General features: G+C 29.0%; 1 protein-coding gene across 4 annotated transcripts; it reads right to left on the bottom strand.

Annotated features, from left to right (window-relative positions):
* Positions 1-6,545: 6,545 nt before the first annotated feature.
* Positions 6,546-118,489, bottom strand: LOC142319663 (protein O-linked-mannose beta-1,2-N-acetylglucosaminyltransferase 1-like). 4 transcript variants are annotated; one of them, XM_075357214.1, is made up of 10 exons: positions 80,121-80,196; positions 63,559-63,668; positions 57,479-57,759; positions 54,074-54,256; positions 48,203-48,284; positions 43,034-43,276; positions 19,288-19,469; positions 18,555-18,705; positions 8,584-8,696; positions 6,546-6,855 (listed from the first exon to the last, which is right to left on the bottom strand). In XM_075357214.1, exons 1-10 carry the CDS (start codon positions 80,162-80,164, stop codon positions 6,727-6,729), a joined length of 1,518 nt encoding a protein of 505 aa, XP_075213329.1. In that variant the 5' UTR covers positions 80,165-80,196; the 3' UTR covers positions 6,546-6,726. The 4 variants fall into 4 exon arrangements, with proteins under 4 accessions (XP_075213329.1, XP_075213330.1, XP_075213328.1 ...); XM_075357215.1 differs by lacking the exon at positions 80,121-80,196 and adding an exon at positions 117,618-117,756 and having other exon boundaries at positions 6,547-6,855; XM_075357213.1 differs by lacking the exon at positions 80,121-80,196 and adding an exon at positions 118,336-118,489 and having other exon boundaries at positions 6,548-6,855.
* Positions 118,490-121,896: the final 3,407 nt, after the last annotated feature.

Below are 121,896 nucleotides of genomic sequence, written 5' to 3'. Positions count from 1 at the left end.
AAGATGAAAAGACAATCTTAAAATAATAGGTTATACAAACTATATTGTTCCAATATACGAATCAGACACCAGGATGATGACAAAGCCATTAGAAAGAAAAATAGAAGCAATGGAAATGAGAGTTCTACTAGCAACAACTGGATGAACAACAGTGATAGAATGAGACTGTGATAATAGGTGGGATGAAACAAGTATTAATGTGAGTTTAAAAGAGGAGCGACCCAGATGGATGTAGCTCACGGATAGAAGGAATGGAGAAACAAGGATTTATTGAATGAGAATACAAACAAGACATGCTAGAGAATCCTAGTAAAAAATGGAAAACTAGTTACAAAATCAGGCTATTCACATGGCAATTTTTGACAAACAAAATGAGAGAAGACACTGAAGAAGCAAGTTAGACTGAACCAATGATAAGTCAATTGGTATAAAGGTAAGGTAATTTGGGGATTAACATAAAAAATAAATACATTATTCATTTAACTGAAGTTTAAAACACAATTCCAAGAAATCGTTTAATGCCCTTCTGATCGTCTGATCAAACCAGACATGCCTTCCTTACAAGCCAAATGTAAATTAAATCTAAAACTTAAATCTTTCAAAATTAATATTTAAAGCCGCACTTGAAATCAGAGTAAATTAAAACTTTCAGACTTTTTCTGTACTTTGATGCGATCTATGCTTTTTGCTGATTTTGTATTGTAAGCTATAAAGGTGAGACGCCAAATACAAAACCTATCTTAACAATTTAAAAATAATTAAAAGGAATTCACAGAGTTAATTACAATTTTGATATAACTTATGTAATTCAATTACAGGACATAGATAGAAACTTGTCAAGTGTTTGTCACACATGATTGCACAATTCACAGAGTTAATTACAATTTTGATATAACTTATGTAATTCAATTACAGGACATAGATAGAAACTTGTCAAGTGTTTGTCACACATGATTGCACAAAGAAAAAAACCATTTTTATTTACCATTAGTTGTTACTTCCAACTGTTTGAATAAATAAATTATTTTCTGAATTTGTCAATTTTTTATGATGCATATATTACTATTACGAATTAACAGGTAACTTCATGTTTTCATGTACATTCTGGATAGGGTCAGTTTAAAAAATGTTATTCCGCATTTCTTATTGATCCCAACAAAACAATTTAAAGAATCTCTAAAACACAGCCAGCACTTAATCTTAAGACTAATGTTACTTTTTATTGTATCAAAACATCATATGAAATTTTTACATACATCTGAATAAAAAAAAAAACACATTTTCACATTATTTCCTTTTATTCCAGGAATGAAAATTGGGTACGAATACATTAACAGAGATTCATTGGCTTTTATGAATTGTATTTAGATGACTTCCCATAAGTTAAATGTGATATTTATTTACTTATGTTACCTGATGGTGGCCAGAAATCATTAATCCCTCTCTGGTCTTTCCTTAACCAAAAATTTTGTTACTGTACTAATTTCTTTTTTATATAATTATGTTCTAAGCAATTAAGTACATACGCATAATTTTAATTAATAAATGTAAATATTTTTTATCTGAGAACAAAAAAAATCCAAATTCTTTATGAATCAGAAGTAAAGGTTTTTTTTTCTTCATTTTTTTTGGACTTAATGTCAAATGAATAGCAAAAACAACTTTAAAAAAACAGTTGCACAAAAATAATATTGAAATGCTTAAAAAAAAAATCACGTTCACTATAAATTTCATAAATAAAAACTAAAATTACATGTGTATGTAACCTTTTAAATACACAAACAGCACTGACAAATGAAGTATTAAATTTATTTAGAAATTGATGTATTTGTATAATATATTACTTCAACATATATATACAGACTAAGGAAATATATATATATATATATATAACCTAGTTGCAAAACCAGTTAAGTTCACTTTTTCCAAAAATGAGGTAATGTGTTTTTCTTAAAGCATTTATAATCCTTTACAAGTATGTACTCGTTTAGAAAAAAAACCAGATATGTCTATAACATGACCATATTGTGAAAGCAGTGGCTACCACAAGATTTTGTCGCTGTAAGTTATGTTTTTGCTAAGACTACAGTCTATTAATATTTTTAACTAAATCATTTACTTAACAAAAAAGAAAACAAGTTAAGATCGAGAAGGAAGCCGAAATAGTTCCCAATAAAATTGCAAAATAACGGCTGGAAATAATGAACATTTATGGAAATGCACTAAACAAAAAAGATCTAGGCGTTATTTTTTTTTTAAAGTTTGTCAAAGTGTAGCAACATATAATGTCTACTGCAAACAATCCCAATTTTATTTTGTTTGAATAACCTTGTGAAAAACTAATTTGTTACATAACCAATTTAATAAGCACTTCATAACCTCCAAAACTAAAACTACTGTTTCCTTTAAATACAGTAATTATGACTATTAATCATAGTGGATGTATGCATTTTGTGCTGTGTTTTTTGGTTAATTGCAGCAGTTAAAAGTGTGTTTTTATAAAGTTTTTTGTGACTCAGTGCTAGTGTTCAGTGTCTGGAATGTGTTAAGGTATTATTCGTTAAAATTTGTGCATTATTTTTTTTTTAAATTTAAAATTTGAGGCGAGTGGCCATGAGGTCAAAGGCACTAACACTCGTGGCCACTCTACTCGGAATTTAATCATTAATTTTGTTTAGTTTTACTCATTTAGGCGCCCTTTTTTATAAATTTATAAATTTAATCTGTTAGTGTTTATTAAGCTATTAGAAGCTAGTTTTTTAAAATTTACTCTGTGTAGGACCCTTTTTTGGGGATTTTTCAAATCACAACCACATAGTAACATACTTTTTTGTTTTTGGACTAATCTCTGTGAAACTCTGTGTAACAAAGTAGAGTAGGTTAAGATGATTAATTCGATATAGTTTTTGTGTTTAAAAACTTTTTCTAAGACTTTTCTTAGATAACTTAAATTTTGTCAACATAGTGGCCAATTTTTTTGTTTACAGACCAATCTTCAAGAAACTGGTATAGCTGATTAAAGTAGATTTATGATTATGTTGATATAATTTTTTTGTTCAAAATTTTTTACTACGGCTTTTTTTTGATAACTTGAAATTTGGTAAATTTACAACAAAAAAATTAACAAGTAGTTCAAGTGCTTCAAGACAAGTTGTCTTAAAATTATTTTTAAATTTATTAAGGTATTTTTTTTAGCTTTAGACATTTTTGGTTGATTTTCTATATTTTAGACAGTAGTTATAAAATAGATGTTAACAGACTAAATTTAAAGTTTTTGGACTCTCTTTGGATGTTTTCGAGCATTCTGGACTAGTTTTATATTATTTGTTTGTTCTTTCTATTTTTTTTTAAATTTTTATTAATTAAATCTATTTTTATATGGATTCAGATGTAAGATGTGGAACAAAGGTGGGTCTGCAGGTGAAAGCAGCCAGGAAAGGTGGAAAGGCTAAGAATGATGGAAGCCTGGTGAAGATCAGAAAGAGTGTGAACTCTCTGGAAAAAACCTGCAAATCCAAAAAAATAAGGTGTCAGGGCTATGAAGGCATTAGATCTTAAGCTGTAGAGACAGGGCTGTGCAGCTGTAGATGCTGAATACGCACTTTGGGGAAAGTGTTGTGCGCAAGGGCTTGATTCTGAGGCTTCTAGGCTCAATCTAAACTATAAGCTGAGCTGAAGATAAAAAAGGAGGAACGGCTTTTGGGGGATTATTCTTGGATGAGGCCGCTGAATCAGTTTCAATGACTGATTCAGTGGGAGACTCTTGCTCTGGAGTTGAGGAGGATGGTTTCAAGCTGGTCCAAAGTAAGAGATTGGCTAGGCTACTGAAGAAACAGTCTTACAGGGATATTGTAGGAATTAATATGCCCATAAGACTGGTGGAGAAATGGCAAACTCCTCTGGTAGCGATGGTGCTAAAGAAACCAAGGAGGGCAGGAAGATAATCTTTGAAAAAAAATGAGTAGGCAGAACCGAAGAATAGATGCGACTTTCTTTGAGGGATCAAAGAAAAAAGAATTAAAGCTAATGATGTTGCTGGCCCTAGCTCAAAGGGGGCTTTTCTAAAAGACAGCGAGCCTCCCCTCCAAAAAACAAAGAAAAGAAATCCAAGGCCTGCAGCTCTGATGCGTCTGTCCTCAGATGGTAATGCCGAAGGGCCAGCCATCGGCTGGCAGATATTGAGTTGAAGACTGATTATGAATATTCTGATGGGTTCGCAAGGCTGGAAATACTACAAAGGCATAATGGAGTGGATGAAAAAGAAGAATAAAAAGGAGAGAAGAGGAGCATTAACAACCTGAAAGGTTTATTCAGACTGCTGCGAGTAAGCATCACTTGATGTAAAACAGGCAGGTCTATCTACTGGGTACAGTCTATGGCTGGGAGGAGCTCCAGTCGATCATAAGAGGAGCTCAACAAGATCTCACCTTTGGTTGGAGACACTGCTGATGTTAAGCAGAGCTACGCTGGCATAGTTGGTAAGACCTCCTCCTTGAGACGGCTGTCAGTCAAGGGGGTAAGAAAGATATTGAAGAGTAAGGCTCTAAGGAATTAGGGACTAACACCTAGTGACCCAAGACTAGTCAAACCGAAGGTGATTGATCTACGATGTCCTGGAAGATCTATCCAAAGAAGAGGTCCTAGAAATGCATCTTCAGTCAGAATAAGGAGGCTAGGCCTTTTAAAGTCATTCCATGATGGGATTAAAGCTATTAAAGAGAAGAAAACAGATAAGAAGGAAAAGCACTGTCGCGGAATGATCTGTAGAAGTTAGGAATTGGCTGTGGATGCAGGATAGAATTTACATTGACGTAAAGGACTATGGTGATGCGTTGTGGTTCTACAGATGCCAGAGCTATGATCATGTAAGTTCTGCAGGGAGAATGAAGTGTGTGGTCACTGCAGTTTACAACACAACCTAAGGGCTTGCCCTAACAAAGTGAAAAATTTCCGTGCCCAGCTTGTGCCAAGTTTGGGTGCAAGTTAGAGAATTCTGTGACCAGTAGGGATTAGCCTCCATACTTGTGAGCATTGGAAATAACATTTCAAAATTTTTAACATGTGGAAAAATTAGTTATGCTATGACCAGTAGGAATTACCCTGCATACTTGTGAGCATTGGAAATAACATTTCCAAATTTTTCAACATATATTCAATAAATATTTTATGTAAAATAAAAAGTTTCAAATTGAGACAGTAATGTCTTATGCGCACTAGCGTAATGCAATAAATATTTTGCTAATAAATACAAAGTTGACAAAACATTGGCCTGTAAAGAGAAAAGGAACAATTCAATATTATATTGTATGTATTCCTCCTACACCGTGACGGTGTAGGAGGAATAAGGAGAAACCTTAGGCAATGGAAGGGAAAAGAGTGTGTAACCTTTACCTGCAAGATGATTTCAAATCAATAATAGTACAGAATATTGAGATAAGACATATCTTACCTTAATTTTTCATGAAATACTTTTGCGGGATCCGCAAAAGCATTTAATGAAAAAATTAAGGTAAGTTATGTCTTATCTCAAGATTCTGTACTAGATCATATTTAATAGAATTTACACACACACATACACACATGGCCCTTGTAATAATTCATTAGACAAAAATATAATAAAACTAAAATAAAAGTACATCTAACATTAGATAAGGAGTATTTAGTATTAAATAGTGCTGAAGATCTCTAAATAAAAATTATCCTTGTCATGATGCCTCATGAATCTAAATGTCTTATTGTATCTTGGTGCTGTCTCTTCTCTAATTTTGTACTTCCCTATAATCTTTTGATGTTTTGAATATCTGTACATCTCTGTGGGTCCACAAAGTTAAACTGCAGTTAATTATGAAATGTTAGAACCAAGTTGTTTCAATATGCTGGTAAAATATGCTTGCCTTCTGGCAGAATAATGACAGATTCTTTTTTAGTCAATTTTATTGCCAATCAGTATAATGTGTAAGGGATCTATCATAAATTATTTATAAGAAAGACTCTTTTGTCAAAGCAAATTCTAATAAATATCTGTTATGGAAGTACATGTTTGTCATTAGAGATCTATGTTTCAAGAATTCACTTTCATTTACTTATAAGAAATTATGTCAGCCAATGTTTTGAGAGTATCATATTGTTAGAATACTGTTATGCTCTCTTTTATACAGTTACTCCACTGGCCACTGTCAATATTGTAAATAAATATCAGAAAAACAGTTCAACAACAATGTATTTTATAAAATCGATCATAAAATATACTTTATGGGAAAATCAAGTTGCTCCCTGTTAATGCATAAGTACCAAAAAATATTACAAGAGAAATTATAGTAATTTTAATATTAATACAGAGATATAGTAAGTAGTTAATAAAATAACTGCTATAAAAATATTAAGGGAAGAACTTACTCCTAAAAAATAAAATAATATAGAAATGAACATAGCAAACGTATTTATCATAAAAAAATTATTTCTCAGTAATAATTACATTAATAATAAATTCTACCAAATCATATTTACAAGTAGACATATACAGAATTTTTTAAAAGTGTGCTGAATAAAATTAATGAATTATCATAATGATTTTAAACAGTAGAGAAAACTACATATTATTTAATAATAAATTAGAAAAATAATAAAAATATAAAACAAAATTCAATTATAAGTAGATATCGGACAAATATATACTGAAACAGCATTGTGCAGAACAGTATTTTAAAGCTTTCAATGTAGATCAAATTACTTTGTATGAAATTCTTTAAGACATAGACGACAACTCCAAGAACCTTCTGGTGGTGAAGAAAGAGGAGGTGCCAAACAGTACATATGATATCCTCTGTCACAATCATCACAAAAAAGCAACTGATCCTGAAAAATAAAACGTTATAATGCTCTTAAAAATAGAACTATTTCCTTTTTTTCAATTTTAATCAACATAATTTTATTAAATGAAGCAAAATTTGAATGTAGAATGTTATATTTAAACACAAAAAAATTTTTGATGTAAATGTATTTTTCATTAAAAAAATAATAAAGATGACAAAAAAGTAAATAAATAATCAATTTTACTGGTATCAAACTTCAATAGAATTGATACTGTCAATCAAGATATTCCAACCATTCATTTTAAAAGTAGTAAAAATGTAATTGTACAGGAATTATTTATTATTCAGTGTCATAATAGATTCAATAATTTAATTAATAATCATAGTATTTTAATGATAAACCTTTAATTTTCGCTTCCTGTAAATTTTAAAAAAAACTGAGGTTTTTTTGAAGTCAAACAACTTGAAATCAGATACTATCAAAATCTTAAATGTTAATTAGAAAAAAAAATCTAGTACAGGAATTATTTTGGGAGTTTAATTAATGAATACCAGTGGCAGAACAACAAATAGAGAGAGCAGCAATTAGAAAATAAAATGATATAGTGCATGAAATCTATGAACATTAAAATAAAATATATATATCAGAATTCTAACATTATGTCAATAAATCATTTTTTGTAAATTTAAAAGTGAAGCACATAACTCGCACAAAAAAGAACTATAATACAAATCTTTCATACACAATATTACTGCTTAATATGATTAAAATAATAGTAATAATAATAATAATATTATGAGGGCTCTTCCAAAATTGACACTTCTGACTGCTTGTTAAAAAGTAAGCAGTGGTATAGCAATACAAAACATATATTGCAAAAAATGTATAATCTCATTACATGACCATCTGCCATTTATTCTGTTCAGTGTCTATAATTCTGTTCATCATGGTTCTTGGTCATTGTTGATGTGAAAGGTAAATGGCAATTTTTTTTTTTTGCAAATGAACATGTCACTGAGAGCTATCAATAATTGTTATGTTATTGATAACATAAGACTACGAGGCTATGCACTATATAAGTGACAGTGCTGTGAGAGACAGGTTGAGAAAATTCAATAACAGACACAGTTATGTAGGTAAGAGGGGAAAGGACATATTTATTCATGAGTGCTTAATTAGTTTAAAGAGAATTAACAAAACTGTGCATGACTTTTTATTTTCAAATGAATTTTACTCAAATATGAAAAATGAATCTTTATAGGAGTTATGGTAACCCTATAGGGTTAACATAAGTTCTGTGCAACATAGGTACCAAAATGACTGAATAATATAGGCAAATTTTCAATAAAATTCATCACTTTCATATTCCATGAGAACTAAAATAAAAGTGGGTATGACTGCCTAGACAGAATGGTCACTGGGGAAGAGAATTCGGTCAATTCATGAATGTGGAGTCAAAGGAACAGACTAAACAGCAGATAGGCACTCACTCTCAAAATAAGCTAATAACATTCAAGTGGGCTCTATGATTATGATTTTATATAAAATCGCTACAATGTTTTTGGCTACAAAGAAATCTTTCTGAAAGAATTTATGAAACTTGAGATCAGAATCACATCATAACTAGTTTAAGAAATGCTGAAGAACCCTAGGACATCAATGTAAAATAAACAGCATTGTATGTTCATGATTTCTTCTTTTTTTTACTAGCCAATCTGAAGTCAATTTTGGAATAGCACTAACAGATTTAGAAAAGGTTCTGATACAAACATCATTGTCAGAATTTCCACAAATTGAACAGCATTTGCATTCTATACATTGCCACCTATACTTCCGTACTGATATTATCATATTTGCTGTAAACTGTAAGCAAGTAGGATGGCCTGTAACATAAAAATAAATATTAAATAATAACTGTATAGAATAAACGATAAGATTTTTTTTACTAATTAAATTACATTACTATGACAGTCAAATAAAGGTGAATGAAAGTGACAAAAATGTATACACTAAAAGTCAAATATATATATTGATATAGGAATTCTAATTAAATTTTATTTTGTCAACTAAGTTTCATCCAGTTATTTCATAATTAATTTTTAGAAATAACAAATTAAAAAAATTACTTTCATTTTTTATGATTTTATTCAAACCATGAGAAGACTCATTTCTTTATATTTTATTCTTCCCCTTAGTGACACAAGATGGTATTTCACAATAATTAAATTTTATTATGATAATGAGGTCTAACACTATTTTCATACACTGCTTCATTTTTTCAATAACTATTAAAATACATAAAAGCTTAGCAGAGTATTTACAGGTATGTATAGGATGAAATAAAAAAGAATATCGGGTATTAATTTGTCATATCTCTTGGATGAGGTGTACAATGTTTATTGAAGGCTAGAATCAAAGAGAAAAAAGAACAATTTTAGTTCCCCACATGGTTGTAGATTGATTCCCTACTTTTCCACTTTAAGGCATCACTAGCAAAGATGGCAAATCCTGAATAGAAAGCCTTTTTTGGAGTTTGCTAATCTGAATCTGGAGTTTAGTTTAACGTGTATTCCATAGAAACAATCCAAGTAACATTTGTCTGTGTAAAGAGAAGACTAGTGGACAATCAAGGGTTCTGAAGAAAATGTTGAATGTATGCAATTAGTCTTTTTTGTGAAGTCCTATAAATCTGTTACAAAGGCGTGAACTTGCAGAGCTAGTGTAGAATATTTTCAGCAAACACTTGCATATGTGTCCATACAGTTTATAGCTGTTAAAAGGGGTATTTCATTTTGATTCAACAAATTTTCAAAAATTTTATTGTATCACTATTTTTGATTTGGATATTTGGTATATCATAACTACCCACCTTGTAGCGGCCAAAAAATACTCTTTTTATATTTTTAAAAAATCTTTCTTGAGCAATTCTAACCTGTTAACAGGTAAAACAGCCATTTTTTCCTTGAGCTGTAGCATTCTTATTTTACATCATACAGAGGCTAAAAAGAGCTTTTTGGAAACAGTAAAGATGGAACTTCATTTTAGTGTACTCAAAATTCATTTTGTTACATAACAAAATCTTGTAATGTTCACTGAAGTTATGTTTATGTTTAGTTAAGTTTGCTATAACAAAGTGCAAGATTTATTGAAAACTTCCATTAGCAGGAGTAAAATAAGGTAAAAGTGAATTGAACAACTCATTAATGTATTTGAATTGTTTATCATTTTGTAATTGACTATTTATTCATTATCAATTTATTTATTCGAATGAGTTTAGTTGCAATTTTTATTTTCTGAAAAAGTACATTACATCAGTATTTTTTAATATGTTTTTACAGTCAGAAGGAACGGTGTTTTTAGTGTTTTGTTGCCTTCATTCCCCTTTGAGAAACAAAATAAATTTTTTATGATTTTAAATTATATAAAAACTACTTATTACTGCTGTAAACATTTCAGATTTTTGCCACCTGTCCCACATGTGGTTTTTGGGTTCCAAAAAAAAGACATTTTTAAAATCTTATGATTTGGCGGCCATTTTTTTTTAGCAAAGAACAGTCAGTAACAGTCCATTTTTTTTGTAAGTACTACTAGTACCTAAAAGTTAAAAGCTAAAAGACAGGCCTGTTGCCCTAAGTCCTTCATTATCTATTTTGGCCCAAAATTTGAAAAAACAACAATTTGTAAACATAACTTCAGTAAAGATTACAAGATTTGGTTATGTAACAAAATGAATTTTGAGTACACTAAGATGAAGTTCAATCTTTACTGTTTCCAAAAAGCCCTTTTTAACCTCTGTATAATATAAAATAAGAATGCTACAGCTCAAGGAAAAATTGATGAAAATGGCTTTTTTTTACGTGTTAGCAAGCTAGAAAACAGTCTATTGCTCAAGAAAATTTTTTTAAAAAATATAAAAAAATATTTTTTGGTCCAAGTTATATACCAAATATCAACAAAATCAAAAATAGTGATGCATTGATAATTTGTTGAATTAAAATGGAATACCCAAGCTTTGAACCCTACAGACTAAACTGTAGGTGCCAACTTAATGACCAAACTGTTGTAGCATTTCTTGATTGCATCGTGTTTAGCGATAAGTCAATAATTCATTTTAGTGGATAATTCTGTATCTGGTGGTCAGAAAATCCCCACAAACTGTAACAATGTGAAGGGGACTCTCCAAAATTAAATGTTTTCTGAACAATATCTTGATGGCAAGTTTATGGGCTGTTCTTTTTCAATGAAGCAAGCATAACAAGAATTGCTTATTACTGCATTCATGGTTCTTTCCTAGAGCTCAATATGGTTTAGAGATTTGACAAGACGGTACTCCTGCTCGTTAGAATAACTCTGTATGGGATTTTTTGAATGTTTTCTACAAATACTGGAACGGTTGGCATGTACCTGATCAGGTACCTTGTTTGTGGTGGCCTCCAAGAGCATCCAACTCCATGTGATTTTTACCTTTGTATTTTTAATTTTTTTTTTATATATACCTCCACTACCAACTCATCTACCTTTCAGCGACAGGATTGAAGTAGTTGTCGTTTCCATTACTCCAGACATGTTGGTTGAAGTATGGGATAAACTCTCCTATTGAATGTGTATTGCGTGACAAAAGGTGCTCATATTTTACACTTGTAGGGAAAAACTGTAATTACTCTTTCACTTTATTTGTGATTCATTATTCCGAGTCAAAGTTAAGAGTCTCTTAACTTTGACTTAGAATAAATCACTTACTTTTTTTTGGGGTAATTAAATAGCTTTAAAACCCCAATATTCTTTTTTTGAATACCCTGTTTAAGGCACATCAGGTTAATCTCATATAAGAGGGAAGTGCAAAAATTTCAAAGTTGTAAGGAAAAAAAAAACATAAAAAAAATATAACTGAAGATGGGAAATGAGTGAAATCTGTGTTGTTAGTGAAAAATGTATTAATTGAATTTTTCTTGACTACTATCACTTTTCTATTTTTTCAGCTTAAGTACTTACTAAATTAGTAAGTCTGTATTTAATACAGAGTTTTAAGTACTTATTATATTCAGAAAAGTCTGAAAATTATGGTAAAATTTTAAAAGCTAATTTTTACATTAAACAATTTACAGTAAAAATTTCAAAATTTAAAACGCATTTTTCTGAAAAATGGTTTTTGCCAGTTAACATGTTTTTCATTAGCAACACAGAAATATGTTATAACTAATAAACTAGCAAAGAATAAAAATAAGGAGGAAAAAACCATTTTTCCAGTCACACAACAGAACAAAATAAAACCTCTTTTATCTGCTTATTGTGCAATATAAAATTATTTATACTATGAACTGAACCAGTGTATATAATTCACTGTTTCACTAAAAGGAAGTGTACATTAATCTGCTGCTTTATATTACCAGTCCCAATCATTTTTACAAGTGTGACATATGAAAAGCAGCCAAGATATAAGGAGCCACCAATCAGAATTCAGAGAGTAGTGATTTTCATTACATGGCGAGTCCCTTTCGTAAACAGATAAGTGTCAATTGTAGGGCTGATTACCTGCATTTCAGTGGGCTTTAAATGCTGATATATAATTTTTTATTTGGCTCAGTAAAGAGCAACAGGAAACCACTTCACTTTACTCAATATGACTGATACAGGGTATTATCTTTAGAGAAAACTTGTGACTCATATCAGGTTGCTTACAACTCTTATTAAGTGTTATGACTCTTAAAATATACATACAGGGTGGGTGGGAAGTCCCTTCACATTAGTTATTAAATTATTAGGATAGCTGCAGCTTACCTATGGATCTATAACGTCTGTGTGGATTCTATGTTCAAAGCACAGCTGTATGTACCTCCATGTCAAATTATTCATTCGCAATAGCATATTAGGAGTGATCATTCCAAATAAATTTTTCTAAGAACAGTGTCTTGGAACTGCCCATTGTTGATGTATCTGCGTTTTCAGATCTCTTACAGTAAAACATTGGAGAATATTATGAATGACTTCTTAGTGTGTTCTGTGAAATTGTCACCATCATGGCAAACTTTACTGACATAACATTCTGCAGAGTTAGGCATTCCAAGTCTGACAATGTGGGACCATGTATGGAAGGACTTGAAAGTTAAATGTTTTTGTCTAGCCACAATTATTAAGTTTGATGACAATGACCTTGATCAACATACGTATGCATCTAAGTTATTACTTGAATGCTTTCTGAGAGCAAACAATGAAAAAGAAGTTATGCTCTCAGACGAATCTGTGATTTATTGAAACTCTCAAAACCGAATTTTTTTTCTGGGGTAAGACAATCCTCACTTTTTATAGGAAATTGATGGGGCTCAGATGAGGGCTGAACATCTCCTTGGTTCTTTTTTTTTGGCACAGTTAATAAACACAGTTATCAAATGTGCTTTGAACATGGTGGAACCCATACATACATTTTAGATCCACAGAAGATAAGCTGCACCTATCTTAATAATTTCATAACTAGTGTAAAGGTACTTCCCGCCCACCCCGCATATAGAATCCTACCCTACTAAAGAGCATTTGTATATGTATCTGTCTGTCTTCTGTGTGTGTGTCTGTCCCCCTTAGCTTAGCACAAAAAAATACCAGTAGTCCGAGTGATGTCATTTCGTACAACAGTAAGTAATAATGTGCTCAAATAACAGGCACTGGAATGAACCGATCGCTAGCAGAAAATCCCACTTCATTAGTACATGTCTCATGGTGGTCAGGTGTATATTTGTTATATTATTATATATTTATTACTTGTACTTGTTATTATTATTTACACTTGTAATATATATTAATTTCTTTAATCGATATATATATATATATATATATTCAAAATACATATTAATATATTTTTTATTTAGGTGATTGTTTTTCTTCATAAAATAATGAATTATAACCAAAACGTAATTACTCAAATTAACCATGATGTAACTGGATTGGTTGGTACTGATTTGAGAGGAGAAATTTTTGGGCATGGACAGTTGTATGTTGCGTTATCAAGAGTAAAAGCATGGAGTGGAGTGAAATTGTCTCCAAAAAATGTTGTTTTTAGAGAAATTTTAGATGGTCAACATTGATAAGTGGAACAGTGATTTTTGTTTACTGAAGAGAACAGTTTGAAAGTGCAAGGAGATATTTTGTTTTGAAGTTATTTTAGTTGTAGGATGGTAACCCACCCTAAAATCTATTTACTAATGAGGAAGGGTGCTTAACTGAACAATGACTAACCCAATGGTCCTCTTCAGGACCAGTATTTTAAATATAATAAAAGAGTTGCATTAAGGTTTTTTGTTTGTATGTTTATTAATAAATTTCTTTGTGTTTTTGTTTGTCTGTTTGAGTTATTATATTTATAAATAAATTGAAATTATACTATATATCATTATGTAAATTATCCTTTATCATTATTTTTCTCTGAGCCTCTCCAAAAAAATTTTAACTCTAGCGCCTATGCCTAAACCGATCTGAACCAAATTTAATTGGGAAGATTTGCTGATATTTTTTCACTTTTTCTTGATCAATTTTCATCATTCAAAAAAAAAAAGAAGGGCATTTTTATATAAGAGGTAATCAATTTTAGACACGTAATAATCCCATTTCAAGATGCCGCCCAGAGGGCCTAGCTGTGGAGGGCTGTAAGCACACCGGGAGAAGCTAGTTAGTAAATAAAACGATAACAATGGAAATGAGTTCTTTAGAAATTGCTTGATTACATAATACAACAGAATCATTTACTGATTGGATAAAACATTATATTGCTTTGTCATTATATTTACTAAATATGGAAATAACAATAATTTCACATTAAAGATTATAATTACATTTTATATTTTTGTCTGGCTTTCTGTTTAATAAGGAAACTGATAACCAATATGGAATTTAATCCTGTTAAAATCAGTTTTAAGTGTTTACTGTCAACAAAATATTACTCATTTGAGTAAACTTATATAGTTAATCATTGGCTTATTGTGGGAGAAGAGAGAAAACAGTATACCATAAGTAATGCTAATTTCTTTAGTAGAAATTTAAGTTAGCATAAACATTATCTACTATAGAGACAGTAAGTTTAAAAATTTGAAATAAAATAGATATCAAAAATATCTATACAGAGTTAAAAAAAATGCTGAAAAATTATTGAATGTTCACTGTACACTGTATTGAAATGCCAATTTATAAGCTAGTAACATCTCAGCATAGCATGAAAGTTGTGCTGTTAGGCATTAGAAGATAGTGTTATTTTTTAAACCTTTCATTATACCAAACTTTTGCACCAACGTTACCAAACTGATTGCACCTTCTCAATGAACATTTTCATGCTTTTTAAAATTAATCTAAAATAATTCTAAAAGAAATCACCAAAAAATTACTGGAAAAAATGCCAGTTTTAATGACATTTTAATATTTTCAAATTTATGTCCCAATGTATGCAGAGAAGTAACTTTGATTATAGAACCTGAGTTTAAGTATAGATTGGATGTCTCTATTAAAATCCATTGTAAAATAAAATAGGTACATTTTTTATTACTAGGCTACTTAAGACTTGTTCAGTGGTTCATTTAGAATATTTTTGACACTATCCAGCAGATACTTTTGGAAATAATGAAAATTTTGTTGTACCATGTTTGAGGTTGTAGGTTGCAATTATAACATTATGCTTTTCAATTTGTATTTTCTTTGTCTTTAATTAAAGTTTTATATTGTGCACAGTGGGTAAATATATCTGACATAAATGATAAAAAAAATAATAAATAAATCTTGCTAAATATTTTTAAGTAGTATCCAAATCTGCTGTCCCAAAAATTTTATCAGGTTCACATGTGAAAATGTTAAGTACCAATACTCTTATAACAAACTGTTAAATCATACCAAAAAATGATTAGCTCTTTTGTATAACACAGTTTGTCCTTTAACTTGTATTTACTGTTTTTCCCCACAAAAAAAAAAGCTGAACAGATTTATTGACAGAGTACTGATTTAAAAATCATTACCTCATAATTTATTTTATAAAAGGATTATTTTTTTGTATGTAAAAAAATAACTAACACTGTTTTACAGGGAATGTTTTTAAGCTTGTTGTTAATGTAATATTGACCGTTACATAATCAGTCTGACAAAATGAACGGTGCTTCTGTGGAGAAAGCTTTTTATGTACTTGAATTAGCTAAAATAAACTCTGTCGCTAATGTTTCAAAATAAAGTTTGGCAAACATCCACGAACAAGGCATCCACCTATGATTGGAAAAAGCAATTAGAAAACACAGGATATCCATGTAAAAGAAAAAGTTCCAGAAGACCTTCTGCATCTGAAGAACAAGTTCATCATGTTTGCACCACGTACTGAGTTGTCCAGGTAAATCAACTATATCAGTAAGTTTAGAATTATTACAGATTCCACAACTGACTGGGAAAAAAGTTTTTGGAAGTGGTTGAAAATGATCCCTTATACAAGGAGTGTTTTTAAGACCTGTTTTGAAAAAAAAATCAAAACTGAAAAATATGAACAAACTTTATTACTTACAAATAAAAACACAATTTATTTACTGTTTTTCTTTACAGCTACCTTCAACTGCAACACACTTTTCATAGCATTTCACTATCTTCTTCATTCACCCTTCAAGGCCACTGCCAGACTTAAACCACACATTAATATCATTTCCAATTTGTCATCATCATCAAAGCTTATGATGCAAGCCAATGTTTATGATGAAGAAAAAAAATTGCTGGGAGCTAAGTCAGGGCTTTAGGATGGATGATTATAGATTTTCCAACAAAATTTGACTAATTGACTCACTAACTGACTGATTTGCCGTTTTTTGTAGCTGGGAAATGTAATGCAAAAAGAAACTCCTGCGGGATAGCATCCCATGTAATTTTTTTTTATAGGCCAAAATTTTTTAACTTACAATATATATATATATATATATATATATAGGCATTCACAGTAGTTCCATGATCACTAAATTCTACCGACAACACAACCTCTTTGTCTAAAAAAAGTCTAAAAAGGGTACCCGCAGGCTTGAATTTCTTCAGTCTAGATGATGAATGTCACCATGGCATCAACTGCTGCTTTGTCTCAATGTCTGAACAGCAAATCCAGGGTTAACCTACGGTAAAAACGTGACCAAATAATTCAACACCTTCATTTTCGTTTAACGCCACAAAAATTCATGCGATGCAGCAAGCCGTTTTTTCTTATGTATGTTGGTTAAAATCTTCAGCACCTATCTGGCACACAATTTTTTATAACCCAATCTTTCAGTCAAAACTTCATAAAGCAGGATTATGAAACATAAGGAAACATCAATGTCAATTGTGAAATGGGAAGTGCCAGTTTTCCTGAATTTTTTGGTGAAATTTTTCAATCAAATCATCAGTTATCACTGACAACTTGCTGCTATGTTCATCATGAATATTTGATCAGGAAGAAGTTTCATAATTTATATGATATTTTTAGAGAGAAAATTGAAAGAAATGATTATAAAGTACAGGGAATTTTTTAAAGAAGGCAAGTCAATGGACCACTCTAGATAAACCTGAGAAAATAGTACAGAAGTAAGAAGTCAAATTTTGCAAAACTTTTGCCTAAATGTTTTTGAGAAATCTAAAAAGTCTTCTGCTAACAGTGAGTAAACGGCTAATCTTAAACCTAAGATAGCTGCCAAAATAATTATATCAACATATTTCTATAGACATAATATTACAAAAGCAAAAATTATTTTTGAAGGAAGGATTTATAATCTTAAATTGCAGCAGGGGAATACATATTGATCAATATTTTCAGTTTTTCTGCAAATCCAGATATATCCAACATTTCACATAGAATTTTAAAATAGCATATCTAATTCTTGACTGTGAAGAAAACTATCTAAATTCTGTAAAATCAAATCTCCATTTTTATTTTATGCAGATTTAATTTAATTAATTCAATAAATGAACTTTAATATCTTTTAAGTTTTCAAGATAATTTTGATAAAATGGTAAGTAGGCTATATATATTTTTTTTCTTTTCTTAAAAGAATATTTTACATAAATTTCTAACATGACACCTGATATCGAATATCTTTGGAATCCTCTATCACAAACGTTTTTTATTTGATACCCCATTTGGTGCAATACACTCCCTGTTTTGGTAACCTGGGCACAGCCAGGTAGGACGGCTAGTAGTAATAGATAGAAATAATATGTACATAATAATTTCAATAGCTTAATAGGACCATTTACAGCAACAATAAAAGGAACAGATTAATATTTAATCATCCAGATAAATTTGATGCATCCATTTTGTACTGTAGAAAATTCAATGTGCCAAAAGATCACATATACATCAAAATTGATTGAAAGGGAGCTCAAAGGATATATATTTTTGTTTAAATTTTCAGTAAATAAAATTTCTAGATATTGTATCTGAAATGATTATATACAATCTTTAGACAGTATATAGTAGCTTTAGATAGTTTTTAAACAAAATGTAAAAATTGCCTCTCGGTAAATACAAGACTTAAAACTAAATCATTGTATGCTACTAAGTTTACAGATTCAAGAGTCCAGTTGTTTATGACTTTGCCACCACATACAGTAGTACTTTAGTGGAAAAGAGAACATAGACAGGTATTTTTGAAGATTAAAAGTTACTTTACAAATAAAAATCCTGATATTAATAGGAGAAAAAAATAATAAGTTGATAAATAATAATAATAATAATAAAAAAAAAAATTCACGACAAAAATATTTATAATTACCTGAGCGTCCACAATCTGAACATGAAACAAGCTCCTCAGGTTGTCCTGATTTCTTGTTAACTACAGCATCTCCTAGACAAAAATCACAATAAGGTGATGGTGCTGCTCTTTCCTTTTCATTTTGTTCCATTGCTAGAATAGGCATTGGATCCTAAACATAAAAAGAATTTAAGCTGTTATTCTAAGTGATATACCTTTATCAACACGGGTAATGATACATGTAACAATTGCTTGCTTAAAAAAATTGAAATAAGAAAGGGATATATAATGAATGAGATATACAACTTCATAACAATATTCTATTTACAAATAACAATTTCAACTTAAGAAAAATAAAAATCACATTATTTTATATGCTTAGGTCAAATTAACACTAAACTAAACAGTACAGCTAAAGTTTATGCATTCCCATTCATAAAATAAATATATTTTTAATTCTCAGAATAAGTATAATAAAGTATTGTGATAAATAAATCTGTACATTTTATGAATTTGTACAACACAAATTAAGTGCACTGATTAATTGGTACTCTTTAATAATAAAAGTGCACATTAATAGAGATAACAATCATGAAGTATAACCTGCTAGAGTATGATTTACAGATTAATTTTACACAACTAAGGAAATATATTGCCTCTGTCAAATGTAAATATTAACTGTCTTTCTCTCTAATTTATACAATTATACAGATATAAAATAATTACAAAACTAAATAACTTGAAAAACAAATACCTCAGGAGGAGAAATAATCTTTTTTTCAGAAGGTGGATTGGAATGAGGTGATGTCTCTTCTGATGTCACAGCTGGAATAACAGGTAGTGGTGGCGGTGGCGGTGGCGGTGGTGGATTACTCTGACTACTCGGGCCAGGTGTACTAGGTTTAGGTGCTGTTTGTTTTTTTACACTAGCACTTCCTGTAAAGCCAAAAATTCAAAAAGAAAAATTACACTTTGAGCCCTAAATAAGTCAAAATATTTTAACTTTATAATGAATAAAGCAAAATATTTTTTTATATATTGATAACAATAAGTATCACAAAAAGATAACACTACAACTTTATTTAACTATAACTAAAGTTTACCTCATCAGATTAATCGGAATGAATGCCTATTAAAGTCACAAGTATAGGATTGTTGAGGCAGTGATGCCAAAACTACATAATTACAAAAATTATATGTTAAGTTAAATTACAGCATTCATAATGAAATATAAAAGATTTTCTATGAAGCTTTATACCTTACAAATCACTTAATGGATTAAAAAGAATTGAGCTTTATTCTATATTAAAGATAAACCTGGTTTCTTTTACTTTGCTATTATAAGCTGCAATTTATTTGAAGAAAACATTTAGAAATTTCAGAATATAATGAATAAAAAATTACCAAGCGTTTTGTCTATTTTTTCTGAAATTCAATTTCAGCATTCCATAACTTCATCAAAAAATAATATTAAAAAAAATTATTTCAAACAATCAGTATTTCAATACAACAGCAATTTGTAAAAAGTTTGCTATTTTGGATCTCATTAAAGATATAAAAAAGCCAACAACACAATTGTAGGAATAAAAACGTTGACAACACAATTGTAGGACATTCCAGTCATGTGGTTTTTTCTGATGCATGGCTTACATACACAACTTAATTTAAAATATTTTTAATTTAACTTATTTAATTCAATAATTCTAACCAAAGCGCGCATGCATACAATATTTCATTCATGTGGATGTGGCGGTACTAGCAGCCACTTCAAATACTTTTTTTACACTTTAAATATTCATCTATTTCATCTATGATATTACAACATAGCAGACTACGTGCAGCAGCTGTACGTCAGTGCTGCAATAACACTCCTTGTGGTGAGAGGAGGTACCCACTTATTTACTAGTTTAGATAATCTTTTGGGATGAGGTGATTTTGTCAAAAATTTTTTTTTGAAATATTATTTTTTAATTGTTAACTAATGCGCCTAAAAAAATAAGACCTTAATTAGGTGAAATTTCAAGATACTGAGGGTGACCTTGTTCTACAGCCTCACTCCCTTGACCTTTTAAGTTGAAAATTTAATGGCATCAATGCCCCATTCATAAAAGTAATCTGACCAAGTTTGGTCAAAAATGGTTGAGTAGTTCTGTTGACAAAAAGGTGTTAAACGCCGAACACACACATATACATGTGAACATTTCATACAGTTTTTGTGTTTTTTGGGTTCCTTAGGTGTCAAAAAGAAAAGATCCAGTGAAAACCGCAAATGCCCAAATTGGACCAATAACAATATTTTCCCTTCTAAAGCTACAGATCTGCTATAGCACTAGGCAGAAAGAAAAAATGTTTCCTTCACTGAACTATGTGTTTTAACAATACTACTACTAAGTATGCACAGTTTTATAATTTAAACAACCAACAGGACGGAAAAAGGATTGTGAAGGAAAGAAGAATTTCAATTACGATATTGTGCTTGTCCATTTATTTTAAACGAGTACAGCTACCTCATTTAATATATATAAACATAGAAAAGGCCTTCTACTTGTCTGTACAGCTGTCTCATTGTGAAGCCACTTCTTCAGGAGGATGCTGTTAAAGATTAAAACAAATTTAAATAGAAATTTCTCTCCGTCATAAAACCTTTACTGTCACTAAGTGTGTGGAAGCATGAAATGATATATGTACAGTGTCATTAAACGGTTCAGTTTAAATAAACTTCCTACCTTCACTAAGAACCAATTGGAAAATATTTTTTAAAAAAGCTGAAATATTAAAACCAACAATTAAAAATTATTTAAACATCACATAAAAAATTCTGTTATTAAATACACTTAAAACACACAATTTATGAAATTTTAGGATACTGAAACTGTACTACTGAGAAAAAGACAAAAATGGGGTACTTTTTGATAATTATTTAGAATTTCTGTAAGTTTAAATTTTAGTGTTTAAAATCTAAGGTAACTAATTGCAATAATAGTTATTTTAAAACTACTTATCAGGTGGTACACATTACATAAATAAATAATTTCTGTTCATGAAATTGAATGAATAGGAATTTCATTTAAAACATTTAATTTTTTAAATTAGCAATAAATTTTAGTTTTGTAATAAAATTATTAATTCACTACGCCAAATAAAATAAATTTTATTTACAAGCAGTCATTAATAAAATTAACAGATGTACAGATGTGTTTATGGAAGTCTGCAGAAAAAAGTAAATAGAAAACCATGTATTACAATTTCGGGTTAACTAAAATATTCTTGTAAAAACATAAGTTTGTAGTACTACTGTAAAACAGGGTAATATTTTCTTTTTTATTACAATTTGAACCAGAATAATTTTTTCACAAAATTACATAACTTCTGGCCAATATCCAACGGGTATACACATATAAAATTTGTAGATACAGCTTTAATTAATTATTATTTATTTTTTTTACTTGACAGAAATTCTGTATATTCTAAATGTCAGAAGTCTGTCAAATGAAAGAATGCACCTGAACTTAAACTGCAGTAATTTCTCAATAAAACACCATTGTTCAAAATTCAATGTATACCAAACTAAAGCTTGGTCTTTTCTACATTTTTAAAAAGAATTTATACCAAATACAAAAAACAATAAATTTAAGTTCTCAAAGAAAACATGATAAACACAATATTTTGTATACTATTTCCAGCCATTGACAAAAAAATGTTATAAAAGGTGCAATTTATATATATGTTAAAAATATGGACCCCTATCTCAACCCTCATCAAGTTTCAGATCATTTCATCCAATATTTTGGCAATGGTTGTTTTTAAAAGTAAAGCTGCTATCTGCAATTCCTGACAAAGTCATTTTGTCAGGAATTAATGTTTTGCATTATTATAAAGCAGTTTACAACAGAAATTTTTTGTTAAAGGAAGAATAATATTTCTGTGGAAAATTGAAACAATATAATGAAAGTTTTTGTATAGGTTCTGAGACTTTATTTTACACCATTCAGAATCACCTACATTATGCATCTGTGTAAATCACAGTCTATTACTGAAAACAACATAAACATCATTTTCACACAACCTTATAATTACTAATAATAAAGATGTTACTTTTAAAAACAATTTTAAAACTGTTTTATAACATCTAGAAGCTGGAAATAGCATACACAAAAAAAGAAGAAAAATCTGTGTTTCCAGCATTTTTCTCAAAATGTAAGCGTCATGCTTATTGTTATTTGAATAAGTTCTTTATAAACTAACGTAAAAAGGAACACGACTTGATATGATTATATTGAATTTTTACATTCTAATAATAAAGATATTTTTCTTCTTTCAATACTAGCAATTATTTATAATATCATAAAAATCTAGTGAATTAATAATATAAATAACGTTTTTACAAGTAAATAAAATTATATCATAAATCCTTAATTAAAAAAATAAATAAATAAAAACGTTATACATATACAATACAAATTTTTATATACTGAACTTTTCTTCTAGGTTGTAAATTTTCTTCATCAGTTTCCTTAATAAATGTGTAGCTTGCTTTAAACTTGCAATAACTAATGACTTACTATCACTACCTCTGTCTTATGTGTGGGAGTGGTGCAGAAGGTTAACGCTTGCTTTCCTGATTCGGCAGAGGTAGACAATTAATTTTAGGCCCGGTTGGACCACTTGAACTTCAATACTAATAATAGCTTTTAAATATTGCCTAATAGTGATTATTCAGTTATTAGTTGTAATAAATAAGATATATGGCTTGAAAATCCAGATATATAACAAGATATGCTTATACATGACTAAGGGATGCAGCTGTCTAGAGGTGATGATTTAAAAAGAAAAAGAGACTTACAAATTATCATGTGACTCAATCAATCAATTTCAGTTTTCAGAGTTATTAAAATATTTTACTAACAATATGAAATGTTTTTATTTTTAATCTTAAGTGAAAAATGAAGATAAATATTGAACATTTTTCCTATTTTAACAATACATATTTTACTCCTTCTTTCAACAGCAACAATTATTTTAATATTGTAAATATTTAGTGAATTAATATTATAAATAACTTTTTCACCAGTAAATAAAATATATTTACCCTAAAAAAAAGAAAGGTTAAAAATTGCAGTTTCATAAAAAGCAAGAATTAATATAAAATGTGCAAGAGCATTATTACAATCTGTTTCACAACCCTACATTGAATCCTGTGTTAGAAAAATAGTAATGAATTATAAGTTATGACACTGAAAGTCTTAATATTATGTTAACAAACAATCTCTGCAACCTCATACCACTAAGAATTTTGTTCTTTAGATTTTTTATCATCTTACAATTTCCATCAACTGATTTGAAATTTTTTTATTACTCCTTTCTGAAGTTGTTATCAAGGGCAGAACAGTATTCAATCTTTAATAAAAATATATAGGTTATGTTTTTAAAATATAGTTAAAAAAAATTAATTATTTTGTATAAATATCCAAAGCTATGGCTATTTACTTTTTTATGATATTTTTAAGTAGACTATCTTGACACAGGATTGTTTATTTTAATTTTACTACTTTTTTTATTATTTTTCATTTGATAAAACAAATTAATACGATTCTAAGTGTAATAATAATTTTAATTTTGTCAGTAAAGAAAGTTATTTAGGTAATTAAATTTCAAGCAGTGCTAATGCCAGAATAGTACAGCAATATTATCTATCACAAGCTCTTTAAAACTGTTAAAAAAAATTGTTGATTTTAGAACATAATAATGTTTAATTTAATAAATTATGATAAAAACTTCTGAACGTAGAAGTAATTATTTATATGAAAAGAAGATTCTAATATGAACAAAATATCTGTGTAAACAATATCCACAATTTTGGCTTATAAAATTCAAACAAATGAGCAAGTTTTAAACTGACTGCTAATAATTACAAAGCTAGAAGTGTGGAGGAAATGTTAAGTTAAGTGACCGAACACTTGATGCCATCAATGTACAAGAAGTGTTCTACAGAACCTTGAAGCGGAAGATTATTAGCTTACTGTTCGACAAAATGATTTTAAGTTAAAAACTTCTCTTTAGAAAATTTTTGCTGTTAATACAGAAACATATTTAGAAGTTTTAGATTTTAATAAATTATTAATACATAATCATATTAGTAAAAAACAGATTTATTGTGAGTGGTGGTGAAGTTTACTGTGAGCTGTTTTCTGCAAACTTTAGAAAAAATTTACAGATGTAAAATAATTGTAAGACACAATATAAATTTGAGAATGTACTGAAGAAGTTAATATGCTTTTAGGTTTCATACTATATATATTTAACAGTAATAAAACTGCTTTAATAGAGTAACATAACTTTACAGAAATAACGTTTTAACTATACAACTTTAAAAACATTTTGGATAAACTGAAATTTTTATTTATCTGTGATACTTTAACTGCTAAGTAAAGTAAATATTCAGGGATGCAGAATACACAGTTATAATCATCAGCTATAGATATACTTTCATGAACTGAGTGTATCGAATAATAATAATAAGCATTTAATTAACAATAATAATCTTTTATACATTTATATATAAAAATTTATAAAGCTGTATTATTTCATTAAGACCACTATTAAGAACAGTTTATAAGAGAAAGTTATAAATAAATATAAAACAGAATCATCTGTCAGTCAATTTTATATTTTACTAACATTTGGTAGGAAATATATTGAAGCTAAAATTACAATAAGAATAATAAAAATATTTAATAGCAAACTGAATGTAGGCTTGATTTCTCATTTTGATATTCAGAAGCTTTTATCTACTTCTACCTTAGTAACAAGATTAATTATAAATAAATATTAACTCCATACCATGGAAGTAAAACCCAGCTTGTATTTTTATATATTAATAATAAAAAATTCCACAGATTGCCACAAAAAATAAACATCATGTATGCTTCTTCCTGATTTCAACATGTAAATTTTTTATCACTATTGTTTGATGGCATTACTGCCATGGCAGTGATGCCATCACTGTTTGGTGGCAACAGATTTACAAAATACGGCTTTAGGTATCGTCACACCCTATCAATTTTCCAGTTTGCTATTGGTGGAATATTCAAGATGTTATGAAACAATCAAGCTGAAGGAAATCCAGTTTACTTTTCCCCAGAACCAAAATAAAAATGAATTTATTATCATACCGTTTAAATGAATTTACCAGAAATTAACTTTTTAACAGAATGAAGTATTATATATGACAAAGCGCTCACTAGAGCACTACTCTGTAGTGCTAAACTGAGTATACTGTTTGAGTATATGACTTGTGAGTTGTGAATCAAATACTGGTCTACTAATCATGTAAAAATTCTATTATGTGATTGGTCGGTTGGATAGCAAAAAAAATTCCGAATTTTTATAGAGCATTAACAATAATTTTTATGAAGTGAAAAAAATATATACTTATGATGTTTCTAAATAGACTTTTTTTTAATTTGCTGACTGAAAAGACTGCCACCGGAAAGAGGATGTTGTTTTTGATAAAAGAACTGGGAATGTTTATTTATTGTTCAGGTTATATTAAAATATCATACAAAAAAAGAAAAGATATTCAGGAAATGAAAATTAAAAACAAAGAACCATCTAAATATGATCGCAAATGAAGGATTTTAAATCATCACAAAACTGCCCATTAATAATATAATTCTAGATAGTTTACTTTTAGATTCAGCTAAAAAAGAAAATATTAAAATAAAAAAATATATATATATATACATAAAACTTCAACAGACATTAAAGCTATATTTACTTTTTAGCTTATATTAAAAATATAGAGCAATAGTTGCTTTTATGGGATTATTATTGTACGGTGAATTTTACAGTTAGAATTTTCTACTTTCAACAGTGGTTTCTAGTTAATGCTGTAATTCTTCACTTCAAAACTTAAAAAACGTACAAAATATAACATAAGGATTATATATGTATCCAGGATTTCCTGCATAAGCTGAAATGGTTTTGTCTATCAAAATATACAATTTTTAAAACACAAGCCATTGGTAGTTGTAAACAATTACCGATGCTAGGTTTTCATTCACTTCCTAGACATATTTCCATACACTTCCTGGCTAGACATATTTCATACAAGTGTTATCATAAAGCTAAAAAAATACAGGTAGGATAACATTTAATTTATAATGAAACTGTTAACCTAAACTCAATTACAGGTTAGTTTTATTAACCTCATTGATTATTGAGTTATAAACTCATCCCCGAGTTATTCATTAGCTATTTTATAGACCGTAAATCCTGGTATATAATTCAAACTTCATTTTCAAGGGAGCTTTGAAGGAGTAAAGTATGCATTCCTAAAAGTGAATATAATAATTCTTAAGAATAATCTACACTAGATGAATGAACATGAATAAATGTTATTTGTACTAATTGATGTTGCGAATAGCAAACATAAAATAATATATAGAGATATTAATCTCAATAATATAGATATTCATTTATTTAAAATACAGCAGCTGTTACTAGTTGGCTTTGTAAACTGGTTTTATTTAACTATTTAATATATTTTGTTAAAGTCCAATTATTTTAACTTTAAGTGTTGTAAAATGTATGAAATACTTCGCTTACAATAATAAATGCACATTTTACAAAAACAACCTAACTGTAGTATTAAAACAAAAGTTATTTACGGTCGATAAAAAAATACAGGCATTAAAAAAAACTAAATAAATAAAAGCCTGATTCAAAATGCGCTATGCAATTTGGTAGACAGTGAGCTGGCTGGAATTAGAGAATTATACAGCAAAACATTAATGAACAAATATTATTTTAATAATAAATTATAATATTAAATAAGAATATTATATAAAAATTTACTGTTAAATATTATTCATTTTTAATAATAATTATTAAAATATAATTTTATTATATAATCCATGTTTTAATAAATTAAACAAAACACACTAAATTTTTATTTTTTATCTGAGTTATAAACACATAAGCACCTGTTTTTTAAAGATTTTTGCTTCTAAAATCTGGACAATTTACTGAGATAATCACTTCTTAAAAACAAACTCAATTCAGTGCAATCTACTAATAAAAAAAAAAAACTTGTAATTTATTCTAAAAAAAAATAATTAAAATAAAGATTTTCTAAAAAAAATAAAAGAAAGATTTCATAGAGAAAGAAGTTACGTGTGTTTTTCCAATGCTACAAACTGTTCAAGATACACAAAACAATAAATGAGTAGAACAAATACGGTCAATTAATTTATACAATAATTAAATGAATAAAATAACTGAATGTATAAGCATATTAACTTAAATCCAACTATCGATCAAAAGATTAAAAAAAAACATCTATATACAAATGTTATAATTGAAATCACATTATAATACATATTTAAGGGATGCATATTATGTTTCCTGACTAATTTATCAAATCGACAATTCAATTCAGAATTGTAAAGAAAAACACTATATTGTTACACAAAACAAAGCTCAAGAATGAAAAAAAAAGAGTGCAATGAAATGGCATGGCGCATTGCAATTTTCATTATTCTCACAGTAAGTTCCAAATGTAATGATACTTGCACTCTAATTGTCACAGCCTTGATCCTGTTCTGTGCATATGAAAGTTTTAGTTGTTTTAAATTACAACAAATAATTTACGAACTACCTAATTCTAATGTACACCTCATTTTTTCCTGAAAAAAAAAAAGAAGATATATATTATGAACTACAAAAGATGTTCTATGTTAATAGCTCACATGCTGACTTGTGAACTAACATTCAATAAATAAAATCAAGAATAATTTTCACTTATTCAGTCAGCAAGATATTTTCAAAGAAGTAAATATTTAACACAGTAGTAATTATAATTAACACAACTTCTACTAGTGTCAAAATATTCCTTAAAAGTACAAAAAATTCCATTGTACAGTAAAACCTAGATAATCCAAAATAATTTGGAAATGTTTATTCATATTAAGCTGGGGTTCACCGGGTTACTTATGACAGTATCAAAATTGACTGTCTTCTATCAAATGCGCCTCTAATATTACCGGTTGTGGGTAGAGAAATATTTGCATTATGTCATTGAACAGAAAAAAAATTAAAAATTAAATTTACAATCTCCAAAAACATTATAAAATCCAATAATTTAAATCAGGTGTCATTTACTGGGTTACCAACCTTGGTATAGTGAAATATGTGATGCAATAAAATAACTGTAGAGAATGCTATGGCTGAAAGTAATAAACAATAACCACACAAAAAATCTGATGAACATGAATGATATGAATATCACAAAAAAAAATTGCTTGCATGAAGTGAATTCACGGGAACTGACAATGACCATGAATTCACCAATGAGTAATCCAAAACTGTATAAATGATTAATGCCAGGAAGACTGGAAGTAAAACTGACAAAAATAATGTCGATGAACCAGTACCGGTGATCTTGTATTATTAGAGGTGCAGCAGTAGTTGAAGAAGCCACACATACAATTTTTTTCACATGTACTGTCATTATTTTTATGAAATATTAGAGACATTGCATCTACTTTTCATACACCTGGTATTGGCTGATTTCTCTCAAGAAGGGCTTCTTTGTTGATATGGGACAGGTATAAACTGTAAAAAATATTTTTTTGTATTTAATCTTTACCAATTATATGTCATGAAATCTTAATTTAACACGACTAAATATATACAAAAACTTTTAAACCAATGTTTTCAATTAAAACTAATTTAATATGACTGAAAATTGTCTCGATATCATTTTAGGTTGATTATGTTAATAATTTAGTATATGTAGTTCACGGATAAATTAGTTCATAGTCATAAGTAACTTAAATTTCAAATAATGAAAAGTAAAGCATAACTTTTAAAAAATAAATTTTTTTTTATTTCTTTTATGGGCTTTTGGACTATCCGGAATTTCAGGTTACAGGGATTTTTACATATAAGTAGGTTAATACATAAATTAATCTGCTGAAGTAAATACTTAAAATTAATAATCTTGAAATAAATTTTATGACTAAATAATAATATTATCGATAAAGGAAAGTCGGATAAAAATGGAAAACAGGGAAGGATCCCGATACAAAGTGTAAAGAGGAAAATTGATAAAGACAACTAGTTCAAAGAAAGTGATCAGTGATATATTGCATGCAATAATAACAGGTTACATAAGGAGAAGGCCTCTATTTTATCATAAAAACTAAATTAAAAATAAATAAAACTATAACTTTTAGAAACAGATTGTGAAATTTGGTCCCAGAATTTTTACCGATCATTTCATTATCAATTAAATAATGTAACATTTTTCAAAAACTTAAAAAAATTTTCCTGAACACTATTTGTACTATGATGTTAAAAAAGTTTTAACAAATGCTATGATGAATTGTATTTTCCTTCTCTAACAGGACGACCACAGTTTCACGAATCATTAATGATTTACAGTATAACACAAAATACCCACTTAAAAAAAAACCAAATCTATCAAAATAAAATAAATTACTTTAAACTCTTTGACTGTAAAATTATTTAAATAATAAAAAGTAGCCTTCTTCAAAGTCTTCATAAAACAATTTGTTTCACATAAAAACAATATTAATAATAGAATACAGAATTCAAAACAACAAAATACTGTAATTTTATAACCACAATAATAATAATAGTAATAATAACAGTACATGATCATTCAATATATATTTTAATACCATTAACACATTTATGAATGGATAAATAAATAAATAATATTATTTGCTGAAATAATTCACAATTAAAAAAAAAAAAAATGAACAAATATCTTTAACTAAAAGAGAAAAAAGGCTAGCTAAAGAAAAAAGTATATATATTTAAAAATAAATATTAAGCAACTGGAAAATAAATAAACAATTTACAGTTGTACAACTGTATTTAAAATGTTTCAACAATAAATAACAAACATGTGAATGCTTTTTTTGTTAACTTCAACAATATACTTAAAAATAGTAATGATAATAATGCTTCTACTAATAATAATAATTTTTTTTATTTATTTAATATATACATAAAATATTTAAAATTTAATTTAGCATTATACAATTATATATTTAATATTAATACATACAATATCAATATGACAAGTTTATTAAATTTTCATAATAATATTATTAATTAAAATAATTCTAAATGTACCAGAAAATTTCATTAAGTAATAATAAAATTATTTAAAATATGTACAATCTACAGTTAAAATGTAGGCGCAATCAATTTTCATTCTAATGATGCATGCCTGTACTAAAAAATAATCACTTTAAAAGTTTATTTATTAAAGTATACTGTGTTTGTATAATTACTGCAATGGGAAAACAGAATACCATAAAAAATAAATAAAAATACACTGTTGAGCTGGTACCTGACAATCTATGAATGATTTTTAAAAATGTCACTTTCGCTAGCTTGTTATCTTAACTTTCAATTTTCAGTAGAAAACATTACATTAAGACTTCTAAAAAGAATAAGCTATAATAATAAGTTGCAATAAGAATAACGGATGCATCAACAATATTTTGAATTAAGTAATGAGATTTTTTAGCAGTAAAACAATCACTTCTATTTCATATTTAAAGAATTATCTTGTGTTTTTCTTTGTCTTTTACTTTAGTTTAATAAAGCAAAAGAATAATCTTTTCTTTAATGAAAATAGCTTCATAAAACAATCAAACATAAGCTTTCTTCAGTTACGATATTTGGATAATGATACTACTTTTCTGATAGTACATGTATATAAAAAGCATTTTTTCTGAAATTAAGACCAAAATATAAAGAAATTAGTTGAACTTATTGTATCATTTATTTTCTATCTGTAAAACATCACAAAAATGAAAATCTTCAACAGAATCGTTTAAGAAAATGATAATCATTACTTAAATTTTTTTTTAATTTTCAAAATAATTAAAAAAAAATTCTTTTATACTATTTTTTTAACATGTAGGGACATTTTCTCCAATAAAATTAATGAGAAATCAATTTTCATCCAGCAAGTTTTTAAAACTATTTACACTAGTAAAAAATAAACAAATTTACATGAAACAATTCAACAAGCTCATTATTTTAGATTCTTTTTGTGGCTGTAAAGAAATGATTTTATGTACACACAGACTACTACAGAAATACCCATTTGGAAATCACACTAACTTTATACCAGCTCAAGGGATAAAAAAAATTATTAAATTTTATGAAAGGATTAAAAAATCAAAGTAAAACCATTAAAAATTTGTACTCATTATAATTAGTTAAAAAAATGTTTATCAGAAATAATTCATATCTACTTTCAATAATTAAAATATTCTTTAATAATTTAAAAACAGAAATCAGAATTATTAAATTTACATTTCCAACTTTAAGTGCTTGACTATGTTTATTTCTTTTCTTTTTTTATAATGAGATGATTATACAAACATTCTTATACATTAATTTGTACAAGGTATTTTCTTTTACCAAAAATTAATTATAAAATCCAGAAGCAATCACACATTTATAATACATACAACCTCACATGAAAAATAAAATGACTTTCGACAAACATAGTATTTCATCCAATAATTTATTTATATAATAATAGATAAATAAATAAATAAATATATATTTATTTATATATGATTAATATATTAATTTATAGGAACAAAATTGCTAATAATATATTCATATATAATAAATTTAACTAATGAAGGTGAATATAATAATAAATAATAATAATAATTTATCTAATGATGAGTTGCCCAGTGAAGTACACTCTGTTCCTAATGTTGCAATAGTAAGAGGTCACTGGTGAGGTACGGTCTGTAGTCGTCAGACTGACACCCCCCGACTTCTGGACCTACGGCCACGGGTCATCCTGACACAAAAACAACTCAATGTTAACAGTTTGTGCGGCCTATTACAATTATTTTTTTTTTGTTTATTTAAAAAATATGGGATTAAATAGGAGAGGGGCTAAAACTCATTTAGGTTCAGTGAGCTCTTACTATTGTTATCAACTTAAAAAGGATTACCAGAGTGTACCACAACAAAGCATGAACGTGATTTGTACGCTCTGTACTAATAAAAACTGTACGATTCAGTTTTGATTAAATAAAGTATTTCAGCAATAATATCATCAGCTTTACTGTACCTAATATGAATTTCAGCCCCCCGATGTTAAATTAACGAGGTATGGATTCTTTAGGCTGGGTACAGATACGCGCTGAGTGCTATAAGACCAGCTTACTGCAACATAATTACACTAATTTTCTGTATGCATGCTGGATCATACAGTTTTCCATCGTGCTCCTAGTTAACAATTAATATAAAATGAAAATATATGGTGGCCGTAAAATTTAATTTACTAATTAAAACAAAAAAATTAAGTCAGAAAAAATGAAAACAAAAAAAACATAAAAAGAAGAAATTAACAGAATTATAAAACACGTCAACAAAATAAAAATTTCATTTAATTTGTTAAGATAACGTTCCTCCTAGATAAGCTTGGGGTATGCGTATGCGTATATGTACATGTATATATGCATGTACTTAATAGGCAAAGAAAATGTGTATCTTATCTGATACTACCATCAGCTCCTGTCAAAAATCAAGGCAGCACTAGAGATGGGGGAAAAAACATTATTCAGCTCCATTTATGGATTGAGGAGACATTCATAACATATTTAAAACATGTCTATCAAATTACATAAAATATATCATGTCATATTAATGAGTTGAAAAATATGTAATCTATATGTGATAAGAAAATTCTGGAAATGCATATTAATTTAAAACTTTCTATCAATATAATTGCAAACAGTGAAACCTTAACGTAGTATACATTATTGTAGCAAGAGAAAAAGATTTTATTACAGATCTAGTAAATGACAAACTTTGTTCTACATCATTCTGTAAAAAAATATATATATATGATGTATAAACTAAAATGAAAGGTAGTAGATGAATAGTTTCTGTATATACAATACTGCAAAGCATAATTTTTCATTTATGATTGTTACATAAGAATATAAGCTGCTATTGCCATACGTATTAGTTCAAAATGTTAACAGAATACTTTTTATTTACATATGTGCATACTGTATTTATTATTCAATCGATTGCTTGGTTTAACATCAATACACAAATTAAAAATACCACAAAAATAGAAATATACATGTTTAATATATTCAACTGAGAAAATGGAAAATTGATTATTCCATATTTTTTGCCATTTTTTTCTAAATAAAAAATTAAACACAGAGCCACCTTGAAAATACGTTTGCCTTTATCAATTAAAGTAACTTCTTCACAGTTATGACAAAATGAATTGTTTCATGGATTTCTATTACCATAAACTCATCACCACTTGTTATCAGGTATTTTTATCAAATAGAAAACTACAATTTTTTTACACAGATTTCAATCAATGTTAAAACTTCTTGTTTCTACAAAATTTTAACTTAAGCCGTTAAGCAACTTAGTGCATTCACAAACATCAATTACTACATCTACCTTGCTTACACCATAATTCATGTTTTCTTTATGAAAACTTTTAGAATTTTAATGAAAGAAAAATATTTTGATTTGAACTGTACATAAATTCAATGCTAATGGGTGGATATATAGTTGATAAAGGGCAGTAAATTTAAAAAGCCACTAAAAGAATACTTGATACATAAAGCATTATATAGAATTAATCAGTTCTTTGGGGAAGGGCAGGTATCACATGATTAAAATATCCAGTTTTCTCTGATCCTGATTATGTTAACTAAAAATGATATGTGGCTTAATTCTGACTATGATGTAAGTATGTAAGTTACAGTAAAATAAAAAATAATTTAGACTGTTACAGTATTTACTGTATTGTGTTTTTTTAGTATTTTTGTATTGCGAACCTTGTAAAGATATTCTTTAAACATAATATGGTAATTTTTTTATTTGTTGTTAGGCCTAACAATGTCTGACAAAATTGTACAATTTTATTATTGTCAATAAACAGAAATACTATAATTATAAACAAACATCAACTGTGATAGATTTAAAATGACAGTAAGCTAAGTCATTCTGTCTTCTACTGGTAAAGAATGGAAAACTCCTCTACATAAATAAGAATATCAGAAGTAAAACACAATATATAAAAAAGAAATTTAATCGGTCTAATTACATTATAGAGTTTTGTTTTTTAACATGCATAAACATAAAAAAAATGATTTTTAGCATTTAATAAGGAAATTATATTTCAAGGGAAACAGGAATTGTACACCTATCCATTGACTAGAGTTGTCCATAGAAATTTCATGGCTTCATTTTTTGTTTAATTTAATAAATACATCTTGAAAATCTAATCAAAATAAATAAAAGAACTGAACAAGTTTATTCAGAATTGTATTTCATTCAATAAAAATTCCAATTTTTATCACTACCTTGCAGTGAATTAAGTTTGCACTAACAAAATTATAACTGTTATATAACTTTCAGTAAAAAAAAAAAATATTCCTACTGCACTTCTCTGTGTAACTTCAATTTTTAAGTGTACTTTCATATAAAATAAATATTCATTGATCCGTTTTTATTAAAATGCAATTGCTGGGTTATAATTTAACCACCAAACACTGTATTATAATTATTTTAATAATAAAATGATATTTCAACAGTAAAAAAAAAGAATCAGATTATTATTTTCCAAGAACTGTGTCAAGTTAAACAATTCTGGCAGTGAACTGAATCACTTTCCCAGCTATGCCGCTCAACTTACGCAATTCATTTTTTTCAATTCAACCATTTTAAGCTTCATAAAATAATTCATTTTTATTAAAAAACAATAACCAAAATTATAAATTATTTTTTTGTTTTACATTTTATGTAAAAATATTTAAAAAATTTGGGAGCTCCTCCGTCAAGAGAAGGGAATTAAGTTATTTTAATGATTTTATTGTTTAACAAAATACATTTTGAGAATTATAAATTTGAGTTGTAAAAACTATTTCCCATTAATCTATTTTCTGAAGTAAGATATAACTAAAAAGGAAAACTATATTATTAAGTTATATTCTTTGGGGAGAGGGTGAATATTAAATAAAAGTTTTTGGTAATTTGTAATCTTGATAAAATAACTTCAACTTTTGTAACAAATCTTTTTTTGCTCAAATAGTTCAGTAAAGATTTGAAATTCTACTTCGACCAAAGCACTCCCACTTCTTTAACCAATTTTGAAAAAATTTTAATACATATTTCCCCTTGAAGGTAGTAACTATCTACCAAGTTTGAAGATTTTTTTGGACTTGGAAGCATTGGAATAAGTTTTTTTTTTAGAAAATATCTCTTCAAGGCACAAAATATAAAAAAAAGATCAATTTCTTAATTTTCTTTTTGACTGATCTGTATATTTTTCTATTAATAACTATAGCTGCTGTAGCAGTGTATATCACTATAGTCAGGAAAATAAAAGTAGTTTATGACAATATACGATACATACTTATTACAATGTACATTGAGTATTTGTGTAAAATTGTTTAATAATCTGTCTTATTTGTTAATTTTAATTCACTGTCATTTCATCTTCCTTGTATATATGTATTAATGCAAATTCAAGGACATAATAATGAGTAGTAATAATAATAATATTAATGAATGAATTAAATTTCAGCACTCACAATTAGAATAAAATTGGAGGTTGTAAAAAAAAAGATTAAAACTTTTCTCTGTTCATAGACAACACTTCTAGATAAAAATGTGAATATCATTTTGACTAAACAATTTTGTACTTTTATTTATCTTACATTGATGTGTATAAGCAATGATGCAAACAAAAACAAATCACTGAAATCTTAAGGGATGAATTTATGTGAAATGAAAAAAAATGCTAATTTTTTTTTATAAATTAATACCCAGTATTGTAGAAAAGTCATACCCCCTCAGTAAACTTATTCATATAAAAATATGTAGAAAAATGTAAATTTAAATGATACCTTACCCTAAGTTTATTAATCATAAATAGTATAATAATAAGATTATATTATTTACAATAGTATAATGTAATTAGTACAACATTAAACATTTAAGATGTTAAAATAGATGTCAAACATTTATGACAGTAAGTAATAATGATATTATCAAACAAAAATAAAATGTTAAAAGCTAATGTTAGAAGAAAAAAAAATCACTAAATGATTAGCTTTGTATGATGGAGAGTTCTAGTAAAAAGGCAGCAGGATATTTTTTCACTGAAAGTGAAATATCCTGACCATTTACAGGGAAAACAAACATTAAAATACTATTTTCTGATTTCCTACATATTAAGTCTTCCAGTCATCAAAGACTTCAACAAGACTAATAAAATTTTCAGAATTTCTATGCATTTCGTTAAAAATAAAGAATACCACTACTGATAGAAAAGAACTGGATTAAAATGATTTGGTTACAATGTAGTCGACTCTTAAAAGTAGTGCTAACTCCTAACATACAACATTTTCTTATTAATGATTAATTTTAATGGTTTTCCATCATAAAAATGACAGAATTAAAAAACTAGTTATCTGAAGAAAAAGCTGAAAAAACTGATTAGCAGAATTTTTCAACCACCCCTTTCAATCGAGTAAAAGAAGGTAAGTCCTTTCAAATTGTAAGCAGTCAAATTAGCCAAATAACAGAATAAACCCAAATTAAAAATACAATATCAATAAATAACAACTTAAATGATTCCTTTTTTAATAGGAGTAGAGGAAAAACTACAGTAGTTACAACAGTAATACTTCTTAATAAAAGCTAACTGCAGTAAAATTTCTCGTTAGTAATAGTTTTAATTAAAACTAAAACAAAATATATAGATTTAATTTCAAAGGTAAATCTAATTATTGTGAAGCTTTTAGTTTTGCCAACTGTATTTTTTTTTTCTTCAGCTGATTGTGATTAAAATGAGTTCTCAAAGTTATTAAAGATAAAAATATGATATAATAATATTTGTTAGTTTTTTTTTTATTATAAGAGAAATCTGGGATATTTATCAAACAAAATCATAGTAGCTGACTGATTCCATTGTGTATTTAACTACAATTACCAGGCTGAAAATGATTGTCAATTAGGGATCGATAAACTTTAGGTAATATATTGCACACACATAAAAAGAAAAAAAAATTATTGCAGAAAATCTGTACCCAGTCAAAGAAAACTGTAACTAAATTAGCATTACTTTTCATGCTATCTCTAAAAAAAATCTGATCATTTACTGTTCTTAAGAAAGAAAAAAACATTAAATGTAAAAAAATAATAAATAGATATAAACTAATTAATGGTGGTAATTTATTTACTGGAAAAAAAGGAATAAACAGAAAAATATATAATGCTTAAATACAAATGCTGTGAAAACTAAGTACACAAAAAAAATCGTTTAAATCTCTTACGTTACCATAAAATTAAGCAGAAATATAACAGTGCAAACATATAAAATAAAAATTAAACTAACAATCATGCTTGATAATTAAATAACTTTAATTTGAAGTTCTCCTTCATATTCTTAAATATTAACTTCATATATACCTCTGATTGATGATCTTCTATAAGATCTTTAACAATCTTTTAACAGAAAAATTAGTGCCAAAATGAGGGCAGACGTTGGTAAATCCAGAACTGAAGAGAGGTTATTGTATTAGAGAGAATGTAACAAATATGAAGGCTACATCAAATTTGTCATCTAGTTGGCTGCTGGAAGTAAACAGATTGCAGTAGCAAAACCATATTCACACTGCAATCATCAGTAATTATCTATAATTTCATTACACATTACAATCACATCTTCCTTCCAAGCAGTCTACAAAACATTAAAAACATCAGTCATTCCTGCAAGCTGTGACAATCACTGAAATCTATCAATGATTGTCCTGATAACGGAAATATTGTTATGAATATCAGTGCTGCAAGTCTGAAGCTGGAAATTTTGACAAAGCATACGTTTATCATGCATGTTTAATGTCACATCACAATTTCTGAATTTTCATATAGCAGATTGTAACAAACAGGCTAAGTTTTCATAAATTTTAAGAAAAGTAGGTACAAAAACAATTTTATGACATGAACAGAACTAAAAGAATAGGCACAGAGCCTTAACATTCTTTTGGGAGCTGTAATGAAAAGGGAATGAATATCTTAACCTAACTGAGATTAAGAACATGTCACGGATCAAGTTTATGAAGCATGTAAAGATCAAGGAACAATCAAATTCATTTTGCTCGTGCAATTCTTATTCATGCTTTCCATTGTCAACTGATTTAATGTGCTTTGCATTTCATGTTATACAAGAATTAAAATTACACAATTATCTGACTTCTTCATAGAAAAAATTAGTATATTAAATAATTAATATATTAGTTTATTTTTAATTTTATAAATTCCACACAGACTTTATTTTATTATTATTATTTTTTTTTAAATATTTTATTATATGGTTATTAGGTTTGTATGTTGCTTTAAATATTTATTTATTGTAAGTTTTAGTAACGTTTTCAATGATAGTGTATATATATTTTTTCACTTTTGTCTTATTATTAATGATTGTGTAGTTTTTTATACAGGAAAAACAAATTAATCCTTTAAAATTGAATTTTTTGAACATTATAAAAATAACAAAAAGTAATAAATTAGATTTATCTAATATGGCAGGTCGTTTAATAAACAATAAACATTTTATTTCTGATATAACAAATTTGGAAATTTTAGAAATTAATAAAGTTGACATAAAATTAAATATGTTAAAAAATACTACACGTAAAAACACAAACAAAATTTCAATATTATAAACAATCTGACAGTATTTCAGAGAGATGTGTTCTTATAAAAACTGCAACAGATAGTATAGCACTCATGTAAATCAATATGCAATTATCATAATTTCAATATTTTTATTACACAATAATGCAATCATTTCAATCATGACTGAGGATGCAGGATTCCAGGAAAGTACTTTAATGAAAAATTAAGTAAGATATGTCTTATCTCAATATTTTGTACTACGTGGTTTAGTTAACAGAATTTAAATATATAGATTACTAATGTTCTAGATGTTTACAATTTTGTAATTATAAATAAATAAATGAAACAGCAAATGAACTTCTGACTTTTTCAGTTTTGGTGTACATCTAAAAAAACAAGCTAAAAAATTCCAGTAAGGTTTATTGAACTAAGAATTTTAGCTATATTTTTTTGGAATCTTAAAAGTAATTTTGTGATTTTTGGAGACAATTCTAAATAATTCAGAGAAATATTTTACTCCGATCAATACATAATACGTTATATAGCTACATTCTGGAATGGGAGGTGTGCTACATCGTGGATTAAAAAAAAGCACTGCCTTTTAAAAACTGTATTTGGCTGGATGAATCAAGGGAATCCATTATAAAACTTTAATCATAGTACCGCCAAGAAATCGACAATTATAAAATACAAAGCAAGAATGGTTAAAATCCATATTATTTAAAATATAAATACACAAAATAATAGTTAAAAATAAATACAAGAATATACTTAAAATAACTATAAAAGAAATAACAACTTGGAACGTGAAAATGAAAATTATTTGTACATTTGGGTACTACTTATCTGGTTTGATATAAGTGGATATTTTTATAATTTTTTAAAAAATAAATTATTTTTTTGTATCAAAAAAAAATCTGACAACCCATTTTTGTATCTTGAACACTTTGTTCTGACTTCCTGAGTGAGCAACAAGAGATATCAGGTTTCAAATGGGAATGCACATAGCCATAATATTTAATAATGTTGACCAGCTTAGTAACAAAAGTTTATGGAACCAAGGACCAGAAAGTGGAGGATGCTTGAAAGGTGTTTTCTTCTGCGTGAAACTACATAGTCCCAGTTCACAAGTAGTAGTGAAAGCCTTTCACTTATCTTTTACAGTCTGGACCAGGCTATGAGTGACTAGCTTGGTATCTTGGTAGTTAAGTTCTATGATGTGGACCTATAAAAGTTGGTTTAACACTATGATGCATGTTTGACTGTAAATAGTAACATCTTAAGCATTACAGGATACAGTAGTATAAAATAGTACAGATAAAACATATAAGAAACTTACATGTACAATTTTTTTTAACCAACCAATCAGAAGCCAATTTTGAAATATGCCTCATAAATATTTGAACACTACAATACCTAAAATGTGTATTAAAGATATGGTCAAACACTGGTAGACATCAATCAACTTTCACCATTCAAAAATGAAATTATCAGTTTCAAGTTTTCTTCTCTCTATTAGATGATTTGTAGTGTATTTCTACTTATTCTCAAATGTATTGTTACTAAAGTACAGGACAGCAAGATCTCTAAGCAAGTATTTTTTTGACAGTATTTGTAACTGTCAATAGAAATACTGCATGTGATAAAGTAAGGCTATGGTGCAATTTATGGTATATAGGCTTCCTTAACTTTGTTTGTCTCTCATTAGGTCTAGGATAGTTCCTTTTAAAGTTTCTTGGGATTTTGAGGATCCTTATGAAAATTACTAATGAAGTATTTACCATATATATTTATCACCTTGTTATTAAACTAAGGAACTGTTCCAAAATCATGTTATGTATTTTACCTAATTCTCATTTTAAATCCACTCCTCATCCCTCAGTTATTAATGATAAAATCACAAACATTCCAATACATTTATACAATTACTATAACAAGATAATGCATGTAATAATTATTACACTGATGAAAAAACTGAATAATACAGCTGTAAATATTCTGCAACAAGATAAAATACAAAATGGATCTCCCACATTTTTCTCAATCCCATTTCTTAAAAATGTTTTATTCCTTAAGACTGCTGTAGAACTAATATAATAAACCTCTATAGACTACTTTTGTCATTAGAAACTAATGAAAACCTAAATAAATACAATGAATGAGGGACAGAAAGCGTGAAGTAAGCTAGATATATCAAACCACAACATATAAACATTTATTCCCAATAAAATCATTATTCCACTGTTGATCCTTCATAGAAGCATTTCATTTCTGAATGGTCACTTACAGGATACTTACTTTAAACAATTCAACATTTTTATCAATTGCTAAAGACTCACTTAATGACATGCATGCATACATGTGTATGAGTGATAGAATTAAGACTAATGCACAGGGTAATGGTAAATATATAGCTCTTAACATAAGGTATCAATTACAGATCATAATAGAGAATCTGCACTTATTCAAATAATTTACATCTTTACACAAAATAATAAACAACTAAATAGCTGTTAAAATATCCCCAACAATAATATCAAAATTCCTATGGGCAAAATGATGAAAATATAAACAATATATTATGTAAAAAAAACTTATATAAACAGTGAAAGTGACAATAAGTACAGTTACACTTTACTTTCTGCTAATCAATGAGTTAATTTTAAATAGAAGTACTGGCTTGTAAAATTAAAAAAAAAACAATTTTACATGATTTGACACTGAATAAATTGTTTTTTTTAGTGATATTCAACAATTATACAATTACATCAATTATAAAAACATCTTACAAAACAATTAATAAACATAATTCCCTATATTTTCAATACATGTCTCCCCAGCAAAACAGTTGAAAAATAATGGAGCAATTCATTTCTTTAGAGCGCTTAAATATGTGATTCTATAAAATAATTTTTTTTAACTTTCATATGATATGAAAAAAATTTTAAATACCTGTAATTTTTTTAGGATATGATTGGTATCACTACTATGATCATTATCTATAAACTGATATTATTTATGGCTACAGATATAATGTTCTAATTTTTATAATAAACAATTTCTTTTGGTGTATAAATGTATTTTATTAAATAAATTTACTTTTTTTTTACAATATGACACTGTTTTAAATAAACCTTATTGTTCTTAGTATAATTTTGGAGATGTTTTTAAACAATATAAAACTGCAATCAGCAAGGTATTATTGTATATGACATCAACTGTAATATACTACATTTCGTTAACTGATCTTACCTTTCATGGGATGATCAGTCATCAGCAGATTAAATTATATATATATTTTTTTGTAATATTAATAGTAATTATATACAATCGAAAAAAAAAATAAATAAATAAATAAATAGAATATTATACAAAAATAATGAATGGTAATGATTCTTTTTATTCAATTATACACATGCTACATGTGCACACAAGCACATGATAACACCTATTTGGTATTTATTTATGACACTGTGAATGAAGTTAGAAATATTTCATGTAATAATCTAATCGAAGCAAAGTGAACTTGAATGCAAATTAATAGATTAAGTGAAACAATTTAAATATACAAAACACTTTGAATAACATAATGAATATATTGATCACCTCATGCAAAAGTTAAAAAAAAAATTAAGATAAAGCAAACCTTCTACTCCAAGCAAAGCAAAAAATAAGAAATAATCTTTTTAAATTCATAAATGAAGTATGTAAGAAAATGTAAAGATTACAGAAAGAGGTTTGAAAAGTGAAAAGAAAGTTCGTACCGGGGGTGTTAAGGAAGGTGAGATAACTGTCCTGAAACTTGGTCCAACCTTGGACGCTGGCCGGATCTGTGCCCTTATCTTGCACCGGAGGATGAAGCACAGATGCATTAGCAGATGGCGAAGAGGGTGGTGCCTCACTGCTACCTTCTTCATCTCCGGTCACGGCAGTACTGCCTCGCTCTTTGTGAGAATGAGTGTAATGATACGTCAGTCCTGGTCGAGTCTTATATCTTGCACCGCACACTATAACAAAACATCTCTGCTACTCTACCGCAAAAAAAATTACATTATTCCTACTTAAACAATGCCTTATTTTTTAAAAATCATAACTAATTTTAGACAATTTGCCTTTATACCTCCAGTTTTTCTGGACTTATGCAGTAAGACGACAGATTTTTATATCTGGATCCTGACCTCCTGTTAACCAATCAAAGGAGGTAAAGAGCATAATCATGTAAGTGAACCGTCACTATCAATTCATTTATAACGGGTGGAATAATAACCTGATGCTTATTGATTTCAGTGTCTATGGTAATTTATGTATTAAAACAGGTCGCTGATAGCATTGATGTTTCACATTTCTTCTTGTTATATTAACAAAACATTTGATTGTTCTGTTATCACTTATAATAGCTAAACTGTACCATTTAGCTATAACATTAACAATAATACACAGACTTACAGATTTCTCTATTCAATAAACATTTTATAAAACTATTCAACTGAAATGTATTCTGACATTATTTTCTTTAGAAATTAAAACGATAAACAGAATTCTTAAAATGGTTCACTAAATACTCTGAGAGATAATTAAATTTTATTCATCATATTTACAATAGCCTTCAGTAATTAATTTATAAAAGCAGTTGAAAAACTGAACTTCCACAGAGATGTTCAAATCTAAATATTGGGAAAAGTTTTAATATTAACGGATAAATTAGACAATAATTAGAGGTTCAGCTTGGCCTGTTACCAATCTGCTCTAACAGGTGTAAAAAAAAATTGACTTTTTCTTAAATAATACATTATTTTATTATAAATAAATTTATCCTTAATTAAAAGTAATAATAATATAAATAAATTAATTTCTATCCCACAACTTCTTCAGGAATGAAATCATAATGATATAGAATAGACATTTTACAGATTTCACATATTCACATGATCAATACAAAAATACAATCTTAGTTATTTTATAAATACCAATAATTTATACTTTATCAAATTATATGATTCATAAATATTAAGTAAATAAAACTATTCATTAATTAATTGGCTACTAGAGGAGCATTAATCAATTTTGCCAAGCACAATTAAGTGTAATAGTGCCATAGAGGTAAAAATATGCTTAAGAGTTTTAAAAATTAACCAGTTCAAAGCTTAAATTTTCACCACACTACTTAACTAAGCTTTTCTTTTTAGTGATCATTCTGCACCTAATTATTAATTTTAAAAAAAAACCACAACAAAAAAATACAGGAAACAACAGTTGCAAGAATAAAACCCTACATGCTTACTTTATCTTCTAAATAGTTAAGTTTTTTGTTGTTCAAGAAAGCAACTAATTAATTATGTATATGTGACAGTCTGAAGAAGTGTAAGAGGAGATTGATTTTTCAACAGACATTAGTATATATACATTAAGAATTAGCACAAAACAAAGGAATGCAGAACAAGCCCGTCAAACGGCTGCTTTAATATAGAAGACCTGTTCTTTATATACACACTTCTCTTTTTTTCTTATAACATCTCTTGGTGAATAAACACTGACTATACATCAATTTAAAAGTTGATTTGAAGTAATTTAAAGAAGTTACAAATACATTACTACTCTACTAATTAGTTAGTTAGTTAAACTGCTTATTATGGAGTGAAAAACATCTTCAAAGGAAGAAAAAACATTTTTCCAATTAAAAATTTGCTTTAACCTTTTTACAGAAATTTATCATCACAGGTTCAATATGTTCAGTAATTTCTCCATCAATTTTAGCCTTATGGGATGCAGCTAACACTAGAGTATACTTATTCCACAAACTTAAAAAACCTAGTCTTTCAATTTCTTGCCTTGTAAATATGAGAATCTAAATCTTTTTAAAATCTGTCTTCTTGCAATCGATCACTGCTTGATAAATAAATAGTGAGAGGGTCATCAATGATTGAAGATTTCATGAGTCTAGTGCGCGAACCAACTCTCAAAATGCCCAAACTTGATATGTGCATCTATGAAAACAAACCGCTTGTGCGCATCAATTATGAATGTAATTCTGCTCCAAATGTAATGTAGGTAAAGAAAATATGTATATGGTTAATAGGTAAATAAAATATAAATCTAGGGGAAATACGTAAGCGAGCAGATATGGAAATAAACAAGCATTACTATAACGTATTTTAATTATTTCTAATTCTGATATGCATATATTCGTCAATGCTCAAAATGTATTAAAATGGAAGCAAAATAATACAATTGAAATAAAAATTTACTCCTCAAACTTACACCAGTTAGTAGGTACGATTTGTAGTTATGTTCCAAGCACAAAATCATGTTTTATGTTTTGCTTATTATATTTATGTTTTATAAGAGATTTGCTGTGAATAAGAAAGTTATGGCAGCCATTAGTGCTGAAAGTTATGTGTCTTTTTAATTAATTAAATTTAACACATTACTTCTGAACAAGTTAAGTTGAATACAATACATATAGAATAAATCAATAATAATATATAATTACATAGCCGAAAAAGCAGCATTTAAAGAACATATAAACCTACTGAAAACATAATATTTCCATATGTATTTTTGTGCCCATTTTTTTTTTACATAACCAGATGCCAATAGATAAATGTGGAATCGATGTTTAAAAAAAATAGTACAGGAAATATGAATAACTTGCTTTTCAATTATTGAGAAAGTATACTCACCAATGAGGAAAAAATAATGATAGGCTAGTTCATTATCTGACCCACATAGAGGAGGAATAGGGACTTTAAGAGATTATAAATCCTTTTAATGTGTCCTAAAATCTAAGCCCGTTACTTAAATCTTTCCTTGTACATAGTAAAAAAGCATCACACAAAAACGTGAAATTGAGGTTAAAGAAGATATAAAATATATGGTCTTGAAAGGCATGTCTCTCATCAGCAGAACGCATCAGAAAATAGGACAACCTTTTCACCACAATGGGATGCTTTCTCCTGTTGTCAACAGGCAATGGAACAAGGTACCCGATTATATTCTAGGATGGTGAAGGGGTAAATGATTTTTTACTATAGGAAGATGAGTCATGAAGATACAGCAAGGTTAAGCTAGCAGACTACTTCAGTAACTGTACTACAACCGCTGCAATAAAATTGCAATGAACAGGAAAATCACTGTTCAACTGGTAGCGTTGAATCGATTCTAAATAATGCACTTGATACCAAGTCCAATGCTTGATGGATCAATGTATGTAAACAAGAGTCAAAAGACTCAATGAAGGCAATATGTTTATCTCCTTAGCAACCTTTGAGAAGACCCAGAAAATCTTTTAACAATGATAATTACTATGGATGAGAACTGTATCATCATTCTGATCCTGATGTTAAATATCCATTATTACTTGCTTTATTTTAACTTGCAATGTTTTTTTCAATTTTTTTTCATGTTTGTCCTCAAATCTTGCATCCTTAATTTAACATACTTCCTAACATTGCCGATTGATGAAATTTTGCACAGTTTCTAAGGTCGGTTGACAATACAGTATTCCACTATTACTTTTGTAAACATCCTCCTGTACAGGGTAAATTAAGGGTGCGGGTGTAAAAAATTGCAAAATGGCTATGAGGGGTCCAAATTAACCTATTAAATTAATCCAAATTAATCTACTAATTATTCAGGCAATGTATGATAATAATTTGATTAATGTATGACTAAAAAGTATAAAGCAAGTTTTTAAATATCTTTAAAATTTTTTTTAATATTATTTAATAACAATCTGAATCCGTATCATTAACAAATTTCCAAATTTCAATTTTTGTAGAAGAATGGTAGCAAAGTTTTGCTTCATGGTATTATATAACAGACAATAAACCCTGGTCTGTGCGTGATATAGAATATGACAGGAACTGGTTCTTCTAAGTTCTGCTATTAGCAGACACTTGTTACAAATGACTTATTCGTTTCTATCAGCAACAGTAGCTGTATATGAGGTGATAAAAATCCTCATATCACGCGTATAAAATAAATTATTTTCTACGTTCAGAAATGATTTTGTAAATTAATAGATTGAAATCCTGATCTTAACTCATTAGAGTCGGTTTAAGCTGAAATAAAAGGTGAAAAGGCGAAATAAAGAATCACTTCATCCTTACAATAAAAAAGAGATGTTTGCTGCATACCTTTTGAAGATTACATAATAGAAAACTGAAATAAATGTTGTTAACATGTTAAATCCCAACAGTTATAAACAATCTATAAATCAGCATAATCTTTGACAGTGACTATCTTAAACTTTGAACTGATAATGGTTTCAGGTCCTAAATTTATTCTTTTCATGAAGAACTTAAAGTAATTTTATTTTCATTTCATCCAAATCACTTGTTATAAATAAGCCGCTACTAATAATGGCAAATTTTTATTAAATTAAATAAAGGTAATAAATTTGAAATGCTTCATATTTTAAATTAAAATTAATTATGAAATAAAAAACCATAAATAAAGAAATTAGTTAAATTAATTTTAACAATTACTTAACTTTTTTGTTCAAAGTTACAAATAGAGAATGTTGTTAATAAACAAAACATGTTTATTTATTAATTTTGTAAAATTTAAAACTATTAAGTTTGCCCAACATAAAAAAAGAAACTAGAGGGTCCTCTAAAACAGGAAAAAAATGAATAAAGATCATTCAGATGTTGAATGACTGGAAAAAACAGAAGAATCAAACAATCTTTCAAAACACCTATTCTCTAACTAGTTATATAGGTCCACGTATATTACCGGCACAGCAGTATAAGCTAGCCTATATATAATATTCATGTTAACCCATCCTAATCAATGACCATGTCATATTTCAGTTACAACCTCTTATAAGAATAATTCACTCATTTTAGCAACAATGTTAACACACTTCTGATTTTAATTTTTTTTTTATTAGTAATTAATAATGAACAACAAAAAATACCACTGTTACTTACAGTCACAGCCAAAAGGTTTATCAGCATCAGTTAAATCAGCATATGTCATTCCCTTCTTTCTACCACGTCCTGGACCAGGAGTCTGAAAAACAAAACAAATATGTAGAATTTATGTTTCAATTTTATCAATAACTAAAAGGAAATACATATTAATAAAATAAATTAAACGCTCAATAAAAATAAGAAGTATTTTTAATATAAAAATTTGGTTTTCTGTGTTAATAGTGGGGAGGGGCAGTATATTTTTATTTTTGCTATTTTCTGTTGGCAATATACATTATTTACTAAGTAAATAATAAATTTTTGTTATTAATAAATCGTATATTTAATGTTAATCAGATGAAGTTAACAAGCATTAGGTTACGTCTGGTTATATTAGGTTATGAAATATAACTAATTATTCTGTGTGCTGAACTTCGTTTGATATCAACATAATCTAAAGTTTGCTTCACTTGCTAACTTTATCTAGACAAACTAAATGCAATAATTAACATACAAAATCTGTTAAATAATTAACAGAAAACAGTGAAGATCGAGTGCCCCCCCCCCCTGATAACACAGAAGTACCATAAATTATTAATTTTTATTATAAATCAATTCAAAAGTAAACAATTTTTACAACCAATTTATATGAGATGTAATCAAAATAAAAAAAGAATGTTTTAATCTGTGCACTTTCTTTTCAATCGAGTTCATTTTTTTCCACATTATGGTAGCTGTTTACGCCATTTAGCGTAAAGTCGTTTTATTCCAATGAATTCAAGGTTATGGTGTTAGCTCATTTCTATCATGCATTATTTCATTGCTGTTTAATCTTAATGTATATATTAGGCTTAGTGTTTTTTTTATTCTCAACCAATTTCAATATTGTAATAGTTCCTAGAAGTCTATTTCTCTTTGTCGGCTCTGATGTCATTTCTTCAACTTGCGTATTCGAATTATTTTTGTTATGTCTTCGGTCTCGAATTCCAACACGTTCTCTCTAATCGTTCTTATACTAGCACTAAGACACTACTCTTGTTGTCAACACACACTCTCTCCTGTTCACTGCCTAGCTGTGGCTTCCCCCTCCTTTCACTCACGCCATCTTATTGGCAGAGTTGAACAGACTTTCACAATGTAAAGACACCTTTTTACGTTTTCGCTCTCAAGATTTGTGCTAATCTCTTCATCACCTCCATACTCGCATGCCCAATGCGGTATTCCTGTGTCAAAAATTCTACTCGTCAGTTTTTCGTGATTTCACAGTTTTCTATGTTCGTCCAGCCTCGTTTCTTCGTTAAGTTGTTCTTCAAATTCACTATATTACGTTTCTCCTGAAAGTGCTTCAATTACTACAAACTGCCATTTCTATCGCCGTCAAATCTTCTCGAATCGCAGATTACATTTTCCTAGATCCAGAATCTCCAACCTCGTTGCTACATATCTACTACGTATTAGTCTAACGCTACACCATGTCTCACCCCTGCGTTCCTGATTCACCACTGCGGACTACGCCCAGGAATTACTGTATGTATCCTTTCACCTTCATTCACGAGTTCGTCGTTTTCTGATATTTGTGTGCTACAGGCAAGTTTAATTTTCATTATTTATTACGTTTAAACAGTTATTTTATCAGAAAAAGTTTGAGGAACATTCAGTTCATTATACCTATGCCTTTCAAGTTTCAATTTCACTTAAGTACCGTCACGACAGGTTACTTACATAAGGTTGTCATTATTCAGCTGCAACCTATTTTACGTGCTCAATTAATTTCAATGCGATTATATTGTAATTAACTCTATATTTTTATGTTTACTTATCACAATTTGATTATTGTTATTAACTCTTTTTGTACTAGAATATCATTGTGGCCTTTTTCTACACTAAACTAGAATTACATGTATAATTATTTAACGTTAAGTTTGTTGATGTTCTTAATTCAGAAAAGGCCAGTGCTAATTAAGATTTATTGTAATTTATTTTTTCTAAGCTAATCACATCTGTTCATTGCTAATTTTCATATTACAGTATATGTTAGTAGTGCTACTGTTTTCCAGTTCCACTTTCTATTGATGTTATGTTTTAAGTATCTAATTTGAAAATAAGGTGTTTTTATGTTCTCTTGTTTTCAGGCTTTGTTACATTGTGTATTTAAAAAATGTATATTCATATATTTTTGCATTTAACATCATTGTTCATATGTTGATTCAGCTGATATTTTAAGTATCATTAAATTATGTCAATTTCATAATTTCTTTTTAGTTTTTAAGGTTATGATTTAACATAAGTTCAGTTGCTTTTTTTCTCAATTAAAGTCCAATTTCTTTTGGCAAATATGAGCTGTGTTTTTCTTAGTTAACTTTACCCAACAGTAGCACTTTCAATAATGTATATAAATATTTTCTGCTGTACCAGACACACAGCTGAAATTCAGCAACTGAGTAAATAGGGCAAATTTTATTACCACTGCCAATTTATTTGGTTTGAAAATGATAGCACAAAAGATTAAAGTTAAGATTTAATAAAGTGCAGAACAAATGAAGATGTTAGAAAATGCTTTTGGAAGGATTTATGCTGACATCAAGGATTTATGAGTGGTATAAATGGTTTCAAGAAGACTGTGGAGGCAATAAAAGGGATGAACGTCTTAACACATTAACTACTGATGAAAGTATGGTTTGGATATCACACATCAACAACTGATGAAAATATCAATAAAATAAAGGACTTTATCATCAATAATAATTGTCAAATCACTATTAGAAAAGTTGCTGAAGAGACAGGAGTCTCTTATTTGCTTCTAAGTTGTGAAATAATTTTGATTAAATTTTGTATAAATAAATGAGTAGCTGCAAAATTTGTTTCAGAATTGTCAAATTTTCAATAAAAACAATTGTTAGCAGACATCATTGATGAGTCGGAATTACTCAAACAGGAGAAACATGTGTATGGGTAATGATGTTGAAATAAAATTTTTGGATTTACCAATGATAATGCTCCAGCAAACTTCACTATTATTTCATAATTATTTAACCAAAAATAACACCATACTGATACTGCAGCATCCATAATTTTCCCCAGACATAGCACACTACAATTTTTTCTTATTAGGAGAACATTTAAAAGTACAATGATTTGAGACAGCAGATGAAATAAAGAAAAAAAAATTGTTATATGAACTAAAAGCAATACCAAAAAATGTTTTCCACAAATGTTTTGGGGATTGGAAGAAAAACTGGCATAAGTGTGTCAGTTCTCTGGGGACTACTTTGAAAGAGACATCATCAATATAGAAGAATGTATAAAAAATTATTTTTAATGAAAATTAATATTCTTATTATTTTTTTATTATTACCCTTGTAGAGTACTTTTTTACCTCTTGATATGCCTAATTGCTGATGATATAGTAATTCTAGCCGAGAGTAAAAAGGATTTAGAAGAAACAATGAACGGCATAGATGAAGTCCTACCCAAGAACTATCGCATGAAAATAAACAAGAACAAAACAAAAGTAATGAAATGTAGTAGAAATAACAAAGATGGACCACTGAATGTGAAAATAGGAGAAAAGATTATGGAGGTAGAAGAATTTTGTTATTTGGGAAGTAGAATTACTAAAGATGGACGAAGCAGGAGCGATATAAAATGCCGAATAGCACAAGCTAAACGAGCCTTCAGTAAGAAATATAATTTGTTTACATCAAAAATTAATTTAAATGTCAGGAAAAGATTTTTGAAAGTGTATGTTTGGAGTGTCGCTTTATATGGAAGTGAAACTTGGACAATCGGAGTATCTGAGAAGAAAAGATTAGAAGCTTTTGAAATGTGGTGCTATAGGAGAATGTTAAAAATCAGATGGGTGGATAAAGTGACAAATGAAGAGGTATTGCGGCAAATAGATGAAGAAAGAAGCATTTGGATAAATATAGTTAAAAGAAGAGACAGACTTATAGGCCACATACTAAGGCATCCTGGAATAGTCGTTTTGATATTGGAAGGACAGGTAGAAGGAAAAAATTGTGTGGGCAGGTCACGTTTGGAATATGTAAAACAAATTGTTAGGGATGTAGGATGTAGAGGGTATACTGAAATGAAACGATTAGCACTAGATAGGGAATCTTGGAGATGCATCAAACCAGTCAAATGACTGAAGACAAAAAAAAAATGCCTAATTATATTTTCATTTTTTTGACTGTTGGGAATATACTTTTTAGTGAAGCATGCTTTATGTCAAAAATTACCCATTGATTTATATCTTTTCTAACTAACAGGAGTATTAAACATCAAAATTTAGTCAAAAAGCAGTTAATAAAAATGTGTATATAAATGAGAGAGAGTGTGTGTGTGTGTGTACATATATGCAAACATGTTAGTATGATTTAGTAACAAAACTTGTAGAGAATTTAATTCTGAGATTAATGTAAATACAGCCAATAAAAAAAGTAAGTAAAACCTTTTAAAAATTGGTTTTTTATTGAAGCAAAGCAAACAAAAAATAGACAGAATATTATATTACTCTGTACCTAATAAACATTCGTTTTAAAAACAAAAATGCTAATTACTGAAAATAATTTTAAAAGAAATACAAAATTTATAAAACAAATTTTGGCCGTGTAATTTCAATAACTTACTCAGGTAAAATGAAATAATTACGTAAAAGACCTTAATTGAAATGTATGTTTCTATAAGATGTATAAGATAAAATGTATGTTACTTTACAAATATTTAAAAATGTTTTATTGTACAGGTTGGCAATACTAACAGCTGGTCAACAATGAAAAAAAAATTTGTATTTTGTTTGAATCTGTTGTCATAAGTTACATACAGATAAAGGAAGTGTTGTATTATTACATTGTAGTATAAAAATGCTGTATGAGCACTTGCACATATTGTCGAGCAAACTTAGTGTAGATGACTGATTTTTAACTTTTCATTAGAATATTATGACAATGATTTTATCTATACTTTTTTAAACTCTTCTGGTACTTTCTAAACTATTAAATGAAAATTGGGAAGCACAATTTCTTAAACATACACAAAATGAGCATCATGACATGATGTTGAAGGCTGTCCTAAACGCAGAAGATGATCTTTTGACAGATGACCAACCTTAAATCAGTTAAACCATTGTTAAACATGTACATAGCAAAATTCTGTAACTTCATTAATAGATTATAAAAAAAGTTACTGCTTAGCATGTTGTTTAGATAATTTTTTTTCTTGATTTTCTGGTGGTCAGTTTCAGTAAAGCAATTATTTAGATTGCTATTTATATTCTCAGTAACAACAGGAAATTTTTTTTGTATTGAACTATAGTTTAACAACACTATTACAATATGTAATAATTTTAATTAATGACTAGACAGAAAAATGGTTTTGAAAGAAAGAACAATTTCCATAAAAGCTGGAAATCTTTAGCTTTAATGTTATAGAAGAATACAATCATATCTAACTGCTCCTCCCCCCCAAAAAAAAAACAATGTTCAGATAAATACAAAGCCAGCTTGTTTGTAGCAACATCTTGTCTAAAATCAGCAGAAATTCCTGCCCATTTTAATTTAATCCTTCTATTTTCATGGCTGACACAGATATTTTTGGTTTCCAATGGCATGATATACCCTACCCTGTACTTGATTCCACATGGGTTTAATAAATCCCACAAAAAAAATTCCAGAGTTCCACCAGCCCTGCAGGACATTAAGTATTTTTTTTTAAAGAGATTACTTCTTCAGAGATATACACTAAGTATGACTGAAGGAGATATCCGATTCATCATCCCTCTCAATTAATTACAAACAATAAATGTAACAAAAAAAAAATTGCATACATTATAAATACGTCATTAAGTATACATAAATATATCTAACTCTTATGTGGAGAAAAAATTACCTTAGGTTTCTTCGGATGAGGTGAATCAGACTGTCCTGCACCACGAGGACCAGGTTTGCCTGGTCCTGTTCGCTTCTTTTTACGTTTACTATAAGGTTCTTCATAGTCGTAATCTGAATCTGGATCTGGTTCATCAAATCCATCCATAGCTTGTAAATCAAGTTCATCATAGAACCATGCATCCTTTAAAAAAAAAAAAAATAATAAAATTAAGTACTATGGAACTACACTTAAGTTATGTCACTATATAAAAGTGCAATACATACATTACAGCAAAAGCAAATATTCCTTAACTACAGTCTATTTAAAATTTAAACAGTCATTCTCATAGTGATGCATTTTACCACCAAATACTTGTAAGCTCACAATCTATCTCCATCTTTGGCATTAAATATTTTCACTGTCTGACATTTCTAAATTTAAAACCATAGTAATCTCTACCAAGGCCATTTATAGAAAAATTTCCCTTTAGTACTACACTATACGTTGATATTTATGATTTTATCAAATGTAAAGCAGCACAACAAACATTAAACAAAGTGTAACACATCATATATCATACTCATTTGTTTAGACAACATATTCTGTATAATTTGTTAAACAATACTTTCACACCACCAACTAACTAATGGTCTACTGATGATCTACTCAAAAATAACACCGTTTACATTTGGGATTTTCAGAATTTAAATTCCAACCCTTCATGACCCAAGGTTATCTTTGATGTACATCTATGGGTAGAAAAATAATCTTGTATTAGTGATCCATACACAAGAATTATTTAAAAATAAAAAAAATATATATATACATCTATATAATATATATACATATGTATAGCTTGGATGAACAGTTACACTGTGGTGATTTAATTTTTTTCCAAATTTTTAAAGAAAAATCCTCACATTTACAAATTTTATTATAATAATAAGTTGAAAAATACAATATTTTAGACAAAATATATGCTATTTTTAATTATTATTGAATATTATGCTATATTATTATCAATAAAAAATAAATCTTTTGGTAATAATTTTCTTTTACAGTAATATACATTTATTAATTTGTGTTGTAAAACACATGTTATATAGAGTGACACAGATATATACTCATTTTGGAATAAACCGAACACTGTAACTATTACTCGAACCTGTAATTTGTTTGTTGTAACATGTGTGTGAACTAATGCCATTTATTTCAGTTACCATGCCTGAATGGTCAGTGGAACATTGCGTGTTCACGTAAGATGCATATGTGAGGCAGCAATTTGGTTGTGGCAGCTCAGAGGTAATTCTGCCATCATTTCAATGTCAACTGACAAAGATTAATTCCAACAAGGTAAACCGTACTGGAATGGGTTGAAAATTTCTGACACACTCCAGGGGTTGAACATACAGTGAGAAGACAAGAAAATGTGGAGAGAGTGAGAGCAGCAGTTCTCCACAGTCTGCAACGTTCAGCATGGAGCCATGCAATAGCATTATGATTGGGACAGGAATCGGTAGGAGAATTCTGAAAACCAATCTTAAATTTCATCCATACAAGGTGGTCTGTATGCAGCAATTACTCCCAAGAAATTATGAACAGCGGAATGATTTTGTTGCAATAAAGTGCAAGTCCTTCTCCATGGGCACATGTTGAGCGATAGAATCCATTTCCATCTAAACAGGTATGTCAACCAACAGAACTGCAGCTACTGGTCATCAGAAAACCCAAGATATGAACAACCTCTCCATTCACCCATGTGACAGTACGGTGCACAATATCTAGGCATTTTCTTATCGGCCCCTACTTTTTTGAAAAGGAGGGTGTACACAGTGACAGTGAATTTTCATCGTTACACGAACATGATTACCACTTTTTTCCAGCCAGCATTCCCGTACTTGGACATGGGTCCAAAAGTGTGGTTCCAACAAGATGGGGAGACAGCACACACTTGCCGCTCATTCAATACAAACCCTATAACACTGTTTCTTGGCCATGCAATTTCTAGGTTCTAAGATGTTCCTTGGCCCCCTCAATCTCCCGTCCTAAGTATGTATGACTTCTTCCTGTGGGAATACTTAAAGGAGTAGGTGTACATCCAGAAACCTGTACCTTACAGCAACTGAAAACATGTAATGTATTCATAGGGAGGTACAGATCATAGAGGAGACACTTGAACAGGTGTGGAGCAGCTTCATTTCTTGACTTGAAACATGTATCAGGGAAGATGGTCATCAGTTTCCAGATATAATTTTTGCCACCTAACATAAATGGCATCATTTCTTCACATATTCTATTCAATATAATAAAGTTTGGTGAAAAATTATCTGTGTCACATTCATTCCAAAATGAATATACATCTCTGTGTCACCTATATTAATGTACACAATACTAGCTTCATAAGAAAGAATTTCTTAAAGTAACAGATTAATTTACGCAGACTTCCTCAGGAGCTATATATGTATTAAGAGTCCAAAATGTCTAAACATCATTATTATATGCTTTTTATTTAATAAATTCCAAAATAAATTATTTGCAACACAAAAAAATAATACTTCACTTTAAAGCATACTTATAAATTAATTGTAGATCTGGAGAACAAATTTTGATAATTTAGAATTTAAATTGTTAACATTTTTAACAGTTTTTTTTTTTATAAATCAGACAATCTTTACTTTACTCAATAAAGATACAACTATAGAACAATAGCACAAAACACAACAGCAAGAAAATAATATTATCATGTGTAATGTAATGATGTATATTTTGCATTTATTTAAATTAAATACCTATATGCTGATACCCAATTATAAAAAATGCACTTTTTTGTGGTTATAAAAGATAATAATTACAAAGCATGTGAAAAATGCAGTCTAAAAGGAATTTGAACCCAGAACCATAATGAATAATGTTTATATTAAACGTTGAAGGTAATTGTAATATAATGTTTATATTACAATTACATGAATTTATGATTAATTTCTAAACTAATTACATGGAACCAGGATAAGATCATAAACTACCCTGTCCAACTCAATCAGAGAAAGAGTCCCTCAATGGATTGCTTGCCTTCTGTCCTTATACATTAATATTTCTTGAAAGAATTGGGTTAACCATCATTTGTTTTATCTGTGAATTAACAGCAATATTCTAGTAGCTAGCAGGGGGAGCCATTTCATTATTAGGGTTCAGCAGGTTAGAGAACCTGTGTAACTTTCCAGTGACTTCGTTTCCTATCTAGGAATTCCACAATAGCCTTATTAGCAGCAGAAGTGTCTACTGAGTAAGAACAGACCACATAAAATCTAGTTTAATATTATTTAAATTTAAAAATTCTCAACATATGTAATAAATAATTTAAATAAAAAATAAAAATTTGAATTTATTAATGTGGAACATACAATATGACAATCTTACACTTACAGGAACTTTAGGTGTGGCATCCTCTTTTAAACCAGAACTATCTTTACTATCTTCACTTTGAGCTGCTGAAGCTCCAGGATTTTCAATTGTTGATATACTATGAAGATCATTTGAATCGCTATCTACTTCTTTCCTCCGTGATGGCTGCATCATATTCATTAAATACTGTCTACGTTTTTTACGCCATCTTTTAGATGGGTAAGTATATACCTGGCCCTCTTGTAAACCAGGCATTCTTTGTCTTGAACTCATAAAAAGATTTGAATGGTTCTGAGCTAATCCTGTCACAAAAGACAAATATTAACAGAGTAATAAGTTATGTAAATTTAAATAATATACAAAACTTTTATATCATTTTACTAATTTTATTATAATCACAGTACACTAACAGTACCTGGGAAAAAGTGAATGAATGAGGGTTTACAATTTCAGACACTGTTTAGTGTTAAATTTGAAATGAAAGAAAAACTTTACCAGGCAATTTTGACTAGCTGTTAAAAGAATTACTGATGAACAAATACTTAAAACACCTTGAACATTTAAAAGTATTCAAGATTTGAGAAAACAATTCTTTAGAACTTGATTCCTGAATATAATACCAGTATATAAAATTTGAATATTCCACATATCATGTCAAATGTTTAGCGCAATAACTACTCCATAATATATCACATTATATATCTTAATTAATGTAAAAAAATAATTATCTGTTTTACAGCAACTGGCATGAATAGCTGAAACTCACTACAGTGCTTCAAGTACTTGAATGTAAATGCACAGTCCTAAGATAACGTTTCATTATCCACTAGAATAGTTTGCATGTTAGCCTCTAGGTTAAATGTGTTGTGACGCATTGCCGTCTAACGAAAACAATCCACAAGGATGTGGTGCACTGTTAGTTGGCAGTCGCAGCAAGGACATAGGGGTGCATCTGTTTGCATCATCAGATATTCATGAGTGAGCCTTGTATGCCCTATTCCTAAACAACAAATAATAACCTCCTCTGATAGTTATTTCTGCATGAGGTGCTCCAAGATGAAACAGTGTTAACTGGGTGAAGTTTACTGTTCATGGTAGCATTCCAATCATTTTGCCACTCATCATGAACCAGCCACTTCAGAAAACAAACAAAATCGTTCAAAGCAACGTGATTGGTGAAAGGAGACTGAAAACAAGCCTCTTTTTCAGACCATCTGTGCACTCATTGCCTGAAATTCCAATATGGCTGCAAATTCAGCAAAAGCTCACTCTTGTATTACAGTGATTCATTTGTGAAATGACACAATGAATCTCACAAACAGGGTGTCTGGAGTACGTGTCATTAATTGTTTGTAAGGCACTCATGGAATATTGAGTGAACAAGAACATGTCAAAATTTTGGGCTAATTATATGTAAGTCCTTATTAATGGCATACAGTTCTGCAACAAAAATACTAGTGATGCTGGGAAGGCAAAACATGTATGTTCTGTTGCCAACCACAAAACTACAACCAACAGAATCGTTTATAGAGCCGTCCGTATAAACTGTAACGTCAGGATTCATGTGATATAACATTGTTTATTATAAAAATATATCACGTCTGGGTGATACTAACGCAGAAGCATTTTTTATCAAAAAAAAAGTTAATAGAAAAGAAAGGCCTATACTCTCAAAACATTTCCACATATTGGAAAAATAACAAACTGTGTTTTTGCTAACAAAAGTTTAACAGGGCACCCTGTTTAGTACTTAGATTTAATTTGCAACAAAAAAAGAGACCCTGAATGTGTTCAAATATTTGTTTTCTTAAATAAAAATATATAACAGGTAAGATATATTTACAATACCAGTCAATTATTTTAGTTAAAAATAACTTAAAGTAATTCCAAAAATTAATATTAATAATGTCTCTAAATAAGTTTTTCTTTTATCAACACTTTTTAATTATATAATTAATAAAGATATATAGTAAAATTTAAATAGGTATAAATCTGAAATATAAATTAAAGATTTTAATTTAAAATACTTAAATGTAAATTATATAAATGATTTGTATATGGTATTATACACCTGATTTGAATGTTGAATAATATTTAAATATATAATAATATGGAATAATGATTGGGAATTAAAATATTCATAAACAGATTAATATTCAAATTAAAAAAAAAAGAAGAAAACAAAAAAATTCCTTTTGGCATGTCAGAAGGCAGAGGTAGATTTCACCAGTGCTAAGTAGGGGATAAAAAATATTTTCACCTTAAAGTTAAGAAAAACTTCAGATTTACTCAATACAACAATGGTTGCAAGTGAAAAAAAGTTGCACATGCTTAGCATACAATAAGCCCCATCTTCTTACAATTTCAGCAACATTTTGGTCATGCCTTGCCATAAGGGTTGTCATATCAAAAATTATTTCAGACAAAAATTCTAGGTAATGTTTAGAGGACTAATGAACACTTTAAACCGATTCGATACTGTACCTATTAAGGGAGGTATGATTTTTTTGTCTTTGAAACCCCATTTTTTCAACCCCCTGAGCCAATGGTTGGTGATATCAAAAAACTTTACTTAGATTAAGTTATCCAAAGAATAGTAGAAACTTTAGACGAATTTGATATTTTACTTAATTAGAAAGTTATACTGATATTTTGTTTTTTCAAAAAAGCCCCCTCATTTCCACCCCTCGTGGTCCGATTTTGCCCATTAACGAACTCAACTGAGATTTTATGTATCTATTTGAAAGTGATTGGCTCAAAATTACAGCAGTTATAATGATCACAAGAAAAGATATATATATATATATACTTTTGAACTGATGGTAGTTTTGGGGTCTGGGGATGTGAAATGCGAAAATATGTCAAACTTTTTCTTAAGTCTAATCATGGTGCCCATTACAATAGGTATTTTCTTATGAAATCTACCTAAAACTGGTATTTGTCTCATCATTAAAATGAAAATAATTAAGTTTTACCAGATTCATAAAGTGTCTCTGCTATAAGTAAATACAACAGTAAATTAATTGCAATTTCAATTGAAAGGGGAGAAAATACATTTAAGAATGATTTTATAGGACTCACAATTTATGTTGTTATCTTACAATTGGCTAATAAACTATGTTTAGAAAAAGAAAATACAGGTGAAAAGAATTTTATACTTAAAATCCACAGAGAAATTTTGGTAAAAACAGATGAATCTGCATGGATGAATGTTATAACATCATATTTCTATAATGTCACAGGAAGATGTAATTAGTATATCCATCTATTTCAAAAGGTACAAGGCAAAGGGAGCCAAAACATACGCAACCCAATAATTAATATGCTTAAAAAAAATTAAAACATATATTCTACTGTATTTTGTAGGTGAACAAGAAGTATTTATATTTACTTATTTTTTCACAATAGATGCAGGAAATGTCCTCCAACTATTGCTATACATGTCTTAAAACGTTTCTTCATGTAAGTTTTCTGATTGTTCACTGCACTTATGCGGAATATTTTGTCTCCAATGTTGTGCTTGAAAAAGGTTGATTCTGTGAGGGTTGTTCTTATAGAGATATCCTTCAGATTTTAAATTATTACCTTAACATTATCCTTCAGGGGAGTTAAATCTGGTGATCTAGGCGGTCATAATCCAATAAAAATGACATGTTTCCCAAAACACTCGCACAGCATTATCATTGTCCTATTTGCTGTGCCGTTGCACTGTCTTGCTGCAGCCAGCAGTCTCATTCATTAGTCTTTAATAGTATCACAAATTGCATGATGTCCTGGTAACGTTCAGCTGTTATTGTTTCCCTGAAAAAGATTGATTTCGCACGCCAGATGGTGTGCGAAATCACACACCAAACTGGCTGTTGGCTGTTTATGTAGCCACTTAGATGAAACCATGTTTCATCAGAGTAGAAAACATAATCTAACATCCAAACACTGCTAGGAATAAAATGCAAAAAAACATTGACAATAATGTAGTCTTTTTCCCCTATCAGGTTCTCAAAGCTCATACACAATGTGAGAGAGATATGGTTTCAGTTTCTTTGTGACTGCGAACACTTCCATAAGACATTCCAATTTGTTGATACAGTTTTATATCAACTTTCTTGGTGAATGTAGTAAGGATAGTAAGGAAAGTAACCAACTTTCCTAGGACACGTCATTTAAAACCATAAGTCGGTCAGACCTATTACACTAACAGTTTCTCTAAAATGAGTGACTACGCATAATTTCATTGATTTATTAGGCACCTGCAATTCAGAAAAAGCTACCCTAAAATCTTCCTGACATTTTAAGAATGACTGTGATTTAAAATGACTTTCAACAATGAATGCACATTGTGACTAGGAGAAATGCATGTTTGTCTGCTCACAGCTTACTCATTACTGTCATCAAAAAGGAGAGAAATTATTTGGCATTTTTCATGTGCTACCATGTGCTACTCTTCTACTACAAGATCACCCATTGCCAACACACAAATTTCCAATGGCAAAAACCTAAATTTCCTTTTGCAATATGTCTTCAAATAGGGTTGCATATCTTTTGGCTCACTCTGTACAAAAGATGTTTAGTGACTGGGGAGCCTAAGTTTATTCAAACAGCTTTTTTAATACGGAAAGCTATATAAAAGAAAGATGATAATCTACAAAAAGAGGAAAGAGGATTACGTGAACAAAACCAATTGCGAAAAGTTGTTCAAAAAAAGACTTTTACCAAAAAACTTATTTTCAGGTTTTTGATAATGTGGCTTATCAATGTAATAAGAAATAAAATATCTATAAAATGTGTAGCACTATATTTAAAAGGCAGAAGTGGTTGAAAAATGGAAATACTACATTTCATTTTATTTTTGAAATAATTTGCTGAAATAGTTGCTAACAAACTAAAAAAAATTATTCAATTAAAGGAATTTTAGAAGGATTTGGATACTTAGACGTTGGATTACCACTGTGATCAATCCCACATGAGCCTTATCAAATTTATTCAGTATACATTAAAGAACAAACAGTTAGGAAGTTTTAATTAAAAACCAATACAATAAAACTTATCAAAGAAAATTTGTCCCCTATACATGTTGATGAGGAAATATAATGCCACCATTATGTAAAAAATAGAAAAGAAATACTGAAATAAGAATTGCAAATAGGCAATTGAAGTGGACTGATTATTAATCTGGCATTTCTAAGCAGTGAACAGAAAGAAAAATTTGAAGTGAAAGCACTACTTTATCAGATAAACTATCAGGCATTGATGAAATGAATTTATAAACAAGACAGAATAGAAACAAAAAAAATATGCATCACTTCTATAAACTTTTAAGATATTAACAATTATTTGAAAATTTTAAAACTTCCATTTTCTTCTGTATGTACCACGTCTTTAGAATACTGGTTAAGATCATAACTATTTAGATTTCCAGAAGCTACGATTAACATTATACAAGCCACAAAAATGTTTTAATCATAATATTTTTCTTTGACCAGCTGCCATATTTACCTACTACTTTTACCTTTCATGTTATTCTAAGACCTATATTCAGTCCTTCATCAAACTTCTATATTCAATATAACATTAGGTTGATACAATCCATTCAAGACTGTAGAAGCTCCATGATGGGAAGGCAAAGTGTCAAAATGTAACAACACATTGTCTTGGGTGTCACAATGTATAAATTGTATGCAACTGACACAAGACATACATCACTCATGAAAATGACTCGACTATTCCCAATTAACAATTATACCACGCCAGGCTTATTAGGGAAAATGTTACAAAGCAGTATGCAAAGTCCTCTGAAATGCAGCTGATCCCTGATCCCTGTAACTGACACCATCACAAGCAAATACTCTTCAATGAACATCATTACTCTTAAAAACAGCAACTTTCACTAGAATCTCAATGCTTTACAAGGGTCACAGTGGGAAAAATACAATTTCCTCTAATCAGTTGGGAAATATAATAGCTGAGAAGTGAAAGTTTTGCAGATGTATGTATAGTCTAATTTCTAACATTGTAAATGAGTGGAATATGCATTTTCACTTTTTACAAATTAATAGAAATAAATAAATATATATATTAAAAATATGTTAACAAAAATTACTCACCAGTTTGAGGGTCCAAAAACGGCATTCTTAATCGCCTTTCTATACATAATCTTGTATTATAATTAGCAGAATTTTCTATTGCCTCACGGTATGCTGAATCGCTCATAAAACTGAAATAACATTTCAATGTAAATATAATAGAACAAATTATAATTTAAAATATTTAAAAATTACATTAATAAACACAGTTTTTGGCACATGAAAGTTTTATTGTAAATCTAATTAAATTTTTTATACTGAATTAAAAAATGAAATCAGAATTTTTTATCGCCCACAGATTTATATAACATTTTTGAAATAATACTTATGTATTATTCTACATACTTTCTTAACAGTAATATATGTACATAAAAGAATACTTTAAATGATTTCTAACAGAGGGTAGGGTAGAAATATAACCTTATGAAGGCAATAGCTAAATATGCATGATGATTCAGTTACTGTAGGATCTGACATGCCAGCAGTCACACGTCACATGATAAAGAGCAGTCTTCTGAGTCATACAATAAACATATCAGTATTGTTTGAACATTAACTGTGTAAGCACGTACTGTGGTTTCATTCAGTTTTGTCATTTACAGTAACCATGTTGAGTATGTTATTTAAGTGAATAAATATGCCATGGAAGTATGTAAATGATTCGGATAACTTCTGTTACGTATGTGGAGATTTTATATTTAAATGAAGTTCGACAACTCTAATTAAAAAAAATTATGAACTATATTTTGGCTGTAAAGTTGAGGATCTGATAAGAACTGGACCCTTCAGTTTGGACCCTTTGAGTTTTGGCATACCGATGGTGTGACATGAACCAAAGACCATTTGTTTGTCTATTATTTCTGTATTACAAAGATAAAATAAGTAGTAAATCCAAACACACAGTGCAATACCCGAATTTACCATCTGCTATAAGGCCAGTGCCTTATGGTAAGGACTTACTAGTACTCCAACACATCTAACTAGAAGATAAACTGGAATATGAGGTACCCACTGAAGTTTGACATGAGACCAAGATCTTTCATGGTTCTGATCATTTGAAGCAGAATTCTCTTCCCATGAACCTCATTTTAAAACTCAAGGTGAATTAAATGACTTTGGCTTAACAGTTGTTAAAAATCAGGTCATTTATTTGTTGGGCAAAATTCTTTTAGGAAATCATAAATCCCTTTACTACAGTAACACTGTGGGTGAATTATTGTAGTCAAACAAACACATGGGGTATAATATGTCCCTAAAGATTCATTTCTTGGATTTCTTTCTGGCTCAACGCGGTCGGTAACAAGCACAAGGAACACTTCCTCCGGCAAATCTGTCTTGGAAAACAGCAACAGTGGAATCCAAATCATACAAACATGACTAGTATGTATGTACCAGTGTCATTCAGGAAGTTCTTGGCCTGTCACAGAAATGGCACAAGTATGACCAAATGATTATGATATTTGTCAAATGTGATCCTTTAAGATGGCTTTAGATGAAGCAACATATCAGGTGATTCAGGAAATTAAATAAATATCATAACTAGGATACAAACAGCAAGGATTCAGTTGCTAGATTTGTATGTCTGTTGAGATTAAATCTTCTAAAAGAATACTTTATAGGAGTTTGTACTTCAATTTTACCTCTTTTTCAGAAAATGTCAAAACTTGTGTCAATCTAGTAAAGCAAACAAATTTTGACATTTTCTGAAAAAGGGATAAAATTGAAGTACAAACTCTTATAAAGTATTCTTTAAGAAGATTTAATCTCAACAGACATACAAAAAGTTAGTTCCACTTTAAACGATTCTTCACGTTTGTTTCCAAAAAAAATTGTAAAAACTAGGCATCTGAATTTAAATGTGATTGTATATCCCTTCAGGATGCTCTAAAGTGCTATGATTGAAAAATTGTCACGTAGATCAACAATGCTGTGTATTAAATAATCATAGAGCAATTCAGTAAGTGAACTTGCTGACAATTCAAATATCTCGATAGCCCACTATGTTTTACATGATATTTTGGTATGAAAAAGCTTTCCGCTTGATGAGTGCTGCATTTGTTAACAGTTGATCAATAATGAATTTGTCTGAACACTTCTCAAGGGTGTTTAGATTTAAACATGATTTTTGAGTTTTTTCCCTTTCCATCTTCAGTTTTATAACAACTTACCTTAGAAGATGAAATATGGGTTCATCATTACACGCCAGAGATGAAACAGTGGGTGGTAACTCGTGAAAATGTATGAAAGAAAGAAAGCAAAAACTGATTCCAAATGCAGGAAAAGTCATGGCTATGGTTTTTTGGATTCTTGTGATGTAGTGATCATAGACTATCTGCTAAAAGTCAGGACCATAACCCGGGAGTATTTTGCTTTATTACTAGACCAACTGAAGGGTACTCTTCAAGCTAAATGTAAAATTTCATATCTGGATGAAAAGAAAGTTCTTTTCACTACAATAATGCCCCTGCACACATGCCTTGGGTTGTTGCTGCAAAACTCCATGACCTACATTTCAAAGTGCTTCTACCCGCACTGTATTTGGTTCCCAGCGATTCTTCCTCTTCCCAAATCTGCAAAAAAAAAATGGCTCGCAGAACGAAATTGTTTCATTTCAAATGACAAGGTCAAAGCTAAGACAACCGCTTATTTTACAGAGCTGGACAAATCACATTATACAGAGGGTGTTAAGTGCAGTTGAAAAGTCATTAGTCTAAACGAATGAATAGCAAGGTAACTACATTGAAAAATAGAAAACAGATTTCTGAAAAATTTAGTGTTTTCTTTGTTGTGTCCAAAACTTTCCCAATGGCCCTCATAACCAAAACTAAAAAGTTCAAGAATTTTTAACTCTATTATTTTCTAAATAACCAAATAATATTAAAATATACAATTTGACACTCATTCATGGAGGAAACAATTTATTGAAAGCACTATAAAAGATTTCATATACTCATAGAAATACAAAATTTTAACTAACACAGAAAAATAAGTAACACGACTAAAAATCACTTATTTATTCGCATGCAGCATATCAACTTGTTTTAGATTCAAATTAGATACCTATACCTTTTATTTTTAGGTAACCTTAAAAAATTTATTTACATATAGTAGGAAGGGTTGTTTAAATACATGACGACCCCCACATTACTCATCAATATATAATTTTGATCAGGAAATTAAATAAATAACACAACTAGGATACAAACACAAATAATCAAGAACATAAAAACAATGAATATAAATATATATTTGTGCAATGCTGTAAAAGATAATATAAACAATGTTCATAGAATATCCACATAATAAGCAAACTAGAGAAATATTAAGTAAATATTCTAGTATTATTTTCATATTGAAAAATAGACAAACAAGACTATATGAATTACTAGGAATTTACCCCAGGTAAAATTACAACATTAAAAATAAAAACAATGATTTTCTACTAACTGCGCATGACAAAGTTGGAAGCAATGCTAATTTTGTTATTACTTAGTGATAAAAGGATAATTCATCTAAGAATAAAGAAGATTTATTTACTTTTCTATTTATTCAACTACAAGCTGAAACCCACATAAGAGTGCTATCACACTTTTTTGTATGACGAAGACAATGATGAAAACTCATTAATTTTTAATGCTGGTGAGGGGAATGCCAAACCTAATTACAAATTCAAGCCTCCAGATAGAGGCTTGACACTATACTTGCCTAGAGACAGGCAGAATATGATGGATTAAGTTGCTGACTGATGAAGGCAGCAAATCGCAGTTATTTCACTGTTAAAATGACAATTACCAAGTAGGAGGTAATTATACTAGGCAAAATTCATACTGCTTCATAATTTACGACTTATAGAATCCTTTTCTAAATTTCCAACATATCATACCTTATAGAAACTGAACCTTAATATGAATTTGCAGCAATAATTTTCAAAAACAAAACTAATTTTGAAAGAGACAAGTAGCTTGATCAGTTACAACCCATTAATCACCGCAAAGATGTGTACATTGGTACCAGAGTAGTAGCAGAGATCTAAATTAGAATAGGTAGGAAAAAATCTGATGTGGACACTACATGACTTCCTTGTATGCCTATTAAATTATATGTACACATTTTTTTTAAAATGAAAAGTGCATAAAATTTTATTTACATAAAAATATTAAGGGAGGATGATGAATATAGAGAAAGAAAATTTGAAAACTAGAAAACATGTACACAAATTAAGATGAGAAGAATTATATCAAACCAAACAGCGATTAAATGACTGGCAACAAAAAACAAATAAACGAAATGATGATCAACTCCAATTTACGAAGAATATTGTCCGACAATATCAGAGTAATGAACTAGAAGTAGAGAATTTTTTGCAATTTATTAAAGATCAGGCATGTAGGGTCTATTTTTCAGTCACTTTTTAGTTAACTTTTAATGTAGATGAAATTAAACAGAAATTCCAGAATAATTAAATTAAATAAAACAGAAATTAAACTAGAAAATCAAAAAATAGTATGATTCTAAATTATGATTTTCAATTAATATTAAACAATCAGATGTTTCACCAAATTTATTGCTTATATACATATGTAATGCCTATTAAATTATATTTACACATTTCTAAAAGGATATAAAACTTTATTTCAATAATTAAATAATGATAAATTCTATTTCACTAATTAAATTCAATAATAAAAAAAATGAAAAAAATGATTATTTATTGTAAAACTTTTTTACAATTACACGTTAATAATTATTAAATCAAAATATTTAAATTAAAAAAGGAAAAGTTAAAAAAATAAATAAAAAAAAACAAAAGGAGTTGAAAGTCTGATCTGAACCGATGTTGTGCCTTCCCTTAAGATCCAAATATTTCATTAATAAAAATTTTACTTTTTTTTCAATTGCAATAAAAAACGGAGGTGCACAACTAGATGTGACAACAGTGCTAAATCCAAAATTTAATCATTTTTGAGTTATGTGAGATACATATGTATGTAAGACGTCACGCCGAAACTAGTCAAAATGGATTCAGGAATGATCAAAATGGATATTTCCATTGAGATCTGAAAACAGAAATATTTCGCAATCACAATACTTCCTTTACTTTAAAGGAAGTAAAAAAATGTTAAAAATACAAAAAAGATAAAATCTGAAGACCAAAATTTTTTGCAATCACAATACTTCCTTTACTTTGTACAAGTAAAAAAGTAAGATGTTTTCTTTAGTATTTACAAATACATAGCACCAATGACCAAACATCCCTAATTCCTTATCTATAATTATAATTATCTATAATTTATAAATCAAAACATAAATTACCACTAACTTTTTCACTATTCATTAATCTAACAATTTACCTACCAAATCCCTACAATATTTAAATCGGAATAAAAAGAGTTACTAGGAAAACAATTACAAATTGCAGGCTAATAAATAGGAAAAAATTATTATAATAAACATATAAATCATTTTTCAAATACTACTGACATACACAATACTGTCCTGTTTAATCAAAATAGTAAAGAAAAATGTTCAAATAAATATTTATAAATAAACTAATTTTAATTTGTAACACCATATAAAAATAAGCTGCATGAGAAAACTATTTAGAAATTTTTTAATATTTGCAAAAAAGGAAAACATAATTGGGATTTCTCCTGGAACCTTCAGGATAAAAAAGACAGAACCGTAGGCTAAAAATAGAGGCTATTTCACAATAGACCTCTAAAGCCTATCTGACTTAAAACCCATTTGAGAGCTAATTATGCAAAGCCCTTTTGTTGTGTGTGTGTGTATATGTGTGCACGTGCGCACACATGATTCTCCACTAATATTATCAGACAAGAATACTTTTAATGTAGTTACTTTTTTCTCGGTTAGCTCACAATATTATTCCTAAATTGTTACATCAACCGAAATTATAACTTATGTAGCTATATTATTTACAAGTTATTTTAAATGATGATGACAGAATTATACACATCATAAAAATAAAATTCTAGTCAAAGGCCTAAAAAAGTTTTAGTTGTTTTAGATGTTGCAGATACAACACATATACACACACAAACTTCTCTGCACGAGTGAAAACAGACGTTTGTAATGTTATGCTACAACAAAACTGCCAACTATTTCTTTCTTTCGTTTTTGCAACTCATACGTAGCAGTTGCTATTCTGGTACCACATTAAAAAAAGGATACATTTATTGTTATGGTGCTTCCTGTTTGGCTCAATGACACCTTTACTTTATAGAAATGACTATCGCCACTTTAGTATTGTTTAAAAAAAAGAAATCAACAACTCTTTCACTCAATTTATAAGAAAAATTCCATCTTTTGGAATTTAAGTACTACTAAAAAGAATCAATTTTTAGCTGAAATGAGAATTGCGAAACAAAAAATAAACAAAATGAAAAACTAAAATTTTTTATCCTTTTTCCAGAATTAAAATAAAAGCACACATTACATAATTACAGATGAAATTACTGATGGGTAATTAGTAATTTATTATAGCTTCCACCTGATTAATTTAAGGTATTTGTTTATTTACATTTCTTTAGTGATATCAGTAATTAAGAATATAACTGACAGCTATAGAGTGAATGTAAACAAAATTGAACATAACTCTTTAACTTACAAAACTTCACCCAAATACAATTTATCAGCTACATTACAGAAAAAGTGTGCTGTTCAGAAACAGATACCAGATTGTGTAGCACAAGTAGAAGGCAGAAATCACTTCACAAAGCAACAAGTAACAATGTTATCTGCATTCACGGTAATAAAAGTTGAATCGTGTACATATTATTAAATCATAATCATATTTATCATTACTAATTACTATCTTACACCTATTTAATCACACAAGAGACTGTTAAACTACTTATTTACAAAATCATTAATTAATAAATTTTGACAACTTACAAATCTGTTGTAAATATTATAATGTGATTAAAAATATTATGTTTATTTGTGATAATGATACGGTGACATGAAACTAAAACATTCAATGATAACAAACTGTATGCTGACTTACAAAAAGTACACACATACTTGTGTTCTACGACAACACTGTGGCGTTGATATAATAATGTTTACAAACTTTTAATTATTAACCCGCAAGTTATAAACTATTGGAAAAGAGTAAGGACCAGGTAAGTAATGTCACTGGCTATTGTCTTTTGTGCCTACTGAGACCACTGGACAAGCTATTCAAGCACCTTCTCGTGGGTAGAATGACAACTGAGTTGCATGCTGGAGTAGATTTAAGCAATAACCAGTATGGTTTTCACAAAGGTAGGTCCACGGTGCATGCTATCGATTGAGTAATGAAGCTGATGAGGCTGCCGCTGATTCCTGGCTTACCAGGACGATTCCAGTTGTTATGCTCCTGGACATTGAAAACGCTTTCAATAGTCTGCTCTGGCAAGTGATTCATGACAAACTGGAAAGTCATGGTGTGAGTGCATACCTTTGGCAGATCTTAAATCAGTACCTCTCTTGTAGGTATGTAGTTGCCAACTTGGAAGGAGTGCAAATTACCTACGAGGTGGAGTGTGCCACAGGGCTCAGTTCTTCGTCCTCTGCTATGGAACATCGCGTACGATGGTGTGTTGAGGATCAGGTGTCCGCAAGGGGTCATGGCTGTAGGCTTTGCAGATGTCCTGGCCTTGGTAATAGTTGGCAGTACAGAACACAAAGTGGCTGATGCAGGGCAATGCAGAAATTCACATTGCAAAGGAGTGGCTCAAATAAAATGACCTTAAATTGGCAGAACGGAATACGGTGGCAGTGGTCATGGCTTGCAGAAGGCTTGACCCGATCATTTTCCGAGTTTGTGAAACTGATGTTGCTACCTCCATCAAGGCTAAGTACCTTGGTGTTTGGTTGGACAAGCAGAGAACTTTTCTTGAGCACATTTGAGAGGCGATTAGCAAGGCTAGCAGGATAGTTAGTGCCCTAGCCAAGCTAATGAGTTATCGTGGCGGCCCATCTACAGGAGACTCGTCGCCTTTGCGGCGTGATCAGTCTATTTGTGCAGGGTTCCGGTATGGATTAGAACCCTTAGCATCAGGCGGGCCAGGGAGCTCCTAGATGGGCTGCAGAGAATGCTTGCCCTGCGGATTGCTTGTGTGTACAGGACTGTATCAACTGAGGCGGTGTTTGTCATTGCCGGAGTGGGCTATGAGACAGCGGGGTACAGCGGCAGGTGACACGGTTTATCAACCAGTGACAGCAGAGATGAGGATGGATGAATGGACCAGATCCCTCATCCCAGAAATTAATGTATGGATGAGGAGGAAGTACGGAAACCTGTCATGAACAGACAGTTTTTGAGTGGCCATGCCTGTTTTGGGGCATATCTACATAGGATTGGGAAGAGGGCTTCTCCCCTATGCCAGTATTGTGGGGTCACTGACTCCCTAGAACATGTTGTGCTATGGTGTGTGCGGTGGCATGAAGTAAGGAGCCCAGTATTTGATGAGTTTGGGGAGTTAAGGGTCGGGAATGTAATCCCTAAGATGCTTACCTCGGAACCAGCATGGCAGGGTATAACTGCCATGGTTGAAGCTATTGTGCATGGAAGAGAGAAAGAGAACGGCGAGTAGGAGTACCTCACACAGGTCATAGTTGATATGCTCTTTTTCAGTCAGGGCTTGTGTTTTATTGTTGTGTATTTTGTTATTATTCATTGTATTGTATATATGTAGTTGGGCGAGATTAGTTTTTGTATGTATTAAGTGTACTGATTTTTATGTATACAGGTGGTTGCATTGTCGGTTTTTATGTATGTATTTTGTGTACTTTATTAATCATGTATTATGTAGGTGAGTATTTGGGTCGGGGCTTATGTTGTGAATTTAATTGTTTTATTGTTGCATATTATGTGTTTGTCATAGCAGTTTTCAGTGCTATTATGTACACAATTCCGTAAAAAGGTATTACTGGTCTTATGTAAGAAATTACTTTTGGGAGTAAGTTAAGTAGTTAACTAAGGGAAAAAAAAGTGGAGCACAATGTTGCTCAGTACGTGAAAACTGTACTGAATAATTATTTGCAATTGTGTGGCCGAAAATTATTCGGGGTGGCCGTTTTTACAGACGTAGTGACCTCTCGTGCAGGGTGGGGACTGAGTTAGTTAAGCTTAAAAAGCGGGTCCCGGTCTCCACCTAATACAATTGCAAAAAAAAAGTTATAAACTGTCAGAATTGTTTTAAAATATTATTTACCACAATGATATGATTGAATCACTATTAATAATCAACAACCTTGGAATCAAGGACCAACTTTCATTTATAAATCACATATTTTCAATGTAAATTAAGAATAAAATAATAAATGTCTCTGATAACTGACAAATTTTTTTCTATCATTACATAATTCTCTATTTATATTTAAATTCTGTTGAATACACCACCTAATGTAGAATATCAAGATAAGACACCTTAATTTTCCATGAAAGTATTTTCACGAGATCCAGCGTTCTGAATCATGATTGAAATAACTCTGAATACTTTCATTAAAACTTAAGGTACTGTCTTACCTCAATGTTCTGTAATAGATGGTTTATTTAATAGAATTTAAATATAATTTAACAGTACAGGGGAATAACATGAATCTTAAAATGATTAATTTCAGTAAAATAATTCTTTATTTATGTGTTAATACATAAATATATGCGAGTATCTATATAACCCGTATTTATACTGAAGTCTAATAATTTGTCTTCAAGCCACTACATAAAATATTTTTTTTAATTCTATAATTAATCCTTTAAAATATTTTTTCTTAGTGTACAAATAAAGACCACTGAAAAAATAAACAGTGTAATAACTGTAAAACTAGAAATGATTGTCAACTGAGAACAGTTTAATTTCAACACCAATTGGATCTGTTTATCCTATTTTTTTTTATTTGAAGAAAAATTGTAAAGAAGTATAAAAAAATTATAAATATTTCTATCCACATTAATATATATATATATATAAAACATAAATAAGTGTTTAACTGTCTGTATAGATAAACTGAAAAGAGATTTGTTGAATATGTTCATCGTTAAGAGAATTTAATGTAGTAAGAGAGTTTAAAAACATTCCAGAATAAGCAAGGCCAACAGGATGTTAGTTCCAACAGATGTTTCTCCTCATTTGTTTACTTGTTTGGAAAGTAGCAGAATTAAAATCGTCTTTACAAAACAACCAACACATGTAGTTTCTCAACAGCAAATTTTATTTTAAAAACAAGGCACACAGCATTAAATGAAAACATATGTACATGTGTGGGTTTACACACACACACACACACACACACACACACACACACACACACACACACACACACACACACACATACACACACACACACACACACACACCAATCTGCATATAAACCTACACATATATAATAAATACCAGTTCTCTTTATTACTGTTACAGTTTATTTATTTTTAAATTTTATAACTCTACTCTATTGATACACAATATATTTTAATCTACCAATTCCACAAATGAAAACTGACATTAAAAAAATGCCTAATGCAATAACATCATATATATTCCATATATAAAATACTTCATTTAATTTACTACACTATTTGTAACCAATGCAAGAGTACACTGAACAAATAGAAAATTTTAGTTAAGGAGAAATAATCAATAACAATAACATTTTGGGTAAGGGGGAAATAATCAATAAAAATAAAATTATCATTTTCATTTTTCCATTAATGGAAGGCCACTCACTCTTTGATTAAAAGAATAATACTTTTCTTTAATGTTAAATCACATTGAAATAAAATTTTCTTATATCTATGATGAATTATTCAAAAGCAATGAATATTCTCAGTTTATGCATACTAAGGAAAAAATAAACAAGATCAAATCAAAAACACTAAAAACAAATGATAATCTAGTGCAATCACAGCTTGAACTTTATTCATAGCTATATTAAATTGTGAATGCTATTTTACTATTTATTCTTCTAGTAACATGTTAATGTCTGATTACAATAACTTTTATCAGATGATGTGGATTTAGTAGCACACAATAAAGGGTAAGTCTGACCACGATTCAAATACAGGAACTTCATGATGGAAGAAGCGACACCTTAATATTCCATTATTAATATAAAATTGCTCTGTTAATCAGTAAGCACAAGAACTGATTACTGTAAAATTAGAATCCTAAAAAACATTTATACTTATAAAAATCCATAAAGATTAACCAAAATTAAAACTATATAGAAATACTTCATTAATATGTAGATTGTAAAATAATAAATAATCCTTGGTAAGAAAAACAAAACATAAAACTAGCTAAGTAATATCAGCTAAAGTTTCACAAAGTATATTTAAAAAAGGTATGTCTGTCTGTAAAATAACATCATTTATATAACCAGAAAGGAGAAGCAATGCAAATACTCTAAATTCATATTGATACAACAGAAATGGAAAAAAAAATAAATAAAACTACTCTGACTTCTGAAAGGCTGCTTAAGTACAATAAAAATGCTTCATAACATATACAACCTAAAGGAATATAATTTAATTAACAAGGCATGTTGAAAAATCATTTAATGAAACAAGAGAGCAGCTGCACCTTGATGAGTTGTGCCCAAATGCAAAAAGTTGGATGACTTCTTCTCCTTTCCCAGCTACTCATTTATACTGACACTTTCCTAGGCAAAGTGTTTATATCTACTTATACACATAATGTAGAACTTGGCAATAAATGTTACTATTGCAGTTATGTTAAATTTTCTCAACAGAACATAAACACACAATTAAAATTCCTCATTTAAAATATCAGTGTTAATTACTACATAGGAATTAATCTTATACAGAAGATCAACAAAGATCTGCTTCAAGTTGCTAAAGAGGCTGACTTCCTCGAATCATCAATGCAAGAAGAAAATCCAGAGGTGGAAGTTGCCAACCCCCCACCCTTAAACCGTCAAATCACCCCCCCCCCCATCAATAAACTGTCAAAAAATATGCTTACTCAATCAAAAGATTACATTAAAATTAATGAAATACTCATACACATTTTAAAGATATTAATTTTGATCATATGTATAAAACTGGCGTCATTCTGCCACTAGGAAAAATAATTGATAAAAGCAGTACAATATCTAATGTGTAGATAGTAATATAAAAGTAACATAACTGTTACTAAACAAAGAAATAGCTTAAGTACAAATTAGTTAAGATGTTTTGACAATTGGTTTTTCCTACTCTTAGTTAATTCTTTTGTTACTCAACCAAAAATCTGAATATTTTTTGTACAGTAACCTCACTTGTTGTTTACAGATGGCCCACATTACAATAAATAATATATTGTGAATGGTGTGACCCCCACTGTTAAAATAAAAAAGAAGATGCTGTCCTTAATTATAATTCCTTTAATGCTAATATAAATTTACTTATATAATTAAAAATTAAATTCAATGCATGTTCCAGCAAAATTATTACTGTGAAAATAATGTTTTCCTTTCTTTTTTAGATGGTTCCTCAACTTATCTGTGTCCCTTTCTGTGCCAATATACACTGCAAGCTACTGTATTTAAAATTAAGAACAGCTGTTGGGAAAGTGACAATTACCATTTACCATGTTAATGTTAATTACTACCTACAGGATGATTTTGTACATACCACTTAGCAAATATTAATTCTTTTATACATCTATTGAATATATTGTAGTTTTAAAAAATATATATATAACATAAATATAAAAACATGACAATTTACAGGATGTACTTCTTTGACAATAATCAATCAGTAATGTCTAGTGCAATTCTGTAACACTGAAAATACTACACTAATATAATATTAATTTACTATATTATTTATTTTGCACTAGCTAAAACTTCAACAATATTTTATAAAATTTACTAATTCTATTTCATTGTAGAGTTCAATTTGTTTAATTCAGTTCAAACTGATTCAACTCTACTGTTTAAGAATTCAGATATCATTCTGACGAGTTGATCACATTTTAATCCCTTGAGGTTCATCCACCTGAATTTCCACTAATACAGTAATAGGTAAAACTAATCAAAATGCCTAAATTTTGATTACAATGTTTAGAAAACTAGGGAGGGAATTAGCATGATTTGGTCAGTCAATAAATCTTTACCCGTTGGGGAGGCTTGAATTTTTTAAAACATTTTTTAACAGGTATGTAGTAGGTTCTATGACTGATTTTCATCATATTCTGCAAGCCTTCATGTAACTAATCTATAGCATTCTTGATTCAGGGCTCAGAGACAGCAGTATCCCACCTCGTGTAATGAGTGCTAATGTAGCTAGCTACTAGTTACATACACAGATCAATAAACTAAATGCATTATTAATCAGAATTCAACAGATGTTGCTGTGCACTATCAAAATGCCATTCCTGTTAAAATTTAATCGGTTCATATAGTCTCAAATTATCAACATCAAATGGAAGGCCGGTAATTACCATCTATAACATTGCATCACACAAGCGATCCTGTGATGAATGAATAAGTAGTGATTTACTTTAAAAAATTTATGGATAATATTAATCATCATATTTATTACAGATATTGTAATTGATTTTATTACGTTATGAAGTTATTACAAATCCATTCAGTCATGTATCAACAACAGAATCGTAGAAAGTTATACTCTCTTTCCCTCTCTCTAAGAATATCATTGTTTTGTTTTAAATGGTTTTCTATGAAGGCAATAGCTATGTATAGGTAACACATTGAGCTATACTTGTCTGATAAACACAGATTCAAATTTTATTCGTTCAGTACAAATCCTGTTCTTATGCTAACCCTTTTCTACACCAAAAACACAACGCATTTCTGTACAATATACATATCACCACTCACAAGCAATTCTTTTAATAATATTGGTAGAAAGATATGATGCAGATGATTCTTGTAAGACACAATCAGCATCTGGTACAACATTTAAATAATAATATCTATAGACAGCAGTGAGAAAAATCTTAAGATAATGCAAAAAAACAAAAAAATTAGGAAAAAACTTTAAGTATTTACTATTAGAAACAAGAAAACCTAAGAAAGAAATGTTGCAGAATCAAACAAAATGAATTTTTACAAAAGAAGAAATGCAACGGATAACAAACAAGTAAAATTTAAAAGCGGAAGAGAATTAAAAAAGTAGAAGCAAGCACAATTTAGTCAATTTGACTGACAGAGAAATGGGATACAGCACTATTATTAAGTCATAGCTTCTTTCATTTCATAATGAAGGATTTATCTGAGTCTTTTTTTAAAAATTATTCAAAAGAAAGTAAAATTAATCATAAATTCAACTAAAAAATTATGTTTATAAATATGATGGTACCTTATGTGGATTTGAGCTTTACTTGAAAAATATTAGCAATAAATTACCTCTTGCAGTCATTTCATCACTTGATATGCTGCCTTTAGCTAATGAGTGAAACATCTAGGGCACATGTACATCGAAATCTAATTCAAAGGGATTGTTTGCGTATTTGAATTGTTAAAATTTCTTCATTTGATAATTCCAGAGGCACATAATTTCAAGCTCACATACACATATGTATCAACCGGTGTTTAATGTAAGTAATCATTTTGAGCCTAAGTTATTTCTTTATGTCGGCTTAATTTACTTATTATTTTTCCTCATAAAACCTTTTATTTAATTAATTTTTATAAACTGATGGTAATTCTATATCAGTATGAGAATCTCAATAATCCTCAATAACTAACACACGTATGTGAAATTGAGAAACAATTATTTTTTTCTGAAATTGAACAAAATATAGCAGTTACCTTAGTATTAGATAATGCACATTATCTAATACAGTTTTAACTTATTTAAAAATTCTCACCTTATAATCCATCATATTATATCTTAATTATCAACAAACAATGAAATACTGTGAATGGTATTAATTTTTACAATATTTTGCATAAAAGAAAGTCTGTCTGAAAAGTTATTCTGTAAATCTTATGAATCACCATTTGCAAAAAATCAAGTATTATACTACATTAAACTTTTTTCTGCAAAATTCTCAAAAATTTCAATTATTGGGAAAAACCTGCAGAGATTACACAAAAGTGCTCATAAAAAATTATCCCATTTTTTATCTACTCTCATATAATGCAATTTAACATTAACAATTTTAACAGAATGTATAAAAACATAAACATTAACATACATTAAAGAACAGTTTAATTAAAATAACAGTTGTATGTATACATCATATTACAGACCTTGTACTTAATCTATACAACTGTTTCAATGTGGGGCACTGTGAAATGAAACCACTCTTTTCTTTTTTAGACAGCCAAGATAGCCAACTTTTTCAAACTTACTGTTAATTGAAATTATCAATCAATGTATTTAATATAAAATTAGAAAGGTGGTTCCCAGCAAAAAAAACGTCTTCTTTCATAATCAAAATAGGAATTCTTTTATTTATAATATAACTAATACTGAAACTGATAATTACAAAGTAAAACTACTTTTAATAGATAAAACTATACTCTTAAATTTACTTAAAAATTATTTTTTCTTATATAACCTTTTTAACAAAGTTATGGAACAATAAATCTGTACTATTAGATAAACAAGGTAATGATTGTAAAATACCAAATTGTAAAGGATTTTTCATATCAATATAAACTGTCAATAGTAACACAGAAAAAAAACAACGTTTAATAAGGTAGAATACTCAATTTTTCCTTGAAACTTTTCACAAGATATAACACTTAAAAGGACAAGTACTTTCTTACAATAGTATACACATTCTATCGTTCAAGTATTAAGTATTTATATTAACTTCCTAACCTTTATCGAGAAGGAAATGCAAAAAGGAGTTACATCCTTGTAAAAGATCACACCAGTGGGAATAAAATTCAGGCAATTACTTGTTTTCAGAGTAGATAACCATGTGGGCATGCCTTTGAATGTGATAGTTATTTATCATTTTTAAATTTGTACTGCCTAATTTTTTTCTGAAATTTTGTTTAATAAGGATTATTTTGAATAATATATTTATTACCATTTGCTTTTAGTCAAAATGTAGCTCCTGTACATATGAATTTATTTAATAAATTTACTACTAAATTATATGGCATACCAATAGCACAGTAATACCAGAGGTGTAAACATAAAATTACTAATTTTTTGAATATAAGATTTCATTGGGGTACTTTATAGGTACCTGCATGTGCCTACATGAATAAATGTATATAACCACTAAATGGTAGTAATTCTTTAAGAATAATTTTTTTAACCAAAATTTTTAATTTAAATTTTGATGTTTAATCGATCCTCAAATCTGTAATTTTAAAACTGCAGCCAATAATAACAGTTTAAATGGCAAAAATAATTTTATAAAATCTGTCTGCAATTGTTTAAAATAAGTAACATTTTAGTTTTTCACCTAACACATAAAAACTTTATCAAAATCATACAAACTAGTCTTTAAGAACTTCAATTCTAAAATAAAAGTATTTTGCAATAACTTAAAAAATATATATTAATGGTATTAAAACTTTTTTATCTCAAAAATGCTAATGCACATTCTTATAAACCTAATAAATAAAACTGGTGACAAACTGACAATTTGTTACAGAGCAAACAGTTCAGATAAATGTCAGACAACATACAACGCAAATCAAACTAGAATGTTTGAACAGTTGCCAGATAGCTACTACTAATAATAATGATAATCATCCTAATCACCAAACCACCAAATGCCCTCATGCACTCTACATTCAACATAAAGGTTCAAAGAGAACAGCAATGTTCTCACTGAGTTTTTACTTTTTTAGTTTTAAAATTACTTTTTAAAAAAAGATCTTACAATAAAGATGAAATGGAGCAATTTAAAAAAAAATTAAATGCATACATCTTGCAAAAAGTATCACAAGATGTTGTATAAGAATCATTTATCACAATTCAATCATCAATCAGACAACTAAGCATAACCAGACATTAGCTTAAACAAGCTTATCATCCAAATCATAAGATATAACAAAACGGTTTAAAAATAATTATGTTAGGTTCACATGAAAACATAACAAATTATTAAGACAGTTTTTATTCCATAAATAAAACGTACACAGAAATAACAACGTTACAGTTACTACAACATATGAAATATGTACTTTCTTTTTGGATAATACATACAATGAAAATCACTTTGCACAAGTCAGTGAATAAAATAAAAATATTTAAAGATTAAAAAAATTTTGGTCATAAATATAAAAAAATGTTGTTTCACAGTACATAAAACACTAATACAAACATTGCATATTTTATAATTTTGGTGAATAACACTAGTATAAAAAAGACTAGCTTAACAATAATGTGAAAAGTATAAAATAACAGATACTATTATGTAACTGACTTAATAAATACCCTACAGAACAATTACACATTACACAATTATAATATATAAACAAACGAATGTAAAAAGTAATTACTTTTTTTTAATTTTTCAATAGAGTTGGAACTATTTAAAAAAATAATTAAATGCATACATCTTGTAAAAGTTATTACAAGACCATGGATAAAATGAAATTATTATCACCATAAATAATATTATAATAAAGATAAGAAAAGAAATGGAATGTGCTAAATCAATAATTATTTTTAACAATTTCTGTTCATTCTATCAAAACATAACAGGATTCTACAAGTAACAAATTACTTATTGTCGACCACATAAAATATTTTATATTCACTTTAAATAAATTGCACCACATTTATAAGTACATAACATTACAACAGTAGTAATAAGAAATTAATTAACTATAATCTAACAAGTTTTTGCACTTAATTACCTTGTATTTGTAATTGAAATTAATGGAAAAAATTGTATTAGTTAATTTACTATATAATTAAGTAACCATCATTAACAATAATATAAATAACAAAACTGATTCATCATTAATTTAGAATTATTGATATTTAAAATTATAACTAAATATTAATTTAAGTATACAAATTAATTTATAGCAGTGAAAAAAAAATCTTAAAGGTAAATAAGTACAGCGCCGACATATATTAAATGTTGTAATTGCCTTGATATAGATGGTAAGATTATTTATTAACGCTCTAATTCAACTGTAATCTCAATATTTTAAGCAAATACGGTCGGTCATTTTCCCTAATTATAACTACACATTGCTGACAAAAGAACATTTTTTAACCATTTCTTTTTTCCAAATCTGACTGGAATTTGAATTCAGAATCTCTCAAATGAAAAGCAAACATGCTACTATGGAAGTCAGTACATCGGTATACAAAAAATATAAATGACCATTACTACACAATAGAAGAAATATGGTACTGATTTACAAGGTAGCAGCATTCTTAAGTCTGTATCAAAAGTACACAAGGAATAAATGGCTAACAATTTGTAAACATAATAGCAGAACTGATTTTTTACTTCAAAATTAGTTAATCTTTTGTGCCTCCAATAAAAAGAAAGCAAGATGCGCCTTATGAAATTCAGTTAACTATGTTTTCCACGTGTAACAGAACAGCCAGCAAAATTGTGAATTTTTCTCAAAAGAAATCCGGTAGTGAATATTTCTGAATTATGAAATTAATAGGTTTGCTATTAATAAGTTTTCATTTTTAATAAATTATGAAAAGAATTATTAAATCAAATTACTTCTTAACTGAAATAAACAAACAATTCTAGTGCAATGTTGAGATTAGCAAAATCATTCTACTGTGGTAATACAATTTTATATGTATCATCTCTCCTGATAAAACCGTATAATATTAAGCAAATAAAGATAACAGGCTTACAAATGAACATCTGAATATTGTATATGTCATGTTAATATTAAAATTTAATAATATTGGGATGCTGAAACTAAGTATTTTCAGCAAGGTCAAAAACACAGTTCACCAATAATCAAGTATTTGTTGAGATCAAACCCAAATAAAAGTAAAATGGATTTTATATCAACAAAATAAATAACTAGTACTACAAAGTTAATCATGATGATGCCAAAAGTAAATGTAATAAATAAATTAATATTTTATTGAAATTACTTTCAATTCTACTAACATGAAGTTACTCATTTTCAACCTAAATATTAAATATTTGCCAAATACCGCATAAATTAAAATTTACATTCACATTTCTCAGTTAATATACAGTATTGACTTTCTAATATTTCATCAGAAGGTATAAAATTTTTTTAGAAAGATGTTCCCTCAACTTCCTGAACTTGGCAGAACTTAAGAATTTCTTTCAGTAACATATTCTCTCTATTCTACAATAGGAACTAGTCTGTTATAATAACAAATAAGAAAAAGTTTTTCATTTAAAAAATTGATAATTTCTTTATTTTAATTATATATTACAAAAATATCTATTTTATGAGATATAGGATCATCATTACATAATCTGATTCGAGGCACAGAACTCTTTCATCACATCGGTCTCTACCTTTTTTTACTCCATTTGAACTTCTGAGTTTCTATTAGCTCCCTTTTCCCTTTAGAGCATCTATAAGTACAGTTTTCTGATACATCCTACAAGTCAGCTTCTAATTCTAAATTGTTCTACTATACATGCTTCTGTTCTCGTTCATTCTCATTATTATTATTTTACTTTTCATCTGGTCATAACACTTAATTTTCACCTATCTACTCGCATTTCAAATATCTCCAGCACATCTTTATCCCTTTTCTTTGAAGTACAGGATATTTCATTTTTGTGGAGTATCACTTATATTATAGCAACACCAAAACTAATAGTTGAATTGCTATGAATAATTATCATAGAAAGAAAACGCCTACAACTTGATGTATGTTTTTCTTTTCTTACAACAGCTATATAAATAACTTTCAGCTTGAAGACAAAACATTGATCATCCATCTCTCTGTAAGCTTTCATAACTATCTGGCTTTTTAACCAGCCTATTTAGAAATTAATAAGTGAACTCTCACTTAAAGAAAACACTTTCACTATCATGCAGTAGGTCTGATAAAAATGTTTAGAGCAACATTAATAAGACTACAAAACTGGGAGGAAGAAATAAACAGAAAATTTTAGTAAATTGTTATTACCAATAACTATTAAAATTACCACTACAAAAAAAAAACTACTTATAATATTAAACAACTTTTATGACTTAAATACATACTTTATTTTCTTTACAAAACTTTAGAAACTCCCACTACTTTCATAATTTTGGTCAGACTTTTTTCAACATGGTACAGTAATATAAAGTTCACAGTACAATGTTAAATATTTTTTCAAATTGCAAATATGTCCTTTCCTATCCCATCCAATCTGAATGAAAAATATATACATCAAGATTACAATTATTTTTAAAAACCTCACATTTTATGTCCAAAATTCTGCTATTAAAAAAGTAATTCTATCACAACTAGCAGCTTTCCATTTTCCTATAATGGCTTTCTGCTAATGAAATGCAACAATGGTCACACAGGCTTTAAAAATTACTTGCAAGAATTTTCACACTACAAAAACCTCCTTAATATTCCACCTCAACCTTGAATTTTCGAAGAGATTATACATCGAATAACACTGAATCCATTCAGAACAACTTTCTATCTTGGCTGACTCACAAATTTAAACTTCACCATCTTGGCAAACAACAGCTTCAATTACTACATAATTTACTATCTCTTGTATGTCGAAGAGAATACTTTAATTTACTGTTTTTTCATAAAGCATTACACGGGTGTAATCCTATGGAAAATGAAATACAGTTACATATACCTGGACGCAATATTCAAAACTTTTGTCCTCTTGCATACTCTACACAACTTATCTCACCCACAGAGAGATGCGCTTCAACTGCTGTAAACAAATATGATAAAACAGACTTTTTTCAACCGAGGAAGAATTTTGTTTTTGAACTGAGTAGGTTTTACTCCGATATAGTACAGTTATTAAAAGCATAAAAACCCATAATAATGGATTACTACAGAACTTCACTAACCCTCTTCTGCTTGACCGTAGTTGTTATATAAATTAAAACAATTTTCTATTAATAAATAAATATTTTAATAATTAAAATCAATTATATTGCATAACAATGATGTAAATTTCTTTTGTGTCTATTTTACCTGCACATATATATATTGACAGTGCTGTATAAGTAACTGAAATTCTAATTAAATGTAATTGGATGAAGGAGATAAGATGTAAATTTTTTAATTTATAACTAATGTTATAATTGTTATTAAACTATATTATTTAAATTTGTTTCCTGAATTATGTGTATTTTTAATTATGTGTACATGTTTATCTGTAATCTTGTATTTATGCAAATACATATAATAATATAATTGTGTAACATAATTAAAACACCAGTATTACTCTTATTTTTATGAACTAATAATTATATGAGCTATGATTATGAACCAATGACTAATAATTATTATGAACTAATGATTAAATTTTGTATTTTTAATTTATATTTATGTATATATATATATTTTTTTTATGTACTACTGTGTAATATACAAAGGCTATAGTTAGCTGTCCTATTGCACAAAAAATACAAACAAATAAATAAATTAATGCAAAAATCATTCAATCCAGACAAAGCAACAAACCAAACATAAACTTAAACTGACTTAATTGTAATTAAATAATGGCTTTAATAACTTAAAGGCATTTAAATTTAGTTAAGACTGATAAATTTTTATAATTATAAATTAAAAATAAAAATGATTGCACTGATTATGTTATTTTGTACTCATTTACCCTTAAAATTGTTTGTTTAGAAGAAAAAAAATATTTTACAAGTTTTTTAAATAATAAAAAATTGGACAACAAAATTAAAAAGAAACAAGAATTTTTTAAAGAAAATTCATATTAAAATAATTGACAAAAAATTCACGACAGGCACTAATTATTACACCTCAGCCTTCAAAAAGATATTCCATTACAATTAACCACAAAATCTCTATGCAACAATTTTTCTTATGCAAAAGGCTATTTTTTTTTTTAAATATAACAACAGTTAATTATACAATTTATTTCACAATAACACAGTCCCTTTTCACAAGATATTTGTTATAGAAGTAATTTATATAAAATACAAAATATTAAAATGAATGGTTAACAGTGAATAGTGAATTAAAATTTCCTACTCACAAGTTATTAAATATAAGAAATGAATTTTAAAGTGTTAATTTATTAGATTCATAAAATCTGGGCAGAAAATAAATAACAAGCCCATGAACACAGTATTTTTCCCTACATTACCCTCTTTAGTATTATAAAAACATTTCATACATAAAACATCGAATAAAGATTTACAAATATATATATTTTTTATATTATAGATATCTTTTTATTTGTATTTATATCATACAAAATATACAAACGTAGTAAATGATATGTTATTTTATGTTAAGAGATGAAATTAATAATAATTTGCAAATAAAGAGCAATTTGTAGGGAAACAGTTGATACAATTATGTATAAACACAAAATTCTGGAAACTCTGAAAATGGTCTGCAAATTAGAATAGTTCATGCAAAAAACTATATGTCAGTGTAACAGAGGAAAAACTTGAAAACAAAACTAAAAGCAGAGGAAATGTAGGTTGTATGTAATTTAAAAACATCAAGTTAACAGAACAGAAAGATACATATAATCATATCAATCACAAACCAAACAAGCAAATTATTATATTTTTAAAGAAATTTTTATATACCAATAATTAATCGCTAGAATAAATGTAACTTAAAAAAATTACATAACCTACTTAATCTTAAAACAACAAAAATGAGAGAGTTAAATTTGTGATTTAATTAAATTAGAATTAAAAAATATATATAAAAAAATAACAAAACAGCTGCCAATAAATTCAATAACCACCAAAAAGTAACCACATCTCACATCTCTTAACATGATAATAAATAGTTTAACTTTATTTTCTTTTTTAAGTCTTCCCATTTCTACAAAGAAACTAAGTTAGTAACCTATTATAACATCATTATGAGTACATACAATACCACAAATAAAACAAATATTATTTATCACAAAATTAATCTGCTAATTTCACTGCACATTACTATAAACAATTCTTACTACTACACATACAAACCACTAAAATGTATAATTAGTATAAAAGTCTTAAATTTACAAGCATTAATACTAGATTGGTAATAATCTTATAGAGTAAATCATACAGTTATAAAAACCTGCCTACATCGGAACCAATAATCAACATATTGCAACAGAATTTCCCACCTTGTGTATATAAAAAAATCATAATTTAAAAAAATTTTCTTTTAATACTCTCATCACAGAAAAACTTGTCTGTGAATAAAAAAATACATTGGATTAAAAACTGTATTTTCTACACAATAAACTTCAATATTTTCTGCATTATATGAAACAGAGCCAAAAATTATCTACACTTTTCATTCTATAATTTATTTACACAAAGATAGAGGGGGTTCAACATGTACATCATTTTTCTACATAGTCATCTCCCTTGTCAATGCACTTGGTCCAGCAGTCCACAAGCTAGTGTATTCCTTCCAAGAGGAAGGTTTTTGGTAGATCACGAAGCCACTTTTGCACCATTTCCTGCACATCTGTCAGTGGAAAACTGACAACCTTGCAAAGCATCCTTAAGCACCCCTAACAGATGAAAGTCACAGGGAGCAAGAGGTAGGCTGTAGGGATGATGTACCAGTTTCAACTTGTTAATAACTATAACGATGTGGAGCTGTGTGCAGGTGGGTGTTGTCATGCAACAACTCTTTCTTCAACAATAGACTTTACAGAAGCTGGAATTGTCGTGGATAATTTGATGCCAGAACCAAGACTGATGTTCAAAGAAGATGCTATCCCACTGATGATAATTCACCTACTCACTAGAACAATCTCTTGAGCTTGCTGAATCTTATTGTCTGTGCTGGAGGTTGACAGGCATCCTGCTCCATCTTCATGCGTCATACTCCTCTGGCCACTTTTTAAACTTCTTGATCCATAAAAAACAATTTTACATGATAAAGTAATGTCCCCGCATTGTGATAAAAGTCTGCAAAGAATTTCAGCCCCTTTCACACTCTCCAACCAGAAAAATCGGATCACTGCTTGTTTATCCTAGGTGCAAACTGCTATTGAAACGGAAATGTTTACACTGTAACTGAGGGTAGGCAAATGACACAATTGGGATCAAATTTCACACAGGTTAAGTGCAGTCATACAACTCTATGCATGCATGCGCAGACAGCAGTATGACAATTCTGAATGTGTGTTATGGTGAAAGTGAAGATAATTTTTTACTCATCCTTGTACGTCAAAACTAAATTTATTTTAAGAAAGGCTATAGTAATTGTAGAAAATTATTCATAAAAAAAGTGGTCCTGTTTTTCATTAATTCTCCTGGTAGTCAATCTCAATACTTAAATTTGTTAATAATTAATAATATCAGGTTGTTCTAGAGGTAAAATCATTGTTGCAGCTCAGCTGTTAAGTCAAAGGTTCTGAGGTTCAAATCCTAAGTAAAGGTAAGTTACTTTTACATGGATTTGAATAAACATACCGGTGTACATTGGAGGTTGGGCTCAGTAAACTATACATCTCTCAGGAATGGTTGGCCTAAGTTTGTCCAAAACTACACCTCATTTGCATATCATACATATTATTCTAATCTCTCTGGGAACTGACTGCAAATGACACATTAAAAATAGAAAACTAAAATTTTCTTAATACACTATATATTTTTTAAATTGTGTTTTAAGAACATTAAAAAAAGTGTATTCTCTTGTTTAATTTACTGAAAGTCAATTTTAATACATCAACCACTTTGAAAGTTAGTTTTAATATGGCAACCACTCTTTTTAGTTTTCTCGGCTATGAGTAAACAAAAAAGTTTTTTATTCAGAACACAATGAAAAAAGGAGTTGAAAATGTCGAGGAATCTTGGATGTCTACACAGTACATTCATTACCTTGTTCTTTCTATTCTTTATAGCACTTTACAAAATGGCAGATATAGTTGGACTAGTACAAGATCTGTACAGTTTCTAGGCTTACATGAAATGAATTCACTAATTTTTATTAAATAGCAAAGATTCCAATCCATTCTAAACGAACTTTGCTTTTTTTCTTTACAACCCTTTTCAGTATAGCATTGTTAACTGACATATGAAACTTTACCATACTGTAATAATGCTGTTAAAGAACATAATTCTGTACAAAAAAAAAAATCATTTCTAATAATTAAAAGTAGCAAATTTTTCTACAGATCACCATACTGAAACTGATCATCAGAAAAATTTCTTTAAACTGATAAAAACTATTAACATAATTTAACACTGACATCTTTAAGAAATAAATAAATTATTATTCTGATTGAAACATAACATAATTATGCATAAATCATAATGGAACATAATTATTTAAGAAAATGCATGAATTTGACATCACAATGAAGCTTGTTAATTATTTAATTGTTATAATTTTTACCTTGACATAATTATTTTCAACTTCCTTGAGTGCCCATTCAATCTTTATCTCTGTCATCATTGGCTGAGATTTGCCATAGAATGATCAACCTTATAATTATATAATCAATTATTACTCCTCCATTTGTCTAACACTAGCAAAAGAATTCAAACTCTTGAATTTAACAGATAAGGTAACACAGCAAGTACATTTACTTCTTATGCAGACCTTAATTATACAATTAATTGAGATTTGCTTATATAAATATTGACAGCGTACGGTGAAATAGCATACTGAAGTATTGACAGCACTACTATGAACTGACAATTTTAAGGTTTTTATTAATGAAGTCCACTTTGCAATTGTAAATCATTTTTAATAGTTATTACTATGAAACCTGCACAACTAATGATTTTACAGCAAGACTTATGCAATGAAATTGAGAAAAAAGGGAAGTTCTGGTAGATTATATTATTCTACTCCATCAGACTTTCAAAAACCCCTATGTAATAGATAACATATATCATAAAAAATAATCTAGAACCTTCATTACTATTAGTAATTTGTTGATAACTGGAATATTTGCACATGGATTTGACATAGGAGAGAAACTAAATTTCTGGAGAATACCATGTTTCTTGGTATCTAAATTGAATAATGTCCAACAAGCAATAAAGGAGAACCAGGAAGTTCAAACTGCACGCCCAAGACTTATGCACAAAAACACGAGAATTATTTGTGTAACTTTGTAATTCCCACAAATTTACTTAAAAAAATAATAACAATACAAAGAAAAAAAGGAAAAAGCATGTTCTTTTATGACATATAGTACAGTTCTAATACCAATGTATTAGCATAATAATAATTATGCTTACTTCATTCTAAGAAATAACCATTAACACATTACCCAACCTTGCAGAGGTGACTATAACACCCAAGCTACCTAGAAAGATCATTTTTAATGCATCCCTAACACAATACCTCTCATTATCATTGAATGTACAGTAATCAATTTAAAGCACATTTTAAACCTTGAGGAGAGTACTAAAATGACACGGAAATCTCACTTTATCACTAAATAACAAATATGGAATTGTGTAAAATGCACAGCTTAAAAATTCAGTATTAATTTATAAATAAATAACCTGCAACTATTTTTTTTAATATTAATCCCCCCTTTTTTTTTGTAAAATCACAGCTCATTTAACTTAAGGATATGGTCATCAGCGATTTAATGGGTGACCAATGCTTTACAAAAATTATATTAAACATGCAATTAATAAAACTTTATATTATAATTACAGAAACTCCTTAAAACATCAGTCTTTTTAAATTACAACATTTATCAAGTATTAAATGCAGATTGTTACTCCATGTCTGTACTATAGCTTAAACTTAATAAATTTCATTTTTCACCGTAAATTTTCTTTAAAAGAACCAATTAAATATCAGAAAGCAATTGATTAGATTACAATGAAAGACACAGTAATTCTTTTGTAGTATTAAGTAATGGTCACACAGCTGATCACACATTTGACTGATTTGAAGTACATAAGTTATGCTTTTCCTTTTTTCCCCTGGCAATTTGGCAGGATTAATTCACCCAGATGCCCTTTCTGTCACAAATCTTCCAATTGGAATGAAGTAGTTAAGTAGAACAAATTTATGTGGAAAATACTGTGCCTAAATGGAATTCAAACCCAAAATTTTCCATATGAAAAAGAGATCATTCTACCACAGAGATTGGAACCACATAATTCCATCATTTCACTAAATATTGAATTAAACAGTTAATACTAAAATCAGCAAAGGTTTGAAGTTTCTTATACTTTTGTTTGGTAATAAAATGTGTCTATTATTTAAAAAAAGTAATACCTCTATTTAAACAAACAAAGAATCTCTGAGAACAATATGTTCATAGTCTTATTTTTTATGAATCCCAGGATAAACTAAGATTTTTTGCTCCTTGATATTCTACTAAAGGCAGGTTTTACAATATCAGATTATTACAAAGTAACGACTACAATCTAAACTCAGTATAGTGATGTATAATCAACTCATACACTTATAATAATAATATTAACAGCTTTTACATATAACATCTACACTTTAACAAAAGATAAAAACAACAAATCAACCGTACATTTAAAAGAGAATGTTTTCAATTTTTTTTTCAATAACAGTACATTGAGTTTAATATACAATTTAAGTACAAATAAGATAGGGAAAAGTATTATTCATTACATTAAAATTCCAAAAATTTTTACAAGTTATACAACTGAATAAAAATTCAATTTAAAATGAAAATTATCATGTTACATAAAGCAATACAACAATAAATTAATTTGCTGATATGAATTCAACAATGACAAGAGATTTCTTATATTATCATTCATTAAAATAATTATTATCAAACTTCATAGTTAAAATTTTATGAAAAATGATAAAATTGAAGATATGTAAAACTAATACTTAATGAAATGTAAGGTTAGATTACAGATACATTGATAAATCTTAAATTTACATGTAACATAAAAAACTACACAAAAATATAAAATATAACTACATAAAACTACTGAAGAAATTGTTCATGATGTGCTCTTATTTTTACACAAACAATGCTTTAATCGGTAAAACTTCTTTAAACAGGGATTAGACATCCCGTAGAGAGGCATTATCACTGTAAATAATATACTGAGCAAAAGTTTTAAAAATTAGCCAAAAACCACTCTTTTTCACTTGTTCTTGAAATAGTGAAATTTCAACATATCTTAATGCAATTTATAATTGTACAAAAAATAAAAAAACGGTTAAGTAAATTTAAACATTTTATCTACTATTTAAGATAAATTTTTTTCTGATGGTGTTTCAGTAAATTGCTATTTAAAAATAATACTATTTAGTTCAACAAATACAGCTCTTTTGACCAGTAAATAAATTCTTTGGCACTCAAATATGTCTTTATTATAATTCTATACTTATAAAAAGATTTAATTAACAATGGAATGAAAAAAGAATTAAGAAGAAAAGACTAATATCTATTAAAATAGCAGACAAAAAGAAAATTGAAGAGAATTGCTGGGAGAATATAGTTTATTGTTCAATGAACAACTGTTCAAGCAAACACAATGCCTCCATTTCTTCGTACTTACAAGAAGCAATTGTACTTATTCTAACAACCAACAGAGGTTCCCGCACACTTTAATGTAATTTTTTTTCCTTTACGCAATTCTTTTTCTATACAATTGTTCAGTGAAATCAGTGACATACTGTTAAAATACAAACTTAAGTGAAAAATTCTAATATTTTTTGACAGCCTAAGTAGAAAATTTTTTAAAGTCATGTTGCAACCGTCAATTTTTTTCTTTTAATTCTTGAATTACAGATAAAAAACTCTGCTCTCTTAAAATCACTAAATTTTTTATAAAACCAATTTACAAAGCTAAGGAGTCATACATAATCACAAAAACAGCCAAAAAAAAGTACTTTTTGTACAACTTCACAATTTCTTTAAATTAATTTAAAATATTAAGAATAACACTGAAAAAACAAAGTTTAACAAAATATACAACTCAAATTTTTCCATTAACAGTTCATAAGTTATAACAAAGGGAAAAGACAAGCTTTTCCTTTCATTAAAAATAGTATAACAATTCATAATCCTCATAATACGGCAAACATCTTTCTGACTAATGAAGATCGCCTTCAAATTCTTATTTCTTAATGTAATTCATACATAAATTACATTTAAACACAGTATACATACATTTTTGGTAATATTCTAAAATTAACATAAAATATTTCTAAGTACGGGTTACAACTTTGTATTTAAGTACAAAATTAACATGACAAAGATTTACTGCTATAAAATATTACATACATAATGCTTAATGAAAATCTTTAGCTAACAGAGTTTTTTAAGATTTATTTCATAAAAACCAATAATTCTTTTAAGGTGGTCTTATATATGTCATTTATTGCCAACAAAATGACATTTAAAATTACTTTAGTAAAAATAAATCAACCACAATTCTCAAACTCTGAGAAATCAAGAAACACAGCTATTATTATTGAGCAGAAACAGAAAGGAATGCATTCTAAGCAAATATTTACAATGGAAAAAAAATGTTATTCACAGTGTAACAAGATACACGAAAAATACAAGTTATATATAGTAAACTAACTGTTCAACTGGTACAACAAATATGTTTTACATTAATTTTACTTTTTAACTGGTATCAACTGCATTAACTTATCACCAAAAAATCTGAATAGTAAAATCACCCATAATCAAACAGCAATAGAATTCAGAGTTAACTAACTTCTGTAATGGACAGGAACCAATCAAGTATATGCAACTTTGATAGTTTGCATTTAATCCCAATACTGGGTGGGCCAGAAGTTGCTACCCATTGTAAATATTAAGATTATCTTGTTTGTGATCTTCCCATTGATTTTAAATTACCACTTTTGTTTTCATCATATGGTTACAGACACAACCAGGGTGCACTGCTATTCAATCAAAAAGCTGTTGTATACAGCTGTTATGCTCATTGGATACTGTTGATTCTAACTTGTGAAGATGTTTACTAATGAAGAAAATCTCTTCATTAATGAAGAATTTTTGCTTTGAAAACCTGGTACAAAGGTGGTTATAATTTAATAATAAATGAAATAATCATTTCAACACTGTTCCACCGACACGGAAGGCTGTCTACAATTTATGAAAATGTTTTGAGAGAAATGCATTTACAGCGTACAGCGGACTGTCCCAGTTCAGCTAGGCCATCATTAAGTGATGAAACTAAGCTTAAAGTTTATAACTGGTTATCCAGAGCCATAAAATATCTACTTGTAGGCTACCTCTCAAACAGAATATTTCTAGAACTTTCTGTTTGGAGAATTTTACATAAGACTAAATTCAAACATTAAATACATTGTCTCATACATGGCCTATTGAAAGCCAACCCTGATCGTAGGCTGCAATTTTGCAAGACAATGTTAAATGAAGTAAGAGAAGGTTAGATAATAAGTTGTTTTCTAAGGTAATTTGGAATGATGAGAAAACTTTCAAATAACAGGCCGCAACAAACATAACTGTACCTATTGGAATTCAAAGAACCACAGAATTGTTTTTGAAAGCAGCTAAATCGACCTGGTGTTACTGTTTGAAGTGGTATCTCATGTCGTGGAGTAATTGGGCCTTGGTTTTTTGATGAATAATAACAGAAAAGAAAAGTACTTGGAAATTTTGGCAATCTACGCACAATTCCAGGGCTACAAATGAACTACAACTTCAACTTACTTTACTTTCAACATGATGGAGCCCCACCCCATTACACAGCGGCTGTGAAACTATGTTGATGAGTTATTTGGTTGGAAAGTTATGGATGATAACTGGGTGGCAATAAAAATGCCACCCAGATCTTCAAACCTTACACCCATTGATTTTTTCTTTAGGGGAATTGTTGAAAACTTGAAAGATGTTATTCAAAACATTTTTGAAGAAATATATTTCAATGCATGACTGTGCAAAGAAGTATGCTTAAACGCCCCACGTTGTCTGCAGAAATGTATCGACAAAGGTGGAATACAATTTGAGAAATAATGTAATAAATAATAACGGAGCTTCAATAAAGTGTCAGTTAGTTATGAATTCAACTTATTTCTGTATTGTATTCAAACAGTGACTTTTATGATGGGTAGTGAATTTTGGCTCACTCGATATTACCACCTGTTTTCATTTTTGAGATACCACTTCCAGACAAATTACAGGAAAGTATACCACCACTACCAAAGAAGGATACAATGTTAAATATATATACATATTACTTTATCATTAACAAATTTATTATTTATTAGAATTTACAAATAAACACAAAATTTTTACATTTTGTAGCTCTTTGAAAGAAAACAATAATATTTAAAGAAACATGTTTACGCTTTTTAATTAACTCAAGAGTTTTTTATTTTAGTTTTCTTCAATTACTGTATGCTGTACTAAATTAACCCCTTTATCACACACTTGTTAAATATAGCCTTCAAATAAATTGCACATTTATGAAACATAATAAATGATAAGACTTAGTAAAAAGCAATGCTTATTGTAATTTATTGTTTACTTAATTTTTTTATTGAATACTAAAAATGTTTTATATTTTTCCCTAAAACCACTTTCAATTTTGTTAGGAAAAAAATTACTACCATTAATTTAAAATTTTTAAATTATTATGTATCTATACATAAATTTTTCCAAAATAGATCCTTTCAGGAATCATATTCCTCTGCACTATACAAATTATATTAATCCAATCAACCCAAGTACAGAATTAATAAAATAGGATGACATTATCTTATTCCATAATCCAAGCAAGTGCTTGGTTGGTTGGATTATGAAATAGGTGCCATTGGATTAATATAACACACGCACGCACACGCACATGCAAAGTAATTACAGCGCAATTTATAACCACGAAAAACACAACTTAGACGGGGAGATAATCTGCTAATACACTTACAAAAATTTAATGGGCTCAAAACACTATGTATCGCTTTTGAAGTGAAATATTGAAACAAATTAATTATTCATAAATAAACCTTCAGTTACTAGAATTTGCTACAATTACAAGCAAATAGGTAAAAATTGTAGAATCAATGAGAAAAATGAGTACAGATGTCACTACTTTTTTCGTTTTCAAAGTTGAAGTAGGAAGATAAAATATCAGTACAAAAATAACCGTGCGCGCGTGTGTGTGTGTGTTAAAGAGGGTTAATAATTAAATAATGTAACTAATTCAAAAATGTAAAAGTATAAGAAAACATGAGATCATTTCTGGACAACAGATACCAAATGATTGTCTGCAGGATACCAAAATTCAGCAACTTCAATTGCTTTTGGCATTTTGTCGTAATGTACTATTTTATAAATAATTATAAATAAAATGTTTTATAAATTTTTTTTTATTTAATCTTCATAATTTTAATTTTAAAACTTTTAACCAAATACACACTATTTCACTTTAATCACGCATTTCAATGAAAATGTATAACAAAATCTGGCTTGCATTAGTATATATTCATTTTAATACAATAAAGTAATTATCCTTTGTAGTGCCAGTTTTTCAGTAATTAATCATTACTTTCACATCCAGTTTACTGTGAGAACTTCAAAAGAACATTAAAATACTACATATCATTAAACAATGCATTCTAAAACATAAAATCAGTATTAAATAATTCTTGCTGTTTTCATTTTATTTTTTATGACTAATTTATACAGTTAAATAATTTATAAAAGTAAACTGAATCATATGATTATAGTACAAACTTCACTCATGAAGCACCAGTACTTACTTCTACTGGTAATGAGCGTACTTCTACAGGATAAATGCTTGTTTAATAGAAGTTTCACTGCAGTTGTTTAACTTTAACTTTGCCCACATTAAATAATTATTACAAATTGTAAGATATAACTAACAAATAAATAAGATTAATAATTTCTAAATTTTCTGTAATACATCAACCTATGATTTCTCTATGTGATTTTCTTCATGTGAGAGCATTTTTTGTGATTTCACTTATTTTACAAAATCTCTCATAAAATTAGAAATCCTCCAACTTTGAGTACTTAACATAAAAATTTGTTTATAAACTAAAAAAAATTATTGTCATGTACCACTGTCAAATAATTTAAAAGGCAGTGGAGATGCTGTATTTGAACATTATTGATTTCAATAAAATAAACTATGACTAGACTTTAGGCATATTGTTGTTTAATTCCTGCTATCTTAATTTTGATTTGGATTTTCTTGGTGGTTCTAGATATATTGGGGTAATATTAGCAGGCTTAAACTGAGAATATTCAGACTGTGGTACCCCAATTATAAGTAAATCACTACCCTTTACACGCATCCTCCACATGCTTTTATGATATCCACGAGGATCAAGATCCCAAATTTTAAAGCATTTTGCAACCTGTAACCAAGTTACAAAATCTTTAGGCTCTTCCATTTTAATAAACATCAGAAGGACATCACTTTCAGGTTTGTCAGGAATGAAGTCTTCTTCACAAGGTGATTTGCTATGATCTACAACAGATCCTTTTAACATCATTTTTACTAATAATTCTTCATAGTTGTTTTTTATCACTTCATCAATATTTTTCATCTGTACAGAGGATTGTGTATTGAAAGATCTGGTTTTGAAATAAGTGTCCTGAAAATACGAGTTCATATTTAAGCCAGAAGAGCCAAAATGATAGGTTCTTGAAACTTCTGGAATGATGCATTCTCTCCCTTTACGGACTTCTGGCATTCTCATCCACATATCCCAATCCCACATCTTTTCTGGTGTCGGCCATTTAGGTTCTAATTCATCTTTATACAAAGAACGCTTTAATATCCATCCCAAACCAGGCATTGTTTCCACCCTGTACAAAACACTAGCATTACTGCTTGTATGCTCATAACCCTGATCGTTCCACGCTGATATACAATAAATAGTAGGATCCTTTTCCATTAAATCAATAGTCTGATTAAAAAAACTAAAGAAATCTTCGGAAACATCTAAATCTTCTTCAAGAATTATTGCATATGAAGCTGTAGGAAATATATTAAATGTGGCCGTTAACGATGCTTTATAATGTTGTGAAATTCTTGCATTTTTATTTCCGATCGGAGTATGCTGAATACCTCGCAGTCCAAAGAGTTTTGTAACTTCTAGTGGTTCTTCAAAATAACCATCTATAAAGACTGTTATCATATCTTTATTTGCACCTCTTGCAGATAATAATGATCTCAACATTCTGTATAAATAATGAGGTCGATTACTGGCAATTATAGCAACCGGTACATTAGAAACTCGGCTGTTTTCGATCGGTTCTGGGCTAAACACTAATGATGCAGGCTCAGAGCAACTACACACACTTCCATACCCTTCAATATGACTACAAAATTCTCGACGACGACTATTTTCTTCGGATTCGGGCCACTCACACTCACTCTCTTCTTCAGGAAGTAAGGGAACCTCAACTCTAAGCAAAACAGAAGCTCCCCAGGTATTGAAATCAGTACTTTTGCTGTAAGATTCGCCGTACATTTTAACACTTTTCTGAGTAACCATGGCCCACATATCACGCCAACTGATCATTTGAGCACGACGAGAACCTAATCGTCGCAGTAAATCCCTTGCCGGTTGTTTCATCTGGAATGTTCCCTCATCTTTTATAGCAAAAATAATAATACGCCCATCTGACACCATATTCAAGAATAAAGCCATAGCTTCATCCTCATGTGATGTATAAGTATCAAAAATCCTTTGAGCCATTACACTTCCTGTTGCCTGATTTAAAACTAATACATGAATACCACGACCTTCACCTTTTTCTGCATCTTCTAATATAGTTGCACCATCCACAGTGACTGCTACTCTAGACTGACTAGATAGAACTTCAATTGTAAGAGTTTTTAAAGAACTGCCTTGAAAATGAAGATGGTGCCCGTCATTGTTATTAATGCCACTGTTCATAACATAAGCATCATCGGATCCCACAGAATTAGCTGCCACTGGTTCCTCTTGCAACCGCCGACTCGTGTCCAGTATGAACATGACATTTATACAAATAGTTATAATTAATACTATTACTAAAAGAAACTGGAACGTTTTAGCAAGTATTCTCTGCTTTGTCATAAGCCTTGGCACTGCCGTAGTCAAATGAGGATTGTACGTGCCAAGCTTGCGAGGCACAAAAGGCTGAGCCTTAGGATTGGGCTGCCAATACTCCATCTTCTTACATCAGACTTCTTCCTCAGAGAATGTTTCCATCACCTGTATAAAAGGAGTAATGTAGGTATCCTAATATAATATAATATAAATATTAATACTAAATATGGTTACTATTTGGTACAGAATTTAATGGCAGCACATTAACAATATATTATTAATTAAAATAAGTATGTTAAAAAATTTTCTGCTGATACAATTTTTATTATTAGTGAGTGATTAATAAGCACATGCACTATTCAAGTGAACTGCCTATGAAACAATGAGGATTAAAAGAACAAACCTTAAGATTTATGATAAAAAAAATCTATAAAGCAAAAAAAAAAAAGACATAAAAGAGAAAAGACATCGACTGCAAATGTTATAACACCACAAATTCTCTCAATGACTAACACACGCACATGATTAAAAAAACCATATCATTAAAAAGTCACCAATTTAATAGTTAAATGTTTATATGATCCTGACCAAGATTATAAATCCCAAAACAATCAATTATCAACATAAAATTACACAAATAAAATAATTAGTGCAAGTCACTAGTTACTGCAATTGCAATGAAAAATATGTAAATAAAAGCTGTGATTATATCAACCATAAACAAACAGCAAAAAGAAACTATCAGTATATAAACAATTAAAACTAAAAGTAAACAGTAAAGTACAAAAAAAGATCCAAAAATGAAAAAAATTATCATAAATTAATTCCACTTTATCAGAGAAATTTCTAACTTTCATAACACCGCTGTTACATAGCAGAAAATACACATTTGTTGTGATGAATCATGTTTGTTCAAACAATATTTGAAATATATTTATTAATAAATCTACAAATTTAAGGAAGCAAAAATGAAATTCAAAAGTACGAAATGATCTTGCATTAGTTTAATATAAAAATGTATAAATCTATGCATGAATTAGTAGAATTTATAAACTCATATAACTGATAAGTTGATGAATATTGCACATTTTATTACACTGATACACAAAATAAAACTTTTTTTTAATGTTTCTCCAAGTGTGATACCTTATTCTGCATTGTTTTTTGTTCTTTTGTATAGATTACAGATCTGTAGATAGAATATTTCTATCACCCTCAGTTTAACAGAAATGGCAAATTCATAGGTCTATAAAAATTAAATACAACAAACTTATGTTATGGGATGCATATACTTACATTAAAACTTTTTAGCAGATTCTCTTCTTTTATAGATAGCCTCAGGAACATTTTGAATTTAAGTCCAAAAGTAATCAGCTAGCAAGCATACTAACACATCATTTGCCCTTGTAAAGGTTTTCCAACATTGAAATATCTTTATGGAAATGTTCACTGTGTTTATCACTTACTGCCCCAAGGTCTGGCAGGAAGAAATGCAGATGTGAATGCGGAAAATGTACTTTTAGTGACATATTACATCCCATTGCTTTCCCATAAGAATTTATCAGTTTACCTACAGTATCCTGGTAATTTTGTGATTTATGGACATCCAGAATTTAAAATGTTTTTAAACGCTGTCCAAGCAGTGAGAATTACATCGGTTGTGGGCCAACAAAATTCCCTTCTTTAATTTTTCCTTCGCTTACTTAGGTAATTTCTGTCTTACGTACAAGAATCTTTGACTGTTCTTCATACCTTTTTACATAATTTTTATTAATCTCAGTTTGGTATGAAAGGGCAGTAAAAATATTTTTTCTGGTTTAAATAGACTCATGAATGTTTTTTTTGAAGACTTAAGTTATACTGTTTTACTATGTAATGCTGATCTCTAGCTCAAATGTAACAGTATTTACTACTACGGATTAGTAGGTGTATTGTATACCCTACTTGCATGCCTAACAAACGAGCTATTTCTTTTAAATCTCCAGACACGTTGCAACTGTAATTTTTATAATCTACTTTTTCAATAACAGTTTTCACATCATCATACATTTCTTTCATATTAATTCCAAAATGGAGTGGTACAGAAGGACTCTACTAAAAGGCATTTGTATGCGTGTCTGTGAGTGTGTGCATCCCCCTTAGCTGAGAACAAGCTTACATGATCAAACATAGACAAATGCCCGTCAAAAAATCATATGAATTTTTTTTTAAATGTTTATAAACAATAAGTAAGAAGCAGCAACACCAACAATAAGAGCAAAAAGAATGAACATGCTTACACGACTGAACATACTGCCCGCCAAAAAATCAAAAGATTTTTTCTTAAATGTTTAAAAACAATAAACAATAATAATAATTGTAAGATAAATTAATAAATTTTAATATTGTAATTCATTCATTCAATATCGTAGCAGATCTTAAAACACAACTATTTTCGATAAAAATAAATCAATACTGAAAATACTATCAATTATCCATTTAGAATCCACTGACATTTTGTCAGAAGGTTAGTTTCGTATTACGATAGTTTGTTTTGTACATTGAATACATAAATAATAAATTAATTATTTATATTTACGCTTTCAGCTCTTGTAGTGAGTGAATTTGTATATTAGGATCTTGATGAAATTGTGGATGGTCTAGATTGCTAAGTGGAACAGTAATTTTTGTTTATTTAAGAGAACAGTATAACGTGCAAGCAGATTTTTTTTTGAAGTTATTTTGGTTTTAGAAAGTGCAATGATGGTAACCCACCCTAAAACTTATTTCGAATGAGGAAGGGTGTTTAACTGAACAATGACTAACCCTTTTATCACTTTTCCTTGATAAATTTTCATCATTCAAAAAATATATACATTTTTACATAGAGGTAATCAATTTTGGATACGTAATAATAGCATTCCAGGATGCCATCCACCAGGGCAACCTGTGGAGGCATGCCCTGCAGCTAGTTTATTACTATTGTGAAGCAGAATTGCTTTTAAGCTATCCTTGGAGAAACAAATGAAAAGATGCCATTCCTCAGGTTCATGAACTCAGCCTAATTGTAACATAGTAACATACGCTAATCAATATTTGTACAGTAAGCTAAATAATTTTCTTCCAGCATAATATTTAGAAAAAAATATTCTACCACTCTGCTGGCTTTAATAACCTAAGATTTTTGTATTTTTGTAAGTAAATTCCAACTTTGCAATCTTGAGCCTAAAACTTCAGCTTGATCTTTTGATAAGTTTAAATGTCTTACCAATTCATTTACAATATTAGATGTGACTCCTGGATTGTAACTCCAAGTCCGAATCATGATTGTCTTCTTCCATAATGTCTGCTTTTCATGAACCAAGTTTTCAAGAGCCTTGAGAACCAGAATGCATTCACTGTGAGGTTCAAGTCTGAGTGCAGATGGCAATGAAGGATATAGTACAGTGTATTTAGACTTCTTAGAAATTCCAAACAAATTAGTTAAAAATAAGTTAAGTGATCCTTTGGTGCATGCCAAACCAGAGACACTAAATGAACAACACCTTCATAAAAGTCAACTGCACAGTTACTGCCCATATTATATGAAGAGCTCATGTCTTACTCTGATCATCAGTTTTACAAAGTAAAAATTACAATTTATAAATTTTTTTAAAGGTGTAATGTTTTATGTGAATTTATAGTGAACTCACCATATACATAAAAAAACTGTCCAAATCATTTACACGCTTATGAGGGATGAGACTTCACTGTTCACTAAATACGGTTGTCACATAGACTGACTGAAAAGATTATACTATTAAAAGCAGTAGGCTAATAAAGCCGGCAAACTCTGTGTTCATTTTGAATTGTACAGACATGATGAATCTTGTTGTGTACACTTCATCAGAGCATGATGTGAGCTTATGTTATGACTTAAAAGTTACTCATATTTAACAACTGTTTAATAGAGTTAAAAATATATATAAACCAAATAAATATAAAGTATCATGTAAAATAAAAAACGTACATGTATAATCATGCATCACAAAATACCAACAATTTTCAAAATTAAATTTTGGGATTTCTCAAAAACATAGGTTATGGTAAAATTCTGACTTCAGAGTCGTTTTCAGCATTAAAAACAAATTAGTTTCTTTCGTGCATCACACATTAAGAAACAAAAAGATCATGTTTATCAGCATTATTAGCGTTTAAATTTTAGTAAAAGAAACCCTATTGACAAATTAATTCCATGAAAAAAAACATACAGAAACGCCAAAGAGAAAATTATGTTCATTCCAAAAATATTTGAATCAATTAATGATCAAATACAAAAAAAAAAAGCGAGTATATAATAAATAACGACAAATATACTATAAAACTCTTTAAAAAGGACAATACTATAAAATATTAATTTTGTTTAAAATATTTGCATTCAATTTAACAAATCCATAATAACAGTGTTGAAAGGCAGCAGCCAAAACAGTAAAAATGATTCACTAACACACCCCTTCATTAATTTTGATAAAAAAGAACAATAAAAGCAGACAAATTAGCAACTGCAATGCAATACAAAATCACAGTAATACATAACTTTGCAAATTATTAACACTAAAATGAGGACTTCCGAATACAAGTGAAAGGAACAAACTTTTATCATCATTTTACATTTAAGGATTCAGACGTATATAGTGAATATTTTATGCATAAAATGAAATAAAATACAAATTTTTTAAAAACAAAATTCCCTAAAGTATTTATTAACAACAACATCCTCAAAAATATTCATAAAAGAGGGAGTTACAGACTATTACAACAAACGCCAGTTAAATATTACAACAGTTTTTAAATATTACAACAAACGCCATAAGTTTTAAATATATATAACTTGATATAAGCATATTCTTTTCTAAACTGTGAACAGAATTCAATCATACATTGAGGAATTTACTAAATAAAAAATCTAAAAATTAAAATATTCAACTTCAAAATATTTAAAGCAGAAATCAAGATACCCTTTCTATGAAAGGTCATTATATGTTCAGAGAAACTCATCCAATCTGACAAGTAAACTCCGATCCTTTCACCATATAATGGAGAACATGTACTTACTGGTATTAATTCTTATGTGGCTTATTTAACTGCCAAAGTAAAATTGTACCCACGTGTTTTGTATATAATTTTCAACTTTTAATTTTATATATTGGACCATACAGTCCTGATGTGTAAAATGTGAGGGTGGTAAACATATATGGTGGTTGCTTTTAAAATCATATGTCATTCACTAACTTAATATTAGTAGTCTTAAGAATGAATTGATTTAGGATCTACAGTTAGGCAACCCAGATGGGGGCTGGCAGGAGAAATGCCAGTAAATCAATTACTTTTATACAGGCATAATAATACACATTATCACAACAGCACAAATGTTTACATCTGACCGCAGATAAAAGTACATGTTCGAGAAACTAGTTATGAGAAAATGTTTAACGGTTTATTATTTACACTACATCAGTTGAATTATATTTAAATAGATCAATAAAAATAAGCATATACACCTAACTATTTTATTGATAATGAATAAAAAAAATTATATTTTAAAAATTAATTTGTCCGAGTCAATCAAGATGATTGTATAGTGTTATGAAGTATCACCACCTAAAACTGAAATGCTCCAAATATAAATTTTAGGAAAACAGACTCCCTTAAATTTTTATTTCTGCAATTATTTTACAAACCAATACCATAAGACATTACATATTTCCCTAAAAAACTGATTTTGTTTAAATAAATTTTATACAAATGTGTTTAGTTAAAAGTCTCTAATTTAAATATAAGAATCTGCTCTATCATTTTTATATTAATATAAAAGAAATAATATACAACTAAACAAATATAAAACAATCACAAAATCATACAAAAATAAATTAACCGCCTTAATAAAAAAAAAAAGGAAAAATTAAGATTGTATAATAAATGTTAACCGTAGAACAATTTTTCTTTGCAATGAGGTTTATTTATCGATAATAAATTACTTACATGCATAGTTTGAATAAAATTCTCAACTCATGCTCAACAAATTCATGCATAAATCCAAAAACACAATCACGTGCATGAACATGCATACAGGACATTAAATGCATGCAAATAAAGTGTACATAAATTTAATAATCACAAAAATTTACTATGCAAATCTATATATTTTTTAAATATAGTATATATTTTTTAAACTTAAATACTATTCAATTTTATTAAATACTAATTTACTGTCTTTGAGGAAACAGATAATAGGAATTTAACAAAAATATAAATTCATAATAATATACAAACACAACAATTTATTGAGTTCCAAGGCCAGGAAGCTGAACTGAAACTAAAAACACTTTTTAACCCCAATCAGAGTTATGAACGTAACATTTTTGAAAATATTATTATTACAATGGGGTTTCAATCTAGAGGTAAAACAAGTAAACATTAACCGAAAGATTTTGAGTGTGGTATGCACTGTTTATTATGTATTATATTTTTTAGAAATATTAGAATGACTAACTTTACCGGAAAGGCAATTTACCTATTAAGCTGAGCATCCTGCATGTAGGAAACAGTCTCCAGGTCAATGAATGGCAGCCTCTCAAAACAATCATGGAAAAGATTTTTTGTTCCAAGATCTTGGGGCATCTTTGTTACAGCCTAAGGTGTACATTGTAGGAATAATCAAAGCCTTTGAATTTCAATATCGATATATAACAAATGAAGATTTGTAGACCAGTGTGGAAAAAACTTTTCAAACCATAACTTTGGAGATATTTCACCCATTAGGAAGGACATTGAGATGCATAGCTCTGTCCATTCAGCACGATGGTAAACACAGAGATACACTAGATAAATAATTTGTAATTATAAATGTATATAAAAATTTTAAATATATATTAAATCCACAACACATATTTGGCTACAGGGACTTTTCCAACATGCTGTGTGCACTTAGAATTCAAAATTGGTGAAGGGTTCAAATATAATAATGAAACAGGACAAGTAGCAAGAAAGAACAACCTTCTTTCAAGAAGAACTAATTGCAAAATAAGACCTACACAACCCTATACAACAGAAAAGTTCAAGCACTACCACACACAGAATAGGTAAAAGATTACTAAAGGTACAACGTACCAATTCTTGAAATTTTGTGACAAGTGAAAGAATATGAATGAACTACAAAAGCATTCAGCCAGAGACCGACGCTGTAGAATTGTAGATGAACAATATTAATTGAAACCATTTTGCTACAACATTGAAAGAAACTTTACAACTTTAATTATTTGAATGTTCAATTACTTATACTGATGCTTTGATACCAAAATTAAATATGAAATTTATAAATAATAAATAAAACTATTAGAAAACAAAAATATCTCTTATCAAAAGCATAATTTTATTTTATAAAATGTATTCTAAAATAACTTTTAAAAAGAAAGACAACTAACTTAAATGGGCCTTTAATGTCAAAATCATAACTATTATGTCAAATTAATAATAATATTTCTACAGAATTCAGAACAAACCAAAATATTAACAATCAAAGATTCAAGGAAGAAACATTTTGTTAATAAAAACAGACATTATACAAAAAAAACTTTTAACATAAAAGATTTAAAAAACTGTTTAATCACAAAAAGGGATAGATACTTTCTGATAAAAAAAATGAAACGTAGCCAGCATATTTGGTAGGTATTTTTATTCTCACAATTTTTTTTTATATTCTATGCCCATTAAAAAAAATTGTTGATTTTACATCAGATGTAATCAACTTTTCTTTTTTCATAATAACATCAATTTATCAATCTAATCTCTGCAAATGATAGTCATTAATGAAGGTAAATTAATAATATTAATGATTAATATTTGATGCGGCCTACTAGCCGACAAGTAGGTCATTAACATAGCGATAATCCACAACAGCAATGTTAAAACAGTACTCATACTGCTTTTGACATTGGTCGAGCGTGACAAATATTCTCTTGAACATTACTTTATTTTCCAATTAATTACTTTAAGAACAACCATAGTTAATATTTGTACTACATAATATGCATCTACAGGTAAAGGATAGGTGCACAATAAATATAACACTCTTGAAAATAGCAAATCTGCAGGTAAATACAGTTTCACAACACAAAACATCTCACTTTGGTATTCTTTACATAGCCAGAATGCAGAATACACAATAATTTAATAATTTTTTCCTTTTTTTATTTAAAATATTGTTAAGGCTCGAAAATCTATCAACTTAAAATGGTAGCTGATAATATGAATCATTTAACTAAAGTGATTTTTTTATAATAATAAAGTAAAATTGTCCCAAATTATAGGATGTCTTCCCCTACAGGGTTGGAATGTCCCAAATTAAAAAAAAAAAAAAAAAAAAAAAATTAATAACCACAAAATGATAAATATACAGGACTGATATTTAAGTATGGAAACAGCTTTATACTACTTATCTGAGAGGCATTTGAGGCAGAAAGAAATGGAGTTCTACATTAAGTTAAAAAAAAAATCTGCATTATGGTGGGTTTTAAATTTTTGTCCACTATCTTGGATCTGCCATATTGACAACTTAATTTTTTTACATAGGAAGAGCGCACATGAGAGATGATTTCAATTTAAAATTTTGCAACAAAAACAATGGTGGAAACTGTTTTTCTTTTAATGTCTTTGTTATCGAGTTACAGGCATTTGAAGTTGCAATGATGGAAAAATCATGTAAACAATAAAACGATGTAAAAAGTGCGGCATGAACAATTTTATTGCATTTTACATTCATAATGCATGTAATAACAAACTTTAAACAGTGCTACATTCTTTTTTTGTTTCGTTTTCCTGGGTGAAAAACATTTCAGCATTACAATCGCCTGAACACGATGTATGTTTAAAAAACAACCAAAAAAACTACATGTTAAAAATTCACAATTAAAAACAAAAACAATTAAAATATATCTTAAAATGAATAAACCTGTAGCATATACTAATATTAAAATAAAACCCTAACTATATATTAGCTGTATATCTGAATAAGATAATAAAATTACCATTCTGCTTTATGCCAAATGGCATAAATAGCTGAAACACAGTATTTCAAATATTTGAATATACTCAGATGGCCCTAAGGAATCGTAAAACATAAGATAACATTGTTTCATTATCCCATAGAATAGTTCGCATGTTAACCCTAGTTTAAATTTGTGACACAATGCCACAAAACACATACAATCCAAAGGATGTGGTGTGCTGTTAGTTGGCAGTCACAGCGAGCACAAACTAGTCATCTGTTTGAGTCATTGGATGGATATGTTGAGTTATCGTTTGAGTAAGCCTAGTGTGCCCCACTCGCAAATGTTAGATAACAATCTCTTCCCAATGGTTATTGCTGCACGAGGAGCTTCATAGTGAAACAATGTTCTTAACTGGATAAAGTTTATTGTTCATAGTAGCATCCCACCCACTTTGCCACTCACCATGAACTACCCTCTTCAGGAAACAAACAAGGTCATCAGAAGTAACACAACTGGTAAAAGGAGGCCGAAAACAAATTCCTGTATGGCTGGGGATCTAGCAGAAGCTCACTGTTATATTACATCTAGTCATTTGCAAAATGATACACTAAATCAAAAACACAGGATGTCTTGAGTACGCATCAAAAATTTCTGTTCTCTTTTCACGAGCAGAGATTTGCATTATATAAAGTCTTTTTCAATGCTATTTTTGAGCTGGTGGTCGAGTGTGTACCTTCCTCAGTTTCACAATCTTGCTGTCTGAGAACTGTTACAATGGTTTTGTGCCCTTACTGTTAAGACGATTCATACCCTTTTCACAGGGCTTCAGAGAATTTGGCACACAATTTGTTCGAGCACATGCCTCATTGCGGCAAAAAGAGTGGCAACGAATCCTGGTCGCAAGTCCCTGTTACGAACAAAGGGGTCTTTACCCTTAGTTCTGTTTGTGCTCTTTTACAGCAGGAGCCATCACACATTTGATCCAGTAGTGGCGACGAGGTGCCACTACTGAAGAGTGAAAGAATACAGAAGTGCACATCAAACCCACCGTGTTGGTCTAGTGGTGAACTTGTCATCGCAAATCAGCTGATTTTGAAGTCAAAGTTCTAAGGTTCAAATCCTAGTAAAGCCAGTTACTTTTATACGAATTTTTATACTAGATCATGAATACCAATGTCCTTTAGTGGTTGGGTTTCAATTAACAACACATCCAGCAATATTCGACCTGAGACTGTACAAGAATACACTTCATTTACATTCATACATAAGATCCTCATTCATCCTCTGAAAAGTAATACCTTACGGTGGTTCTGGAGGTCAAAAAAAAGGAGAGAAAGGGAGTATACATCATTAATTGCCTGTAAGGCACTCATGGAATCACAGCAAACAAAAATATATCAAAATGTTGGGCTAACCAAATGTAAGGCCTTATTAATGGCATACTGGTGACTCTGGAAAGGCCAAACATGTATGTTCTTCTGCCAACCACAACCAACAGAATTAATGTTTCTAGAGCCATCGATATAAACTGTAATATCAGGATTCATGCTATTTGTAATACCATAAAATTCATTTTGCGAGATAACCAGATTTGTGTTTTTTTTATTGTACTAACGAAGATCAAAGCAGTAATTAATGAGAGAAACCTGCCAAGGAAGGTAATAACATGGAGCAACAGTAAGAACTGGAGGTAATTGTATATTTATTTAGAGCTGAGAAAAGGTATTTGAGCTCTGCTGACTAGCAGAACAATAGATCTCAGCTGTTCCTGGTATCGATTAGCATGCTGATTTGAGAATACCAGATAAAAAAGGTTGGATGAGTTGGTTGCACTTTAATGTGAGCCATGTAGAATCATATCATTTGCTTCTGTCTATTACAAAGAGATAACTCACCACTGTCCACCAGCAGACTTACCACAGGGCTAGAGTGAAAAGCACCCATGGCAAGACAGATGAATGAATGACCAGACTGCATCAAGCAGTCCATCAGTGTTATAATATTGATAACAATAAATGATAACTAACTATTAACAATACAACAGTAAATTAATATACCAACTGATATTATTTTCTAAATAATAATGATTAATTTCAGTGTTAATATCAGCAGATATTTGTTACTTATCATAAATAGAACAAATCAGCTGGAAATATTTACTTAAAAAATGCATTAAAAATTTAGTTGAGTAAATCAGTTAATTTAGTACAATGCAGCAGTATGTATTACTTTGAAACAATGCAACTTATTAACTGCTCAGTTCATCTTTTCACTTCAACATGCGTGTAATGGTAAAATTTGATAGTGCTAGTAAAAATTAAGCCTAGCAAAGGCAGTTAATTATATCCAGATTTGAATAATAGATCACGGATACTGGTGTTCATTGGTGGTTGGGTTTCAATTAACCACTTATCTCAGGAATGGTCAACCTGAGACTGTACAAGACTACACTTGATTTACATTCATACATATCATCCTCATTCATCCTCTGAAGTAAGTAATACCTTACGGTAGTTCCGGAGGCTAAACAGAAAAAGAGAGTGTGTGTGAGTGAGTGTAAAAATTATGCTGTATGCCTAGTGGTTCAGATTTGTTTTTTGGTGGCCATGCACCGGTTCGCTCTTTCATCTTAAATGTGTGGTCTGTGCTCGCTTAAGGGATTCAGATTAGTTTCCTTGTACATTTATTTCGTTTTATTAAATATTAAATCTTCAAATAACAATGCCTTCTTGGTGAAACCGAAAGAATAATTATTGATCATGTATGGTTATGGTGAGAGTTCGACTTTTACAAGAGTATGATTTATTTAATAACAGATTTCCAAACACAACCAAAAAAATATATCAATTGTGAATAAGACAGAATAGCAATTTGAAAAAAAACAGGTACTGTAAAGAATCATCCAAGAACTATCACAACTGATACAAAATCATTACATGTATTGCAGACCTTTGTTGAAGACCCTCATTCATCAATTCAGAAATCTGTTGTCCAACATGACATCAGTTATTTTACGATTCAAAAAATTTTTAAAACATAAATTTCACCTTTATAAGCTACACCTGGTGCAAGAACTTTCAGATGATTCTTACTGCCAAGAGTATTGTGATATAATGCAAAAATTAGACAGACACACAAATTTTTCTAATTCAATAATACTGATGAAGTGACTTTTATGTTAAATGGCCATATGAATAAGCAAAACTGTTGATATTGGAGTAATAATAATCCCAGATAGATGGTGAGGGCTCACACACAGCACCATCAGAAAGTGAGCATGAATTGTTGGTTACTGTATTATAAGGTCTTTTATTTTAGATAACAATCTAACAGGAGATGCTTACTGCAACTTGTTTAGTTGACAGAATTTTACCAAATAGCTGGGAAAATGTTGAACAAAAATTAAATAATGAATGGTTTCAGCAATATGTGGCAAAACAAAATCTAAAGACATTGATGAATTGAAATAATAATTGACGAATCTGCTTGTGTACCACCAGACATGATGCAACATGTTATAAATGGATATTACTTGAAGTTAGCACACTATGCTTTCAAAATTTATTTCACTAGTAATTTATTATTAAAAACATTTATTTAAAACTGTAAAATAAATATTGTAATAACGTAAATATTGCTTTTGTGTTGTTAATCAATTATTAGTTATTACTTATTATTAAGCACTTATTATCAATATTATAGCACCGTTTAAAGTTCGTTATTGTATGCATTATGAATCTAAAATACAATTGTTCGGATGGCACATTTTACATGGTTTTATTGTCAATACAATTTTTCCATCATAACAACTTTGAATGCTTATAACGCAATAGCAAAGGCATTAACAGAAAAATGGATTTCACCCTGTTTTTCTTATAAAATTTCTAATCGAAATCATGTGTCACATGTTCATCTTCCTACTTAAAAAGATTAAATTTGATTCAATATAGCAGATCCAAGATTGATAAAAATTAAAAACCCACCATAATGCAGACTTTTTAACTATGTAGAATCCCATTTCTTTCTGGAAATTTGGAGAGATAGTCTCCAAATACCTCTCAGATATGCAGTATAAAACTGTTTGCATACTTAAATATCACCCACTATATTATCAGAAATTTTTGAAATGATTTAAAAAACCTGAGCAATATTTTACACAGCAATACTCAAATTAGAAGTTTTTTTTATCAGAATTTTAAGAAATATTTGCAAGACACTCAAAATGCTTCACAAGTTGACACATTAAAAAAAATTACTTAAAATGGAGAGTAAAAACCACTAATCACAATAAATTAGCTATAAAGATTAAAATGCTGTACACTACCATTTTATTAGCACCTATTTAATTGTTCATATTATGATTGTACATATTTAATTTGAACAAACTCATGTGGAAATCTGGTTGAATGGTTTATAATTCATTTACATACTTTCACATGCCACATAATTATGGAGATTGCTTTAAGTAGGTGAATCGCTATTATTATAAGTATCTGAAGAGAAAGCAATTTGTACCAGCCAACAAAAAAAATTGTTGACCAGTAATAGACAGCTCTCTTTAGAATAAATACATCCTGTTCTTCTTGAGAACTGTAAACAGGAAGGATACCCAATACCTAGAGGCTTTATAAATGAGTTTCTCCATATATATAAGTGGTCTGTAAATAAAGCAATGAGACTAGTTTTTTTGGCAGCCAAAGTGGCAACACTGTAAATTTACTAATAAACATATGGTTATATGAACAGCTGATTTATATTAGGTATTAATATTTTTAGTCTATTGTTGCCACATGAGACGTAAACAAACTTTTCGTGAAATGAGTTTTTGTTGTGCGTTACAAATATGGGTGATACTAATTATGAGCAACGTTGTGCAATCAAGTTTTGTGTTAAACTCTGTGAGAATACTACTGAAACTTTTTCAAAATTGAAAAGTATGTTTGAGATGACGCTCTCTCAAGAGCCCATCTCAAGTTTTTAGGTGGTTTAAAGCAATTTCAGATGGCCAGGAATCAGTTGCGGATGATCTACACTCTGGAAGACCATGAATGTCAAAAAGCAACGACAATGTTGAGCAAATCAGATTTGATCCAGTGTGACAGGTGATGTAACTGTCAGAATGATTGTAGAACAACTCAATTTGTACCATATCACAATCCATCAAATTTTGACAAACGATTTAGACATGAAAAAAGTTTGTGCAAAATTGGTCCCAGAAAACCTCACTGTTGAAAAAAAACCCAACATGGCAAACATGTGCCGCGATCTTCTAGGGCAAATTGAAAATAATCCTAATTTTATAAAAAATGTTATTACTGTTGATGAATCTTGGATATTTGAGTACGACCCAGAAACAAAACGCCAGAGCAAGGAGTGGCACACTTCAAACTCACCACGTCCCAAAAAAGCAAAAATGAGTAAATCAAAACCTTCCTCCTTTGTTTCTTCTATAGTAATGGCATCGTTCATACGAAGTTTTTGCCTTCAGGACAGACTGTAAATCAATATGTTTACAGAGAAATTCTGGAAAGGCTGCTGAAAAGAGCTGCCCGTGTGAGACCAGCCATCAAAGACAACTGGATGCTGCATCAGGATAATGCACCTTGTCACACTGCACTCTCAATTAATAAGTTTTTGGCAAAAAAAAAAACATTCCTGTAATTCCACAACCACCTTATTCACTTGACTTGAGTCCCTGCAACTTTTTCCTGTTCCCAACTTTAAAAAAACATCTCAAAGAAAACCATTTTGGAACAAAAGAAAAAAAATGAAACCGACCATCTGAAAGATATTCCGGTTTCTGAATTCCAACACTGCCATTAAGAGTGGGGAAAAACATTTGAAGTGCTGCGTGGCTTCCCAAGGGAACTATTTCAAAGGTGATAGAGTCCATGTACAATTGGATTGTAATAAAATGTTTTTCTGAACCAGAACCAGTATCCATCACTTTATTTACAAACCTCGTATATGAGTTTCTGTTTTACTACCTGACCCCTGTATAGTTGGGTGGATGTTCACTGGATCCTTTACAGGTATGAGAAGACCTTTACGGATTACTGCATCAATGGTATTTAAGTAATTTTATGCAAACAAATCTTCAACAAAGCAGATAGGAAATAAAAATGTGAATTTATCTTGATTTTATTTCCTACCTGATGGCTGCACAAAATACCCAATCTGTTATTTTTCTGCTTATTGAGTGAAACTGGCTCTCCACTAATACTCCTAATATGCACATACACAACTTTAAATAAAAAAGCTAATAGTATAAAATTGTAACAATGTATTAAAATTAAACAATATGTTGCAGAAAAATTAAACAATATGTATGTTGCAGAGTATAATTGTGTAGGTGCCCCACATTACTAACCTCCCAACATACCACCAGCCTTGACAATTTTTTATCACTTAATTATAGAAGGATCACATATCAATGACAAAAAGACCTTTTAATGACACAAGAAAATTCTTGCGGTAGTCTTCGACCTATAAATAATTTTCACACAATTCCTTAGATTCCCACAAATGAAACAATAACAAAACACATTTTTTGCTTTTAATTTTAAAGGGCAAATTTTTTTAAAATATGAAACATTTAAACTTTTGCTAAAGTACTGGTTAACTGAAGAGCCTAAATAATCATTATCAATAATGTAGTATTCTGCCTGTTGGCAGGTCCCTGTTGAGACAGCCTAAATATCAGCAAGCAAAACAGATTAAAAGAAGCACTGGAATATTAAAACCTTAACTGTAGAATTTCTATTTAGAGTGATATTTCAATATCTTTTAACAAAATGTACTTGGAACAAAGATATATCAAAAACTTAATAAGAAGCTTAACACAAACGGATGCAATAGGAACATAGCGACTTCTCTCCTTACTGGTTAAATTAAAAAGCATTTGATGAGATTTCTTTATTGCTTCATTTTCTTCAGGTTTTTTTTACAAAAAAAAGATATTATAAAAAAATTTTATGAAAAGTATATAAAATTATATTTCATTAAAAACTTCTGGTATTTTATCTTTTCTTTTTTTTGTTATTGAATTATTCAACATAAAATTCCTTTTACAATGAGAGGTTAATAATTATTAATAAATCAATAAATTTATATTTAAAAAAATTTAAAAAGAAAAGTGGAGATGAAGTCCGATTCGAAACGATGTGCTTTCCTCTAAGATCCAAATATTTCATTAATTAAAATTTTATTTGGCTATAACTCTGGAAACCCGTGAAAATAAGTACCACTTATGATATATTGTTGAAAAGCTCTCAATGAGAGCTTATTACTGCAGTTAAGAAAAAGTCACACATCCAAATGTTTTGGGATTTTGGGACTTTTGGCTCAGTCGATTGCAATCAAAAGGGAAGGTGCACAACTAGATGTTACAACAGTCCTAAAGCCAAAACTTCAACATCCTACAGCTAATCGTTTTTGAGTTACGCGAGATACATTATTACATACATACAGACGCCATGCTAAAACTAGTCAAAATGGATATTTCTATTGAAATCCAGAAACCAAAATTTTTCGCTATTACAATACTTCCTTCACTTCATACAAGGAAGTAAAAATTCATTAGCAAGTATATGTAAATGTCCATACAAATATTAACAATTGTCTGTTAAACATTCGGATAGTTTTAGGAATAAATTTAACCACATAACTTCAACATTAGTTAAATGGTAGTACTTAAACAGTGTGCCACATTTTACACAATTTTACTGTTTGTTAATGCTTTAAGTTACTAAATAACTAATGTTGTAGGCGATCTACCACTGTAGTTAGTTCTTAGATGGCGCCACTGAAGTGATACATTGAAATAAGAAAATAAATAAAATTATAAATATAATCTAACCAACTTAGCCTACGCTTGCTTCGCTCGCTAGTCGAGTTTAAGAGTGTAAAGTTTGGTTAGAATATATTTATAATTTTATTTATTTATTAATTTCTTACTTTAATAAAGCATTTCTGTGGCGCCATAAAAAAACTAACTTTTTTTCTGTTTGGCCTCCGGTAATTACCTTTCAGATAATACTTCAGAGGATGGATGAGGATGGTATGTATGAATGTAAATCAAGTGTAGTCTTGTACACTCGACCATTCCTAAGATGTGTGGTTAACTGAAACCCAACCACCAAAGAACACCGGTATTCATGATCTAGTATTCATATCTGTGTAAAAATAACTGAATTTACTAGGACTTGAACACTAGAACTCTCGACTTCCAAATCAGCTGATTTGGGAAGATGCATTCACCACTAGACCAAGCCGATGGGTTATCAAACAACTAACTACAGCGGTAGATCACCTAGTACATTAATACCAAATAAATGTCTGAAAGTTATAAGATCACTGAAACTTCAATTAATATGATAAATTTTCTAATCTCATTTACTACAATCAAGCAGACTGTTCTTGAGATATCAGTTCTTTAATAAAAAATTTAACTGTAGTATGATTTTCAAAAGCAGATGAGCAATATAAATTTTGTAGCAAATACTAACTGTAAAATTTATTTATAAGTTACCACATTCTAAGGTGTTTTTTAATTCATAAATACTAAAGAAAAAGGATTTTTTCTCAAATTGCTTCATTTATCTCCAATTTGTGCATGTTATCACAATTTATGCTTACTTCATTCTTTATACACCATTAGGCATGAATAACATAACCAGATTTAAATAAACTTATTTATCTAAACCAAGCGGTCTGTGTAATTTAAATTTTAGCAATGTGTGCTATTACTTAATCTTAAGTAGCGGATTGCCATTCCTAAAAAAGAATTTATAGGGGAAAAATTAACTTCACTTTTGATCAACTCTTTTTATAATTTATATATCAGGAAGGATTTTAATAAACATTTCAAACAATTAAAATTACAGTAAACAGAATTTTATAGATTTCTCAGGAACATTTTTGAAATTTCCAAATAGGGGGCCCTTTTCCCACTCAGCAGAAAGTTTTATTTCTATTTAAATATAGTAGATAAATTTTAAGATTGAGGAAATAAAATTTGAAACTATTTCTTGGAAAATATTTTCTGATCTTATCCAATAACCAATATGATCTGATATCCTAAACAACAATTAAAAATTCTCATATGGCCACATTCACTTTCAAGATCTGTTAACAAAATTGTGATATTTTATATTCTATAAAAATTTGTTACAATTTTTGGTTACATTTAATTTTGTTTACAGTGTTATGGTTTAATTGAATTGAAGCTAGCTACACTTTCTAGTAGTTACTCTTAGTTTAGAATAATTACTTAATTTGTGCATGGTAAAAATTACAAACAAGTACAGCTGACAAATCAAAATATTTTAGATTTCTACTGCAGATGCGCATTAAAAAAGAAAACTGTACAAGATACAAAACAGAATCCCTTACATGCCAAAAATATTGCTGCACATAAACCAAGAGGGAAAGCTAATTAAAAAAACTGCAACTACGCCTATATAAATTAAATGTGATGAAAAAGAACCAATTAAAATTACTTTATCAAACTAACTGTATATATAAATTCTTTGGTATCTTTATAATAACCAGAATATGTCATAATGGATTAGAGATTTGTATAACTTTACAGAAAAACCATTATACACGAGGAACTTCCAAAATAAAAGTTCATTATTATTTTTGCTTCATAGCAAATTGTTTATAGCCTAATATATAATGTCTAGACAGTCTTCACTGCCGTAGGGTATAACACACCAGAACCTTCATATAACTACTTATCACAACTGGACTTGTACAGGAAATAATATCTATAAATAAAATAGCTTTCTAGAAAAAAAATTAAGTTTTTAACTCAAAAGTTAAAATATAAATTTATACTTTCAAAAATTAAATGGGCTAGGGGGGTTCCATAACACTTTTGTAGTAAAACAATAATAAGAAAATAGAATACAAATTGCATTAAATATTACAATATGATCAATAATTATTAACTATAACATTATTTTGATACTAACTCCAAACTAACAAGAGATGACTTATCCACTTTTGGTCCTTTAATTGGTTATCGAGCTGTACATTAGTTTGTATTTGTGCATCCATATAATTATACTTTACCAACACTACGATACAATTCGTTAACAATATATAAACCAAACTGAATTCACTAATACTAGAAAAAAAAATTTTAATTAATCATGGTAAAGATTTTCATCATATTCCTCGAAATTTACTATATAATGTAGCACAACAAATATTGAAAACAGTTTTTAAAAAATAAAAAAAAACAATAAAGAAAAATAAAAAACACAAAACATAAAGGTACTACTACAAATATTTAATTATCGGCCGTTGACGCAGAATCTTCGGTAAAATAATGATTTTTGTGTTTGAAGCGCACGCATCTAACACAGTGCGCAAGTGCAAAAAGAAAAATATTATTTTTATAAATGTACATAACTGGTTAATATTAAGACAACAGAAGAATAAACATTAAGGTTACGCTGTACCTAAAATGACATATGCATATTCAATTCTCAATAAAAATTAACACAAACAACCTTTTTTAAATTTCTGTCGCCATTTTTCAACAAAACGTAAACAGCAGGGCGTTGAGATATTGACAAACTTTCTTCGCAAAACTAAGATATAAATCATCTCAATCAATATAAAAAGTCTTGGTGAAAAAATAATACATTTATATTTATTATATTTACAATAGAACAACTCTCTTACCTTTCAATCCTACATAAAACTGAAGGATTTACTATCTGAATATCACAGGACGCCATATCACCTTCTTAACTTGTCAGAAACTCGCTAGCGGATGATGACGGTAATCGGAGAAAACGAACATGAGCGAAAATTCCCGAATTTGCTTTTGATGTCACTGATCTCTATATAACTGGATAGAGGACCTTTGCTGTAAAATACAATTAAGAGTTCAATATTCAAGAATACTTCAGCGCTGCAGAATGAGTGACTGAGAACTAAATAAAACCATTGTACGGTTGCACAACTAATTCGTGGTAGTAGGGATGTTTTTACTCAAGTCAAATAGCCAAAATAATGATCATTTTCTCTAAACAAGCAGAAATTTACGCACAGTTGAAGAAAATTTAAGAATTTTTTTAAATAGTTAAATGGCTGATATTTATACAAAGCTAAAAGAAAAAGAAAACGTGGTTTTATCCCTACTCTTTCCTCTGCGCATTCACAATTAATTTTTAGTTCTAGCCACTCATGTGGTACGCTAGTTATGCTTCATATTTTACCAATTCCAATATATACGACATCCTCTATCTAGTTGCATAGAGATCAGTGTTCGATGTACTTTCTATAATCAGCTGACGTCTTAATAAAATAAATATTCATATATGCCGTTGGTAATATGAATTTACGGTAATTCATATTACCGTCATCTTATAAAAAATTTCTTTAAAAAGTGACTCTTCCCAAGTAATACAGATTGGCATTTTACGGGACCTTAATCGTTTTCTTTTACGCGGTGCTGTTAAAAGTAAACAACATTGTTTTCACACTTATTAATAAATAAAAAAAAAACATTACTGTAAAATTAAATGAAATTTATGGATTAATATTTTAATACTGATTACTAGTAGTTTTGAAATGAATATGTCAATGAAAAGTATATATTTTTTGTCACATTATGTATCGAAAGCAATTAAAGAACTCTTAATAGTATCACATCTTACAACATTCTTCTCCTTTCTAGAGCACATTTTTAATAGCAACAGTTTACTCATCCAAAACCCAACTTTGACAAAAATAGAAAAAAATCATTATCGTTCAAAGTGTTAGAATTGATGGAATAAAAAGGGCAGTTTTGTGCATATTTAGAATAATTTAATGGCTTTTCTGTATACTGAACCTTTATGATTTTTAAGAGCAATTAAAAAAGCACGCTATTGCATATTTAATCCAAATTAAAATCCTAACATCAAGATTAAGTTATTGACTAAGAATTTTATCCTTTTGTTAATTTAGGTTATTATACCTTACTTAAATGGACATTTTTAGAGCATGTTCAATTATTTATTTTTTTAGTTTTACTGGAAACTAATATCCAGTTTAAACTACCAGATCTATTATTTATCATCCAAGAACATGGATTGATTTCTTATTGTCGTTTTTATATAAACAAAATTTATTTTTGAATTTTAAATATTAACAATAATTTCTATCTGGTTTTTAAAATGAATATTTTTTATCATAAAATAAAAAGTTATCCTTTCCTTTTAATTTTATATAAGACCGAGAACTTATTTGATTCATTGAAAGTTCATCTTATTTCTGTCCTTGAAATAGATTTTTATCTTACCCAACCTTATATTTAGTGTCCCAAATGTAACTGTGTACTAAAACAATAATACATGGATTTCAATCAGTGAAACAAAATATGACTTACCCTTTTATTGGTCCAACTAAGAAACAATGAGATGGAGTAACGACATTCACCACCTATGCATCAAGTTTTCAGGGAGACTAATTTTTTAACACATCTGCCAATGAGGTCAGTAGATCTTACACCTACAGATTTGTTATTATTATATTAATGTATTAATTATATAAAACTAGCCGCTCGGCCCAGCTTCGCTGGACCTCCCAGCCAGGCCTCGCTTTGGTTTTTCTGGTTTCCAAAGTTCTTTTTTCAACTGGAAAATTTTTGGCATTATCAACTTTAGTCCAAGTTAAGAGCTTAATGTTTTTAGAAAAAATTTCATGCAATTTAAATACGTTATCTGATAACAGAAAATCCAGTTTTTTTAATTTACCGACACGGGGGCTGCGTCCCCCAAACCCCCCTCAAAAAACAACTCCCACATAACAACTGTGAAAATATTAGGAATAACTGTACGTTAAAACTTCAGCACTTTTCAAAATTAATCAATTCAATGTTGAAAAAAAATGTTAGCTGAAAATTAAATTTTTCTGAAAATCAAAGTCATTTTGAAAATTAAATAAGCTTTAAGGAAGAAATAAAGTGTTTTTTGTAAAATTTAGTTTTATTTTCCCCGTACATTGTACATTTAATGAATATTTATTCAAAAATAGTAATAGAAAATTTGAAAAAAGTAAAAGAAAAGAGTTAAAACATATTAAAAAGCTAGAAATCAATATTAAAAAACTTTTAAAAGGTTGTAAATCCACACATGTATTAATAAAATCGCCCATTACTCTAATTGATAGAAAAGTTAAAATATCCGGAAAAACAAAGTATTGGAGATAAATTTAAGAAGACCTGAAATGAGAACTTGAGTAGAAAATGTCTTAATTTGGATAATTGTGTAGAAATTGAATACTGCATAAAACTATTTATTAAACTTTTCAAGCATACGAACAAATAAATGCAAAAATGTCAAAAATTAACTTTTACATGCATAACTCGATAATGCCAAATCGCATGGAAAAAATAGATAGCCTACATTAAAAATAATTTCATACGACTTGGCCATTGTAAAACCTAATTTCTCTGCCACCTCTGATTTAAATCTCCTACCAGCAATATAAAGAATCTACAAAAAGTACGTTGCTATTATCATAATCGTTAAGTGTCGAATCCGCATCGAATTGAAAAAACAAACTAAAATCACATGAAATTTAACTTTTAAAGCATGCGAACAAATGAATCCAATGTTGTCAAAATGGAAAAAAGTAACTTTAATGCCGATAACTCGCAACCGTTATTTCAGAGGTCCAAAAAAATTAGCCTATGTTCACCACAGGGCTTCAAGTGTAGGTGTGCAAAATTTTAGACAAATCTGTTCAGTAGATCTCGAGTTAAGTTGGAACGAGACAGAAGATAAACATTAATTTTTATATGTATAAGATAAATGTCTGTAAACATTCATGCACAGTTTCAAATGGAACATCTGTTATAAGGGTCTTGTATGGTAGACTGATGATTTAACCGATTTTATTCAGTTTTTGACTAAAACAATAATTCTTTACTTTTAGTAAACAGTTTTTTGTTTTATAAACACAAATAGAAACATTTTTTATTTTTGTTTTAATTAACAATAACACAATTAATAAATATTATTTAATCTGTAATTATTTTATCAGCATTTTTCTTTTATTTATATTAAGTGCTTGGATTTCTTTATATTAATGATAATTGTTTAACAGTGATAATTACCATCTAGTTTGTTAGTTAATTTTTTTTTTCAACAGGTTTTGCTGTATTTGTCCATGGCAATCAGCAATGAAATTAATTTAAAAATGTATATGTTTACAACAACAAACAACTAAATTTTATAATAAAAAATTTTTTAA

This window comes from Lycorma delicatula, chromosome 2, assembly GCF_047948215.1.
Source record: "Lycorma delicatula isolate Av1 chromosome 2, ASM4794821v1, whole genome shotgun sequence".
NCBI lineage: Eukaryota > Metazoa > Arthropoda > Insecta > Hemiptera > Fulgoridae > Lycorma > Lycorma delicatula.
The sequence above is the reverse complement of the archived record's forward strand: the minus strand, read 5'-3'. Positions and strand labels throughout refer to the sequence as shown.

Bases quoted from the DNA above. Each gene is read 5' to 3' on its own strand.
- LOC142319663 (XM_075357212.1), bottom strand. From the start codon at position 98,755: ATGGAGTATTGGCAGCCCAATCCTAAGGCTCAGCCTTTTGTGCCTCGC.